The following is a 144,179-nucleotide window of genomic DNA, read 5'->3' as shown; positions in this document are numbered from 1 at the left end:
CTGTTATTTCAGTCATTTAGTTTCTCCTTATATGTATTTGTTTATTTAATATATTCTGATATATCTGTCTTCTATTTTAGATATGCCCCTCAAGTGCACCACGTTTTGTTCATAAACTGTGATCATGATCTAATTATCCAGTGTGTTCACTATTCTTCATAATTTTCTGCACCTACATTTTTTCCAAATATGTGTGTCTTCATTTATGATGTAGATTTTGTAGAATGTCAACAGATTGTCTACAACTACACCTAAAATTGCTTTTGCACCTAGGATGTAACTCATGGACTTTTACTCCCTACTTAAGAGAGAGTCACATAATAGAAAGTAGAAAATACAGACAGGGTTTGATTCTCATTCTGCACTAAATATACTGTATGTGCTTGGGCAACTTAGTGACTTTTGCCTCGATTTCCTCTTCTGTAAAAGTAATGATATATTTTAAATTTCTAGGGATACATGAGATGTGTTTATAAAATTTCACTGGCAATCAAAGTTTCTTAAACTCAGATACTTATTTAATTTATTCATTGCTGTATACCCTGAGCCTGTAGTAGCACAAATAGTAAATTTCCAAAAAAGTTAATTGGCAAATAAATGAATGGCATATAGTATACACCAATAAGCATAAGTTTGCCTGGCCGGTGTGGCTCAATGGTTGAGCATTGACCCATGCACCAAGAGGTCGCTGGTTCAATTCCCAGACAGGGCACATGCCCAGGTTGTGAGCCAAATCCCCAGCGGGAGGCATGCAGGGGATTTGTTCTCTCTCATCGATGTTTCTATCTCTCTCTCTCCCTCCCTTCCTCTCTCTCTAAAATCAATAAAGAAAAAAAAAAATAAGCATAGGTTTAATTTCTCCTTTTTTGCCTACCTTGAGCCTAATTTTCTTTTGGTGAAGTTTTACCATGTACACTTTGAAGATCCTTGTCTTTCATATGGAAAGTGGAAGTAAAATAAACATTGACTTGTTCTTCTTTCTCCCTTTTAACATCACAACATCAGGCCAACACTAATCTTTCCTTATGATCTTTTTCCATACAAAACAGAAAAACAGACATTTTTGTTTTCCTCAGTATACTTCACAAACCCTGGTTTATCCTGGGTTTTAGTATTTTTATAATGAATTTTCTGGTTAGAATACTTTTTTATATTCTTCTTTTTAAATGTGCCTCTTCTTCCATCACTTTTGCATTCTTAAATAACTCTCTATAGAGCTACATTGATGTCTTAGAAGTCACCTTTTTTTCTTCTTTCAGGGATTGAATTGTCAGAATTTATTTTTTTAGAGATCCCCATCCTTTTTGAATTATCCTGTTCTTTTAAGTTCCTGAAGATAGACTCAAGTTTTTGTGAATATTTTGAAGCTGCTTTCCTAAAGGCCAGTGCACACATCAGACTCTACCCTCTACATATTCTTCCTTTGATTTTATGCCAATGTAATACACCAAAAATCATTGTTTTTGCAATGATTTTCAAAGTAGCAATCTCCATAGTTACTTCCATCACCTTCCATAAAATGAAACTATTAATAAGAAATACCAGTAATATATCAGATTTTCCAAAAATCATCTTTATGTAAGAGGGTTGCAGTACACTTCTGTATCTTTATATTAGTTGCATCCATGTATCCCTATAGTTTGACTGCATTAGCCAATTGATCTAATGTGTTAACTCCTGCCACAGCATTTGTTGATGTTTCTCTCTTTCGTTTTTTATTTTTGCTCAAACATCTTCCAAACACATACAACCATAATAACCTCCTGATTCTCTCTACAGATGAATGCTGTCATAATTTGGATGAGATTTGGTTGTGAGCTATGTGAGGTTCTTATCCAAAAAGATCAGCAAGAAGATGTCGGGCCAGGCTAAAACAACATTGACTTAGCATGATTCCCTCAAATTTTAGTGCTAGCCCTGGGGTAGGGATGAGATGAGTTGCAGAAGTTCATTACGTGATTTTTCTTCTAGTAAACCAAGCTTGAGTTCATCTGCTGGGGGAAAGCAAGGCAGCATGTGTTCAGACTGTCAGAGAAAACTGGAGATCAGATGGACAGAATAGAGCCCTCAGGTCTAAGACATCAGTAACTACTGTCGAGCAAAGATGGGAAAAGCAGGGCTAGGTATATCTTACATATACAACTGTAGCACCTTTATGATCAGTTTGGTTCCACAAATAAAATTTTATTTTCTATTTTTACAGTGTAGCTAAGTGCGTTAACCATCAGACCTTGCTGATATCCATGAGATAGTATACCTCCTTCCACTATAATTTCATATAGTAAACTATATGAAATATGCAAACCCTGATGAGCAGACATCTCAAGAAACAAAGACTACTCCTGATTCTTCTTATTTTATTATTATTATTATTTATTTATTTTTTTTACAGATAGAGTGGGAGGGAGGGAGAGAGAGAGAGAGAGAGAGAGAGAGAGAGAGAGAGAGAAACATCGACGTGAAAGGGACACATCGAGTGGCTGCCACCCGCACGACCAACCAGGGCCGGGGACAAATTGCAACCGAAGCACGCGCCCTTAGTGGGAACCGAACCCGGGTCTCTCCGGACCACAGGCCAACGCTCTAACTGCTGAGCCAAACTGGCCAGGGCTGATTCTTCTTTTTTTTTTTTTATTGATTAATTTTTGTTACAAATGATTCTCCTTTTTCCCCCCACTGATTCCCCCCTCCCCCTTCCCTCCCTGCCCCTTCCCCAGATTGTTGTCCATGTCCACTGTTCATGCATACATGCATATAAGTTCTGTGGTTCATCCCTCTCCCACCTCCCCTCTTCTTAGGGCATTGTCCTCAAACTGTTATGTTCATTATATTCCACAAATCAGTGAGATCATATGAAATTTGTCTTTCTCTGTTTGGCTTGTTTCACTTAGGATGATACTTTCCAGGTCCCTCCATGTAGTCTCAAAGGATAAGAGATCTTTCTTTCTTACCGCTGCGTAGTACTCCATTGTGTATATGTACCACAGCTTTTTAATCCATTCGTCTACTGATGAACACTTGGGCTGTTTCCAGATCTTAGCGATTGTAAATAGTGCTGCTACAAAGATGGGGGTACATATATTCTTTCTGATTGGTGTTTTATGCTTCGTAGGGTATATTCCTAGAAGTGGGATCACTGGGACAAATGGGAGATCAATATTTAATTTTTTGAGGTGACGCCATATTGTTTTCCATAGTGGCTGCACCAGTCTGCATTCCCACCAACAGTCTACTAGAGTCCCCTTTTCTCCATACCCTCGCCAACACTTGTTGTTTGATGATTTGTTGATGGCGGCCATTCTGACAGGTGTGAGGTGATACCTCATTGTTGTTTTGATTTGCATCTCTCTGATGATTAGTGATGATGAACATTTCTTCATATGTCTCTTAGCCATTTGTATGTCCTGTTTGGAGAGGTGTCTATTTAGTTCCTCTGCCCATTTTTTAATTGGATTCTTTGTCTTCCTTTTGTGGAGTTGTATGAGCACTCTATATGTATTGGAAATTAACCCCTTATCTGATATATCATTGGCAATTATGCTCTCCCATACAGTGGGTAGCCTTTCCGTTTTGATGATTGTATCTTTCGCTGTGCAGAAGCTTTTGAGTTTGATGTAGTCCCATGTGTTCATTTTCTCCTTTGTTTCTATTGCCTTAGGTGATGTGTCAGTAAAAATTCTGCTGCGTATGATGTCTGAGATTTTATTGCCCACAGTCTCCTCTAGGATTTTTATGGATTCATGAGTTACATTTAAGTCTTTTATCCATTTTGAGTTTATTTTGGTGTAGGGTGTAAGTTGATGGTCTTCTCATTTTATAAAATAAATCAAAATTAGTGGGCACTCTTATTAACATTATTCTTCCACATATTTTCTTAACTCAAAACTCATTGGATCATTTTACCAGTGTATTATCTCTTACTCAAATCCAGCACCTATTGAGTGACATGTCAAAGTAGACTAACTGGAGTAACAACCTCAAATATCAGTGGCTAAGCACAATAAAGGTTTGTTTTCTTTGTGTGTCCCAATGTAAGCAGAGAGAGACCTCTGTTCTCCATAGTTATTCAGGAACCCATGCTGCTTGAATCAAGTGGTTTCACTATTCCTTAGGACACTGGAGTCCTCAACTGGACCTTCAGCATCAGGTTGATACATAATTGAAAAGAGTGTGCTGCATTTAATCACAACAGTCCAGACATGTCACTTCTTTTTATATTTTATTGGAGAGAATTTGTCATATGGTTTCCAATGAAAGGGATTTAGAAAGTAACTTAGTGGCGTGCTGAGCAAAATGAAAATTTGAATAATGATGAAAATACTAGGCAGTCTCAGACACAGCAGAATTCCATCTTTCTATTACCATAAAATGCTAGTAAGTGGGCCAAATACTCTTCTTCTTTTCCATTTTTTATCTCTCTTCTTTTCTCTTTCAAATAGCAGGTGACATTAAATAAAATTTTTGTTCAGATATCTTTTATTTTCCTGTCCTGAAATTTGAAATAATTAAGTGTATCCCTGATTTTCGAGCATCTCTCAATTATATGCAACTTTGCTCATCAGGTAAAGGAAGATGTCATCAACAGGTTTGAATTATTTAATACCTCTCTCCATTACCTCTTTACTACAGTAACATAAACTTCTTCATTAAAAACCTAATTAGGTGGCTGACTCTTTTGTATGAATAAGAGAATTGTATCCTGCCACTACAAGTCTTTTCAATATTAAGATAAAAACAAAATATTTCCTCATTATTCTTTGTAGTACAGGATATTGGCTCTTCTTTACAAGATTTTTTTTTTTTACCCTCCAAATACATCTCTGTAGTCCAGTAATGAAATGTGCTCTGGAATCAGATGTATCTGGGCTTGAATTCTATCCTTGCCACTTATTAGTCACACAATATTGGTCAGGTTACTTAAACTCTCTGAACCTCAATATCTTTATCAATAAGAATCTGAGAGCATGGATATAAACACCTGATACCCATTCAAGGAATAGTATATATTTTACTATTTCTCCTAAACACCTTCTTACTTTTAATTTTGAGTATTTTCTATAGCTCAATGTCAACAGATGGAAACCTCTGTTCCTCATGATTGTTTAATGACTTCTAAGGTTTGGCTCAGAACTAACTCCTTCATTTATCCTTACACATAATTTTGGCTTACTTCAACTAAAAACAACTACTTTGATTTAAATCATGTATCTAATATCCAATATGCTGTAGCAATTATGAAAGCAGGAGTATCTTTTCTGACCTCTAAGAAATCTATGGTATACAATGATTCATATATGTAAATATGTTTCTTTATTAAGAAATATGCATTGTATATACATTCTAATTTATAATGTGCCTTTCTGAAAATGTAATTCTATTTAAAAATTAAGACATATTTTGCTTTCCTCCACATTTTTCTTTCTATTTTTTAAAAATTTTATTAACTTTTTTTTTGTAACAGACATTTCTCAATTTCTCCCCCTAGAAACCCTCCTCCCCATCCCACCCTCCACCCCAGCATTGTTGTCTATGTCCATTGGTTACGCATACATGCACATAAGTTCTTTGGTTTATCTTATCCATCCCCCCCACCCTATCTTCTGAGGTTTGTCAGTCTGAGTCATACTCCTTTCCATGTCTCTGGGTCTATTTTGTTCATTCGCTTATTTTGTTCATTATATTCCACAAATAAGTGAGATGGTGTGGTATTTGTCTTTCTCTGATTGGCTTATTTCACTTAGCATAATGTTCTCCAGGTCCCTCCACGTCATTTCAAAGGATAAGAGATCTCTTTTTTTTTTTAACAGCTGCATAGTGTTCCATTGTGTACATGTACCACAGCTTTATACCCACACATCTATTGATGGACACTTGGGTTATTTCCAGATCTTAGCAATTGTAAATAGTGCTGCTATGAACATAAGGGTACATATAATCTTTCTGATTGGTGTTTCAGCCTTCTTAGGGTATATTCCTAGAAGTGGGACCACTGGGTCAAATGGCAGTTCAATTTTTAATTTTTTGAGGTAACACCACATTGTTTTTCATGGTGACTGCACCAGTCTGCATTCCCACCAGCAGTGCACTAGAGTCCCCTTTTCTCCACACCCTCACCAACACTTGTTTGATGATTTGTTGATGGCAGCCATTCTGTCAGGTGTGAGGTGATACCTCATAGTTGTTTTGCATCTCTCTGATAATTAGTGACGATGAGCATTTTTTCATATATCTCTTGGCCATTTGTATGTCCTGTTTGGAGAGGTATCTGTTTAGGTCCTCTGCCCATTTTTTAATTGGGTTATTTGTCTTTCTTCTGTTGAGTTGTATGAGTACAACGCTAAATATTTTTGAAATTAACCCCTTATGTGATGTATCCTTGGCAATTATGCTCTCCCATAGAGTGGGTTTCCTTTCCATTTTGATGCTTATTTCTTTTGCTGTGCAGAAACTTTTAAATTTGATGTAGTCCCATGTGTTCATTTTTTCCTTTGTTTCTCTTGCTTTAGGCATAGTATCATCACATTGCTGTGTGTGATGTCTGAAATTTTGTTGCCCACATTTTCTTTTAGGATCTTTTATGGATTCATGAGTCTTTTATCCATTTTGAGTTTAATCTTGTGTATGGTGTAAGTTGGAGGTCTGGTTTCATTTTTTTGCATGTAGCTGTCCAGTTTTCCTAACACCATTTATTAAAGAGGCTATCTTTACTCCACTGTATGCTCTTGCCCACTTTGTCAAATATTAATTGAGTATAATGTCTTGGGTCAATTTCTGGGATCTCTGTTCTGTTCCATTGATCTATATGCCTGCCTTTGTGCTAGCACTAAGCTGTTCTGATTACAATGGTTTGTAGTATAACCTGATATCCAGTATTGTGATCCCACTTGCTTTGTCCTTTTTCAAGATTGCTGTGGCTATTCGGGATCTTTTTCATTCCATATAAGCTTTTGATGTATTTGTTCTAGTTCTGTGAAATATGTTGTTGGTATTTTAGTGGGGATTGCATTGAATCTATGGGATGCTTTGGGTAGTATGGACATTTTAATGATGTTACTTCTTCCAATCCATTAACAAGGTATATGCTTCTACTTTTTCATATCTTTCTTTATTTCTTTTGGGTGCTGGATTTTGTTGAATGCTTTTTCAGCATTTATTGATAAAAGCATATGGTTTTTATCTTTCATTTTGTTTATGTGGTGTATCACATTTATTGATTTGCAAATATTGTACCAGCCTTGCTTCCTGGGATGAATCCCGCTTGGTCATGGTGAATAATTTTTTTGATGTATTGCTGGATCCGATTAGCTAATATTTTGTTAAGGATTTTGGCATCTCTGTTCATCAGGAATATTGGCTTGTAGTTTTCTTTCTTTGTAGTGTCTTTATCTGTTTTTAAAATTAGAATTATGCTGGCCTCATAAAAAAAGTTTAGAAGTCTTGCTTCTTGAATTTTTTGGAATAGTTTGAAGAGAATGGGTGTTAGTTCTTTGGATGTTCGGTAAAACTCCCCTATGAAGCCATCTGGGCCTGGTCTTTTGTATGCTGGGAGAGTCTTGATTACATCTTCAATTTCCTTAGTTGTTATTGGTCTGTTCAAGTTTTCTATCTTTTCCCGGTTCAGTTTTGGGAGACTCTGTGTTTCTAAAAATTTGTTCATTTTGATTAGATTGTCGAATTTGTTGCCGTATAATTGTTCATAGTAGTTGCTAATGATCCTTTGTATCTCTGTAGTATCAGTTGTTACTTCTCCTCTTTCATTTCTAATTTTCTGTATTTGGATTCTCTCTCTTTGTGTCCTTCTACTTGCTCTGGGGTTTTCTTTTTGTTTGCTTTCTAGTTCTTTAAGTTGTGAGGTTAGATGGTCAATTAGAAATATTTTTTGTTTCTTGAGGTAGGCCTGTAGTGCTATGAACTTCCCTCTCAGAATTGCTTTTGCTGCATCCCATAGATTTTGTGTTGTTGTGTGATCATTTTCATTGGTTTCCAGGAAGTTTTTAATTTCTTTTTTGATCTCCTTGGTAACCCATTGATTGTTTAATAACATGCTATTTAGCCTCCATGTGTTCAAATGTCTTTGTGTGTTTTTGTTGTAATTGATTTCTAGTTTCATGCCACTGTGATTTGAGAAGATGCTTGACATGATTTCAATCTTCTTGAACTTGTAGAGACCTAGTTTGTGTTCTGACATGTGGTCTATCTTTGAGAATGTCCCATGTGCACTTGAGAAAAATGTGAATTCTTCAGTTTTGGGCATAATTCCCTTTAGATATCTATTGAATCCATTTGATCTAGTACATGACTTAGAGTCTGTTTCCTTGTTAATTTTTTGTTTAGAGGATCTATTCAGTGATGTCAGTTGGGTGTTGAAGTCCCCTACTATGATTGTATTGCTGTCAATTTCTCCTTTGAAGTGCTCTGGAAGTTTTTTGTTGTTGTTGTTATTATTGTTTGCATTTATCTTCAGATAGAGTGGGAGGGAGAGAGGGGGGAAGAGAGAAAGAGAAACATCGATGTGAGAGAGACACATCAACTGGTTGCAACCAACACGACCCCCACCAGGGCCGGGGACAAACTGCAACCGAGGTACGTGCCCTTAGCGGGAACCGAACCCGGGTCTCTCCAGACCGCAGGCCAACGCTCCAACTGCTGAGCCAAACCGGCCAGGGCTCTCTGTGCTTCTTGAACTTGAATGCCTTTTTCCATCACCAAGGTAGGGAAGTTTTCTGTCACTGTTTCTTCAAATATATTCTCTAACCCTTGCTCATTTACTTCTTCTTCTGGAACTCCTATGATGCGAATGCTGTTACATTTCAAGTTGTCCCACAGTTCTCTTATGCTGTCTTCCTGTTTTTTCCTTTTGATTTTCAGATTGGGTGATTTTCTTCTACCCTGTCTTCTAATTCACTGATCCGGTCCTCAGATTTCTCTACTCTACTGGTTATTCATTTCAATGTGTTCTTTATTTCTACTATATCATTTTTCATTTCCAGTTGGTTGGTTTTTAATGTTTCTATATCATTACTCATGCTGTTCAGCTCTACTCTCTTATTGTTGAGCTTCCTCATTATTATTGCTCTGAACTCTACCTGTGATAACTTGCTTAAGTGCATTTCATTTATTTCTTTTTCAGTAAAGTTCTCTTGTTCTTTCATTTGAGATTTGTTTCTTTGTTTCACCATTTTGGCTGTCTCAGTAGGCTTTGGATTCTGCCAAATTTTCCCTATGGGTGTTGGTGTTCCACTGGTTGTGGCTCCCTCTACTGGGTTTGGATGAGTATGGAAGAACCCACATTAAACACCACTATCAAGTCTTATTTCCTGGGTAGATTAGCATGCCCAGGAAAGGTTCAGTTATCCTCTAGCTTTTTGCCTGGAGGCTATTGGTCTCAGGTACTTCTTGAGCCTTGGGTTGTAGCCCTCAACTGAGTGAAAAACTCCCTCAGGTGTTCTAGGTATGAGGATTTCCAGAGGGTGGGGCAGATGCTGGCAGTTAATGAGCCTCAATTTGCATTTCTCTGGCCTGGCCACACGGTGTTAAATTCCTGAGGAAGGGGCTGTTGCTTATCCCATGGGCTCTGGGAAGGGGCTCTTTGAGTAATATGGCTACTGATCTGTGAGGAAATAATTCAGCAAATAACTCCCATTGCTCTCTCACCTCTCCAAGCTCCCGAGCCTCCACATAGTTCCAGTCCGGTCTACCCTCCCTCTGCCAGAACCCAAGGTGAGTGGCTGTAGCTAATTTAGTGCTCTGTCCAGCCCTCTGTGCTGTGAAGTTGGCTTGAGATTTTAACCCCAAGGAAGCTGCTCACAGCTAAAACAGCCCATGGGCTTTCAGCCCATCCTCTCACACCTCCAAAGTTCCTACCAGGCTCGATTTAGTGTTCTTTTTTTCTGTACCTGGTTATATGGGTCCTCTTTAGCTGCTTTTCTGTTCCTTTTTCCTGATGATTTGTCTTTATTTTAGTTGTAATTCCAGTTTGGGCCTGGGAAATGGTCTGTGTAGCTTCCATTCACTCTGCTGCCATTTTGAAATTTCCTCTACATTTTTAATGCTTGAAGACAAAAAGCTAAAAACCTGTTGTCATCTTATAGTCAAATTTTAAAGCATTTTAAAAAGGCCTGAATTACCTGAATTATTTGCTAATTAACTATAATTTTACATATATAAATATAATATACATTTACATGTTAACTTTTGAAATCTTGGTTATACATATGCAATGTCATTTTATTTATGTGAATACTAATTTTAAATATGACAACTTTTAAAAATTTAAGTACTATTTTTTTTAAATATTACAGTAATGTTTACTATACATTGACATTAATTTGTTTAGTTTTCTGGGATAAATATTCTGTGCTAATTACATGTTTACATAGTATACTTTCTATAGTCCAAAATAGTAGAATTTAAAGAATTTACTTGTAGATTCACCAGCATACATTTTTATAATCTTAGTTAATATTTTATGATTACTATTTACTATTAATACAGCAGAAAACAAACTAGTAAAATTTCACAATGATCTCCACCATGAACTAAAACTGACAGAGGAGAAAATATATGTGGAGCAAATGCTGAAATACTCTTAGGATGACACCTTCCTCACCACACATTACAATTAACCCAGGCCCAAAAGAATGAGCTCCTCTTGTTCAAAGAAAAAGAAGATGAAATTTGCATCTAGGCAGATAGTGATTGAATTTTCCAGTCTTCTGGAAAATTAAAGCCTGACCCAAACACACACTTCTGTTTTGTTTCCTTTGAGACAGCCAAGAGTATGAGATAATAATTTCAAACATCTCAAATACCAGGAGATGCCAAGACTGGTGCATTGTTTCCTATTTCATGAGCTCGGGACAGGATGCTCAGCTCATAAACACATTTAGGGAGCTTTCTGGGACACAAAATCACTGACAAAGCACTATGAGTCTCCATTTTTAATTCCCCTCCAAATTAATTTTTATGACTTCTCAGGGAGTCTTTTCAATTCCCTACACAGATCACAAAATTTTGATTAAATATTTAATGAGGTTCTTTGCATAGATCTGTCTTATTTCCCAAGTTCCTTCATCCCACCATGTCTATTCAACTCAGTCACCCTTCTCTAAAATAAACTATTAAAAGAAGCTCATTATTCCTTTGTAGTATTACATCATAGTCTTTTTAGTTTTAGTCTCCATAGTTATACGTTTTTAACCATTGTTGAGAACCTAGTAAGTGCTAGTCATTGTGCCAGAGATTAAAAAGAAAAAAAAGACAGAGATGAAGAAAAGTTGTGATTTCTTTTCTCAAATAATTTATAATATATTTGGTAACATCAAAAAAGGTATTAAAATATGAAGGTGAGACCACAGATTACTATGAAATATCTGGTGCACTGGTACACTCTGGCATTTTTTTTTTCAGGATTATATGGATATAAGTTCACTCAAAAAAATCTAGATTAATCCATTAAATGCAAATAATAAAATTAGACAATGCATGATCTAACCCTCTTGACCCTTCTACCAATAACTATACAGCAAAGTTCATAAATACATATATAAAAATAACCTTTGTCATATTATTATTATGGTCATGGATAGTAATGTATGTTTAATATTCAGTACTTTAAGTATATACTACAGATTGTAATGTTAAAATAAGATAAAATAATGATGGAAGAAGAAATTAAAGCATCGTTGATAGAAGAATAAAGGACATAGAACAGTTTGGAGGAAGCAACTGACTGCTTGGGGCAGAAGAGTTAGACAGGGCTTGCTGAGGGAGTCACATGTATATTAAGATTCAAAGAATAGATATATAGATACATAGTTAGCTAGCTAGATGTTTAGAGAGAGAGAGAGAGAGAGAGAGAGAGAGGAATTCACGGCCAGGAAGAGATCAAAGAGAAAATACCCTAGTCAGTAAGTCAGTAGGAAGAGTAAATGAGTGAAAGTGTGATAGATACGATGGCAAATTTTGGGGATGATGAAGAGAATTTGTTTCTACCAAAATTAGAGCATTTATCATGTATATAATAGAGAACTGAGAGTGTAAAGTTTTTTTGTGAGAGCTAAAAAATAATGTATATATTTGGTTGAATATTATTAAATGACTCTGGTTATCACTGTAATATTGGAAGAAGAAATGGCTAAAAGTAGGACACCAGTTAAGACACCCTTGCAAAATAATTCAAACCAAAAAGGTGAGATCTAATGTTCTACAGAAGAAAACTGTGTTTAAGAACTGTTTTAAGTAGAAGGTAAAAAACTTGGTGCCTTATTAGATAGTAGAGATAAATAAGCAAAGAACAAAAGGTAAGACTTTGGTGGGCAATGGTTGTTGATTAATTTAATGAAACAAAGACAAATTTAAAAAAAACTTTTTTATGGACAAAATGAAACAGAAAAAAAAAAAGAATTATGTATTTGTGATGCCTACAGTGCATCTAAAGAGTGTGGAGTAGAAGAAAACAATCTTCCTTCATTCTTCTAAATTCTTCTAGCTGGGCTAATAATCAAATTAACAGAGACTAACACGATACAATATTCAAAGTGTATTACATAAATGTACAATTAGACGTTATAATGAGACCCAGAGAGGCACCAGGCAGTTGCACTTTATATGCCATTTTGGACTAAGAAGAAGGTGGAGAAGGGTCTGAAATTTTGAAAGGAAAATAGGCAATTCATCAGTAGCTGAGAAAGGGCAGAACACGTGGTAAACAAATTCCTGCTAGAAACAATGGGATTGAGAAGAGCATCCATCAGAACAGGTTTTTGGATGGAACTTGTTGTCTGCAATACTTAGTTCAAATAAGACTAAGAAATGAAACAATAAATTACATAGAAGAAAACAGGTATTAAACTTGTGGACCTTGTCTTAGGGATTTCATGAATTTGACCTACAGGCAAGAGAAGTACAGGCAAAAATTAATGACTGGGACTATATCAAACTAAAAAGCTTCTGCACAGCAAAAGAAACCATAAAAAAACAAAAATGCAACCAACTGAGTGGGAGATAATATTTACAAACAGTAGCTTCGACAAAGGGTTAATATCCAAAATATATAAAGAACTCATACAATTCGACAAACAAACAATCCAATTAAAAATGGGCAGAGAACTTGAACAGACACTTCTTCCAAAAAGACATACAAGTGGCCAACAGATACATGAAAAGATGCTCAACTTCACTAACTATTAGGGAAATGAAAATCAAAACTACAATGAGATACTACTCCACACCTTTTATAATGGCTACTATCAACAAGACAAGTAATAATAAATGCTGGAGAGGTTGTGGAGAAAGATGAACTTATATTCACTGCTGGGGTAAATGTCAACTGGTAGAGCCACTATGGAAAACAGTATGGAGGTTCCTCAAAAAATTAGGAATAAAGTTGTCATATGAACCAACAAAACCTCTTCTGGGTATATAACCAAAAAACTTGAAAACATGTATTCACAAAGATATATGCACCCCTGTGTTCACTGCAGCACTATTCATGGTGGCTGAGACATGGAAACAACCAAAGTGTTCTTCAGTAGATGATTAGATAAAGAAGATGTGGTGCATATATACAATGGAATAGTACTCTGCCATAAGAAAAGATAAAATAATACCATTTGTGACAATGTAAATGGACCTTGAGAATATTATGCTAAGCAAAATAAGTCAGCAAAAGCTAAGAACCATATGATTTTACTCATATCTATGATATAAAACTGAAACTTATAGACACAGACAACAGTATGGTGGTTACTAGAGGGAAGGGGGTTAGGGGGTAATAAAGGGTAAAGGAAGTCAAACATATAGTAACAGAATATGATTTGTTTTTGGCTGGTAGGCACACAATGCAATATACAGATCATGGATCATAGAAATGTACACTTTAAATCTATATAATCTTATTAACCAATGTCAACCAAATAAATTTTAAAAATTAATTAATTAAAAATAAATAAACCATTAACAACAAAAAAACAAATAAAGTTAAGGTGAAATTCCTAAAGTGAATATGTTATGACGTCCTTCTTAAAGCAGACTTTTAAAAAATAAATCTGAATTTCTTTAGGTTGGAAAGAGGAGAGTCAACGTTTTTATTTATGTCTTTTGTTTCTTAATAACCAGCTTGAAATCAATATCCCAAAAGGCACATTTTGGGGTGGCAAAACTTTGGTTCCCCACAAAATGTTATTAGAAATATACATTAGAGATTAAAAGATAAGCTGAGGTTAGCTATAATATTTTGTTGTGATAACAGTTAGAGTTAGAGTTAAAGCTGAAGAGGGAAAGCTGATAACAGACCACAAAGAATTTTTCACTAACTTATGCTATGTTTATTGTTTTAGGCCAAAATCACTTTTGATAAATAAAATTGTTTTGGTCATCTTATTCAAATAGCGCAGTATCGGATGCTAGAGGGCCATAGTTTAAGGAGTAGGTCAGACATTTGAATTTTCTCCATCTCAGTTTCCCCTTAACAAAATATTTATAACAATATTCGTTTTACTGAGTTATGAAAATTTTTAATAAAATATAAAATGAGAAAAGAAAACTGAAATATGTCTGTAAGAGACCAATTTTAAATTTAAAATCCAGACATATCAAATATAAAAAGATAATAAAAGATACACTATGCAAACAGTATGCATACAAAAGCTGGAGTGACTATAATAATATTAGACATAATAAATCTAAGAGAAAAATATTATAAATAAAGATATTACATAATGTTTTAAAAATATTATAATCCTATATACATGCAAAAACTGAAATAAGTAAAGAGAAAAATATAGAAAATCTATAATCATACATGGATTTAATACCCAACTATCATCAATTGAGAGGACATGAAAAAATAAATCACAAATAATACAAAAGATTTGGTAATATTATCAACTACTTTAAACTTAGTAACATTTATAGAAAGTTATAGAACTCTTTATCTCAAAATTATAGAACATACATTATTATTAACTAGACATAGAATGTTCACAAAACTAAATTATGCTGGGCGGTAAGACAAATATCAATACGTTTTCAAATAATGAAATTATTCATAAAATGCTCTCTGAATACAGCAAAATTAAACAAAAATTCAGTAATCATTTTATTACAAGTTAGTAACATATATGCCACCTCAACTCTTTGAGTTTAAATAACGCACTTCTAAATAACCCAGGAGCCAAAGGAGAAATCACAAAAGATTAAAAATATTGTAAACTGGATAATAAAATACAATATATCAACATATCTAAGGTATGCCTTTAGAAAATAAGAAAAGTTTATAAAATCTGTGTTGTAAATGTCTGTATTAAGAAGTGAGAAAAAGAAGAGTAAATCAAACCAAAATTAAGGAGTAGGAAAAAATAATAAGAAGAAATTAATAAAATGTAATAAAAAATACAGATTAACAAAGATATAATTGGTTTTTTGAGAGAATCAGTAAAATTGATAAACACTAGCAAGATTGATTAAGAAGAGGAAAATAACAATCATAACACAAATTACCAATAGAAGTAATGACAGAAACGTCATCTCTGTAAGTCCTTCAGACATTAAGCAGATAATAAAAAATATTATGAACAATTTATGTCAATAAATTTGACAACCTAGATAAAATAAATAAATTTGTCAAAAAACACAACTCTTCAAGACTGATTAAAAAAGAAATAGAAAATATCAACAGCTTTAAATTTCTATTAGAGAGATTAAGTGTGTCATCTAAAACCATACCATAAATAAAATTTCATATGCAGATGGTTTCACTTGTGTTTTCTGTAAACTGTTTAATGTAGAAATAATACCAATTTTATATAAATTCTTTTGGAAAATATAGCAGTGGGAACATGTCCAGACTTGATTTATGAGGCATGCTTAACTCTGTTACCTAAACTTGATAAAAACACTAGCAAATCCAGAGTTTACTATCTCATATAAATATAATAATAATACAAACCTTAACAGTAACAAATAGAATTAAGAAAGAATAATCATGAGCTATTAGGGTTTATCCCAGGGATATAAGGCTGGCTTAACCATCAGAAATCAGTCAATGTAATCCATCATATTAAAAGAATGTATATATAACTCAATAAATGCAGCAAAAGCATTGGACAAAATTTAAAACACATTCTTCAAATTTGGAATCAAAGGGAATGTCCTCAATCTGATATATAGATCTATAAAAACAGATCATATTTAATGGTAAAATAAAATTGCCCCTAATTTTGAGGGAATAAAAAGGTGTTTACTCACACCATTTCTATTTAACATTGTATTAGAAGTCCTAACCTCCAATGCAATAAGACAAGATAAAAAAATAATAATAGCTATAAAGTTTAAAATAAAGAGATAAAATGTCTCTTTAAGCAGATACCATAATTATTTACATAGAAAATCTTAAGAAATCTAAAAAGCACACTCCTAGAACTCATAAATAATTTTAACATGGTCACAGCATACACACTATACAAATATCTATTGCATTTTTTTAAAACATGTTTTTATTGATTTTTAGAGAGGGGGGGGAGAGAGAGAGAGAAACATTGATGTGAGAGGGAAACGTAGATCAGTTGCCTTCTGCATTTTCCCTACTGAAGATTGAGCCCACAATCTGGGTATGTGCCCTGACTGAGAATTGAACCAGGACCTCTCAGTCCATGGGACTATGCTCAATCTACTGAGCCACACCAGCTGGACATCTACTGTATTTTTTATGCTAGAGGCAATAAATTGGAAAGAAAAAAAATGTTAATTTATATGAGGTAGCATTAAAAAAAATAATAATAATTAGGACTAAATTTAACAACAGATGTTAATCCACTGCACATTGAAAACTATAGAACATTCATGAGAAAAATTAAAGACCTGAGAAAATGTATAGATGAACTGTGGTCAAGGATTAGAAACTACTCTTAAGATAATTTTCTTCATTAATCTATTGATGCAACTCAATCCCAATTGACATCCCATCCCAATAGTTTCTTTTGTAGAAATTCACAAGTGATTTTAAATGTATATGGAAATGCAAAGGACCTTGGTAGCCAAAACAATATTTAATAACAACCAAGTTTGAAGAACTTTATTATCTGGTTACAAGAGTTTCTATAAGGCTACATTAATTATGCTAGCATAAAAACAAAGTGATTAGTGAAACAGAAGACAGAGTTACTTAAATTTTAACAAAAGTAAGAAGGTAATTCAATTGAGGAAGGAAAATCTTTTCAGCAAATTGTGATAGAAAAGTTGGCTCACATAAAAAAACACACAAATTTAAATGTCTCACCACACACAGAGAGAATACATAAACCTAAATATAAAAACTAAATTTATTAAGCTTCTTAAAAAAAATACTTCAGGTGCTTGGAAAAGGCACAGCTTCATTCAAGATGATAAAGAAAACACTAACCATGTAAGAAAAAAACTGTTGGACTATATCAAAATTAAAACTACTGCTTGACCAAACTAATCACTGAGCAAAGGAAAGCCATTCTGTTATCCATGGGGTGACCTTTATGTCCCCACCTTTTGCTGATGGAAGTGGGCTTCTTGGGGTGCTGTGGGAATAAAAACTTTCTGAGGTTCCCAAGGGAGAATGAGGTATTATGGAAATCTGTGTTTCTGTGGAATTAAAGCCCTGGGTTCCCAAAGTCCCATCTCACTCTATCCTGTCATAGAAAAAGTCCCATTTTGCCTTCAGCAGAACTAACATCAAAGCCACTGCCCAGAGTTTTTCCTTTATATTTGCACAGTCCAGTCCAGCATCTGGCTAGGCTAGCTTGTGTTCCCAGATGCAGTCATTGCATGTGGGGTCTGTATGGCCATGTGACATGTGGCTTCTAGGACCACATGGTAGGCTAGTGTGGGTCATAGTGCAAGCAAGTGCAAGAGCAGGCAAGAGGGCAAGAGAGAGAGAATTTTTTGTCTGGGAAAGTTTTACCCTTCCACAACATATGTGCTTGCAGTGGCTTCACCCTCCTCAACCAATAATCTTTGTTCCTAGGTTAGACTGAAAGGCAAACCTCTTCCCTAGGTCACCCTGACTTTACTGTGCATGTGTCCATCTTCCCCTTTGTTGGACCTCTTCCCCCAGTGATCTGTAGGAAATGAGCTAGTGGTTCCCTGGAGAGTGTGAAGTTGCAGCTTCCTGGTGAAGCTGCCCAGATGACCAAGTGTATCATATATGGCCTTCCCTTTACTTTCTTCCTATTATTAATATTAATAACTAGATGGTTATGATGATAACTATTGACTGGGGGAAAAGTATTTTCAGTACATATAGCTGACAAAGTACATGTATCTTATATGCTGAATATATAAAGGATTTCTACAAACCAATTTATTAAAAAAAGCAATCTAATAAAAATAAGCATGAACTTTGTTTCAGTTGTCTATCACTGCATAATGAGCAATCTCAAACTTAGTGACTTAAAACAAAAAGTATCATTTATTTTGTTCACAAATCTTCAATTTGACAAAAGCTCAAAGGGGGACAACTCAGATGGCATGAAGACTGAGGATAATCCAATGCCTGGATGTTGAAATCATTAAAGGCTTGTTGATTTACATGTATGGAAGTCATTACTGGAGAGTGATTGGTACCTTATTAGAGGCTGTTGCTCATAACATACTATCTATCCATGTCCTATCCATGTGACTGCCTGGCTTCCTTATAGCAGAGTGGTTGGGTTCCAAGACTAAGCATCTCAAGAGGCAGTGGGAGCTGCAGGTTATTAAGGTACAGGCTCAGAAATTAGCACTGTTGAGCAAGTGGCATCTGTTGCCTATTAACAAGAGAAGTTTGAACACTGCATCTTGATTTTGTAGTTGCCAAAAAACACAACATTGTCAAGCATTCACATAGGGAAGAGACAGAGCTTGTTTCAGTAGTGGGTGTCTGTACCAAGTAGTACATGGGTCCTACCTGGAAGCCAACACAGAGCAATTAATCTGCCCATGCCCTTTTTGTGCTACAGCAAAATAACGTTGTCCTCTCCCCACAGAGGACAGATATAGCAGTGGCGTTGGCTAGCTGATATATGCCACAATGAAGCAGAACAAAGGAGTAAATGAAGAGTCTTACACAGGGCAAGAGGTTACCATGCACGGTGACAAGTCAAGCATGAGCTGTGAAGACTCTTTATTTCTTGGTAACAAAGTGTTCCAGACCAAAGGCTCATTCTTATGTGACAAATTAGGGGTTCAAAAAATGCATACACAAGACTGTCTTTCCCAAACATCACAATGTTTCTTTCTGCCATATTAGATCATTCAAATAGTCACAGAGCCTAGTTTCAGTGGAACAGTCTATAGAACTTGTCACTTAATGAAAGAAGAGTTAAAGCATTTGGGGCCATGTTTTTTCTGTATGTGTGTGTTTTGTTAATACTCACTGGAAGATATTTTTTTCCACTGATTTTTTTTATTATTATTTATTTTTTTATCCTCACTCGAGGACATTTTTGCATTTATATTCAGACAGAGCTGCAGGGAGAGAGAGAGAGAGAAACATTGACTTGAGAGAGACACATAGAGTGATTGCCTCCTGAACGTGTGCTGATGGGCAGGGCATTAAACCTGCAACCTTGACTGGGAATTTAACCTAAGACCCTTCGGTGCAGAGGCTGATGCTTTGACCACTGAGCCACACCAGCCAAGGTTATCTTTTTAATTTAAATTTTTATTGTTGACACTAATGCAGATGTCTCCTTTTTACCCCTCTTTGCCCACCTCTACCCAGACCCCTCCCCCCCTTTCCTTTGGCCCTCCCCACAGTATATAGTCTGTGTCCATGGGCTATGCATATATGCTTTTTAGCTAATCTCTTCACCTTCCTTTATCCAGTACTGTCCATCATCATCCTCTCTGACCTCTGTCAGTCTGTTCCAAGTATCTGCCTCTGGTTCTATTTTGCTTGTTAGTTTATTTTGTTCATTAGATCCCTCATATTAGTGAGATTATTTGGTATTTGTTTTTTCTGACTGGTTTATTTCCCTTAGCATAATTTCCAGGTCCAGCCACGCTGTCGTAATGGGTAAGAGCTCTTTCTTTTCTACAGCCACATAGTATTCCATTGTGTTAATGTACCACAGCTTTTTATCCATTCATCTACTGATGGGCATTTGGGTTGTTTCCAGATCTTGGCGATTGTAAATAGTGCTGCTATGAACATAGGTGTGCATATATTCTTTCCGGTTGGTGTTTAGGGATTCTTAGGATATATTTCCAGAAGTGGGATTGCTGGGTCATAAGACAGTTCCACTTTTAATTTTTTGAGGGAACTCCATACTGTTTTCCACAGTGACTACACCAATCTGCATTCCCACTAACAGTGCATTAGGGTTCCCTTTTCTCTACATCCTCACCAGCACTTGTTGTTTGTTGATTCATTGATGATAGCCATTTTGACAGGTGTGAGGTGATACTTCTTTATGGTTTTAATTTTCATCTCTCTGATGATTAGTGACATTGAGCATTTTTTCATGTTTATTTGCCATCTGTATGTCCTCTTTGAAGAAGTGTTTATTTAGGTCCTTTGCCCGATTTTTATTGAATTGTTTATCTTCCTGCTGTTGAGTTGTATAAGTTCTTTATGCATTTTAGAGATTAAGTGTTTATCCAATAAATTATTGGTGAATATCTTCTCCTACATGGTGGGTTCTCTTTTCATTTTGCTGATGGTTTCTTTTGCTATGCAGAAACTTTTTAATATGATGAAGTCCCGTTTGTTAATTTTTCCTTTATTTCCCTTGGCCTTAGAGACATATTGGCAAAAACATTGCCCTGAGAGATGTCTGAGATTTTATTGCCTGTGTTTTCACCCAAGGTTTTTATGGTTTTGTGACTTACATTTAAGTCTTCTATCCATTTTGAGTTTATTGTGTATGGTGTAAGTTGGTGGTCTAGTTGCATTTTTTTGCATGTACCTGTCCAATTTCCCAGCACCATTTATTGAAGAGACTGTTTACTCCATTGTATGCTCTTGTCCCCTTTGTTAACTATTAATTGACCATAAATGCATGGGTTGATTTGTGGGCTCCCTTTTGTTCCATTGGTCTATATGCCTGTTCTTCTGCCAGTACCAGGCTGTTTGATTACAGTTCTTTTTTGTATAATTTGATATCAGGTATTGTGATCCCTCCAACTTTGTTTTTTCTCAAGATTGCTGAGGCTATTTAAGGTCTTTTTGGGGCCCATATAATTTTTTGGATTATTTGTTCTATATCTGTGAAATACACCATTGGTATTTTAATAAGAATTGCATTGAATCTATAGATTGCTTTGGGTAGTATGGACATTTTAATGATGTTAATTCTTCCAATCCATGAACACAGTATATACTTCTACTTGTTTGCATCTTCCTCAATTTCTTTCTTCAATGTCCTATAGTTTTCTGAATAAAGTTTTCTTAACCTCCTTGGTTAAGTTTATTCCTAAGTGCCCTATATATATATAGTTGTTGCAATAGTAAATAGGATAGCTTTCTTAGTTTGCTTTTAGTGTATAAAAATTCCATCAATTTCTAAATATTAATTTTATATCCTGCTACCCTGACAAATTAATTTATTAGATCTAGTAGTTTGTGTGAGTGTGTGTCTGTGTGTGTGTGTGTGTGTAATCTTTAAGGTTTTCTATGTACAATATCATGTAATCTCTGAACAATGACAGTTTTATTTTCTCCTTTCCTGGGGAGGATGTTGTAAGACTGCCACAGTTCACCCTATGGCCACACATTTTATTTCTTTCACAACAAAAATACATTCACCCCTCTTCAAAGAAACCTCAAATATCTCATCTCTTGCCTCGTCAGGCTCAGTTTTGAAGTCCAGGATCTTGTTATCTAAATTAGATACTGGTGAAGACAAGGCAAATTTATTTTAACTTCTCACATATGGTTTCTTTCAATGTTAAGATCTGTGGACCTAAGTAACAAGTTATCTACCCCTAACACATCGAACATATATTGGTGAAAGAGGCAAGGAGTACCTGGGTAACTGCTTATAGACACAGTCCAAAGAGGAAAATGTGAGACACACATCAGTCACTGGTTAATAGCAATTTGGAAATCCATCTGGGTATATGTTGTTACTTTCCTTGTTTCTTTTAATCCTCACCTGAGGATATGTTTATTGATTTTAGAGAGGAAAGAAGAGAAGGAGAGAGAGAGAGAGAGAGAGAGAGAGAGAGAGAGAGAGAGAGAGAGAGAGAGGAGAAGGAAAGGGAAGAGAAGGGAAGGGGAGGAAGGGGAGGGGAGGGGAGGGGAGGGGAGGGGAGGGTAGAGGAGGGGAGGGGAGGGGAGGGTAGAGGAGAGAAGAGAAGAGAAGAGAAGAGAAGAGAAGAGAAGAGAAGAGAAGAGAAGAGAAGAGAAGAGAAGAGAAGAGAAGAGAAGAGAAGAGAAGAGAAGAGAAGAGAAGAGAAGAGAAGAAACAGCAATTAGTTGCCTCCTGTACTGGGGATCAAACCTGCAACCTAGGTATGTGCCCTGATGAGGATCAAACCCCCAACAACATTTTAGTGTACAGGACAATGCTTCAACCAACTGAGCCACCCACCCACCCTTTCTTGATTAGGATCAAGTATTGCTGCTTGAAAATAATTCTCTGTAGCTCATGCTTCATACTTTCTTCATTTATAAGGTTCTGTGAAGCATCACCTTAGATTTTCCTGGGATCTTAACAATGGATCTTAAAATACTACCTGGAATTGATCTTTGCTCTAAAATTTTTTCTTTGAGAATTTTCTGCCATCTGCAGAGGCTACGGATGAGGAACATTTTTATTTTCATATCCAGAAAGTCCTGACTTCTTTATATTTAAAAGTTCATTCTTTAACTGATCTCTCTCCTCTTGCATTTTATCATACACAAGACTACATAAGGTGGCCCTTTTCAGTAGTCTGCCTGTACATCTCTTTAGCTCTATGATGGCTCAGCAGACTGTGCCCTGTGACATAATACCTATTCTTGTAAATAAAGTTTTACTGTAATACAGTCACATCCATTCATGTAAGTTTCTATGGTTGTTTTTACACAATAATGGTATGGTACAGTAGTTGTGACAGAGAACATATAGCCTGAAAACCTAAAGTATTTACTACCCAGATCTTTGTAAAACTAAGTTTGCTAGCCCCTGCTTAACTGATCATGGAGTTCATTTGGTAAGTTTGGCAAATTTTCTATTTTCCATGTTAGTATTACCACATGTATTAGATGCCAGTATTACCACATGACTCACCAACACATTATAAGAATCCCCTTTTCTTCAAGTTCCAATTATATTTTCTTCATATTACTTTAAACCATCACTGACAGCCATCTAGAGTCTCTTAAGCATCTGCTTGAGGTTCTTAGGATTTTATTAATATCCTTTGGTTTGCTCTCATCATTCAATCACAAAACCAACATCACATGTTACAGTTTTTATGTACAGCAAATAAAATTTGTGCTAATGCTGCATGGCAAACCATCCCATAGCTAAATAGCTCCAGACAACAACAATCGTGTGCTTTGCTCATGAATCCACCATCTGGGTAAAGCTCAGTGCAGACAGCTTGTCTCTGTTCCACTTAATATTGGCTAAGGCAGTTTAAACGGGGCTGGAGGACTCACTCCAAGATGATGCACTTGCATGATGCAAGTTGGTGTTGGCTGTTGGTTCCTATCCACATGGGTCCCTCCACAGAGTAATGTGGCTTTTCAAACTCTATGATGGCTGGGTTTCAAAAAAGAGCATCCCTGCCAAAGCAAGTAAAGCATGTAGCCTTTTATAATCTAGCCTCTTTAGTCATATGACAACAGTTCCACCATACTGTATCAGCCCAGGCAGTCACTAAGCTTCATCCACGTTTAAGATGCAGTGATGTGCACCTTAGTACCTGATAACTGAAATGTCAGGAATGCATTAGATGACAAACATATGTCATGAGAGATATTATTGTGGTTATTATTTTGGAAAATACATCTGCCACAGACTTCAACAGATCCTTCACAAAAGGTAGATGAGAAATAAGCACACACAAAAACAGCATTCGTCCAGAGAGAAATGCATATCAAAACCACAAGGAGACACCATTTCACAGCCACAACCATTGTTATGGCTAAAATGAAAAAGACTGATAACATCGCACTAAATGCAGGCAAGGATGTGGAGTGATTGAAATAGTCATGTATTTCTGGTGAGGGCACAATATAGTGTAACCACTTTACAAACTGGTAGTTTCTTTGGAAGTTAATAAGAATTCCATACCTAGGTATTTACTCCAGAGCGATGAAACATTGTCCCCAAAAGACTTGTACAATAATTTTTACAGATGTTTTATTTTTAAAAGTAAAAAACTAGAAACAACCCAAATGTCTATCAATAAGAGAATGGGTAAGCAAATTGATGTACTCATACAAGTAATATTATTTGCCAATAAAAGGTAGCAAACTACGGATATGTGTGACGATGTTAGGTGATTCTCAAAAGCATTATGTTAAGGGAAAGGATGTAGACACACAAAAACTACATACTGTTTAGGTTCAAGAACAAACAAGACTATCTATAGTGATATAAATCAGGATAGTAATTGACTGTGGGAGTAAAAATTAATTTGGGGTGATGAATATGTTCTGTATCCCGATCAGAATGGTAATTACCTGAGCTATACATTTGTCAAAAGTTATCATGGCCCGGCCGGTGTGGTTCAGTAGATTGAGCATTGTCCCACGGACTGAGAGGTCTCAGTTCGATTCCCACTCAGGGCACATGCCTGGATTGTGGGTTTGATCCCTGGTAGGGGGCAAACAGGAGGCAGCTGATGGATGTTTCTTTCTCGCATCGATGTTTCTATCTTTCTCTCTCTAAAAAAAAATCAATAATAACATTTTTAAAAAGTTATCAATACTTTATTGCCTATAAAATTTATCTCATTTAAATGCTTTTAAAACTCATTGAGTTGTACACAAAATTTGTTCATTGAATAGTATTTATATTATAGTAAAAACATCTTTAAAAATTTTGAGATAAACCTGTGAGATTTTTTTTTTAAATCTTCACCCAACGATATTTTTCCATTGATTTTTGTTTTTTTAGATAGAGAGGAAGGGGGGAAGGAGAGGAGGGGAGAGAGAGAGAGAGAGAGAGAGAGAGAGAGAGAGAGAGAGAGACATCAATGTGAGACACATTGATTTGTTGCCTCTTAAACTACTCTGGGGCCAGGGATTGAACCTGCAACCCAGTAATGTGCCCTTGACTGGGAATCAAACCTGAGACCCTTTGGTCTGTTTTGCAGGCTGATGCTCTAAGCGCTGAGCCAAACTATCCAGGGCTAAACCTGTGAGGTTTTTCAATAAAAATTTGTGTAAGGTATCTGTATTTCCTATGGCCCTGATTACATCTGCCCCCTCTTTAAAAGATATATGAATGCCCGTGAGTTCTTCTTAATTTCCTATAGTAATTTGAACTTGCTTTTGAATTTGTCATCTCTGTGTAATTCTGAGCTCTGAACTCTCAGATTTTCAACATCAACTCCATCTCTTGACGTGGAAATCCCAGTTTTCCCCAAGGCAGCACTTTTCAAACTTTAATGTGCCCAAGAAACTTGTGAAAACAGCGGATTCTGACTCAGGAGGTCTGGAGTGGGATCTGAGAGCTTGTAGTTCTAACAAGCTCCCAGGTGATGTTGTAGCTGCCGGTCCAGGGACTGCCCTTGGCATGGCAAAACTCTAGTGGACACTGGTGTGGTTTCCTCTCTGACTACTGCCCTGTGCTGCCTCAGGCAGAAATCTTCCCCAGTCCCTGGCACCTCACATACAAACTATGACACCATTCTTCAGACTAATTCCTATGCCAGGCCATCCCCAGGTCCAACATGAAAACATTATTTAACCACTATCCACACAGAAAGTATGCGAGTGTCTCATTAATCTGGAGAATACGATTTTTCATTTCCGTTAATTTTCCAAATAACTGAAATTTACTCTAAGCTATATTTAATTGTTTTTGTGCATCTAACTCTTTGTAAGACTCATTACACTTCCCTGAAGTCTTAAACAGAGAATACTAAAAATGATTGATTCTTTCATTATTAACTCAGGGACATTGTTCGTCTGTAATGCAGTGATGCTCTCTGGAGCCATTGAGAGCTGTTTATTCCCACGTAAGGAGGTCGTAGACTGCAATTCTTTCTGCGCTCTGTGTACTTTTTGAAATAGTTTTGTTTTCCTAATTCCCTGACAGACTTTCAGATACTAGATCTTATTAGACTTCAGATTGCCTGGCTGTAGTAGGCATCTTTCTTACTTCTAATTTCTTTCTTGATTCAATTATAAAAATTTAAAATAAATAACCAAGCAATGGTATTACACATTTGTTTAAAATAAAAGTGAAAGGACTCTGGATGAGGACATAAAGCTTCTTCCTATAGGAAGACACAAGAGCTTTACTATCTAACTTCTACCAATGTGGTAACTGACAGGCTAGCTTTGGTTTCTTTTTTAGTGCAGGTTATGTTCTACAGTGTTTGTTTAGGTTTGGTTTATAGACAGTTTACTGTCGAATCAGCTGTGGTGCTTACTAAAATTTAAGTTTCTAAGGCCTTGCCTTTGCGAAGCTTCCCTGTTAGATCCTGAATTGGACCCTGGATTCCACAATTAGTGAACACCTCGGAGGTTTCCTATGCCCAGAAAATGTGCAAAACTGCTGTTTCTGTACATGTCCTTATCAGTTGAAGATCAAAGTACCTTCTTTAAATTCTCATTACAATGTCTCGGCCCTGGCCGGTTTGGCTCAGCGGTTAGAGCGTCGGCCTGCGGTCCTGAGAGACCCGGGTTCGGTTCCCGCTAAGGGCACGTACCTCGGTTGCAGTTTGTCCCCGGCCCTGGTCGGTTGTGCGGGTAGCAGCCACTCGATGTGTCCCTTTCACGTCGATGTTTCTCTCTCTCTCTCTGTTCCTCCCCCCCCCCCCCCCACTCACCCTGAACAAAAAATGGAAAAATGTCCTCGGGTGAGGATAAAAAAAAAATAAAATAAAAAAATAAATAAATAAATAAAATCTGCCCTGGCCGGTTTGGCTCAGCGGTTAGAGCGTCGGCCTGCGGTCCCGAGAGACCCGGGTTCGGTTCCCGCTAAGGGCACGTACTTCGGTTGCAGTTTGTCCCCGGCCCTGGTTGGTCGTGCGGGTGGCAGCCACTCGATGTGTCCCTTCACGTCGATGTTTCTCTCTCTCTCTCCCTCCCACTCTATCTGTACAAAAAATGGAAAGATATCCTCAGGTGAGGATTAAAAAAAAAAAAAAAAAAATCTGTTTGCCCTGGCCAGTTTGGCTCAGCGGTTAGAGCGTCGGCCTGCGGTCCGGAGAGACCTGGGTTCGGTTCCCGCTAAGGGCACGTACTTCGGTTGCAGTTTGTCCCCGGCCCTGGTTGGTCGTGCGGGTGGCAGCCACTCGATGTGTCCCTTCACATCGATGTTTCTCTCTCTCTCTCCCTTCCTCTCTCTCCCTCCCACGCTATCTGTACAAAAAATATCCTCGGGTGAGGATAAAAAAAAAAAAAAAAAAAAAAAAAAAAAAAAAAAAAAAAAAAATTCTCATTACAATGTCTCCTTTATCCCCTGTCTTCTCCTCCATTGTTTAGACCAACCTTTCCACATTGCACTAGAAGATTTGTGTGTCACAACTAGGAAGCCTCTTATCACTAAGTGACTCAAGCTTTTCCATTTCTTGGGAGTGGAAATTAGATGGGAATGTACTAACTTACACATCAGGACTCTAAGGCTCTTTGAACTTAAACACTGACTGGATGGAGCATCCAAGTAGCACATTACAGATCTGCTGACAAATACAAGTTTTTCCTAGATGAAAAAGACACGTGTACAACTGAAGATTTGAACTTAAGTTCACCTTGTTGGTGTGAAAACAGTTTACTTTATTCAAAATATTGATCGAATATCTAACAATAACTTCCACCTGAATTTCAACATGCCCTCTGAAAGTGGCTCATCTTCAATTCTCCACTGTCTGAAGATCCATGAGACATAAAGAGAAGTCCAAAATTTTGTCTAAGGTAGAAAGGTGTAGAAAAGACATCTTGGAGACAAATTCTGGTGTCTGAAAAGCCCTTCTCTCCTCTTCGCTGTGCCTGTACCCTAGCAATTGACAGCTGTAGAAAAAAAATCACATAGTCATGATCACTTTAACGTTGTGGCCTGCATTGCCTAGATATCTTAGTACCTTTTACTCAGTACCTGGCTCTCCCACTCTCTGTAGCAATTCATCCATGCGAATATTTATTACGCATCCACGAGCTAGGCACTGTGCTTAGCTGCTAGAGATAAAATAGTGAAAAAGCAGATCAATAGCTCTGCTCTTAAAGACCTTTACATTCTAATGGGAAAGATAGACCATAAACAAGACAAAAAAAATCGAAGTATATAATATAATAGGCAATTACATGTGCTAAGGACAAAGTAGTAAAGAGAGAATGGGGATGATAAATGTTGGCAGGACAGTTGAGATCTTAGTGTGGCCAGGAAGGCTTCTCTAAGAGGCAAGTTTTGAGCAACTCCTGAAAGATGTGAAAAACGAGCCCCTTGAATATCTAGAGAAAGAGAATTCCAGGTAGAGGAACTGGTAGGTGCAAAGGTCCTGCACTGGGATCTTGGCTGATGTTTTCATGGGAGGCTAGAGCTGAATAAACAGAGAGAGCAGTAATGGGAGAAGAGTTCAGAAAGGAGACAGGTAGCGACAGAAGTGAGAAATCGTGGCCTTACAGGTCTTCCTCTGAGTGAGATAGGAAGTCAGTGGTGGGTTTGAGCAGAGTAATGGGATCTAACTCAAGTGTAATAGGCTCGTTCTGCTTCTGTGTTGAGAATAAATTGGAGAGAGATGAGGGTTGAAGTAGCATAAACGAGTTGGAGGATATTGCGACAACCGAGGTTATAGATGAAATGACTTATAAATTCGTATAGTATTATCAGATTTCCAACATACCCTTCGTCTACTCACACTTAGCTGCTGGGAAAACTGGAGCAATTTTCCAAATTTGGAAACTCCCTCACCATTCCACCACAAACATCTTCATACCTGCAACTGCACTGAATCTCTCTTCTAATCACAATGAAGAAAATTACCTTAGTCTAGTGAAAGGCTAAGTAGTGAAATACTACTACTGTGGTAAAATATTGACCCTGGAAATAGATGCATGAAATATAATTCTGTCTCCTCCACTTAAATTCTATGTGACTTAGGAAAATTCTTTGTACCTCAGTTTCTTCATCTGCAATATGGGGAAAATGGTGAAAATTACAATAGATGTGAAAATTTTAAATAATAATAATAACAATACATTCCTATCATTGAGAAGAGAACCTGGCATTTAATTAGAGCTAAATAAACTTAGTTTCACCTTCCATGCATTTTATGGAGCCTGTCCTACCTCTTTATTTGAAAACCATACCCCAGTGATTCTTCTCCTTTTCTCTTGTATCTTTAACATTTTTTTCTGCATATGATTTATTTTTTTATTATTATTTTTTATTAATTAATTAATTTATTTTTGTTACAGATGTTTCTCCTTTTCCCCCCACTGATTCCCCCCCCCCGCCCTGTACGCAGCTTTGTTGTCCATGTCCATTGTTCATGCATACATGCATATAAGTTCTTTGTGGAATATAATGAACGTAACATTTTTTTCTTGACACAATCCTTTCTTTCACTAACATGCTCATACCCCTATTAGCTCAGATTTACTATAAACTAGAGGGCCTGATACAAAAATTAAGTTCTGATGCCATATTTGAGAGGAAAAGTGTGGTAAAGAAGGACATAATGAGGTGTTAGCAAATAGCTACCTCTTCACTATAAGCTCTGAAGCATGTAGCAGGTTGTTTAACAGATGACTGCTTGACACTTGCAATATCTCTGGACAGAATGCAAGAAGAAAAAGTGCCACTAGTAGTCCCAAGGAGAAAGAAAGGTGAGAGAGTTGATTTGCTTAAGTCCCTTCTAGCTCTTGTTTTCCATTGTATGGCCCTTGAGTGGTTAACATCTCTGCTCTTTGGGGTTTTATGGTCTGGTACTCCTAAATGCCAGATTCTGCACTGGAATCTGTTAGTGTGGCTGTGATTCACCTAAGTTCAGAAGTGACAAGAGAAGCCAGAAAATCCAGTGATGCAACTGGTCAGCTTGGCTGCATGAAATACCCAAGACGGAGAGGAGGTACTCTCGGGACAAGTGACAGGTAGAGCCCAGATAAGGAAACTGTAGATCAGAAAGAGTTGGTTGGCCTCCACTGAGACCAAAGATCTGAGTGGTGGGCAATGCCAAAGGAATATGAGTAACATGTAGCCCCTCAAATTTACTCTACCTCTTTAACTCTTTACACATTTCTTAAAATGCTTGTCTATGCACTCCGTTTCTTCTTTATACCCTATTAATGCTAAAATTTGGCTTCCACACTAAACCTAATCCTATATGCAACTAGCTCCCAGTATAGCCATCAGTGACCTCCATGACCCTGAATCCAAATAACGTGTTCCAATCCTTATCTTATTTGACTTTTTAGAATTGTTTGCTACAAATTGATAATTTTCTGCTCTAATTATTCTCCGTCCTCAGCTTCTAAGACAGGGACCTCTTCTGGATATCCTTTTATTCTAGTGGCTGCTTTCCTTCTTTTCCTCTCCTGCGATTCCTTTAAACGAGAGAGCTCCTCAGAGAGGCATTTTAGACTATCCTCTCCTCTCTCTACATGTTCTTTCTTTTTTAAAATTATTTTTTCTTTATTGATTTTGAGAAAGAGAGAGAAACATCAATGAGAAAGAACATCAATTGACCACCTCCTACATGCCCCCCACTGGGGATTGCACCCACAACCTGGGCATGTGCCCTGACTGGGAATTGAACCAGCGACCTCTTGGTGAATGGGTTGACACTCAACCACGGAGCCACACTGGCCAGGCACTACATGTTCTTTCTTGATATCCCATCCATTCCATGGCTTTAATTACCATGTGTAATCTAGAGCTGCCTCCCACAAAATTATGTCTTTGACTCAGCTCTCTTTTCTGAGCCCCAATCCAACTGCTGACAGTCTATTTTTATTTGGTATTTTTATAGACACCTCAAACTTTAACCCACCTTAATGCTCAACATGCTTATATTTCAATCCATACTCTGCCCCACAAAGCCAATCCTTCTTTTTAGTGGATGGCTCTATCACCCATCTGATAGCTCACACCAGAAATCTAAAAATCACCCTTGACTTCACTCTCATCCTCTCTCCCTGTGTACAAATAATCACAGTCTTTTAAACTTTACTTTAAAAATATTTCTCAATATTTTTATTAAACCATCTTTTGCTTGTACTAAAACAAGGAACTTATCATTGGTTTTCTCTCAAGAGAAGTTCCAATCTATTTGTCCCGCTGCAGTAAAAGTTCAAAAACATTTCCTAGGCTCCACACCTACCTCCCAGCAATTACTCTCATTTCTCAGTTGAACAAAAATTTTTCTTATATGTACTTGCACTTTACATTTCCTGTTTCCCATATCATAGTCATAACTGGCACGTACCAAAAGAGTATTCCCGCTCAGTAATTCCTTTTCTTTTCTCCTGCCCTTTCTAGTTAAACTTCTCAAAAAAAGTTCTATTATACTTGCAGTCTACGTTTCATCAGGATCATGGCTAGTCTTCTCCTCGCCAGCCCATTCTAAGATGGCTTCCACTTGCATTACCTGTTGAGATATTGCTAAGTCCCTAGGGCATTTTTTTAAATTTATTTTTCTTTTTTTTAAAAATATCTTTCTTAAACATGTTTATTAAAATTGATTCTAGAAGGGAGACAGAAACATGGATGTGAGAGAAAAATATTGATCTGCACACCCCCTACTGCAGATCGAACTTGCAACCTGGTCATGTGCCCTGTGGAAATCAAATGGTGACCTTTGGGTGCATGGGACCACACTCAACCAACTGAGTCACACCAGCCAGGGCCAATGAGGCATTTTAAGGCTTCATCTTACTTAACTTTGTAACTGTATTTGATAATGTGAGTCTTTCACTCTTCTTGGAACACTCTTCCCTTTTTCTGTCAAGAGGTTTTAATCTTTTTAGAAGTTTTCTTTTGTCTTCGTAGACTCCTCATTCTTTGCCCAACAATTAATGTTAGGATTACTGTAGTCTTTCTTCCTTGGCAACTTTATCAATTCCCTTAAATGACAAAGTAAGCATAACATACACTAAATTTACAACTCCAGCTCACTCATTTTCTCTTATCTTCAGATAAACAAATGCATATAGCTACTTGGATCTTCTCTTGAATATCTCAAGAGAACCTAAAATTCAAACTTCAAAACCAAACTTATGAGATTCTCCGGAAACCCTGTGTATTTCTGTTGTTCTTTATCACTGTGAATGATATCATCATTATTTGAATTTTGCATGTCAGAAACTTAGCAACAGTTTACTCTACCTCAATGATTAACCTTTCGTAAAGTCCTCTCATTATGACCTCCTAAGTATGTCCCTAAACAATGTTTTCTCTTTCACTGCATCAACAACCTACTCTCCTGCCTGGAATAAGTCCATGAAAACGCTTGGCCCTTAAAGTAAAGTTCAATATCCTTGTCATACTCTATAAGATAGGCTTTTATATGACGTGGCTCCACCCACTTTTCTGATCTCATTTTTTACTACCTCCTTACTCATTTATCAGTAGCCGTGATACCTTATTTGCCTCTGCCTGGAATTCAGTGATATTTTTTTATTTCCAGACCTTAATGTTTTCCCAATGCTCTTTGTGTTTACCTATCTAAAACTCACTCATCCTCTGGGTTTTGATTTAATGTCTAGTACTCAGAGGATTCTAAATTACTAAATTGAGTAGTTTTGTGATATATTTTCAATGCATAATTTACATGTTTCTTATAACTCTCATCAAAACAGCAATTAAATGATTTAATAATTAAATATGTATTATTATGTTTTTGTATTTTTAATTAAATAAGTATTATGGACTGAATTTTGTTGCCCCCCCCCTCCACCTTTCTAATTTATGTGTCGAAACCATAAATTGTAATGTGATGGGATTTGAAGATGAGGTCTTTGGGAGGTAACTAGATTTAAATAAGATTATGAGGTTTGTCTCTCATGATGAAATTAGTGCCCTTAGAATAAGAGACACACAGGCGTTTCTTCTTTATCTCCCACCATGTGAGGACACAGTGAGGAGGCCCTTTGCAAGCTAGGAAGAGGGTCCTCATTAGAAACCAAGTCATATGGCACCTTGGTGTTGGCCTTCCAAGCTTCCAGAACTGTAAAAAGTATATTTTTGTTTTTTAAACTACCAGTCTGTAGTGGCTTTTTTGTTATGGTAGTCTGAGCAAACTAATACATAAGTAATTAAATATTATTAATTAAATAATTTTTAAGTAAGTAAGATTTGTATTCACACCATAGATACCATGAAAGCAGATGTCCTATTCATTGTTTTATACCTAGTACCTATACCAGTGATGAACTCATAGTATATATTCAATAAATATGTGTTGGACAAATGATGATTTAATCTTTATAAACTGCTGCATTTTATTTGTCTGACTCCAGTTTCTCTGAGAACTCCCAAATTGTTCACAAATGTGAACTCCATCTAGTTTTTAAGCCCTGGATTTATTTTGTGAGCTGAACTCTAATTTATTGCTGTTACAGTTTTGTCAGCTCTTGTTGGAGTTGTGGACAGGGCATAGGAATATAACCAGAAAATCATTGGACCAAGAGTAGGGAGGCTGGTTCATATCCTGACCTGACCTACTTAGCTTCTAAGACTTCAATGTGATTGTTAGACTAAATAAAGACTTCTCAAGTTTCTTTTAGTGTAAACTCAACCACCTGAATGATTTTCCTTTATTTCAAACACTGTGTCCAAAAAAGAATCCAGTCATTAATCCTGTAGATTAGTTATACAATCTATTCGTCCGATCAAGGGGTTTTCCAGAGACAATAGAACCTTTCTTCTGCGTGGTTTTGAGTTTTATTCCTAGTTAGCATCTACAGCATAAATAATCAACGACAACTGCTCAGAAATATAAGAGGAGTTTAAAGATTACTCTTAGAAACAGAGCAGGTAAACAGTGTTTAGATACATAGAGGCTTGAGCAAAGTGAACTTTTTAAGCAGGTTTGCAATCAATAGAGGGGAAGTATTAATTGGCCTTTGTGGAGACAAGAAAACACGTTAGTGTAGAATTCTCTCACTGGAGCTTAGTGATGTCCTATGCACATTACAATGTTGAATGTGGAGAATGTCTGCTTTGTTCTCTAAAGCATGAAAGTAGTTTCATCCTACCCCATACAGTTTTAGAGACTTTTCTTCAGAACCATATTATTTTTTAGTTCAATATTTTAGACATTTTTAATATCCTCCATTTAGCTCCCCCAGGAAGGATAAGAAAAAGATTTTGTGGGGCCTGAAGTTTTTAAAGTGTAGTCTTAATTTTTAAGAAGATATAAGCTATGAAGGTAGATACTCACTTAGAATGAGAGAAAAAGGCACAAAAATTACAAAGGTTGAAAGCCAACATATTTCACAAAGGTCACCAAAAACATGATTCTGTAATACTTATTTTCTACATGTATCAGCTTTGCAATATTTGATCAGTTCTTCATATGACAATGATTTTGTAAAATCACTTTTTACAGGGAGAAGAGAAAGATAATCTTTCTCAAGCTGGGTGGAATGAAATTTGTTTTAGGTTACCTCTAGTTGTGTTTATTTTTATTTATTTATTTTTATCCTCACCCGAGGATATTTTTCCATTTTTTTTGCTCAGATAGAGTGGGAGGGAGAGAGGGAAAGAGAGAGAGAGAGAGAAACATCGACGTGAAAAGAACCCGCACGACCAACCAGGGCGGGGGATAAACTGCAACCAAGGTATATGCCCTCAGCGGGAACCGAACCCGGGTCTCTCTGGACCACAGGCCAATGCTGTAACCGCTAAGCCAAACTAGCCAGGGCTAGTTGAGGTGTTTAAACCTATGACTGCACACATGTATATACTTGTTTTTTATAATATTAATCTGAGAAATACTGGCAACCTGATAAAGTGTATTTCTCATGATTTCTATCAGAAAAAGAAATTTGTATTGCATTTATACTTCAATATATGACATTTATTTATTTATTTATTTATTTATGTATTTATTTATTTTTCTTTATTGATTTTAGGGAGAGGGAGAGAGAGATAGAAACATCCATGAGCGAGAACATGGATTGGCTGCCTCCTGCATATCCCCCACCCCACTGGGAATCGGGCTCACAATCTGGGCATGTGCCCTGACTAGGAATCAAACTAGCGACCTCTTGGTGCATGGGTCAACACTCAACTACTGAGCCACACTGACTAGGCAATATATGACATTTATTAAGTGTTCTCACTACAGAAGAGACAAAGAGAATACATGTTCAGCATGTAACTTGATACATCTGAAAATTAGGAGAATTACCCATAAATTAGCATCCAACTCAGTACATTATAAACATTGCTTTGCTTCCACAGTCCACAAAAGTCCAGTACAAAGAGCCATAAAACATATTCATATCATAATCAGACAGTGGGCCCTCCCTATGCATGCCCAGGCCAGTTAGTGCACTGACCAGTAAAGACGTTCCTGACACACTCTACACTGTACACTGCACAGCTCGCCGTAATTTAAGGAAATTATAATGAATTGAGTAAGAAATGACTGTAAACCACACACACAAAAAATACCACCAAATCTTAACTACATTTTCAATTTAATTCCCCCTTAGCCATTTCCCCATAATATCCATTTCAGTGCTATAGAAGGAGAGGAAGAGAGACAGTGGCGAGGAAGACAATAATCTTATATGATCTCAGTTTAAAGCATCTTCCTTTTGGAAATTTTGTAGCAAAAACGTATAACTGCATGTAAACATTGCTAGGTTCCACCCAGATGACCATGACATAAGTATATGCAGGTGAAAGGCTCTAAAGTGTAACTCTCATTAGTTTTGTGGCAATTCTGCCTCTGCACCTAGATCTCTCTCTGGTGGAAGTCTCATCCATCAATCTTTGGTTTGTCTTGCAGAATGAATACCAGCAAAGTACACATAAGTGGAGAGGAAGGCTCGCTTCCTGTGGAGCAGAGGTTCTTGCCATGGGCTTTTAAAGGGCCATTAATCCTGAGCCTCATATTTTGTCTTCTAGATTGTCTGCTGCAATGTCAAAGGGAAAATGAACTTGTGTTTGGTATAGCAAGTGTTTCTATTTTTTTTTTTTTTCATCAGGAAGAAAATGAACAGAAGAAATAGGCTCTGCTATTTCTTTTTGGAAGTTTGGGTTGTTTTCTATACATGAATGATAACTACCATAATAAGAACATGCCTGAAAAAGTAGAAAACAGAAAATTTCAAGCTATGCATTTTTCTCACATCTCCAGTGGCATCTTTCTCGTGTTTGAGTTTCTGCTCTATATACAATTTTTGTCCTTCAAAAGTTTCAGATGACAGTAATCATCGAATAACTTCACATTATAAAATGACTATTCATCTCAGCCTCAGGTCTGCCTATGAACACATTTCCCAAAACACATGTTTTACTGCGCTGCAGGTTTGGGTTTAGCAAGATGTCAGACTCTGTAGTTAGTGGGGCTTTGTTTTCTCTATCAAATGAAATCACTACACCAGCATTTAAGTAAACAAAAGCTTTCCCTTTCTTTCCTCTCATCAGCATTCCTACACCTACTGATGAGCTAGAGAGGAGGTGTGTGGGGCCGGGCTGGAGTCCAGGATGTTAATGGACTCCCTTATTTTGGAGCTGACCTTGAACATCCAATATAGATTGAATATTTTCATGAAAAGCACATTGAGTCTCATCAAGTACAAAAGGCTTTGTTCTTAGTTGCTGATTGACAGATCCAGGTTCCACATAGAAAGAATTCAAATAAGCTCTAGGGAAAACAAATAAACAAAAACAAACACATATACACAATTTTTTTTTGTTTTAATTTTTAGCTCTGCTTCCAAAACTTCAGCATACATAAGAATTGCCTTAGTGAACCTCTCAATAGTATAAGTTTTGGAGTCCTCTCTTTAGCATTTTGACTATCTATTCCAGACTTAAAAATCTATGGTCTTTATTTTTTAACTAGCAACCCTGGTGATTTTCATGCTTAAAGAAATGCCATACTGCAATATTTCAGGTTCACTAACTAGGACTCTAAATGGCTAGTACTTAGCTTAACATCAGATTGAGTTAGAGCCAATAGCAAATCCCAATATGTCAGCAATGAGTATTGTCTCTTTCTTGTCTTTCCACATCTAATAATTCTTTCTAGTTATTGTTGGTTTCTTTGATTTATTTTTAATGTTATAATCAGTTTAAATTTTTTAAAAATACTGAAATATGATATTTTCAAAAGTCAACATTGAGTTTTGGGATAAGAAATCATTGCAGGTAAATCTTAATATTTTCAATAATTGTGAGATATTCTCCTAAATCAAGCACTTATAAGTTTCATTCTTTTTCTTCCTGTCAATAAGCTATAAATATCTCTCAAAAATTATACTTAAAAGAAAGAAAGCAAGATCCATTGTGTCCAGCTTCCTATGGAAATTTGGCATACATTTTTTAAGAGTCAAATCTGTTTTACAAATTTAACCTACTCTATTCAATACCAGTGTCAGTTATGGAGTTTATAGGATTTTCTCATTCTTTAAGTGCAAAAGGATCAGGCTGCAAAGAGAAATTTTAGGATGAAGCACCTAATTGTAATTCAAGAAGTGGTACCCATTGCATAAGACTGTGGGTATGGTGACTAGGGAGTTGTTTGCTTTCTTCACAACACACAATAAGCTTCCACTAAAATATGTGTAGATATTAAGAAGAGCAGAAAACAAAAACCATTTATCTTTAAACAAATAAATAATTTAACAAATCAGAGTTTTAATAAAATGATAGTTAAATAAACAAAATAAACTGCCATCAGAGTTTATAAAAATGGGAAATAATCTTTTGAAAATATGAAGTTTTTCATTCAATTCCAGAATTCAGGGATTAAAGAGCCATTCTCGAAATTCAAAATAATTATTGGAGAACAATAAGGAAAATAATATGTTCCACATAATTCAATGGGTAATAAAGTTTAGGCATTCCTTATTGTAACAGAAATAACAACAATAAATAGGGAGATGTCATCTGGTGACATTCAGACACATTTCCTTAGAACGACTTGATTGAGTCACAGTGGATTAGCTACTGGCTTATAGTTTCATAGACCCAGAAACTCAAATTTGTCAGATGTGGGGGATTAAACCAAGCTAGTCATATTCAAAAGAGACTATAAAAACAGGAATGCTAATTTATTAAATTATATAGAACATAATTACTTCTAAAGAGTAGAGACACTTGCCTTATGGGTTAGCATGTTATTTTTTTTCAAAGAGGATAATTCTACTTTGGTGGCAAATTTATAATTAGAAGATTATTTGGACAGCATGAAATAAAACATGGTGTAATTAAACTGATTAGACAGAATGCCATTCTAATGGACTCACTCACACCTTAGACACCATTTCTCCAATTTCAGTGTTTATCTCAGCCAAAAAAGAAAGGAAAAAATAAAAAATAAAAACCCAAACCACTTGGAATATAACCATTACCTCAAGAGGATGGAGCTATTTTATTCTTGTTCTATAAATCAGAATGCAAATATAATGAGATTCAAAAGGGGGTTTATGAACAATTATTCAAGGCAATTTAGAATATTTGGGATTTAAAGGCTCAAAATCATAAAATCTAATTATGTCTTTCCATAGACTGGACTCATTGCCACTTTAAAAGCTCAAGCCGGGTTTAATTAGCTGTGAGTTTGACAATATAAATGGAATTTATATTTTAATTTAAAGCAGTAAAAATTCTATAGGAGTGAACTTCTAAAATATTGTTACTGCTTTTAAAAATTCCATTATACTGATGTTGAGAAGGCTTGATAGGAGTCATTTACAAAGACATATCACAGTGATTTTTCAACCTTTATCATCTCATGTCACACATAAACAAATTACTAAAATTCTGCAACACACCAAAACTTATATTTTACTATTTGCTGATCTGACCAAAAAAAAAAGTATAATTTTGATTGATTCGCAAAAGACAGCTATTGTTGTGTCGGCTGTTGTCATTTTTGTGTTTGACCATCTAAGGGAAAAGAGGTCAGTGGCCCTGACTACCTTGTCAGGTAGTGCGTGTTTGACAAATTCTTGCAGCACACCAGTGTACCTCGGCACACCAGTTGAAAATCACTGACTTATAGAATCTTCAAATAAAGACTTTTGAAATGGTTGCTGAGAGTGAGGACCAGAAAATGCAGCTGCTTCCTTTTAAATATTAGCAAGTAAACATTTTTAAAAAATTATAATCATTTAAATCGTTTATTATTAACTGAGGATGACCATCAGAAATAGCATAAACACATATATATGTATTTTTTTTATGGATGCATGGTCTCCACCTTGGACTTCCTAAATTGAAATTTTATAGATGAGGCCTAAAATTATGTTTTTGAAAAACTCCATATGGTGATTCTGATATTAAAAGTCATGGAAAAAACATGGGTAAAACTGCCAGTAATATAGCATCAGGCCACTCCAGGATATCAGAATCCCAAACCTCCCAAGTCAGGAAATTTGGATTCTATGAGTGGAAATGTGCTCAGATACAACACTCATCTTCTTGTGAGAGCCATGACTATGTCATTTCCTCTGACCAAAGTCTGGATTTGAAAGGATTGGTCAGAGTGGGTGCCAGCTTTGTTTTTCGTCCAAGATATTTTTATGTTTAGTTACACAGGGTGGGAAAACACTAAGCCAGTGCTAGTTCTATAAAGTTGAAAACATTATAAACAATTCTACTTGGTGATGAAGTAGAAATGACTTATTTTGAAAAGCCTGGCTCAAAAACGGTTTGCATTTTGCTAAAATTGTTTGCATTCAGGCAAGTCAAGGCAAGGTGTTTAATAATGGCCATGCTCTTAATTATTAACACCCTGTTCATAAAACTATTGGCATTACTTTATGAAATATATTCTTAATTTTCAGAAAACTTAGAAAACAGTATCCTATTTGTACATAGAAACTAATAGTTTTAGAATACTTCCATTCAAATTATCTTTACTTTTTGAAGCAGTACTATCAACTTGGTAGTTTCAGGATGAAGAACTGTCATTGTTATTTGGTAGATGAGTGAACTAAGACTCAAAGACAAAGTTATTTCTGTTGGAGTGTCACGTAACAAGAATGTAAGAAATGTCAAATGTTTCAGGTAATTTACACACATGAATTTCATGTATTATATCCACAGTTCCATGAGAAAATTCTTTATTTTCTCCATTTTAAAATGAGAAATTGAGTATTAGAGGGCTTTATTAAGTAGACCGTAGTCACACAGAAAAGAAATGACAGAGCTAAGACTGTTTTCCCCTAACACCCATGTTCTCAGGTTGTACTAATGCCTCTCAGTAAAATAAGAAACTACATGATCTCTAAGAACCTGTTTGGACCACCTTCCTCATACCCACCTCCTGGACCAATCAGGAGCCTTCAATTAGATCAATAAAGCTTCCATTGCACTTCATTGCAGAAGGAAACATGGAGCAGATGAATGTGGAGGAGAAAATAGAACGCAGTATAAGGTCTGCCTAAAAGGTTAGGATCAGAGCTGAGAGATCAACCTAGCTGATATAAAAAGTTAATTATTTTGAGTCGGGCGCTGTGCTAACTATGGGGATAGATGACCAAGACAAATGCTCTGCCACTGAGGAGTTTACTATTTAGTGTGGGAGGCTGATGATATCTGAAAAGTAACTAATTTAACTTTAATTCTATCAAATCAAGATTTTTAAGAGAAGACAATAAGTAAGATCCTACTGGTCAGGATAGACTTCAGTAACAAAACAAACTTAATGATGTAATACAGTAGATGTTTATGTGTTGCTCATGCAAAGTCACAGCAGATCTGTGGTATTGGAGGTGGAGGCCTCTACTCCACACAGTCATACAGGGACCCAGACTGCCCCATCAACAACACATAGCCTCAAAGGTTGTCACAAAAGGGGACTAGAAAGCATAGAGGACTCATACCTATTCTTTCATGTATTATGCTGGAAGGGACACCTTATTATGGACATTCAGCAAGCAGTAAAAGTCTTGGCTAGAAATCTCTGCCAATTTTGACAAGAGTCAGGGTGGAGGGTGTAGAACATCATCATCTGGGAAATCTCTCCACGGTTAGCAGAATGTGGATTTGAGATCCAGCATCCAAGGGAAAACCAAACTGAAACACCAGGAGGTAGAGGCATAGACTAAGCTAAAAGTCATTATTCTGTAAGAAAATGACCAAAGAAGATTGGGAATAAAATACAGACAAAGAGCGAGCAGCAATTTCTTGAATCCCTGGGGTATAGCCCAGAAATCATTAGTAAGGTAACTTTTTCATGGAGTTATGTGTAAAATGGTTTATTTAATAAAATGAGCCAGTGCAAACACTCCATTTCTAACTTCAAGTTTACATGTTTCTATAAATACCAGAAAGCCTGCAAGTTGCCTTTCTTTATTTGGAAAAAAAGAAGAGAGAGAGAGAAACAACACAATTTTTAAAGAATTAACTTCAACTTCCATTCGTCTGGAGTTTGGAAGGAGATGTAAATAAATCACCTCATCATGCTTTTAAATTGGTTCAGATCTGGTCCTGTGAAAGATTCTTTTGAGTATTACGAAATGGCCACAGAGATTGACAATGCAAAAAGGGATTTGGGAAAATGAGAACAAGGACTAAAATGAGTGTGTGTGTGTGTGTGGGGGGGGGTAAACTTTAAATAGGTAAACTAAAAAAGCAAAATTAGTAAATTAATGGAACGTGCATAGAGTGAAAAGTAAAGGCACTTAGATGCTATTCACTTTGTCAACCGAAGGTCCTTGTCGGAGTTATTCAACACCAGCAGGAATCCCCAATTTGGGGTACAGTCAAGAAGGAAACTATTCAGAGCAAACAGCTCAATTGTGATATAGCACAGCTGTGAAAACAGCACTGCCTCTGGACGCCCTGAGGCAGGGAGCCGGCCCTGGGGCCAGGCCTCTCTCCCGCTAAACAGCTCTGCTCTGCCCATCCCTGGCGGTCTGCCCTGCCTGGTCTATTCCACTCTGCTCCTGAGACATTTGCGGTGTTCCATTTTCAGTGTTCCAGCTCCAGGAGGGAAAACACGGTCTCCAGCCTTCAATGGGAAGGAAAAGCTGCTCTCAGAGCCAGAAGGACACTGACTGATCCAGACAGAAGTCCCCAACCCTGGTCCCTGATTGGTTAGTCCTCATGCAAATGAGGTCTCCAAATCCTCACAGTTAATTTAGTCTAAAAGGCACTGTCCCGATTGGTCAGAATGAGCTGCTCTGGCTGTTTGGTGAAGAACCTGATGGGGGACATAGCTGTGCATCTCTGATTGGAGGAGGAAGCCTCAGTACTATTGGTTGAAATGGAATTTCAGAAACTCCTTTATAAGGATGGGCCCAGATGACAGAAACACAGTGCAGGCAGGCAGTTCAGGGCAAAGCAGGTAGTTCAGGGCAGGCTTCTCCCTGAAATGCTCTTTGCATGAGAGGCCTCATGTAGAAATGGCTGCCAGGCTCTGTTTTGTTGTTGTTGTTTTTTAATTTGAAACCAGTAGGCCACTAGGAGCCCTTCCTAGTAGGTATCTTCTTTCTCGGGGTTCACCACTTATATGTCACACTTTCTATGAAATTATCTATTTAAAAAAATCCCTGCCATATACTACACAGTCAATAACTTTTTTTTTAATCCTCAGACCCAGGATACTTTTCCATTTATCTTCAGATAGAGTTGGAGGGAGGGAAAGAGAGAGAGAGAAACATGGATGTGAGAGAGACACATCAATTGGTTGCCTCCTGCATGACCCCGACCAGGGTCAAGACTGGAGCATAATCGAGGTACATGCCCTTGACCATAATTGAACCCATGACTCTTTGGTCGGCGGGCTGACTCTCTAACCACCGAGCCAAATTGGCCAGAGCAGTCAATAACTTTTAATAGGTATAATTTGACAAAAGAAAAAAGTATTTCCCTAAGATACTATTTCTGGCACATCAAAAGTGAGACCTCTGAGCAGAAATCTTGGACATGGGATATATGGCAACAGCTGAGTTTTGTACATACAAAATCAACTGATGACAGTGATTTGCAGAGTTTCTTAAGGAAAATAAGGATAAAGAAATGTTTTTGAATGTTTTTATGGGAGAATGGTCCAACAGGAGAATGGACTGCATCATACAGTAATGAAGTCCAATCATTTCAACTGTTGACATGCAGGGTCATTTATCATCCATCAGTGGGATTTCTGACAAATGACATCATTTGGTAAGAACTTATACTAAAGTAACTTTTTGTATATCTCATCTCTGAGCAACAGTAATTTTATGATTCCCCTGCCCTCATATTCATGTCTTTAAGTATCAAGAGTGTTAAGAAATTAATCTTGTGCTCATACAACTCAACAAAAGGAAGACAAAGAACCCAATTAACAAATGGGCAGAGGAACTAAATAGATACCTCTCCAAACAGGATATACAAATGGCTAAGAGACATATGGAGAAATGCTCAACATCACTAATCATCAGAGAGATGCAAATTAAAACAACAATGAAGTATCACCTCACACCTGTCAGAATGGTCAGCATCAACAAATCATCAAATAACAAGTGTTGGTGAAGGTGTGGAGAAAAGGGGACTCTAGTACACTGCTGGTGGGAATGCAGACTGGTGCAGCTACTTTGAAAAACAATACAGTGATACCTCGGTTCTCGAACGCCTTGACTTTCGACCAAATCGGTATTCGACCAGGAGATTCGAGAAACTTTTGTCTCGGAATCCGAACAAATATTTGGAACTCGAACTTCCGAGATGAGCCGAGTTGAGCCGAATGGCGTTCATTCGGCCCAGCGCGCCTTGCTTGCGCCATCAGTGTGAGTGCAGAGAGAGAGTCACGCTTTGTGGAGAGAGTCACGCTTTACACTGAATTTAACCCTTAGACATACTGTACACTTTTATTTCTTGTTGAGACTTATGTTTTTCTACATATTATATACAAATTAGGCCAGTAAATAGGCATTTTCTGGGGGTTGGAACGAATTAATCCAGTTTCCATTATTTCCTATTGGGTTTCATTGCTTCGGTTCTCGAACAATTTGGTTCTCGACCGTCCTCCTGGGACGAATTATGTTCGAGAACCGAGGTATCACTTGTATGATGTTACCTCAAAAGTTAAAAATTGAACTGCCATTTGACCCAGTGACCCGCTTCTAGGAATATTTCCTAAGAAGCCTGAAACAGCAATCAGAAAGAATATATATAGCCCCATGTTTGTAGCAGCGCTATTTACAATAGCTAAGATTTGGAAAAAGCCCAAATGTCCATCAGTAGACAAATGGATAAAAAAGCAGTGGTACATATACACAATGGAGTACTATGCAGCTGTAAGAAAGAAAGATCTCGCCCTAGCCAGTTTGGCTTAGTGGTTAGAGCATTGGCCCAGGGACAAGAGAGGCCTGGGTTCGGTTCCCACTAAGGGCATGTACCTTGGTTGCAGTTTGTCCCCGGCCCCAGTTGGGTTCGTGTGGGTGGCAGCCACTGATGTGTCTCTAGCACATCGATGTTTCTCTGTCTCTTCCTCCTTCTCTCCCTCCCACTCTATATCTCAAGATAAAATGCAAAAAGAAAAAAAGAAAGAAAAAAAAAAAGAAAGAAAGATCTTATCCTTTGAGACAACATGGAGGGACCTGGAAAGTATTATCCTAAGTGAAACAAGCCAAACAGAGAAAGACAAGTATTATATGATCTCACTTATTTGTGGAATATAATGAACATAACAGTCTGAGGAATGGGGTAGTCCCAGAGATGTGGAAGTGGGGTACAGACTGACAATCCCCAGAAGAGGGGGTGGTGGGGGAGAGATAACTTATATGCATATATGCATGAACAATGGTCATGGACAACAAAGCTGGGAACAGGGTTGGGAGGGAGCAGGAGGGGGGAATCAGTGGTGGGGAAAAGAAGAAATATCTGTAACAAAAATAAATTAATTAATTAAAATAAATAATAAATAAAATTAGAAAAAAAGAAATTAATCTTTATCAGGTTAGAAAGTTGGTGTGAAATGAGAGAATAGTCTTTTTTTTTTTAAATTACAGTTTACATTCAATATTATTTTGTATCAGTTTCAAGTGTACAGTGTACACTTTACAAAGTGATCCCCAGATATTTCTAGTACCTACCTGGCACCATACATTGTCATTACAATATTTTTGACTCTGTTCCCTGTGCTGTACTTTTTACATCCCCGTGACTATTTTGTAAGAACCATTTGTATATCTTAATCCCTTCACCTTTTCACCCAATGCCCAACCTCCCCTCCCACTAGGTATCATCAGTCTGTTCTCTTTATCTATTAGTCTGTTCCAATTTTGTTTATTCTGTTCTTTATTTTACACATATGAGTGAAATCATATGGTATTTGTCTTTCTGTGACTGACTTGTTTCACTTAACATAGTACCCTCCAGGTCCATCCATTCTCTCAAAAATGGAAAAATTTCATTCTTTTTATGGTCAAGGAATATTCCATTATAGATATGTACCACCACTTTTTTATCCACTCATTTATTAATGACATTTGAATTGCTTTAGTATTTTGGCTCATTGCAGTGAACATAGGAGTATACATATTCTTTCAAATTAATGGTTTTGGTTTCTTCTAAAAAATACTCAGAAATGGAATTGCTGGGTCATAAAGTAGTTCTATTTTTAATTTTTTGAGGAACCTCCACACTGTTTTCTACATTAGCTACACCAATCTGCATTGCCACCTACAGTGTACTAGGGTTTCCTTTTCTCTACATCCTCACCAACACTAACTGTAGATTGATTTATTAATAATAGCCATTCTGGCAGGTGTGTGGTTATATCTTATTGTGGTTTTAATTTGCATTTCTCTGATAATTGATATTATTGGAGATAAAAGACCTGTACTCAGAAAAATATAAGATACTGAAAAAAGAAATTGAAGAAGTTATAAATAATTAGAAGCATATACTGTGCTCATGGATAAGAAGAATAACATCATTAAAATGTCTATACTACCCAAAACAATCTATAGATTCAATGCAATTCCTATCAAAATACTAAAGGAATATTTCATAGAACTAAAACAAATAATCCAAAATATTATATGAAACCATAAAAGACCCTGAATAGCTTCAGCAATATTGAGAAAGAAGAACAAGATTAAGGGTGTCATACTACCCAATATCAAACTATACTACAAGGCTATAGTAATCCAAACAGCATGGTAATGGCATAAAAACAAACATACAGATCAATGGGAAAGAATAGAGAGCCCAGAAATAAACCCACACTTATATAGTCTATTGCTATTTGACAAAAAAGGCAAGAACATACAATGGGGCAAAAACAATTAATAAATGGTGTTGGGAAAATTGACCATATACATGCAAAAAAAATATGAAACTAGACCACTTTCTTTCATCTTTTCATCCCTCAGGTTAGGATGGTTTAGTTCTTTTCACATAATTCATTCCATTAAAATGCTCATCACACACTAATAATTAAAATATTCAATTAAGGCAGAATACAAAATGTTTGTATAAATATTCCCTGGAAATATAAAATTAAACAAAAAGTATCAGGTGAAACAAAAGCTTCCTTTTTTTTTTAGACAAAAATACATGTTTATCCACTCATCTACTGATGGACACTTGGGTTGTTTCCAGATCTTAGCTATTGTAAATAGTGCTGCTATGAACATAGGGGTACATATATTCTGTCTGATTGGTGTTTCAGGCTTCTTAGGGTATATTCCTAGAAGTGGGATCACTGGGTCAAATGGCAGTTCAATTTTTAATTTTTTGAGGTAACACCATAGTGTTTTTCATAGTGGCTATACCAGTCTACATACCCACCAGCAGTGTACTAGAGTCCCCTTTTCTCCACACCCTCGCCAACACTTGTTGTTTGATGACTTGTTGATGGCGGCCATTCTGGCAGGTGTGAGGTGATACCTCATTGTTGTTTTAATTTGCATCTCTGTGATAATTAATGATGTTGAGCATTTTTTCATATGTCTCTTAGCCATTTGTATGTCCTGTTCGGAGAGTTGTCTATTTAGGTCCTCTGCCCATTTTTAAATTGGGTTCTTTGTCTTCCTTTTGTTGAGTTGCATGAATTCTCTCTATATATTGGAAATTAGCCTCTTATCTGATGCATCATTGGCCCAAAGCTGTGGTACATGTACACAATGGAATACGATGCAGCTATAAGAAAGAAAGATCTCTTATTCTTTGAGATGACATAGAAGGACCTGGAGAGTACTATGCTAAGTGAAACAAGCCAAACAGAGAAAGACAAGTATCACATGATCTCACTCATTTGTGGAATATAAACAGTCTGATGAACAAAATTGACCTGGAGACATAGAGGTAGGGTACAGACTGACAAACCTCAGAAAAGGAGTGTTGGGAGGAAAGAGATAAACCACAGAACTTATATGTCCGTATGCATAACCAATGGACATAGACAACAAATCTGGGGTTGGGACAGGAGGGATGGGGAGGAAGATGTCAATGGGGGAAAAAGGAGAAACATCTGTAAGAAAAATAAATTAATAAAAATAATTAAAGAATAAAAAAATACATGTTTACTCTAGAAAAATAATTTTAAGAAAAATAAACAAATATAGGTAAAAAACCATCCATAATTCACTACCAGGGGATAAACAGTGTTAACATTTTCTATTTCTCTCTCTTTCTCTAATCTCTCTCTGCATATATATATACACATATATGTATATCTTTACTTATATATCAGATGCATATGTACATATAAATATATAAGTACATGCAATAAGTATCATGAATATATTTGTACATGTATTAAATTTTTAATACTTGTCACAGAATAATATTGCATCTTATTCCTAATAATTAATGTTGTTGACAAATGTTTGTAATAACATGAACTTTAATGAGCATCTTCATTTTTAGCACACATTTCTAAACACATAATTGCAGGTTCAAAGAGTATGATTCTTTAAGAGTTTTAATGCATATTGCCAAGTCACATCCCAGAAAGGTCATACATAACCCAAGAATAAGACATTAGCCTCTCTTTAGCATTCATCAAAACTGAGTATTGTCATAAAATATACTTAAGTTTATAAGACAAAAAAAAATGTTATTTTAATTTTTAAACATTAATTTCTTTTATTTCAAAAGAGATTAATATATTTTTCCATTTTGTTGGCCCTCTGTTTCTTCTTTTATGATTTTTTTTTTTTTTTTTGGTCTATATTTCAGGTGTAGAGTTAATGCTTTATCGTTAATTAGTGAGAGGTCTTTATATATTAAGGATATCAAATATTCATTGTGTATTATATTTTACAAGTTTTTTATTTGCCATTTCATCTTATGGTGTGTTGAGCCAAATATTTTAATTTTATGTAAGAAAACAGATCAAATCTTGCTTTTGGATACTCTGCTTTTGATATCATGTATAAAATGTCCTCTCCACCCAGTTACGTGCAAATAATCTCTTCCAAAATTTTGTGATTTTGTTTATTACCTTTAAATCCTTAACATGAGAAAAAAATATTTTGGTATTTGAATTTAAGTATAGACCTAACTTTAATTATTTTAAGATTGTTAATAACTTGTCAAAAATTACTTATTAAATATATATTATTCTAACCATATTTACTGTATATCTAATCTCTCTCTCCACACACATATACATATACATATCTGCAAATACATCTATATTTACATATTTATATACACATTTCTGCCTGGAATGTCTGTTATTGATCAGTTGTCTCTTTATTGTCAATCACCACTGTTTCAATAAATTATTTTACCTTTAAAATACCTTCTGCCCTGGCCAGTTTGGCTCAGTGGTTAGAGTGCCGGCCCATGGACCAGAGAGACCCGGGTTCGCTTCCCGTTAAGGGCACGTATCTCGGTTGCAGTTTGTCCTCAGCCCTGGTTGGGGTTATGTGGGTGGCAGCCAGTCGATGTATCTCTCTCACATAGATGTTTCTCTCTGTCTCTTTTTCTCTCTCTCCCTCCCGCTCTATCTAAAGATACATGCAAAAATGTCGTCGGGTGAGGATTAAAAAAAAAAAAAACAGAGAAAATATCTTCTGATGTATTAAGATAATGATGACCTACCATATTACTTCTATATTTTTGAAACAGTCATTTCAAAATATACAGTTTTTTCATTTTCGATTTTTTTTTCATCTACAGTTTCTGTCTTTTAACTAGACATAATATTTTTAATCAAGTATTCTTAAAATAGATATCTAGTCTTTTCTGTGGAAAAGCCCAGCAGTCAGAGCTGAGAAATCTAAATGCTATGGAATTTCTACAGCAATGATAGTGGTCAACAGGGTGACCCTGTGTGCTGAAAACTCCCGAGCCACAGCAGAGCACGGAGCAGGCAGTGACAAGGTGCGCGCTGGGCTGTGAGTTCGTGGCCACACCCGGTCTTATTTCTGGAGTGCGCCTGTGACATCTGGTCACATACATTGCTATCGTTATACTCTCCAGGATATGCCAAAGAAAGTAACGACTCCAAAAGTGCCTATTTTAGAAAATTAATTAGAAAAGATGGTAAAATTAAGTCTTGCTAATACACAAAATAGAACTTGGAGACTCTTCTGGGACTTGGGATAATTTGGGATGAAACAAGCCAGTGTTTGGGGGTGTTTTGATGAGTCAGCTTGCTCTAACCCTCATACAATGAATCCCTGCCAGCCCTGTGCAGTAGTGAAATGTGCATCCTCCTCGTAAACAGGTAAAAGTATAATTTTGGAATCATTTTTGTTTGTTTGTTTGTTTGTTTTTTGTTCTTTTTGCTGGAGCAGATAAATCTCTACTGATCCATTGTCACTGCTTTGTCACAGGAGGCTTATGCTTAAAGGTATGGAAAAGGGCATGTAGCTGAGGTGAGATGTACAGCCTGCGGCTGAGGAAGTGTCCAGTTACCCATACACGGGATTGCAACCAGGGTGTGGCTGTGTACTCACCATGTTTTAATCCATTGTTACTAATATCAAAGAGATCCCTCATATACATATTATCTAGACTGCTTGGCATTCTGATTTGAAGAATCCATCCCTCCTAACTTCACTGGTTTGTTGTAAGAGCATTCCACCCTGTGCCATTCCAATTGCGTTTCCTGGAGAAGAGCATCCTCTGGGAACTATAAGTGATTGTTCCACCCTCTTCATCAATTTCCACCAATAAAACCCAGGAATGATCAGTGAACATTTCATGTCTTTGCTTAGTTCTCTTAGGAATATCCTGAGAAACTTCTCTGGACATCCCTAAGAAGTCTCCTTGCTTACTTAAGAGCAGAGTAGGCTCTGTTTAATAAGGTTTTGCACTTATCTTCAGAAGGTGGTCTTTGCTAATCTGGCGTTCAATTTGGAAAGAAAGAAGAAACATTGATTCCTTGTGGATTTTACTCTAAAGTTTAACCCTCAGGCAGTTAAAGCCTTTTTATCCAAACTGAGTCACTGTTTAATGAGGTCCCTTTATAACCACTCCAAAATGCACTTTCAAAACAAAAGTTAGAAAGCTGTATGATCCATTCTCAAGAAAGATCTGTTTCTGTTAAAAACCCGCCCTGACCTTTTTGTTGAAGAAGAACAAAATAATGTAGTAACAAAAACACAAGTGGCTGCCAAAGGAAGAGAGAAAAAAAAAAAAAGTTCCTGTAAGGGACTGAAACAATAAATCTCCTCTCTGCTGAACTCCCAAAGGGAGTGTGTGTATTTCCTCCCGTTCTTTATCAGAGCCCCCGAAATAAGTAGGAATGGGCAGTGGCTGTTCACATTCAGCACACCTTTTCCATTTGCTAATAAGGTCCTGCCGGACTGGAAGGGAGTTGTCCCTGTCTGACTCTGGAGCGAGGAGCCACTGCGACAATCCACGGGCACCATGGAACTGCTTCAAGTGACCATCCTTTGTCTTCTGTCCAGTCTTTGTAGCAGTGACGACGAGATAGGTACCATTTTCTCTTATTCCTCTGGTGGTGTGAATCAGGTCTCACTAGTAGGGGCTGTTGGCCTCAGTTTACCAGCAGGGAGCTTCCCCGGAAACTTAAACACAGTGATTCATTTGCCGAGGAGAGTGTGTGGGTGTTGACTGCGAGTGCATAGAAGGCTCTACGGAGAGTGTGTTTGTTTTCACTGAAGGGAACTGTTTGCGCGAGCGGCCTAGAGGTGTCATTGACGGCATCATAAAGGTACCGGGAATATACAATGACCTTTCTAGAGAACAAAAATCTGGGGATTAAATGCCGGTTTAAAATGTCCACTTTTCAGACATAAGTCTGGAAATAACAGGATTGTCACGTACGGGTGAAAGGTTGTCATTGGAAATATCACATTGCAGAGGCTGGTCTATATGTGTCTCAACTACATGTGGGCTTTAATGAATTGAGAGGTTAAGTAAAGCTGCCTAAGGGGGTGCATCATAATATCTGGAGGAGATGGGGTAGGTTAAGAGGAAATTTATTTAATTAAAGTGTCTAAATGTTTGCTCCTGAAATATACACATATCTACATATAACATTTTGCATAACATTTCAGGGAAATATAGACATAAAAACCCTACCCACTGACTGCAGGTTCTGAACCTCAGATATAGGTGATTTATGTACCTATAAGTCTGACTATGTTAGTGACCAGTTACAAGAAATGATTACATTTGTCTTTTAACCCTTCCAGTGGGCTTCACAGTAAGCAATTAAATTTCATCAATATGTATTAGGCTCCTACCATGTTCTCAGCAGTGCAAGGAATAAAAAACAAGCAAGACATTGTTTTTGCTCTCAGTGATAAATGTGCTATTGGGAGAAATGAGCATGTAAGTCTAACATAAGACAGACTTAATAAATGAGAAAACCAAAGTACAAACTATCTTAAAAGAACATGGTTGGGAGAGATTGATTCTGACTCTGAGGAGCCCTGTAAAAAAAAAATCTCCATTCTAATTTCATTTTGCTAGTGCTCTTTTCAAAATTTTGCTTCTTATATAATTCTAATTTCCAGTGATAATGTAGGAAAAAATAACCACACTCCTTCTTGAAAAACATTTACCATTCATTTCTCAAATATATTTGTAAATTTAGGACAAATTCCCAAACACTTCCAAATCACGGAGGATGGCTTACCATGCATCTTGAAGTTTTCAGGGTTACATTTCCGAGGCTATGAAGGGCCATAAAACGGACTTGGAAGAGTTACTGAGAATCTGATTTCTTAAAATAAAGAATATTTATGAGGTGTCACTAGAAATCAATGCACTAGTTTAGAAGTAACTCTTCAGTAAGCATGGGAAAGATTAATAGGAATCCTGATGCCATGAAAAACACTCACAAACAGGTGTCAGGGCAATATAAATTCTGAAAGGCTGGGTTAGGCTGCTCTCCATTTCAGGTCTCCGAGCATCAGTGAGGACACTACTTTCCTGGCATCATTAAACTGAGTGAATTACATGTCTTTCTGAAAGCAAAGTGGAATAGGATCAATAGACGCAGCCTGCAAAAGGTGGCCTTTGGGAACATGGAAAGGTAAAGGACAACCCAGAGATGACCTGGCAGATTTTTCTGCATGATCACTTTGGGGAAAATACCAACCTCCTTTAGCTCACTGATAAGAGCTTAACCTCTCTGTTAACAGTGTCTTCTTTCTAATGAACTATTAACCCAAGTAAGATAATTTTCCAGTGGAGCAGAGACAACAGTTACATAATGACTATCTTCAACCTCTTCCAACAAGCCAATTAACTTCAGACAAGTGTCTGTAAAAACCACTCCATTTATCTTAAAAAAGGAAAGTCTAGGATAATTTGACTCTCTGAGTGGTGCATAGGAGTTGGAAGAGATTTTCCCATCCACGTGTATAATTTTGTTGGACCTGGCTCTGCCTTTATGATTTCCTTCCCAGATAAGTTGCAGGAAATAAAGCATTTCTTATGCTGATTTAGTGAGCTTTCCCCCAAACCCTGTTTACGAGAAACACATTGATTTCAAAACTTTTTACATTCCTCAAACAGGATGCTTAACATTTCATCTGCAGAGTTGATTACTGGAGGTGGGGAGGGAGGTATTTCACCTCTCTTACATTCACGAGTTGTCAAGATCCATGCTATTTTGCATAGTAATTGATTCCTAAATAATGTTCTTATAGAGAAATTGACTGCTCTCTTTTTCCCTCTGACATTTTTGCAGGCCTCAGATTTAAATAAATATAATATAGTCTTTTGTGCTCTTTGTGAAAATCAAGGGACTGTTTCCACGTGGCAGTGAATGACTTTCTATGACTTGGTTGGTGGTGTAATATTTTACAGTCTCCAATCTGGAAAGCTGTTCTGTTTAGATATGTATGGGAGGCTCCTGAAAAAGAACTGTCATTCATTCCCAAGGTTTCCTAAATTATATTTCAAACTGAGCAGACCCCTACAGTGGCTTTTAGCCCCTTTGGCTTTTAAGTCTAGATCAATGAGCCTTTCACTGTTGGGACTGAGAGAAGTTAAATGAAGAGGGATTCCAACGAAAAGGAGGCCCTGGAAGAAATTTACTCTTCAAGTGCCATTTGCTTTTTGAACTTCACATTAATTTAGGAAAGATTAGAATGCTTTAAGCGTTTGCAAGCAGGAACAAACATCACTTCATTGGTATCTTTATTTCTTAGAGAAATTCATTGGTTAGTGATTGAACATTCAATTTCATGGAAAAAAAAATAGATTGCACACATTTTAAGACACACTATGCTAAATGCTGAAGGATTATAGAGGTCAGTCAGAGTCAGCCCTTGCCTTAGAAGTGGGGGAAAAAAGGAAGAGGAGGCAAGTAATTATAAGTTTGATTATATTGTAGGCCTTAAGTGGTAAATAAAGAGTGATAGGGAGGATTCACAACTAACTTAGTTTTGGGTGTAGGGATATCAGAAACATATTGATAAAAAAGTATACATTATGCCTACCCATTGTGGCTCAGTGGTTGAGCGCAGACCTGTGCACAAGAGGTCACCAGTTCGATTCCCTGTCAGGGCACATACCCAGGTTGTGGCCAAATCCCCAGTGAGGGGCATGCAGGAGGCTGCCAATCCATGTTATCTCTCATTGATGTTTCCATCTCTCTCCCTCTTCTTTCCTCTTTCTCTAAAACCAATAAAGAAAACAAAAAATTTTAAGTCTATTCCTTGTCATCTTTGAGGTATGCTAGGAAATCAGTTTTAAAAAATAAATAAATAAAAGTGGAAATTATGATGAACTAATTTTTAATTTACTGGGTAATTACCCACTCTTTTCATTGATGAAGTTAATCTCAAGCTTCAAATAAATATTTTAACTTGTAAATTATTATCTAATCCACATAATTTATATTCTTTCTTTTCTTTGTTATCAATTCCCAACTTCCTCTTTATCTTTGAGAACAAATTGAGATGCGCATTACTAAACACTGACTGTCAAAGCAGGAATTTACTCTAAGGGACATTCAATTCCTGTGTAGTAAGTGTCTTTTCCTGTCACTGAATTCCTGTGAGTCATTCTAGCTCTATCAGGTTAGGTTCATAGAGCCTGTTGGGTGTTAGAAAAAGGTCTTTTTGTTAGCAAACAGGATCCTTTTGTACTGTTCTTCTCAATATCAACATCAGCATGGGACGCATTAGAGGTGTTAATTACATCTAGAAAGGCCACTTACTATATGGTACCTACATTTCAGGCAATCCTAAGAAAAATAGTTTTATAAACTTGAATAGAAATTTTAGGTCTTGCAGAATAATATTTTCATAGAGATAATCATACCTAGGCTCTAAATAGAAGCAACCACAGCATTAAGTATTAGACACCTGTTGTGTCTTTATATTCTCTCTGGCCATGTTTAGTCCAGTCATTGCTATGGCAACCCAGGATTTATTATTTTTCCTAATAGGGACATTTTGGTTTGGATGATAATGTAAGTCTAGGTATAGATTAGTTGCAGTTTCTCTGACAATCTAATTAATATTTATTACCTTTCTTCCTCTTCGCTTCAGAAACAAAATCACAAAAACTAAAACTCTTTAATCAGTTTTATTGCATAAGTTAAATGATATTCTAAGCAGGTTCTGTTCTAAGGCAATCATTTGTCTGTACCAGTCAATAATAAATTATATAGTGAAGTTAGTAGCCAAAAATGTCAATGTCATTGGTTTCATCCTGCTCACCTGAAATCTGATCTACTTTATAATCAATTCAATCAGTCATATTCTGGCCGAAACCTAAATTAATTGTATCAAAAGACAGAGACTGTAGATCACTATTGGGTTTGGCACAAGTTCACCCAAATAAGAATCATCATAACATCTGCTAACATCTACCGTTTATTGTGCCTGGCACTTTATACACATTACTTCCATCACACTTCAAGTTCAGCTTTATTATCCCTATTTACTTATTAGGAAACAGAAGTTTGACGATAATATAAAGTTATATTAGGGTGATATGGCTGACAATAAGACCAAAGGACATTTTTCTTCAAAATCTTCCTCTATAGTTTCATACCCTCCAATATAGTGAAACTGCAATAGTTGATTTTTTCTGATAGAAATTAACAGGGCTAGAGATTTGCTCCTTGAATAATTCAGAAGTCATTGCCACCTCTCATAGCATCTTTGACACATCTAAACCAAAAACTAATGTTATCAGTGGGGAGAGCTTCACATAAACACCTGTTGTTCATGGGAGTGGGCTTCTTGCAATATCCCGAGAAAAGGAATTTTCTGAGACTTGCACTGAAGGTTGAGGTATCGTAGAAAGCTTTATTTCTGTGAAATTAAACCCCTGGATTCCAAAGTCCCATTTCCTTTTACCCTGCCATAGAAGAAGTGTAGCTTCTCTGGCTTAAGCGAGCTAGAATCAAAGCCAGTGTCCAGAAGTTTTGCTTCATGTTGGAACTGAGTCCAACTTAGTTTGTGTTCCCTGCAGTCCGTCAGTCCATTGCATGTGGATTCCACAGGGCCACATGGCTATGGAGAAAACACGGGTGAATGCAAGAGAACCAAGAGTGAGCCAAGAGCCAAGAGGGTCTCTTTTGTTTGAGGGATTATGTAACCCCAAACTTCCGTGGGCTTGTTGTGGCCCTGCCCGTTCTAGCGAATGATCGCTGTTCCCAGGTTTGATTGACAGACACCTTTCCTAGTCACCCATCTTCACTGCACATGCATCTATCTCCTCTTTGTTGGACCCTTTCCCCCGTGACCTGCAGGTAATGGGCTTGTGATTCCCTGGAGAGTGTGAAATTGCAGCTTCCTGGTGAAGTTGCCCAGATGGCAATGCTTAAAATGTCTGGCTTTCCCTTTGCTCCTTTCTTACTATTAATAACTAGCTAATTACAATGATAACACTAAGACCACCGAGCTATAAATGAATTTCTACTTAGTGATAATAATTTTTTTTTTAATATTCTGAATTCAATTAACTTTTTGGGGATCAGTTAAAAGGAGTTGTAGACATTTGCCTGGGGTCATTATTATGTTGTTTGGAAAAAAAAAAAATGTGCTTGGGTTTCTTATATTCAGGTCAGTGGAGTTGATATGGGACTTGGAGCAGAAGGAAAAAAGCACAGAGGAAACAACTATTAGCGAACTAGTCACTTAGTGTCACCTTTATAATTTTTCTGGAGCCAAACTGTCTGGGTTCAAATTCCAGCTTTTTTTACTATTTACTATTTGTGTGTACTTGGGCAAGGTATAAAATTTAGCTTTTTCAGCTCTCAAATAGGGTGAGTACAGTCCCTACCTCCTAGGGATATTGAGATCACTTGAAGTAATGTACATAAAACACCTAGCACAGTGTTTGGCACGTGGTAATGCCATAAGTTTTGCCGAGTTTTAGAATTCAGAGTCCTATAGTTTATTATATTCCACTCCTTAGATAAATTAATTTATTTCCAATTTGATTCCAACCCAGAAACAACAAATGTTTAAATAATTATAATGTTAATTCTCACAAAGTGAAAAACCAGCACATGAAAATTTTTTGCAATAGAATCGATACATATACTAGAAAGATGATTGCCAAGTTACATTCTTAATGACAATATATACACACCCTTCGAAATATACAATCTGATGTAGTCTCTAGAATGCCTTTCAAATTTGTAAGTTCTTAATTCATCATGTAAAATAATCACTCAAATTAACAAGCAAAATTGTGTTTGTATTAAATGAGAATTTTTTTTATTCCGGGAATCATCAACTTCCTCAAATATTACTACCTATTTAAAATATCAAGCATTGCTTAATGTGACAGGTGGAATATGTTAGTGAAAGAAACCTAGGTCTTAATCTGAGAGTCAATTTTGAATCTAGTGTATCAATATGCTGAAATTGGTCAATACACTAAATATTTCTTAGCCCTATTTTTTTCCAAAAATGAGAAAAAATATTTGTTAAAACAGTGTTGGTGTTACATGAAAATAAAAAAAAAACCTATATTTGATCCTGTGTAAGCTACAAATTACTGTTAAGATACCAGTTGTTAATATGCAAGTTAATATTTAACTCACAGAATCAGTGGATAAATAAGAAGGCATTTCATAAATTTGAGATTTTTTTCTTATTGATTAGGCCTTTAACTGTCAATCCACCATTGATCTTTTACCATAATATCTTTACATTTTTTTTTTTTATGGCTGGTACACATTCAAATTGCCATATATTGAAATAGGCTTGAGTTATAAAAATCACACACAAAATATGAGCAAACATTTGTATAACACATTGAATTTATTTTCAACTAAAGTAGGAAAAGAAATGATTTTTTGGTATGAACTGTGACATTGTCCTCCTAAGGCATTCAGTCAGTGTAAGGGTACACACACCAAAGTTTTGGACACTCTGGAATTTGTTAGCTCAAGGCCATCGTGACAACTCTTCTGTCCCACAGTAAGACATCCCCCAGTTATCTGTCTCCCTGCAGTTCCAGTTTTAAAAATCACCTTTTTTAATTCCAAAGAATTAACAAATTTAAAAATTTACTAATAGTAATTGCATTATTAGTATTCAGATAATTCAATTATGTGCATCAATATGCTTTTTGTTACATTTTTTCTTCTTTTGTTTTTATTTGTCACAGCCTCATTTGTGGGTACAAGTTTTGTATCAATTGAGTTTAAAACTTTATATATAGATTTGCAGTGTAGAAGAAAGAAAAATGACAATGCTGCCAACCTTTTAAAAATCTATTATTATGTCTATTGCAATCTAGCTGAATAGAAGTCTCTTGGGAGCAAAGATAATGTCTAATTGCTCTCTTTTTCCCCCCAGAACAAATCTTTGGACACTTAGATGAGGCTTACTAACTAGTTTTTGCTTTAATTTGGAAAACTGTGTTTCTTCAAAGGTCAGCAGAGTTGAAAATACCCAAGGCAGTTTGTATTTGTTTTTAGTAACTTGAGGGCAATATTTATGTCTGTCCTGGGCCTGTGTAGTGGGGAAGTTATAAGTGTCATTTTGGGATACTCTCTTGGTTGACTGGACTTACTTGATTTGCTCTCTGAAGTTGACTTGCCATCTTATTATTATACACATAATAGAAAATGCCTGTCTTTGGTTTATATTGACAGTTCAAATCACATAAGAATGGTGTGATTATCTGAATGCAAGTACTGAATCATTCCTGAGTCTTGCTCACCACACACACACACACAAAAAAGGATGGGGGGATTCTATAATTCTATATATCATTCATCAGGTAATCCTGAACCATTTAGATCATACACTACTACAATAAAATATAAACTTATGGAAATTCAGTCATAAAGACAAATTGATTATAGACCTCACTTCTCCACTTCTGAAGTCTTGATTCAGTATTTTGAGACCTTTATTCTAATCATGTCCAGAAACAAAGACATCGGATAATTCAGTTATCCCCAGGTATTTACTGTTTTATTGATTGGCTTATTTTAGTTAGCATAATGTTCTCGAGGTCCATCCATGCTGCCACAAAGGGTAAACTGTCCTTCCTTTTTAGGGTAGAGCAGTACTCCATTGCACCCTATGAGTTCACTCCTGTGTGGAATGTAATAAACAGACTGAACTACCAAGTAAAACAGAGACAGACTCATAGATAGAGGCTGATAGCTGTTGAGGGTTAGGGGGAGGAGAAAGGGTGGAGGGGTTGAGCAAAAAAAAAAAAAAAGAGAAGGAACTCATGAACATGGCCAACAGTGTGGTGATTAGTGGTCGAGGAGGATGCATGGAGGTGGAAGAGGGCATAGAGAGGATAAATGGTGATGGAAAAATTAAATTTATTTAAAAAAATAAAAAGAAAAATAGCCCTGGCCGGTTTGGCTCAGCAGTTGGAGCAACGGCCTGCGGACTAGAGAGTCCCGGGTTCGGTTCCCACTAGGAGCACATACCAAAAATATATATAAATATATTTCATTGGTTGATAAACAATCAAAATGTTCTTTGGACAGGTGACATGGTATTAATGGCTTTTTTACTTTGTCAAATAAAAACAAAAACCCCTGTAATATGTATACTATTTACCAGTAAACTACAAAAAATCAAGGCTACTTTAGTGCTCTTGCTCTCTCACTGTCTCGCTCTCTCGTCAACATAACAAAGATCTTATATTTTATTCTCACTGAGCTCTGACAGGTGTTGCAAGATAGCACTGTGCAATGGTGGAGCGTGCACTGTCCCGAGCCAAGAGAGCCTGGTTTAGCTACCAGGGGACACAAGCTTGCTGTGTGACTGAGCCAAGCCATTTTTTTTAACTGCTCAAGGCTTTAATTTCTCCATCTACAAAATGAGTATGGTTTAACTAAATGCTATTAGTTTCCTTGCAGATCTCATAGTAAGAGCAATTGTCTGATCTTACTGTAACCAACAATTTCAGTACCGTTTGCAAGTCACCTTGCTTCAGTTTCATCCTGTTGTTCCTAGGCATATTCCCAGGAGCAAGGTTCCCCTTGTAGTCCCTGATGTTTACTTCCTTGGGGAATTCTCAGCTCGGACTTGGAAAGCATCTGCTTTGCATGTGAAAGGCCTATTCTCTGCCCTGAGAGACATTTCTCACAGTACACACCAACAAATGACATTTACATTTTTTCTCCCTATGGTATTATTTGTATATAAATTGGAATGAGAGTGAGAGGGGGGGGGGGATATTCATCGACATCCAGAGAAAGATTGGAAAGTAAGAACAACCTGAAAAGAAATTGAAGTAGTGATAGAGGCTGGGAGAGAGCCTCTCTGATAGCCTTGATGAGGAAGATCAAGAATACCAAAGGGAAGGAGAACAACAGAGAGATGAGGACGTACTAAATGCTCTAAGGATTTGGGAGAAGTATCCCCTTAGACCCTCTGGCCACTTTTACAGGCCAGTACCCACTAAAGGTCTAACTTCTTATTATATCTCTTGCCAGCATTTTGATTGTCCATCCAGTTCACTTGCAGAATATTGTACCTTTTCAAAGCTCTTTCAACGATCAGTTATCTCCTTGAATCCTTGCCATTGCCCAGGGGATTGGGCAGGCCGGTGTTTGTGCTCATTATCAGAGGAGAAAAGCCAAAGGACACACACTTTTTGACACAAACCAGTAGCTCTTAACATTTATTACTCAGAAGAATCACTTAAGGTATCTGCTGAAAATATATTTTTCCCAGAGCTTAGCCCTAGAGATCCCCAGAACCACTTTTAGTGAAATAAAAGAAAATAAATAAATAACACTATGTTTTCAGCAATTACTACAGATAATGTTGACACACTGGTACATCAACACAGTCTCTGAGAGATCCTGGACTGGACTCAGGTTTCCTGACCAGTGACCGGAGCCTTTTGGACTGGCCCACACCCACAATAAAACCAGAGGTATTTGCCTTTCAAAAAAGTGCTGGGGTCTAGTGCTTTCAGGGAAGTTTTTCATATTAATTCAGTGTAATCTTTTCCTTTCTTTCTTTTTGCTTGTACTAGTGTAGGATCATAGGAAACTAGATTTGGCCAAGATAAATATTAGTTGAAGGACTCAAATCTCCCTAGGAACACAGGCTTCAACTCCAGCGTTTTTGACCAGTTCTTCATGAGGAGATACCTTCCCGCCCTACTCATTATAAGATCTTATTGATTGCTTTCAATTCTGCTCTTAATCGCCCTCCTGTTTAACACTGAAAGAGTCTGGGCCTCTGCCTTATAGATTTCTCAAAGAAATTAGCCATCCTGAAAACAGAGTATTTGATTAGAGAGACAGCCACAATATTTCCATCAGTTTCAAGTGGGGTCAGGCTGTGTTTGATACTCCAAACACAACTCATTCTGGTTCCCAGAGAACTGTGAAGAGGCAGGAAGTTTGAGAAGGTAGGGAGGATTAAAATACTAGCATTAATAAATAATTTGAGAGCATGAAGTAAAATTCAAAAGCTGTGATATTATAAATTTGAATTAAATTTACAGAAAAACTTCTAGTATTGAAAATGGCAAACAAATTTGTCAACTGGTTTGTTACTCTGCCATTACAGTACTTAATAAGCTGGGATAAGGTACAAAGTGTTAACAGCCTTTCTTGTAAGTTCACAAACTAGTAACCTCTGACATATAACCTGCAGGTGTGTGTTGTTTGTCCACACTGTTTTAAGACCCTTTACCTATTTCATAGAATCTGTAGAATTTCATCAAAACATTAGGTGTGCAATTTGCGAAACTATCACCATGTTTGTTGTGGTTCAGTGGATTTTGTATATAAATGAAATCCCCACCAGGGTAAGCTTATTCTCAACATGGTATTGAATCTCCTGGTACCAACCAAAGCAGCTAGAGAGCAAACTTTCATTCCCTTAATTTCCCAAGTGTGAGTCAGATCCAAGGCCACTGTGCCTTTCAACTATAGTGGGGCCACGTATTAAGGTGGATTTGAATTGAGAGGGGCTATCAAACCTTGCTCCTTGGTGGTGGGAAAGTGGGGATGGGATTCAAAAGAAGGATTCTGCAAAGACAACCTCCTCTCAAATAATATGTGTCTCAATCCACACTTTGATTTTTTTTTTTAATGTTGTAAGTGGGTAAAAGAACTCAAGTGTCTACAGAACAGGTTTCAGGTATTTTATTTGAATATCTGTATATGGTTATTTGTCCCACCCCTTTGTAATTTCACAGATCTTGGTACCTGATTAAAACTTTAATGTTCACGTACTGTCAGATATCTTGCAACAGACTTTCCTTTGAAAACAAGTAAAGACCCAACTGTGTATTTTCTCTGAGTTTACTGTAGTTGTGCTATAAATCAACACTATAATTAGAACAATTTAAATCTCTGTATGTTTAAAATTTAAGACATTCAGTTATAAATAACCTATGAATCATTAAAAAAATCATGATGAAAAATATTTTAAATAGAAAGAGAAACAAAATATTTTATAACAAAATGTGCATGATGCAACTAAACCAGTGATTAGAGGGAACTTTGTAGTCTTAAATGCACATATTGCTTAGAAAAAAATATTTTAAAGACCAAAATTAATCCAAATAAAGTAGGTGAGAGAAAATAATAAAAAAGAAACAATTAATGAAATAGAAAAGAAATATATAATGCAACAATTTCTATATGAATAATGAGATTGCTAAACCTCTACCAAAACTAATAAAGGAAAAGAAGAAAAGGAACAAATCAATATTAAAAAGGAGACATTGCTACAGAAGCTGTTAAAATGTTGTTCAATAGGTGGATATGATGAAAAACTTTATGCATGTAATTTTGGAAATTAATATAAAATTAATAAACTTATAGAAAAAGAGCCTATCGCAACTAACTCAAGAAGAAAAACAATTTTTTGTAGTCCTTTAACCATTAAAAGTATTGACCCAGCAATTAATAGTCTTCCCACAACAAAAACTCTCATTTCAATTGGTGTCACCAGATATTTATATTAATCATTTAAATAATAAATATAATTCATTTTAAATAAAATCTTCCAGAAAATAGAAATCGAGATTTTACTTCCCCACTTATTTTATGAGGCTAGCATATGGGTGAAATAAAAACTTTCTAGAAATATTATGAGAAAGAATGCTATAGGCCAATCTCATTATGGAAAAAAGACATAACAATCCAGTGAAACATAAAAAAAGATACTGAATGGCGTCAAATTTGGGATTATATTAGCAACCTGATGTGAGTTCAACACTGGGAAACCAGTCAATGTTATTCACTATATTGATTGAATATAGAGAAAATATATAATCATCTGCACAGATTCAGAAAGAAACACTTTTAATAATTCAATATTTGTTCATCATAAAAGCATTTAGGAAATAAACGTATAGGGAATTTTCTTCATCTGAAAAAGTAGCTTCAAAAACTACAGCCATCATCATGCATAATGTAGGAATGGTAGATTTTCCTTTGAGAATGAGAAATCACAATCTGCCCAGCAATGCTACTTTTATAAAACATTGTACTAAATGTGGTAACTGATGCTATAAAACAAGAAAAATAAATATCACAATTAGAATGGAAAAATTTAAGCCATTATTTGTAAATGATATTATATAATTGTATAAGTAGAAAATACACAAGAATTTACTGATAAATTATTAGAATTAAAGAATTTATCAAAGTTTCTGGATATAGAATTTACATAAATTAATTGTATTTCTATGCAAAAAAAATGTTTTAAAGAAAATTTAACAAGAAACCATTACAGAAAATCAAAAAGTATCAAGTACCTATAAATAATTCTAATAAAAGATAATCATGATTTCTACAAGAAGAATAATAAAACATTATTGAGTGCCATTAAAGAAAACCTTAAATATTGGAAATATGTAGCATGTTCATTAATTGGGCAACCCAGTATTTTAATTTTGCTAATTACCTCCTAAAAGACCTATAGATTCAATATAATTACAAATAAAATTCTAAAAGATTTTATTGTGGAATACAAGAAAATTATAAATGTTATATGGAAATGCATAAAGTCAAGAAAAACCTTAGTAATTCTTGAAAAAGAAATGCAACAAAGAACTTGCTCTACCAGTTGTCAAAACTTATATCAAAGACATAATAACAAAAATTGTCGAATTGGTGCACATTAGATATAATAGGCAACTGTGGCGCTGATGCCAGGTAGATCAGTGGATAGACTCGAGAGCTCTGAAATGAACCTACAAATATATGGATCTTTATGATGTGAAACACAGATGGTACAACAGAGCAGTGAGAAGCCTGGGCTTTCTAATCAATGCTGCTGACACAATCTGAAGCCCCTGGGAGAAATATATTGGATTCCTAGATAACAAGTCAAGTAGCCAATTCCAGATGAATTATTTACTGGGATATAAACTTTAAAACATTAGGAAGAAAATATAAGAGAATATTCTTGTTACTTTGTTGTGAGAAAATACACAAAAAAGCACTCACCACAAAATAAAGATACATATTTTATTGTTTTAGAATTACTCTATCAAAAGACACAGTAGCAAAAGTGAAAAGATAGCACAAAATGGGAGAAAATATTTGACATGAATATAACTGACAAAAAAGAAATGACAACAACAATAAAGCCTCACCTAGAAGTATATATATAAAAAAAAAACTATTCAAATAAATAGAAAAATAAAAACAACCCAATCCAGAAAAAAAAGGCAGATTTAAATAAGTATTAAAATTTTACAGAATAGAAGTACAAGTATGTTTGTAGCAATACTTTTATAATATGCAGAAATTAGTGACAACTCAAATGTCTAGAAAAGCAAATTATGGTTTATTCATTCAATGAACTGTTTACAGTGACAGTGAACAGACTACAGCTGTAATCAACAAAAATAAAAAAGTTTAAATACAGTATTAAACAAAATACAAAAAAATACCTACAATATATTTCTACTTGCATAAAGTTAAAAACAGTCAAATCTAAGTCTTGTTATATTGAGATGTGCACATAGAGAGAAAACCTATAAAGTAGCAATTTTCAACCGTTTTCATCTTTTGGCACATGTAAGCTAATTACTAAAATTCTGCGGCATACCAAAAATTATATGTTTTACTGATCTGACAAAATAATTAGGTATAATTTTGAATTATTTACACTGGATGACTATCGTTGTGTTGACTGTCATTTTTTAATTTGACAATCCAGGGGAAAAGAGGTCAATGCCTCTGACTAAATAGTCAGATATCGCATGTGTTTTAAAAATTCTTGCAGCACATTTGTTGAAAATCGCTGCTATAAGGAAAGGCTAGAAATGATGACCACACATCAGATTAGCTACGATTAACCTCTGGAGCAGTGGGAGAGTAACATACAGAACATTCCCAAAGAGCTTCTGAACAGCTGGCCATATTCTATTTCCTAAACTGGATCATAATTTTACACCAAATTCTGGCTCCTATATAAGCATCATATGTAAATTTATATTTTTGCACTTTTGTCTTATATTACCTTTTATAATTGTAACAAAAGCTGGAAGGAGTGAATAAAATGCAGATCCTCAGCTTAAGAAATGTAAAAATTGAAGTTGAGATCTATTAAAAGGGCAATGAACTAGCTTATTGAGTGAAAATGATTAGATTCGTCAAGGTTTTAAGAGTGATGACTACATAACGGAGGCAGAATGTATTTAATCAGAAACCTTAAGAAACACCAAGAAAAGAAAGCCATGGAGGGAAATGTCAGCCTTCTGAAGCATTTTGTGACATGAAAATCTCTTTTTTGCAAATAAATTTCTATTGTCATTAATCATAGATTATTTGTGAATTCTCTATCTCCCTGCATTTTTAGAACAAATCCCCAATGAAGAGGGAAGACTCACTGGACACTTTTAAGTTTTAATTTAGCTATTATCGATTTCCTCTCAATCTCATTCTGTTATTCTCTTGAGTTTGGGGTTGTCATTCACTCTTATTTAGGGTCAGAAGCCTTCCATATAAGACTTGCCTCTATTCTGGTTTGTCCCTTGTACTGTAGTAGCTTTCTCTAAGAACTGACTCCCTGGAATTTTAGCAGTCAGAGGCCTTCATCATCTTTCATTTGATATGCACTAGTTGATTTGTAAGACCGTCCCACTAGGCTAACATCTGACCCTGAGGATTCATGACTAGTGTGCCCCTCAAGATCTGTGGTCTTCGCCGGGTCCTCTGCACGAGGCTGGAACCTATCTTCTGAAGTGCACATTGAAGCTGGCTTGGTATGTTTTTTGGCATTTAAGACAGGTTGTCATGAGTGAAACAATGTTTAATTCTCTGAGGTCTTTCCTTTTATTTAAATTCAACTTTCTCCAATCTCTGTCTAATTCAGGATAAGAGAAATACTTAAAAAAAAAATTCAGTCCGGCCAGTGTGGCTCAATGGTTGAGCATTGACCCATGCACCAAGAGGTCACTGGTTCGATTCCCAGTCAGGACACATGCCCAGGTTGTGGGCCTGGTCCCCAGTGGGGGGCATGCAGGAGGCAGCCAATCGATGTTCTTTCTCATCCATGTTTCTATCTCTCTCTTCCTCTCACTTCTTCTCTCTCTAAAAATCAGTAAAGGAAAAAAATTTAACCATTATAAAAACTGATAAAACAATTATTAAACACTCATGTGCTTTGTTTTTTTATCCTCACTCGAGGACATTTTTCCATTTGTTGTTCAGATAGAGTGGGAGGGAGAAAGAGGAAGAGAGAGAGAAACATCGACGTGAAAGGGACACATCGAGTGTTTGCTACCCGCACAACCCAACCAGGGCCGGGGGCAAACTGCAACCGAGGTACGCGCCCTTAGCGGGAACCCAACCCGGGTGTCTCTGTACCGCAGGCCGACGCTCTAACCGCTGAGCCAAACTGGCCAGGGCTGTGCTTTGTTTTTTATAGAATCATTTCAATATGGTAGCATATCTGACACTATAATTTAATAACAATAATGCCATAATTGTGTATTAATTGAAAGTTTACAAAGTACTTTCCATGTTATCTCTACAAATTCTCTAAAAGGCAGGCAAACTGTTATATATTATCTATTTTTAATTTATGAATAGAGTTTAAATATTTAAGGAAGTTTAACTAAATATATACATGGGATTAAATGTTAAAGGGCCCATCATTGCTAAATTTGCTATATTAATAAATAGAATAATAACATTTGTAAACTGATCTTAAAACCTTAAGAGAAAATACGTTTTTATTCTGTGAGCTAAAAAAGAACAAAACCCTGGATAGAGAAGATGGAATATAGTGAATATAACAGTCTGAGGAATGGGGTAGTCCCAGAGACGTGGAAGTGGGGTACAGACTGACCATCCCCAGAAGAAGGGTGGTGGGGGAGAGATAAACCACAGAACTTATATGCATGTGTGCATGGACAATGGACATGGACAACAAAGCTGGGGACAGGGCGGGGAGGGAGGGGGAGGGGGGAATCAGTGGGGGGAAAGGAGAAACATCTGTAAAAAAATAATTAATTAAAAAAAAGAAAACTAATAAGATACTTTACCTAGTGGTCATTTCAGTCAATTAGTGAAACACATACTAATACTGTAAAAACAGCTTTTAAAAATAAAAACTGTTTCTTAAAAAACAAAACAAAAACAAAATACCCTGAATATTAACTTCCCAAACCAAATTAACTTCTAAAAACCCTTTTCTGCACTCAAAATGTATACTTGAGATATTTTTTTAAAAACTCACATTTAACAACTTGAAAAATGTACTTGCAAAACATATATTTAATATTAGCATCATGAATGTAATATATATAACTAAGTTAGTTCAATTGATAAGGGAAATAATTAATTTCATACCATCACCTAATACAGGCCCATTACATACTAAGCTCTTAGTTATAGTCTGTATTAAATGAAAGATAAGGACTCACTAAGTGTTCAGTTGTGTGGCTTAAGAATTAATAGTCATTTTATTTATTTATTATTTTTTCATCCTTACTCAAGGACATATTTGCATTTATCTTCAGATAGAACGAGAGGGAGAGAGGGGAAAAGAGAGAGAGAGAAATATTGATGTGAGAGAGACACACTGACTGGTTGCCACCCACACGACCCCAACTGGGGCTGGGGAAAAACTGCAACCGAGGTACGTGCCCTTAGCGGTAACCAAACCCATGACTCTCTGGTCTGTGGGCCGAAGCTCTAACCACTGGGCCAAACTGGCCAGGGCTTGATAGTCATTTTAGATGGAATTAATCAATAAGGCTTCACGTAGATGGTACAACTTCAGCTGAGCATTAAAGAAAATTATCCATGTTTTCTAGGAGTTTCTTAAATAAAAAAGGGGGAGGGAAAACACAAAGTTATAGAGCAGGGAATAAAAATGCCATATTTAAGGAATAGCAATGAAACCTGCTTATATCTGTTGGGAAGCAATGGGAAATTTGAATGCATAGACTTAGGTTATAAACAAAACTTCCAATTTTCTTCTAAAATACAGAAATTCACTTTCAGTCTAATCACCTCTGTCCTTCAAACTAATTCAACAAATTGTAAACTTGTGATGGCCAGTTTCCAAGATGACCTGCGATGGTCCTTCCTCCTGATATTTGAGCTCTTGCGTGGGCCATTGCCAGTTAGGGCTGAATTGTGACTCACAGAATATAGTGGAAGTGATGTTGTGTGATTTCCAAGGTTAGGTGTCTTAAGACACATGTTTAGGTCCAATTTGTTGCATAGCAATAAATAGCTAATGCAAGCCATGAATTGAAACCTGTCATACATTTAAACTTTAGACAAAAATTTTATTGATACTCAGATAAACAGAAAGGACACCTTGTATCAAGAAAATTTTTCTAGACTCAAGGTAAATTCTTTTCTCTCAAGCTATATCCACATTAAATGTTCAATTAATACTGGCTAAATTTATTTAACTGATCCATTATTTACTTGCTCCATAAGGCCCAAAACATCTTTAGGATTATATGCCTTGCCTATTCAATTCTTTATGTTCAGAGTTTTAATTTAACATTGAAGAATTGGAACAGATAGAGTTAGAATGATGCTTTATCATCATTTTTGTAATACTATAGTAATAATAACAATATATTTTATAAACAATATAGTTAATCTAGTCTTTGAATATTGATAATTTAAAAAGTTATACATGTTATTATGGAAGATATTTTCATAGCAGATATATTTGACTATGGAATTTGCTTATACTTATCATTTGCATTTCTTGATGCGCTTACATGAAAATTAATTTGTTAATGAAGTATATTTGCCTATGTTTTTCTGAGTATTAGTAAAACAACTGATTTTTTTTATCTGGTGAAATATCAGAAATTAGAAGGTGATATTCTTTTCACTTTTCTTCATGTATTGGAAAATGAAGTTAGAGAGATAAATGATATTATAGAAACTCACATTTAGAAAGGGTTAAATTTAGTTTCAGACATTTCCTCAGGTTAAAGTCAATTATTCCAACTCCTTTTTCTTTTCCTCCTAGAATCCAGTTTACACCTTTCCTCACGTTAGCTCCTCTTCTTTGACAACTTTGCTCCTGCTTGCAATGAACATGGGCATAGAAATTGAATTCATGTTGTAATACAGATCTAACCACACTGAGCAAAATAACAATATTTACTTTTTGGTGATAAAGCATAATCTCATCACTACCATTTCATTTGCAAGTACTATTTTAATTATTTATTTCTTGCTTGAGGTTTCCTTTGGCTTTACATCTTTCCCTGATATATTTATTCTTATACTGTTTTACTAAATTTGCATATTTGCTTTTGCTCTTTTGTTGTTTATTTTTATTTCTACTAAACTTTATCCTGTAAATGAACAATAATTTATCTAATTATTTTTATATTGTCACTTTTCTTACTATTACCCAAGATATTAAAAATGCAGTTCAACATACTGGCCTTTAAAAACCTGACTTGGATTTTTCTTTTTTTCCTTTTATGGAAAGGTCAGACTTTTTTGCAATGCTGTGCTAAATTTTTTCCTAAATTGCTTTTATCCTTGTTGGCTTCTAATTTAGTTTGTAATGTCAAAAAATCCTTACTCAAGCCTAACTACATTATTGTAGGCCCTGTGGCTTCTGATCTGTCCCCTCTGATCTGTGGGTAATAATTCCCAGACTCCCACTGCATGCCTAGAAACAGAGATAGTACCGGACTTTTACTTTTTCACTTAAAGGAAGCATGTTCCAGCTTTTCTTTGGCACATCCAAATTGCCAGTATCACTACTCTTCTGTTTTGAGGCCATGATAAGCAAAATAAGGGTTAATTGAACCAAGCACTGCGAGGCTGTGACAGTCAACCTGACAGATAACCGAGAAGGCTACCACGTGACTAATGGGCAGGGAGGTGTACAGCGTGGAGACACTGTACAAAAGGATGATTCACAATGTGGACAGGAAGGCTAATAGCATGAGATATCATCATGCCACTCAAAAAGGTATGCAATTTACAACTCATGAATTGTTTTTTTCTGGAAATTTTTTATTTAACAATTTTGAACCATGGTTGACTGTGGGTAACTGAAAATGTGGAAAGTGAAAGCATGGATAAGAGGGATGACTGTATTTATTTTCTCCACATAGGTATTTGAGACATTAAATGATTATTGATCACTTACTCAGCCCTTTCTTTCTACCTGTATTCTCAAGCACTTAAACAATACAAATCTTTGTACTCTTTTGACCTTGGTTTATTTTTTCTTTCTTTTTTATTAATTAATTTTTGTTACAGATGTTTCTCCTTTTCCCCCCCACTGATTCCTTCCTTCCTCTCCCTCCCTGCCCTGTCCCCAGTTTGTTGTCCATGTCCACTGTTCATGCATACATGCATATAAGTTCTGTGGTTTATCTCTTCCCCACCATCCCCTCTTCTGGGGATTGTCAGTCTGTACTCCACTCCCACGTCTCTGGTACTACCCCATTCCTCAGACTGTTATGTTCATTATATTCCACAAATGAGATAATATGATACTTATCCTTCTCTGTTTGGCTTGCCTCACTCAGGATGATACTCTCCAGGTCCCTCCATGTCGTCTCAAAGGACAAGAGATCTTTCTTTCTTACAGCTGCGTAGTACTCCCTTGTGTATATGTACCACAGCTTTTTTATCCATTCATCTACTGATGGACACCTGGGCTGTTTCCAGATCTTAGCTATTGTAAATAGTGCTGCTATAAACATGGGGGTACATATATTCTTTCTGATTGTTGACCTTGGTTTTTAAAGGGTGGGAACCAATGCATGTTAGTATGAGGGAGAGGATAACAATGGAGCCCAGGGTAACTTTCTGTCATATGGACAAGCTGTAATTTGGTGCATTACAAGGTACCTGAAGACTGATTGGGTGGTCTTAAAAGACTTTAACCCAAAGAAGTATTTTTAGGGTGTGTAATGGGTAATACTGATGATGCTTGAGATAACTCTAGGCATAAATGGCCACAGAATTAAATAACATTGACTCAAATCTCTATTTTACTTCTGGTTAAGTAAGTGTACACTTGGTGTCTCATGTCTTCAATATGCCTTACACCCACTGATTTCACTTGTCAACATAGGGAGAGCAGGATTCAAACATGGAACCTTCAAAGTGAATGGTATCTGTGTAGAAAATGACTTTTTATTCATACTATTTATTATTATGGTTATTTTGGTTAATGATGAGTGACCGTATTCTCTTTTTGTGAGAGTACTATATTTCTTTTTAAAAATTGAATTTAATTTTAAAAAGTGTTTTTATTTTAGGAAAAAGAGTAAAGAACTAATAGTAGATAATAAACATGAAAACTTGAAAGTGGTACAGGAGTGAATTAAATTTTGGACACATTTTCCTGGAGATTAAACCTTAGGAGGCAGCTACAGCTAAATTTGGCATTTCCTTCTGTCAACTCTTGTTCTCACGAGTTGGCTGCGGAAATGGACAGGAGTTTTGAGGACACTTTGATAGTTGGTAAGTGACCCTTCTGAACTTAACAAATACATTTTATTTCAACCTTCATCACCTAGAAGAATGTGAAGTGTAATGCTTTCAAATATTACAGTAGACTTATGAAAGATAAGAAAAATACCCAAAACATATTCTTCCTACAAATTTTTCCCAGATTTTAAAGTGCTTTATATCAGAAAAAACTATAAATCCAAATTTATCGAGCATTCAACACTATGAGGTCAAAAAAGAGCAGAGACATGTTTACAAATAGTAATAAAACATAAGAAATAATGAGTTACCAATACATTTAAATGCAAAAATTTTATTTCAATATAAAATTTCAATAGTAGATCATGTGTTCAATGTAAATTCAACCAAGTTTTACTTTTTTACCATTGGTTATTCTATTTAAAATGATAGAGTAATTGTAATATTTGGAGGATTCTGGCTATTCAGGAAAAACATTTATATTTACAATTTAATGTATATTTAATAAGGGCCTATTGTCAAGTAGAGGATGATACACAGAAATGTTAACGCTTTCCTGATATTCAATTCTAATTGTTTGAAATCTGTAATTCTGGTATATCTTACATTATGATTCTAAACTGACAAAAAATGTTTAATTATGCAAAGCACCATATTTTTTAAGCATTCTAAATAAATTAAGTTAATTATATATTGATACTAATGAGAGGTTATATCTATTGATTTTTCTTTCTCTGTTACTCTGTCAGGCAAGTAAATTTAATTGTTCTGACAAGAATTCATCTTCAAAACAAGAAAAAAAGTCAGTTTACAAATAAATGCCAACTATAATTTAATGCAACCTTCACACTTAGAAAATACTTTATTGCTTAAGACCAGTGATATCTCATATTTCAACAATTATTGCTGCTGCATTGAAGTGTTTATTCATAGCTCCAGAATCTAGTTTCCTGATTATTTATCTTGCCATATTTGTGAAGCAAACAATTTATAGCCAACTCTATCTGGAATAATTTATTATAGAACAAATTTACAATTCTCCTCTGCTTAGCAAGTGCGTAACTGTGACTCGGCAATTCTGAATCCAGTAAACGGTGTTTAATAAAGTAAGAAAATAATTTTACATAAATCAGATGTCACCTGGAAATCTCCATCCTTGAATATAAAAACATGCTCAGATGAAAGACTTATTCTCAGCTCTGAGCAAAGACCAATGTCCCACGTTTCTGCAAACAAATCCTTTGTGGCAAAGGGAAAATTAAATTCTCAGGCTCACCTTTGTTTCCAGCCTCCTGCATCCTTCAAATCCTGTACTCCGCTTGGTATCTTGCAACATATAACTTTGCACTGGCAACAATCAAAATGCAGTTACCCTTTCCTGTGTGCATGCCCAAAAGATCCACTTAACTAAAGTTTTAGTGTGTATATGCCAGCTGCCTGTGTAGAAACCGACTTCACTGAAGGAAGAAAGGTATTACATCAGAGTGATGCAAAGTTTTAAGGATGTTTTAGATATCCTGGTTCTTAAAACTAATTCTTTCTTGGTCTTTTATTATTCCTGCCCCACTCCCCCATGTTCTGCCCTTTCACCCTCAGGGGTAAAAAAATAACAAATTGTTTCCATTTTCTTGAGTAAAACAATTCAATTCTCTCTTGCTCTTCCTCTTACATCTCTTACAACCTGGGCATCCTTTTCAATGTAAAAATCACCTTTAGAAAGAATACATCTTACTTAAGAACAGATCTTCCATCCCAGTCTTCATCTTGGTATTTGGGAAGGAATTTTGGAGGGTTTATTCTTCTAGTTAAAATTGGATGATATCATACAAGAGGGCGCTACTTTTAAATAATGAGACAAACTTGAGTTGATTGAGAAGTAAAGGTACACAGGCTACTTCTTGCTCTTTTTTTCTTTAAAATATAAATTTTCTGATTTCACCCTGCTGTCAGCAGAGGAGATGCTTCCCAAATAGGCTTTGAGAGCATATTCTGGAAATGGGTCTGTTGCCTACTATTAAATAAAGAAAAAATAGGTTGCAGTGTTTAGTGTAAGCTCTTTCTTGTTCCAAGGGCTGCATCTGTCCCACGCCACGCAGTGTTATTTTTAAATGTGTTAGATGTAATTAACCCACCCAAATGACTCCTTTGATGGCATCCTAATGAAATGTTCCAAATATTTTTAATTTGGAAAACATGCCATATAAAAGCTAGTCTCTAAAACCAGAAAGTAGACACCATGACTTCTCTGTTCTTGTGTAAATACATGATGGGCTCCTACTGGGCATGTGGTTCAGAGCAGTTTTTTCATCTCCAATGTGGAGAAGCTGTGGGGAAACAGATTCACAGAAAGCACTTAGAACTGGGATATACTGGAACCAAAGGGTTTATAAATCCCCAACTCTGTCAATCTTTGCTTGTTTGTTTCTAATTTTAAAAGCATGAATCACAGTGTCTAAAGAGTGTCTCTAACCAGGGACATTTTCAGGGAATGGTTGAGGCAAGATATAAATTCTGATTCAATTTGTGATGCTAGATGAAGCTTCCAGTCAAAATAACAAAATTGTACTGTTATTGATATACTAAGGTATACAAGGAAGTGCACCCCAATTTTCTGAAGATAAATCTCAATTATATGGAATTTATTATGAGCTGCCTTCCTACGAAGACAATAATTGCACCTACATATTTAGAAATAGAGTTTTTCTAAATATTTAGCAATTTTTAAATTTTTGTATTTTATCAACCACAGTAGAAACTATACGTATTTATAAATAATTGCATATCTATATATAGAGAGACAGACAATGTTGAGTGTGGACGTAGTTAATGACCTCTGGTGACATTCTCCAGGTGCTACCATGCCCACAGCATCGTAGCACCACGGGCCTATGGCACGGCACCATGTCAAAGCTCTTACTTCCACTGCATGAAAACGACTTCAGAGTTTTCTTTCTATTATCCTGCAATCATTCTGTTCTACTACTATAATCAAAATTTCTTGAATGAAATGGTATAAGAGCGTTAGAAAAAGAAAATGATGAAACTAATTTATAAAATCTGGCAAAGGATTTAAGACATAAATGGGAGACAGGTTATAATTTAGGAGGAGCTTAAGTCTTTTTCAGAAAGACTTTACTAGCTTGGACCCATTGACTGTGTTGGACATAAGAAGCCCTATGAGAAGTTAATCAAGTACTGAGGGACAGTGTAAGGAAGAAACACAAATGTATCTGACCTAATGGTTTTTAATTAAGATAAATTCAAGTGCAATCTAGATATTAGCTGCACATCTTATCTTTTTATATATATTAATCTTTTGATCTGCACAAAAACGCTATAGGGTAGATTTCTATAATATTGAAAACTGAGGCTAAAGAGTTCAAGCAATTTGCATAAAGTCACATGGCTGGTAAAGGGTGGGGCCTGAGCTCCAAATGGGCGACATGGCCCCAGAGCCCTGCTGTTACCACTTCCTAGACCACACTGCCCTTGATGTAATCCTTGCTCAGAGATTATCTTCACCTCTTTAACATCTTGTCTGAATTCACACGGGACATTAGATATATATGTAAAAAATAACTTGATGCAAATGAAATAAAGAGGGCAAAAGATTTCTTTGATGTGATCAAGGTAATGAATGATTTTTGCTATAAAAGCGAGACCAAACAATAATATATTTACCGTATCACTGCTGCTTTACCCAAAAACAAACAAGGTGAACGTATTTCTGCAACGTTGTCCTACATACAGGACAAGTAACAAATAAAGTGATAAGGACACTAAAGACATTATATCTTAGAAAGCCCTTCATAAATTTTCTCTGAGTCACTTGATAGTATAATATAAATGGACTTTTTTACTTTTAAACTTTTAGTAAAATTGTTTCTTACTAATGCTCTAATAGTGAACAAAATAAGATAAAACTTTGAGCTAAGAGGTTTGGTTTTATTTTGATTTATTTAATAATTCCCAATGGACCAAGTGGTTGATCAACGAAAATCCAGGAGGTGCTACTGATCAGTGTTTTGTACTCTCAATACTTTCCATGCCTTAATTAGTTATATTCATTTTTATAACAACTAGCAATAATGTAAAAATATACTCTAAAGTCATAAGCCTAATCCTAACCCTAACCCTAGTAGCATAGCAATACTGCAACCACAGATAGGACATTGTAGTTCTAGGACTCTAGTCGATGTAGAGGAAAAGAACATGAAAGATGAAATTAGAACATCAGTGCTTAATTATTGTTTCATGTGCTTGTGTTCTTGCAATATCCATCATTTAAAGTTTTTTGTCCCTTCAAATAATTCTTTTCAGGGCAACAAAAGATTACCTTTGAATTTTCAGAAGGTGAAACTAACTTTTTGGTCCTTTCATTTTAACCTTTTTTTTTTAACTAAAAGTACAATCCTTCAACTGATACATACTAAATAACATTTTGAACCAGCTAGAGAGTTTTCTTTTACACTTAGAGAAGACAAAAATAACAGTAAATTAAATGATAAGGCATCTCAAATTTAGCCAAATACCATTTTCTAACTTCATGTAAAAGTGTAGACTATTTTTAGAAACTCAGTTGTCCTTAATTAAATATAGACATGAACACACATGCATGTACACACACACACACACACACACACACACACACACATACTTTGGTGGGAGGGATTTGACTACATATTGGATATGAACTCTATTTGTTCACAAAGAAATTAACTTACCTGTACAAAATACTTCATCTTATTACATGTGCTTCTTCTATGTTGAAAAGAAAATTCTAAAACAAAGTATTCCAAATGTCTGTTTCAAACTTTGTCTTTCACATTTTCTCTATTTCTAGGTAAACCAACACTCTAAAGGGAAATACACTTAGTCCAGGTAACATTATCAGATTGCAAATGAATGTAGACATTTTTGTCCTTAATATATGGAATTCCCTGTAGAGCTCAGATCTCCCAAGCAACAACTTAATATCTCCATTAAAACCACTGTATAAAACTACTAAAGTACAAGTCTCTTTTTGGTTTGTAGAAATGCAACTTAGATTCTTTTTTTTGCCATAATGAATATTTATATTATGATTAATCTTAGAGGTAAAATACAATCATATAGTTGAAAAGATATTGTTCCACAGCCACTTTGTGTGAGGAAACTGAGGCTCAGAGTGGTAAAGTGGCTTTGTCTTCCGTCCACCTCCCATCCTGTCATTTCATGTTTGGATCCAAACGTGATCTGCTGGTAAAAGTGTCTAGTGAGACCTTCCCTGGTTCTGAAGCAATGCTCAGGAGAGCCTATAGTTAAGACCCAAGACCTCAAGTGGCTACATCCTAAGTTCAGAGGACGGCTGGAGGTGCCATCAGAGAGTTAATAGGGTTGTACTTTCCTCTACGATCGCTGCCCCTATATGGAGACCAGAGAAGGGACAGAGCAGTGCTGTTCCCCCCAGGACTGAGAGGACACCCAAATCGATCCCCTTCCTGAAGTCTTGAATTGGGCCCCAGGTACTTGCTTGTAAAGATTGCCAGGGTGGGCAAGAATGTGTGAAACCTAAGCATTATGTTTTTTTGGAAGATGCTTTTTGAGCTGCAGAACCACAGTTGCTGTCTGGAGTCAGAGCATAGTGTGGTGGAAGGGGTCATGAGACAATTGTCCTCAAGCCCAGCAGAAAGGCCAGCTTGTTCCTTTTCCCTCTCAATCCCACCCCTATAAATATTAAATATCACCTTTGCCTTTTCACAGCTCAAAGAATTGAATCTCATCCATCAAACTTGATACAGTGAACAAAAATCCTTCATCACAGAGTCCACGATTTTAAAATACCTCTTTATTATGGGATGTGATTTTAAAAGAATCATAGTTATTTTGTGAAGGAAAAAGAACTGCACTGGCCCACAATTTCCAGCCTAACACCTGGGTGAGGGGAGGCATTTGCCGTGTATACCTCCATCCATTTGTCAGCAAAACACCTCAGATTTTCAGGTCCATTTTGCAGATATTGTTGTTTTGTGTTTAAGAAACTCACCAATGTAACGCTGCCTTCCTGTTCTCCCCCGAGGGGCCAGGTGGCTGAGACACCTGTCCACGCACAGAGCCTGCTAAGCTTGGCACTCCCTCTCCACCTAACAGATGGCTGGCAACCTGCGGAGATTCCTGTTTCGGGTACAGCTTTCTCCCACTGATCTGAATATTTTCCTCTCTGTGAAAAATGAGGTTTTCTTCTTACTTATCCCCCAGATTTATTCCACTGAGAAAATTTAAGCATCCTCAAAACTTTTCTGCTTGCTACAGTACTTTGTTAGCCTTCATTGAAAATGTACTTCAAATTTAAAATTCTTTTCTCAAGAGTTGCCACTAGCTCTGATGTTTTTATTGAAAATGGGGTTTTCCTGTTTACTTCACTCAAAAGATTCTGCTTATAGTGTCTAATACCATCAGTGTTCCCTTACAGACCTTATATTATACAGCCTCTATTTTATTTAGCACTGTTGACTTTCCCTTCTACTTGAATATACTTTATTTTTTTCTCATGAAACAGCTTTTCCCTTGTTGTCCTCAATTATTTGGTTCCTCTTGAATCTCCTCCTCCAAGACAATGACTCTAATTATTCCAGACACATAGAGAGACATCACCTCACTTTGACTTCACTTAACATTGTGTAGAACCAGCTAGGCATAATATTAATTTACAGCACCATTTTATATGGCACCCTAGTATAATCTTACAGATGTTTCATATTTATAGCTTGAGTATCAAAATAAAATCTAAAAAACATATTTTTGTTTAATGAAAATTATTTGAGGTAAATAATTTATTAGTGCATTACTTGCACATTTCATAGAGGATTTATGAAGTTTTGGGTCAATGCAAATAGAAGAAATCCTCAAGGACACATCCTCATGTAATAATTATTTTTCTCTTTTAATTGAGAAAACAATTAACTGCATTGTATTTGGTGGGCAGTGAACCCAAGCGAACCTTTGCTATTTTGAAAGAGAAGGATCGTGATTAGTGCAAGTACGTGTTGATATGAAACTGACCATCAAAAAGAGTTGGTGCCTTCTTTTATAAAGGCTCTGTTTTGGTGGAAATATGAAAAATTGTTGTTTATTTTATTTAATTAATCAATTTAAATATATTTTGATTTTATACATATATTTGCCGTATGTTATATTTTTGTTTTTTAATATACAGTTTTTAATGTGTGAGAGAAAATTAAAATTCTCAACTTAAACTTCACTAATGATCATTTACTAACAAGGAAGAAATAAGGTACCCGTTGAACAAGAATTATTACAATGATATCAATTATTGACAAATTACTATGAAAAGGGACCCTCCTACCATTTGCAATACCCTGATTTATGCATTGCTGTCACATGCAAGCTTAAGAGAGGATTCATGTTCATTCTAAGCTGTGATGCAAAAGGGGCGAAACATCAGCAACTCACAGCTAAACAGTTGACAATTACTTTATTTCATGACAGAACGTGTTCACATTTCTGGATGCCCGAGAGTACAGGGATCTATAGGAGATGGCACTGCATGTACATAAGATCACTGAGAGCAAATCATCCATAATAAGCTATTGAAGATAGAATTATCTACTTTATCTAAAATTCTACAGATTAGTTGATCTAACTTAGGAAATTATTGCCTAACAATGATTAATACTTTGAGGGTTTATGAGACCTTTTAGTAGTTAACATTTTGCATATAGTGTGATCACATATTTCTAAAGAAATCATTTCTTCTATTTCCTTAAAGAATTTAACTCTGTCTTCTGAAATTTTATTTATGGTTAAAACTGGCAAAGTAAATCTTTTCTCAGAGATAGTTCGGGGAAAACTTCAACACTGCCTCCTTCAGGAGCGCATTTCACGTGCCGGTGTAGTAGGATCAGATCTTTCCACGCTGCATAATAGAGTGTTGACGCAGGAACTGGGGGAACAGTTTTACTGGTGTGATCATCTTTTGAAACTATCTTAAACTCATCTATTTTCTAGACCACAAAATGTAGAGAATCTATTATATTAGGATATTTAAAAAGCTCTTGCCAGGTCTCAAGTCCTAGAAATCTAACTTAGTCATCCAGTGCTCATGCTGACCGAGAAGCAGCTAGACCTGTTCCCTTCAGCTGTGGATTCTCTTCAGCTGTGGATTCTCTTCAGCTGTGGATTCTCTTCAGCTGTGGATTCTCTTCAGCTGTGGATTTCCAATGGGCTCGGTCAGGGAGAAGATGGCTGGAGAGACAGCTCCTTATTCTGAGGATAGATGCTATTCTAACTTTTAGAGACTGTTTTTGAGTTACCTGGAAAGAGGGGAGTACATGACTTGGCAATTTGAAAACAGGAAAAAAATGTGATATTTTGTTTCCAACCATGAGCTGAATCCTCAAAGACAAGATATGCAAGTTCACAGGGAAGGTCCCATATGGTGTTATATATGAACACTGGGGGATTCTCTACTTTGAACTTCAGAGAGTGAAAACTATTTGGGATCTATGCAAACACCTTAGCATGAGATAATTTCTATAATTAACATAGTTATGTGATTAAAACCCCAACAATGCTTCACCCTCTCATAGCACAGGAAACTAGGTCACGGTACCCCTCAGGTGCTCTCTCAGCCCGGGTGTATGGACATAGGTTGAAATCAAACAAAATGCCATTTACTTCTCTTACAACTTCCCAAGAGCAACGCTCCCTGAATTGGCACAAGCAAAGTCATTGGCACAAGCAAAGCACAGTCTTGTTAAATTTATCTTTAATCACCTTGGAGATAAAGAGAGGAAAAATGCTACCTCACCATGTCCTGTGAAGAGAAAATACTTCAGAATAAACCATTTTCTTCAGTGGTTTATGATGACATCAAATCAAGCCTAGAAGAAACATTAGACAATAAATACAGTACAGTCATAACTTCTTCTTACATCATGGCCAATAAAACCTTCAACAGTGGTAGTTAGTGGGAATAATTCTTATTATCCACCATGCAACACGGAAAAGTTTCTATTTGTAGAATTTTTAAAACTAGGTAAATCTTTTTTTTTTTTTTTCCAAATATAGTTTTAGCAGATTGGAAATGTCCTTTAAAGCATTAAGTCTACTATGGAAACATTTTATATGTGTGTATTTATATGTAAATAAATAAAGGAATGATTGTTATTTTTTAAAGAAAAAATGGCGAGTCATTATGTCTGGTTCCTCATTCTAAGTACAAAAAGTCTAGTCACTCCCTCCCTTTTACTGCCTCATCTTTTTAAAGGTAGAAAGCAGGTGGAGCTAGGGTATGTGGCTCTGCAGGGAGCGCCTTCCTATGGCAGAAAGCGTGGTGGTTAAGGGTATCTTCCTTGGAGTCAAGGCTGTCTGGATTAAAGTTCTGATTGTACTACTTCTCCACGCATAATGTGGGCAAACTGCTTAGCTTCTTTGAGCTTCGGTACCCTCATCTGTAAAATGGCACTCAAAACAGTATGAGATTGTACTGTCTTTGCTTGGATTAAACGAGATAGTAGCCAGAAAGAACTCCCATTGAACCTGGCACATGGCTCTCTCAGTACTTTTAGGAGTTGTTGCTAGTCCTAGCCAAAGGAGGGCATACTCTCTGTTGAACGATCTGAAGAACTAATAATAGAGAGGTTAATTATGTGTGCTAGCGGATTAAGGTTTCCTGAAGGAAATCAGTGGCCAAATGTGTGGAAGGATGGCGAGGAAGAAAAGTCTTATAGGACATCTCTATCTTACTTCATCGGTGGCTGAAAATGCGCCCTCTTGTAATTTGCCTCATGTCATTTCGTGGGCGGGAACTCACTGATCTCAGCTGCTGACTTCAAGAGGGCAGAGGACACTGCTAATATAAAAATGAGGAAGTTCAGTTCACGTCTGCTGGTGTCATCACATTCTCTGCCACACCGTTTTCTCATCAGTTTCCCTACAGGACAATTTATGTTTGGTCGTTTTCCAAAGCTCCTCACTGACTCGTTGATAATGTCCCAAGTCCCTGGCTTGGTGTTCAAGATTCTCTACAATCCGGACTCCAGAATTTTACCAAACATCCACTACATCCTTTCAGAGGATACTGCGATCCAGCCAAACAGAACTGTTTGCAGTCTTGTCATTTACTTCTCAAACCCCACTCCAGAGTTTGGCTCACGCCCTCTCCTCTCCCTGTGTGGAGACACCCTTGAAGCTCCAGCTCTTATGTCAACTCTCATGCATGCTCATGCCAGCAGGGTGGTCATCATTTATCTTATAAGCTCTTGCCCAATATTTTGTCCAGTAGCTTTCAAATTTTTAGCTGGAATCACAGGAACAAATATATTTTGCTTTGGCACATGTTTCATTTAAATCTATACACACACACACCCCTAAACAAAAGTTTTGTAAAGTTATTTGCAATATCATTCTAATATCGTCCCTTTTCTATTTCATTTGGCAAAAACTCTAACTATAATTCACTAAATAGATTTTGTTGTTTTTTTAATTCAATTTATTGGGATGACATCAGCTCATAAAATTATCTAGGATTCAAGTGTATAATTCTATGCAATATCATCTGTGTATTGTATTGTGTGCTCACCACTCAAAATTAAGTGTACGATGATGAAAGGAGATTTGATTTGGGGTGGTGGCCACTAAATAGATTTTAATTACTCTTTAATTGCATCATAACCTGCACTTGAAAAACACTGATACGTACAAAATATCTTTTATTATTTATTGTGTATAGCTGTTATTTTCCCTACCAGATTGAAAGCTACTCAAGGGTAATACTATGTGGTGCATTATAGAATCTTTTACTGTATTGAATCATAATTTTCATATTTGTTAATATGTGTTTGTGGAAGAAAAAAGGGAAGGAAGAAAGAAAGAAAGGAAGGGAGAGAGAGAAAGAGAAGGAAAGAGGAAATAAGACAAATATCTCTGGAGATGTTGATTATACTCAGAAGTTAATGTTGTTACTATTTTGGAAGTCAACAGATGGGAATCATTTAAGTTATTTACAAGAAAATTTTCCAGTCAATGTGGTATGTGCTTCTTTGAATAACTTCTTCAACTTCAATTTAAACTTAGAAATTAGTGTCATATCATGGACTCTAGGAAAGAAAGAAAGACAGCAAGAACAGTGACTAATAGAAAGACGATAACTTTGCCCATGCTATGTCCGTTCCCCCTGATGAATATTGCGGGAGGGAGAGGGGTGACGCCCAGCATGTGAAGTGTATCTGCAGAGGTGAAAAAAGCTTTGAACTTGATTTTCATAAAGCCTGTAAAAAGGCAGTTCTGCCATTTCTGAACATGCTGAACACATCGATATATGCTCAATACATCAAGCAATCCCTGTGCACTGTCTATAAACAAAGTTAGTGCTAAGTACTAACACCTCCAAGCACCTCACAAATACAAAGCAGCGATTTTCAACTGGTGTGCTGCAAGACTTTTTAGAATATGCAGTACCTGAGCTCTTTCCCTTAGATTGTTAAATGAAAAAAATGACAACAGCCAACACAATAATAGCCATCCGGTGTGAATGAATTAAAATTATACTTATTTTTTTGTCAGATTGGCAAAAACTATATTCTTTAGTGTGCCACAGAATTTTAGTAATTAAGTTCTGTGCCATGAAAGGCAAAAGGTTGAAACATTGCTGCTATAAAGTGAAATAGAAAATACAGTCTATTTCATGGCATCTGAAATATTACTTGTCACTGACATGAAAGATTACTGGTTTTTCCAAAATTCAAAAGAGAAAAAGTTTTAAAATTAACTTTATTTTTATTCACTATAACTGAACAAGTTAATATATTATATTTTAATGTGACAAAAGTTATAATTGATGAGTTTATATCTATAGTTGAAAAGATTACAACAAATATTTTAGTATGGCCAAAGACAATATTTGAATTTTACTATTTATGAAATGTAAAATGCATGATTATAATACCCAGGTTACATATCTTATTTTTTTTAATATTTTTATTTTTAAAAGTTTTTAATTACAGTTGACATTCAACATTTCAAAGAGGAATAGTTCAGATGAAATTTAAATTTGAGAAGTCATACTAATGACAGGCATTTACTGAGATGACATATCCAATTGGGATTTGAATATAAGTTTTTGTTATTGACAATTCATCCTCTTAACTAAATGCTATACTAACTCCATTGATTACATACAGAGTAACAACATACAAATAATGCAGGCTATGGACATAGATGCTTTTTCCAAGTCCTCTATAGACATTTGTTTGTTGTTTTTTGATCTTCGACCTAATAGTGAGTGTACAAAGAGCAACAAAATAGAGGATTAAAAAGCTTATATAAAATGCTAATCAATTATAATAATATTATGTGAAATAAATCTTTTATAAATCACTGAGAATTAACTCCTATATCACTTTGAAAAATTAATATTTTAATGGAAATTTTAAGAATTATTATTACATATTGACTTTTTATTGTCCAAAAAAAAAAATTATTAAAAGTGAATATAATATAGATCACAATTGCCGTTATTTCTGTGTTCTTTCTGTGTTCTTGGTTGTTATAATTTAGAGAAGTAAACCATTTTAAAATGCAGATTTATGGTGGCTCAGTGGCCAAAAATTGATGTATATTACAATATTAAAAATGTGTAGTAAAATATCCACTGCCCAAAGAGTGTCTATTTAATTATTTTATCTGACAACATTACGTTCCTTGACTTAAGAATATTGTTAAATTTTAAATTTACACATTTATTCCTCACTCGTTTTGTCAGATACTATTTTGTTTCAGACCCACAGACTGCTCCTGCCAGCCACCTTGAAATTCATACCACTGGTGACAAGCAGATGGAATGGTGTATGAATACTAAGCTCATGGTTGAATTCATAACAATTAAAAAATTAATTTCAAATTCATGCCCTATTGGTTGCATTAGCAGCAATATACATACAATTCATCTTATTTAACTATAATAGTCTATTGGTTGACAAAAATCAATGTAAGTTTGCCCTGGCCAGTTTGGCTCAGCGGTTAGAGCATCAGCCTGCGGTCCACAGAGACCCGGGTTCAGTTCCCGCTAAGGGCATGTACCTTGGCTGCAGTTTGTCCCCGGCCCTGGTTGGGTCGTGTGGGTGGCGGCCACTCGATGTGTCCCTTTCACATCGATATTTCTCTCTCTTCCTCTCTCTCCTTCCCGCTCTATCTGAGTAAAAAATGGAAAAATGTCCTCGGGTGAGGATAAAAAAAAAAAAAAAATCAATGTAAATTTTAACGCAACCACTTTAACACATTTACTTTTCTCAGATAAAACTACAGCCTCAACAGTATTAACATCAACAGCAATTTCTGCAACAGAAACATCTGTATCAACACCAATCCCAACGACATCACCAAATCTTGTTATGAAATCAACAATCGGAACGTCTCCTAAAGGTAGGTTTAACACTTAGTGAAATTTACTCTAATTTTAACAAATAAAATTAGTAGCACCTATGTAATTTAATCACAGGAAAATAATTTGAGACCTTATATCTATTGTTATGAAGTTCTGTGCTATTTTACTATTTTGAAACTCCTGTTACTTTGGATTGGATACAGAACCCTAAAAGCTCAGTGATAATGTTCCCTTAGATCACTTCCTGTTTGAGAGTTATCCTATTGTGAAGGTTTCATACACAAAGTTTATTTTTAGAGAATAATGAAATTACCATTTCCTAAATCATAAATATATCTTTCTAAATGTTCTAGTTCTCCACTTAAACAGCACTGGTGACAAAGTGAAACTATATTAATAACAAGCTGATTTTGATAGTTATATTGGGCTGATTATAGCTGTAATCGGGAGGTTTCAGTAGCAATGTTGTCATTATTGTTACTGGACTGAGTGACAACGGTATCATGCTTTATGGCTCTAGGTATTCAAGGGGATTACCTAACCATCCAGGAAAAGTCAAAGAAGCCATTAAGAACATTGAATTAAAAACTCGAGGTTCTCAATCCAATGAATACTGCATGGTTTATCCTGCAACACATAGAAAATGAGGCAGATTATTCAGGTCAAATAATCAATGGAGAGAGAAAAATAAAATTGTTTGTTGATTGCCTCTGGGCAGAAAACCTGGTTAGAAAACCAAGTTCACAGAAAGACCTGGAAATCATACACTCTGATGACTGCATGGCTGAAATCCCACAGCTGTCTTTCTTGCCTTACTATTCTTTATCCACCTTTCATACCAAGCTTGAACACATGCTGAGGACTGATGAGGGCTAGTTCGCTGGGCCTGAATGGGGTAAAATAGTGTTATGAATACAGTCCATTATTTTCAAAATGTTTAATTTTAAGGTGAAACCTTAAATTCCTAGAACTTCTCTACCAAACCAGGGGAAAGCATTACAAAATGAGGGCAGCACAGGGAATTTTATTTCCAGAATATGGTATGGTATAACCTTTATTTTCAATCACAAACTCCAAATAACATGATCAGGAAGCAAGAATCTATGAAGCCTCCAGCCAAGTCCTGCACACTATTTCTATTTGTTTTTTTTAAATGTCTCAGTTCAATTTGTAGAGTTTAAGCTTCTCTCTTCCTCTCTCTCTCTCTCTCTCTCTCTCTCTCTCATCAGCTGAAACTTTGGTATAAAATAACACTAATTTGGTAAGAGCATATTTTTGCAACCAATAACCCCTCCCCTCAAAATAAGTACTGACTTGACATGCAGACCCAAAGGGCCGAAGTTTCACAATTTTTATGTTAACTATTTAGAACTTATGCTTTTTCTTCTTTTTTCTTTCTTTTTTTTTTTTATCCTAACCCAAAAACATTTTTCTATTTGTTGTTCAGATAGAGTGGGAGGGAGAGAGAGAGAAAGAAACATCGATGTGAAAGGGACACATCAAATGGTTTCCGCCTGCACGACCAACCAGGGCCGGGGACAAACTGCAACCGGGGTACGTGCCCTTAATGGGCACCAAACCCAGGTCTCCCTGGGCTGCAGGTCGATGCTCCAACCGCTGAGCCAAACCGGCCAGGGCAGAACTAGGCTTTTTTCAATAAGAAGATCTCTAACCCTGCCAACAATGATTTATGGTGAATAACACTGTCCAAATACTGACACGAGTCCTAACAACTATTTTAAATGACCATGAAAGGGCAGAGGTGGAGGCGGATTCAGTGGAGGAATTTAGACAGAATTGCTATGTGTGATACCAGGAATGCCTCTTACCTTCCTGACTTGATGGGAAACTCTGTGCCTGCTCATGTAAAGCACAACTGAGCTCTAGGAAAGGGACGCTGAAGCCCCCTTCTCTGAAGCAAGTACATCGAATACTTGAGATTGTATGCACACACACACACACACACACACACACACACACTCCTCCTCATTCCTCATTCCTGTGCATGGCCACATTCACTGCTTCATGGTACCCAGATGACAAAAATTAAACTCTGGTCTGTGTTCTTCAAACGTTCTCCAGAAGGGTTTTTAATTATTCACATTCAATTGTAAAAATTGTAATAAGCTGGAGAAGCTTTGTTTTTGTTATTTTTATTATAAAAAATTTTATATACACCCAAAAGTAGAGAGCATTATAGTTAATATCCAGATGTTCATCTCCCAGAATCAATAATTATCAAGATTTTATCATATTTGCTGCATGTTTCCTCCTCCCTCCCTCCCTCCCTTCCTCCCTTCCTTCTTTATTTTTCTTTCTCTTCCTTCTTTCGACTTGGTTGTGAAGCATTTTGAAGGCAATTCAGACTTTATGCCGTTTTACCTCTACATGCTAAATGTGCATCTCAAAAAGCATGGCCATTTATTACAAAGCTACAATGTCATTATGAAATCCCTCAAATTAATGGTAATTTCTTAGAACATCTAATATTGTTTAGAGGGGTTTTAAGAGTTAAAAACCTGGTAATCATGAATACGGCAGTGAAGAGAGGTTAGGAGAAGGAAGAGAGTCGCTTCTGGGGTCTCTCTGGAAAGCAGAAGGGGGAGCTTGATGGGAGCAGACGAGGAAGGACAGGCGGGCTATGATGGCAGATCTGCTCTGATGCAGGGTGAGAAACACGACGTCTGGCGTGGTGGTCGGCATGGGTGGAGCCATAGGCAGCTGGGTGTCCTTAATGCTAAAGGAAAATGAGGAAACAACAGTGGAGAAAGAAGACAGATAAAGGAACTCATTTTTGTCGGGCTTACTTCATCATCATGTGTGTATTAGGGCGTAAGCGAGTTGAAGTATGTATACTAGAGATTGCCCTTGATCCTAAAGGCAGTATCATTAATACACAAACAATGCAAATGATGGGACATTTATCTCAAATTCTTATATTCTAAGCAGTGTATCAGTATAGGTGTTTTCTTTTCTTTTCTTCTCTTTTTAGAAAGAGCGAGAGAAATAAACGTCGATGAATTTGTTTTTTCACTTATTTATGCATTCACTGGTTGATTCTTATATGTGCCCTGACCAGGAATGGAACCCGAAACCTTGCATATTTGGATGATGCGCTAACCAACTGAGCGACCCAGCAAGGGCTTAGATGTTTTCTTAACTTCAGACCTGTGAGGAGATTTACATGTTGGGGAGTTTTATAGAATGTCTCATCCTCCAAAATAATGATCTTTGAATTACGCAATAATATCACAAAAGGCATATCTATAGTGAAGTGATTCCACACTCCCTCCCTTCTTCATGATCAATGTGGTCATTTCAGCCACAATAAAAGTGTTTAACAATAAAAAGAAAAGGAAAGAAAAGCATGCCATGGAGAAGCTTCTTTATTTTCATTGTAAGGCTTCCCAATCAGATTTTCTTGTTTAAAGGTCAAAAGAGAGTGGATTTCGCCCTGGTCAGTGTGACTCAGTAGTTAGAACATTGGCCTGAGCACCAAAAGGTCTCAGGTTCGATTCCATGTCTAGGTCATGTACCTGGGTTTCAGGCTCCATCCCCTGCCCTGGTTGGGGTGCCTGCGGGAGGCAACCAATCAATGTGTCTCTCTTACATCAATGTTTCCTCTCTCTCTGTCCCTTTCTCTCTCTCTCTCCCTCTCTCTCTTTCTTCCTCCCTTCCACTCGCTAAAAATCAATAGAAAAAATATCCCCAGGTGAGGATTAATAACAACAACAAAACAGACACTTGATTTAAAAGTGCTTATGTGTATTCTGAAGCATGTCAATTTTCTTTATCCAGAAATTTTATTATCAAAAAAGTCGAAAATGTGCAAATAAGATGGGAATTCTTACAGCGATGGCAGAGGTGATGGTTGCTCTCAGCGGGTTGCCCGGTTAGGGAGCTAGGCCTGGATCTCTCACTCGATGCCTGTCAAGAGCACTGCCCTTTTGTTCAAAGGCCAGTGGCCAGAGTTACAGAACAACATTTGGCAAACACGGACCAATCATCATTATAAAATGAACTTCTAGGATACAAAAATAAACCTGAAATTTTATTCTTAAAATGTAATTATTTTCCAGCTTGATTTTTGAAACATGTAATAGTGAAAATTTTTTCATTAGCTGAATTACAATGCAGGAATAAAAATTTCTCCGCACTGACACTAAACATTTCTGATACTAAATAGACATTCAGTTTCATATGAGGTCGGTACAGAGGCCGGATACTTTGGCCATCTCTTCCATATGGGCCACCAGCTGTGGTGATGTTTAAGATGCATTTCCTCTCCAGAAACTAACACAATTCTGTAAAGAACAGATATTTAGGAGGCATTTTTGTAACTTTTCTGGTATTATTAGTGGGAAAAATTAGGTTTAGGCACTTTTTTTCCCCCATATCTTTTTTCTCAAATCCATTGTCTTTATATTCCTTGTTAAGTTTGAATTGAAGATGAATTACCTGAGACATCTTTCCACATGATCTATTGTTTTATCCTTTCCACAGAATTCCTAAGTGGTAAAGTTGACATTTTGCTTTTAGTTTATTCTCCCAAGATATGAAATGTTTACACGTTGACATTTTCTTGAAACCCTTGTGTCCTAAATGGAATAGAATACAGTTCTAAGCGGTTATTTTGGAAAGTGTTATGAATGATAGTTTACCAAACAGTTTTACAAAGACTAGAATTCTCCTCTGATTTAATCTTTTATAAACATCTGTTGGCTTAAAATTATATTATATCCCTAAAGGTATATAGCTACAGTACTCTCTTAATGTTCATATTAAATCCAGTCTTTCTTTTATTAACCACTTTAAGTACTTAATCATTGTTTTGCACATAAAATTAACAGAAATATCAATTCTCATTAGTTTCTGTAACTTTTTAATTTTGCAATTATAAAGATGCACTTACACTTCAGAATTTTAACATATTTAGCACATAGTGTTATCAGTGAAAGTAAGAAATCCCCTTCCCCTCTGGGTGCTGGGGTTCTGGTCCACACGATATCTTGAGAAAAAGAATTTTCTGAGACTTGCACAGGAGAATGAGTAATTTTTATTTGTGTGGAATTCCATCTCTCCATTTCTAAACTCTCATTTCCCTTCATCCAGTTCTGGAAGAGGTGCAGCTGGAGATTCAGCAGAGCTAGAAGCAAAGCCAGTGTCCAGAGTTTCTGTTCCATGGAGGAGCTGGTTCTGGTGTAGCGTCAGGACATTGTGTGGAGTCAGGACAAATGCAGGGGAGCCAGAGAGTGCAACCCTGGTAACAAGAATCCCAAGAGTGCAAGCAAGCAAGAGAGCTAACTGCTTTGTGTGGGAGCTCAAATATATCAAATCTTCCCACACTTGCAATAGCCACGCCTACTCTGGCCAATGACCTGTTCCCAGGTGTGACTGACAGGAAAATACCTTCCCTGTATCACCCAGATTTTACTGGGCAGGTGTCTATTCTCCACCCTGTTCAGTTCCTTCCTGCAGTGAGATGGTGGTTTCCTTGGGGAGTGTTAAACTGCAGCTTCCTGGCAAAGCTGCACAAATGAATGCCTGTAAAACTTGGCCTTCCTTTTGCTCCTCTCCAGTTAATTAACAACTGGGTTAAATTACAATGGTATCGATAGAACAATACAAGTTATAGGTAGAAGTTATCCACATTTGAAAGTGAATATTTATACATTAACAATAAATCTAAAATAAAATGTGTCCTGTTTATGTTATAGGTATTGTTATACTGATTAAATATGATGATCATCAGCATGGTCACAGGATCAGTGTTCAGAAATGTACAGCCACTTAAACTCTTCAGTTTTCCAAACCAAGGCTGAAACTGAACCCAAATAGAAAATTTGGGCTAACTACTTGGGCCAAAGCTCAACTCTGTAACATCTCTCTTCTCTCTATCAAACATGAAGTCAGGATATGTATAAAAGAAAAGGGGCAAGGGCTTCAGAAACTCAAAGATTATATACACTTAACATTTTTTCTATTTATATTATCATCATTTTATGTGTCCTGATTATCTCCTGTAATCATCTCTATGTCTTGAATTTCCAAGCAATATATGAGACATGTGCCAGTAAAATAGAATGGCGAGGGGATTCTAAAAATTCAGTTCAGCCTGTTATTGGTACCAAGAGCCTCAAGAGTAGGGATGAAGTGAAAACAACAGCACGGTGTCTAGCTAGAGGGGACACTATTTATATCGTTACATCTTCACTTTAAGGTGTTGGCATCATGTGAGTGGGCAATGCAGACTCTCAAACCTAGTTTTTAGGAATAATGTTTCCTTTGTTGGTTTCTTCTTTTAAAAGATAGCCACATATGAGTGGGGAAAGAAAACCTTTAGAAAGTCTTAAATGCCTCGGTGCACTCCACATTATAATTCAAGAAATATGCCTATTACAGTCACTGCCCATTGCTGTAATAACCCATTTCCCTTAATAAGCAGTGAGGACAGAGGAGTGAGCAGTCAGTGTTTTTGTCCTCAGCAATTTTCCAAAGGTCTTATCTTCTTGTGTTCCTTAGTATCTTTTGATATATAGTTCAAGCCAGCTTACCCCTGAAAACCTTCTCTGGACTAGAGTTTTAAAGCATTAGATAAACTTTGCAGGGCCAAATACTTCCTCCCCCAAGTACAGCATGCATATGGATAAGAACCAAGATTTTATATATGTCACATGGTTAAAATGGGACCTGTGCCCTAATCACAAAAAGAGATTCTAACATGTTTTAAGAAAGAAGGAAATGCTGACTCGTAGTATGGGTATGTAACTGGTAAATGGTGTTCATTAAAGGCAGGCTCTGTCCCTTTGTTGGTCTCCTGTCCTATATGAATGCCCCTTTATCTGAAACAGCATCTACCACAGTGGGCTTATGCCAGGAATTATTCTTGATAACTGCTCAGATAAACAGAGGACTGAGAACTAGACACTGCCCTCTAGAGTCTCAGAGTAGGCCTTGTAGAGAGTGGGCACTCAATGAATGTTTCATAAGTGAACAAATGAATTTATTATAGGACTCTGCAAGTTTCTTTTTGATTTATGTTTATTTGGAAGTCTGAGTGTCATAATTAAATTAACAAAATATTATGTGATTCTTAAAAAAAAAAAATGTATGTTATTCCTAGGTCCTATTGACCAGGTAAATTTGGGGAAAAATGAAATGATATCAAATCATTTACTTTCACAATAATATTTTTATACATTTAAAGATCCCTAAGTAACAAACTGTAATAAAAATTTGTTCTTTGGACTTGTCATACAAAATTGTGTGTGTGTGTGTACACACGTGCAGTATATGACAAAAGGAGTTATAAATGGACAAATTAAAGATAGGCAAAGGCTTACCCAATACCTCTATAGAGGGATTAAAATCCACCTCCAGACTTGACTTATCTTATTTATTCCTTGGCAAGTGAGATGAAATTGTGATTAGTAATACTGTTATCTATCTTATCCAACTAGGAACAACTGACAAGGAATTATTACAAACATCTCCGCTGTCAACACTTTCTTCATTAACCACTACAGTTAAAGGTGACGGTGAGTAATAATGTTTTGCCACCATTTTTCTTTTCTATATATAATTTGCATACCATGTCATATATCAGATTGCATATCCTTTTAAAGTGCACAATTCAGTAGTTTTTGGTATATTTATGAGATTGCGAAACCATCACTACTATCTGATTCCAGAATATTTTCATCACCCCAAAAAGAAACCCCCTTTCTGTCACTAATCACTCTCTATTCCCACCTTCCCCCAGCCCCTGGCAACCACTAACTCACTTTATGTCTCTGTAGATTTGCCTATTCTAGAAATTACACATACGTATAATCACATGATCTATGACTTTCTGTATATGGCTTATTCAAGTTGGCATAATGCTCTTAGGTTCATTCATGCTGTGGTATGTTTCTGTAGCTCATTCTTTTCTATGACTAAATAATATTTCATTGGATTACTATATTTTGTTGACCTATTTATTAGTTGATGGACATTTGTGTTGTTTCTACATTTTGGTTAATATAAATAATGCTGCTAAGAATGTGTGTGCAAGTTTTTGTGTGACCACATGTTTTCATTTCTCTTGGGTGTATACCTTGAATGGCTGAGTCACATGGTAACTCTATGTTTAACTCTTTGAAGAACTAATTTCAAAAACAGCTGCACTATATTACATTCCCACCAGAAATGTATGAGGGTACGAATTCTCCATTTTCTAACCAATACTCGTCTGTCTTTTTCATCATAGTCATTCCAGAGGGCATGAAGTTGTATCTCATTGTGGTTTTGTTTTACATTTCCTGATGACTAATGAGATTGAGCATCTTTTCATGCATTTATTGGCCATTATGTATCTTCTTTGGAGAAATGTCTATTTAAGTCCTTGTTCATTTTTTTTTTCTTTATTGATTTTTTTAGAGAGAGAGGAAGGAAGAGAGAGAGAGATAGAAACATCAGTGAGAGAGACCATTGATTGGTCATCTCCTGCATGCCCCCCACTGGAGATTTGGCCCAGAACTTGGGCATGTGCCCTGACTGGGAATCGAACTGGTGACCTCTTGGTGCATGGGTCGATGCTCAACCACTGAGCCACACCAGCTGGGCGCCCTTGAGTTATTTGTCTTTTTATTGTTAAGTTGTAAGAATTATTTATATATTTTGAACTAGATACTATTGAATAGATAATTTGCAAATCTTTCCTCTCATTTTGCAGATTGTCTTTACGTCTTCTTGCTGGTATGCTTTGAAGAACTAAAATTTCTAATTTTGATGAAGTCAATTTTATCTTTATTTTCTTTTGTCATGTAAAGAAAGCAAAACTTTGCCCATCATAGGTTTTCAGCTGTTACCTGTACCAAAATGACATACAAACAAAAGAAAAAGTTTATTAACACATCATGTGAGAAACCTAAAATAGTAACTCAAAGCAGTGGCTGAGAATTCAGCTTATATGCCATCTTCAACAACAACAACAACACAAAACAATGACTTTGTAAAAACAAGAAAGAATGGCAGGACAAAGGAAAACTGTCAAGACCCCCAAGGGAGGCAAACTGAGAGAAGATAAATATATAAATATATGAAAGGAAACTAACAGACTGAGTTTGTCTGCAAATTCCTCTGGTGCTTTCTCTGGCCTGATAAGAGTCTGTCTCCAGCAAAAGGAGAATTTATATCCTGCCTCTAGGCAGAAAAAGAGAAGCTTTTTCTGCATTTGCTGCTTTTTAATTGCCTTCAGCTTTAAAGTTTTATGTCAAGGAGGCATATTTTGGAGTGACATTCTAGTATTTTTGGGTCACGTGTGCAGTGGATCAAATCTAAGAAATCATTGCTCAACTCGTCACAGATTTACACCAACTTAAACATAGTTTTAGTTTTTCCATTTAAGTCTGATATATGGTATAGGGTAGATATCCGGTTTCCTTCTTTCTCATGTAATTATCCGGTTGTCCTAACACCATTAAACTATTCTTTCCTGATTTTAATTGTCTTGGCACTCTTGATGAAAATCAGTTGGCTATCAATGCAGGGGTATTTTTCTGGACTCTCAAATTTTCTCCATTTATCTATATGTCTACCCTTATCCAGAATCATCACTCTTGATTACCATAGCTTTGCGTTAAGTTTTGAAATCAGGAAATGTGAGTGCTCCAACATTTTTCTTTTTTTCAGGATTATTTTGGCTATCCAGAGTCACTTGAGTTTTCATATAAATTTTAGGATCAATTTGTAGTTTCTGCAAGAAGTCAGTTGAGATTGCGACAAGGATTGCATTGAATCTGTTTGGGAAGATTGATTTGGGAAGTGTTGCCATTGTAACAGTCTTAACTCTTCCAATCCATGAATGTGAGATGCCTTTCCATTTATTTAGGTCTTTTTAAGTTTCTTTGATAATGCTTATAGTTTTCACTGTAGAAGATTTGATCTTCTTTTGCTCAATTTACTCCTAATATTTTATTCATTGTGATGCTGTTATAAATGGAATCATTTTATTAGTTTTATTTTGAATTGATCTACTATATAGAAATACAATTTATTTTCAAATATTAATATTGTATCCTGCCACCTTACTGAGCTCATTTGTTGGTTTTAATTTGTGTGTGTGTGTGTGTGTGTGTTCCTTAGAATTTGCTATATCCAAGATTCACCTGCAAATAACGATAATTTTACTTCTTTTCTAATCTGGATGTCTGCCTTTGATTTTCTTGCTTATTTGCCCTGGCTAGAAATGTCAATACAACACTGAATGGAATTGATGACAGGGGATATTTTTTTTCCCCCAATTATAAGGGAATGCTTTCCATCTTTAATTATTAAGTATGATGTTATTTTGGGTTTTTCATAAATGACCTTTATCAGGTTAAGGGAGTCCTCTTCTATTACTAGTATATTGAGTGTATTTATCATGTGAGGGTGTTGATTTTATCATATATGTTTTCTTACTATATTAAAATTATTATGTGATTTTTATCTCTCATTTTCTTAATATAGCACATGACACTGATTTCTGTATGTGCAACAAGCTTATATTCCTGGGTAAACCCCACTTGGTTATTGCATATAATGCTTTTTATATGTTGCTGGATATGATTTGTACTATTTTATAAAGAATTTTTGTGTCTACACTTATAAGATACAGGTTTATAGTTTTCTTTTCTGGTGATCTTTTTGTCTGATTTTGGTGTGAGGTTAGTGCTAGTCTCATAAAATGAATTGGGAAGTGTTCCCTTCTTTACCAATTTTTCAAAGAGTTTATTAAGAATTATTCTTTAAGCATATATCAGAATTTACCAGTAAAGCTATCTGGTCCTGAGCTTTTCTTTGTGGAAAATTTTGGATTACTATCTCAAACTCTTTATTTGTTATAGGGCTATTCAGACTTTTCTATTTTTTTTCTTGACTCAGTTTGCTAGATGGTGACTTCCTAAGAAGTTGTCCATTTCCTCTAGATTATCTGATTTGTTGGCACTATTGTTCATAGCATTGCTTGATATCCCTTCTTATTTCTATTAAGATGGTAGTAATGTCCTCTCTTTCAGTCATTATTTTAGTAATATGAGTCCTTTTTTTGTTGTTGTTGGTCTAACTAAAGGTTTATTAACTTTGTTGATCTTTTAAAAAAAACTGATTTTTATTGATTTCTCTATTACTTTTACTGTACTTCTTTCCTTTCTAATCTTCAGTATTTTTTTCCTTTGGCTCCCATTAGTTTGCTCTTCTAGTTCTAAATTCTGAAGTTGGCAGGTTAGGATATTGATTTAAGATCTTATTTCATTTTTAATATAGGTGTTTTCACCAATACATTTCCCTCTCAGTGCTATTTCTGCTACATCCCATAAATTTTCATATGTTTCCATGTTCATTCATCTCAAAATATTTTCTAATATCCCTTGTAATTTAATCTTTCACCCACTTCCTATTTAGGATTATATTGTTTTGTATCAACCTATTTATTAATTCCTTACCACTGTGTTTTAAAAAAATATTTTTCTTCTTCTGTGTCCTTACTATCTACCAGAAATTACCTGCCTCCAAGCATCTAATTTTAAAATTAAATTGAATTTAATTGAAAAAATAAATGGTATAGAGACTATTCTAAAGAATATTGTGGATATCCTTGCTCATTAGGCAGAGCACAGTAAGCATGTCTTACAAGTGCTTTGCAATTTTTAAAAAATAGTGCATTTAGTTCTCATCTTGAGACATGTATTATCATTTTTAGGTTGTTTTAAAATTTATATTTAAATATTATTATTTAAAGTTAGGAAAACTGAGTTTCAGAAAGGCCAAATGAGTTAACAATTTTTTAAAAACCCATTAATTTTATAGTAATAAGTTTGAATTTGAAAGCTGGTCCTTTAACTTCAAATGTTTCTTTCTTTTCAAAAAATTCGTAACTAATGATTTATTAATGAATTTATATTATTTTAATCTCAATTTATTACCTGGCTATTAAATAGTGACCCCTTCAGGTATTATCAATAAGGCTCATTTAGCATTGTTCTCCCTCCACCAAGGAGTCACGAAATTCTGTCACTTAGTTTTTTCTGTTTTGGGTGCGTGTTCTTGTTTTTTCCCTGCTTTCACGGCCATCCTTTTGGTGAAATTGTCAGCCTGCTGTGGATGCTCATTTATTTTAAATTACTCCTTTAAGTGGGAGCAACTTACACACACAACAGTAAGAACAACAACTTGTTAGAATTGTGTTTACAAAAGACTACAATAAGTCCAGGTGAAAGGTCATGTTCTTGAGCATAGTGTAAGAACATTCTCTGCACATGAATTTCACAGTAACAATAGATCTTGTTGTTTCTTCCCACACTAATGTTCTTTATCTCACGTGTAGTGTGGATAGGCAAGGTTACCATTTTGGAGCCTCATTCTTTTATTTTTATTTTTATTTTTTAAAATTTTTTTAGTCCTCATCCGAGGACATTTTTCCATTTTTTGTACAGACAGAGTGGGAGGGAGAGAGAGGAAGAGAGAGAGAGGGCAACATCGACGTGAAAGGGACACATTGAGTGGCTGCCACCCGCACGACCAACCAGGGCCGGGGACAAACTGCAACCGAGGTACGTGCCCTTAGCGGGAACCGAACCCGGGTCTCTCCGGACCGCAGGCAGACGCTCTAACCGCTGAGCCAAACCGGCCAGGGCGGAGCCTCATTCTTGAATGAAGATATTGTCTAGATTTTTTTTAATTGGCAGAAACATATTCACAGAAAATCTTATTGGCAAGTACAAAATGCCAATATATCAAACAGATAGAAGTTGAACTGCTCAGTTTGAAACAATGTTGGGTGGTGTGTGGACAGGGGCAGGGTGGAACTCTGCCCGTTTCTCTCTTACCACTAAAGGTGGTCCGTGAGGCTTCCCCACTGAGCCTTGGGGCTACAGCAGTAGAGTTAAAAATTACTGAAATAAGATATTACATTTATTTGAATTCTATTCGTAGTAAAAAAAAAAAAAAAAAAAGTCTATTCTACAACCAGAAAATGAAGCCACCCTTTTTCACCCACCACCTGACCTGAGAGTACCCCATTGTGTAAATTGTTGTGAAAGACATTTTTCAAAAGGGCAACTCAAATGTTCCAGGAGCTTTTAAGGTCCCCATAAGCAGCATTGCTAATTATTCACTAATATGTAAAACCTTGTAGGTAAATAAGATCACTAGATAGGAGAAAATAATAGTGAAACCCCTACCAATATTTTCTCTGGCTCCAACAAACACTGTTAAAATAGATTTTAAGGAAGTGGAAAGTCAACATCTACTTGTTAGTGATGCCTCTAAGAGAGAGCAGAGGGATTGAATAAGAACCCCAAATTACTAGATTCCTCTGAAGTCACCAAACTACCCCAACCCACATGATTTCTGGGGTACATATGCAAACAGCATCTCCAAATACAGTATAACTTTATTCCTGGCCTAGGATTAGTCCCAAATTCCTGTATAAACTTACCTTGGTAAATGGGGTTAGATAATGCATAGATCTGGAGACACCTACCACCCTGTTTGCCAAGGCCTGAGTGGCAGGGTCTGCTCTGGCTCACTGTCCGTGAGGTTGTACCCAGGTTCGAACTGGTCTGGCAAGGAAGACCATGGTAAACACAATTCCAAAGGGCTAACAACACCTACCTTAACCCACCATCTAAATAGTGTAAAAAAGAAAAATTGAAATACAATTCTCTCCTCTTCTTGTCTTCCGCCAACAACTGTGGTTTTACTTGACTTATATTTCTCTTCCACCACTATTCTGTTTTCTTCAAAATTTCCGAGACCCTCTCCTCGCCTGGTTCCTCAGGAGTGAAGGGCTGAAGAGGATGTGGTCTTAGGTGCTTGAATTGTTCAGGTGTTTGGCCTACATTCCTTCATATCTCTTTAATTTTTTAAAAAAGTTTTCTTTTGGACTTAGCATTTAAACTTATTTACCATCTGGGATATTGCTGTTCATGTCAAGGGAGGAAATCAAGAGAATGTAAGCAAAACTTTAAGCAGCTCCTTTCCCCAGTCTTGCAGTGCTTTGATACAGCTCCCCAGGACAATCGGTTGAACATTTATACTCCTCCCAATCTTCCTTGGAGTGGTTCTTCAATATTACTGCAGAAGTCAGTTAAATGAATCAGGACATTAATTTAGTTAATTTATCCCAGACTACCCATGTTGTCATTGGGACAAAATTTCTATGGGATACTAGTCCATAAAGTGATCCCTGAAAATGAAGATTCTTGGGAAATTACTTTAGAAAATACTACCCCCTAGAGTTTTACAATGCACAATAACTTTTTTTAATCTTAGTAATCATAACACAGACATTTATTTGATTTTAAAGTCTATGCAGCTTCAAATAATTTGACTATAAAAACATATTTTTGAAAACATAAAACCAGCCCTGGCTGGTTTGGCTCAGCAGTAAGAGTGTCGGCCCATGGACCAAAGAGTCACGGGTTCAATTCCAGTCAAGGGCATGTACCTCTGTTGCAGTTTCATCCCCGGCCCTGGTCGTGGTCATGTGGGAGGCAACCAGTCATGTATCTTTCTCACATTGATGTTTCTCTCTCTCTCCCCACTCCCACTCTATCTGAAGATAAAAATGGAAAAATATCCTTGGGTGAGGAATTTTTAAAAAAATATATACAGTCAAATAACATACCTTAGTACTAGTATTCTCACACCTTAAATTTCTAATATAATTAGTGTTCACACTTTTTGTTTCCTCCCCAAAATTTAGTATCCCAAAATATACATGATGACTCCCGTATTAATATTTCAAGACGATTATAAAACAGTCACCAGCTCTCGCACTCATTCTGCTCAGTCTAGTCAGTGGTTCTCACATAAGGGTGTGGGTGGAACTAAGGTCTTCCTCTACACTTACACTCTGGTATTGGTGTGTCTTTCTCAAATATCTTGTGTTAGAGTTTTCTTATTCCAATTCAAATATGGATTAAAAATTATTATATTTTGTCTTTCTTGCATCCCACTTAAAACAAAGTTCTAAGAATTAAGACATCATGAGTTTCAAAAACAAAAATTCTAAAAGTAAAGCCAATATTATTTTGATGTTGCAATATAAATTAATATTTCTCCACTAAAATAAAGTTCATCAACCCTTTACATATGTTATTACCTACACTTACAGTGCAATGTGAACCTATAGAGTCTACAGTATAGACCAAAGCGGATACATAGTGCTATTTGGGGGAAATGGCCAAACAGAAAAACAGAAAGAGAGCAAACCTGTAAGTTTAGAGAACAGCTTTAAGACTGGTTTCCTTTTTAGTCTGAGGTGGCAGTCACTTTTTGGCAGGAGTCCAGAATTTACTATGTGTGAACCCCAAATGCAATTAGGACATTTTCCCAACAAGATGTTAATACAAGACTACGAGTCTCATACATTAATAAATGTCAGTCATCGATTTTTTTCCCTCTCCTGAGACCAGGATTTGAAACAATTCATTATATTAGTAAAATTTGAGAATTACAGCTCTGGCAGCATTTGTCTCGGCATCTTTTATTCTATTCATTTTAAGTCCACCGTGGATATTTTTTTTTTTTAAATTATTTATTTATTTATTTTTGTTACAGATGTTTCTCCTTTTTCCCCCATTGACACCCTCCTCCCTCTCCCTCCTCGCCCTCTCCCCAGCTTTGTTGTCCCCACCATAGATATTTAAAAATATGTTTATTTCTTCAAAGCATTCAATGTTTCTTCCATTGCCTAATTGGCACTGTGTAATTGACAACCTGTTGTGAGTTGAGTGTAAACTCTAATTTCACTCTCGTTTGGAAGTATATTCCACATTAATAGTAGGCGATTCTCTGAGCAAAATCTTTGGCGGTGCATCCCCAGCTCTTCCATCATCCTACTCTCTTATTAGTAATTTTCTAGTCTCACAGTGCCCCACATCTTTCTTAGCTACATATTCTCTTTCCATCAATGATTGTTGAGTCTGCTTTATATTACAAAATTCTTCAGGCCATCAGGGTAGCTATTACATGTTTTCCAATACTAGCTCAACAGAAGAATTCTTCTCCCAAGATTTCTGAAGAGACTCTTCAGTTCTGCTGTTTTCCAAGCATTTTCTAAAAATTCTCGTAAGACGCAAAATCTTTACCACCGCATGTACCTCCATCCTCAAGTGTTGAGTTTCTGCACCTTGAGTGACCTTCCCACTTCCAAACTATCACAGACATCAGTTTCGCCTTCATGCTACAATAAGACTTTTCTTTACTCCCTCAAGTATTTCCCTCTCAGATTAATACTTCAAGATGCCTATGAAGTTTATGCCCACTTCCACTTATTCTTTCTCATGTGCAGTGTTAATGGAGTGCTTATGTTTGAATTTATTTCACTTTTGTTTGCATGCTAATTCCTGAAGGCATTTTGTTTGAAGACATATTTCCCCACTGTTTATGAGGTCTTCTTGCAAACTATTAATTTCTCTAGGATAAATCTCCCAACTGCACTGAGAATTTTCATTACATGATAAACATCTGTTGTTATAGAATGCAAACTGATTGACCCTCTGGAAGGCACCAGCAATCCTGGGTTTCAGCCAACTCTGACAAATCTATTAAATTGCTTTTCCCTCCCCCCATCTCTGGCCAACATCCTATCTAGCTAAAACTAAGTGTGCATTAACCAGCATGCCGGCCTTTGCTTTACTAACTAAATGTTTCCCATACTATACTTTGAAAAGACTGAAGGGCATCCATCATTTTTTTAAAATAATATTTATGCAAATATAGGTTTTTCAAGTAAATTTATTCCAATGATATTTTTGAAAGCTTGGCTTATCTTTGTTAATTTTCTTTTTGAAAAAATGAACAAAGTTTTGCCCTGGCTAGTGTTGCTCAGTCACTGAAGGGTCACTGGTTTGATTCCTGGTCAAGGACACATACCTGGGTTACAGGTTTGATCCCCAGCCCCCATCCAGGTGTGTGCAGAAGGCAATCAATTGATATGTCTCTCTCACATTGATATCTCTCTCTTTCTCTCTCCCTCCCTTCCACTCTCCCTGAAAATCAATGGAAAGAGTATCCATTAAACAACGTTTAATTAATGTTTCATTCTATTGACTTCCTGTTATCCCTCTCCTCCTGGCTATTTCACCTATCTGAAAATTGTTTCCCAGTTAGCATGAGAACCATGATACCATCTTCAACGATTACCATTTTCTTACCATTATCTAGGGTAGTTGAGTGATTAACTTTTGCATCAGAAACACTTGGATTTACTGGCTCTCTCCTGCTACAAGTTATGTGACAGTGGGGAAATTATTTAACTTTTCTGAGTCTTATATATAAAATTATTATCATAATTATTATCTCACTTATAATAATTAAATGAAATAACCTATTGCAAGCATATAGGAGAGTCTTCTGTGCCTCTTAGTTTCTTTAATGTAATTAACTGGATCACCAAATGGTAGGTATCAAAATGTTGAATTTCTGAATCTTGATGAGAAGACTTTCAGTAACCAATCCTAAAGTGGTAACTGGATGCTAATATAAATACTAATGAGACTATCTGGTGATTGGTTATACCTCTGATTGCTGTTGATCCTTTTTACATAAATAGAAGCCACAACCAGTGGTGTGACGACGGAAGAGTTGACCACCACGAGTACACCAGTGACAGATCTTCTACTTCCAAATGCTGTTTCAACGTTCCAAAGTCCACAACACAAGAGTAAGTGTAAGAATTTATGCTGAAATGTTAAACTAGTGTGTTAACTAGATTTAGATTCAGAATGTTTTCTAGACCACTGCTACCAAAGAACCATGCCCCACCTATATTTTCTCCTAGTCTCTACCAAATGAAACATTATTTCGCAACTTTGCTTTGTATAATCACAAATGGTTGGGTGCCAATGAAGATCAATTCAATAGTGGGCAGTCATGTATTATATCATCTGGCACAAAAATGTGAGCGTGGCCAGCAAATTAGATACATTTGATAAGATGGGAAAACTCTTAGAAAGAAACAAATTGATAAACTTGACTCAAGAAGATAGGAAGTCTGAAAAGACCTAAACAATTACAGAAAAATCTCTAGAAATTTAAAATGGTCCATGAAGAAAACTCCATGTAGGTGGCTTCATTTGTGAATTCTGTGAAATATTTCCAAAAGAAATTATAACAATTCTCAAATTCTTTCAGGAAGAGGAAGAGGGAACAGTACACAGGTAATTATCTGAGTCTAATATTATCCTAATACCAACTAGAAAAGAATAAAATGAAAAAACAAGTCAAGAAAACTATAGACCAAACCCCTCATATATATAGATATAAATATCCTTAATAAATTTTAGCAAAGCAAATTCGATAACATAAAAAAGGGATATAAAATATGAACAAGTGGGATTTATCCAAGAATGCATGGTTGGTATAGCACATGAAAGTCAAGTAATTTAATACACCATATTAATAAAGTCAGTAGGTACAGAAAAATATTTGGCTAAATTAAACACACACTAATAATTAAAACTCTCAATAAACTAGAAACGAAATGATACTTCCTTAAACTGATAAAGAAAATCAGTGAAAAACATGCAGCAAACATCATACTTAACAGTGAAAAACAATGTTTATCTCTTAAGATCTGGGACACAGCAAAGATGTCCATTCTCACCAAGTCTGTTCAGAATTATAACCAAAGATTCTAGATAGTACAATATGGTAATAGACAGGCAGACGAACAGACAGATAAATTCATTTATCCAGATTGAAAAGAGAAAACAAAACTGTTTTTCTTAGCAGACTACATCATTATCTATGTAGAAAAACCAAAGAATCCACAAAAACTACTAAAATTAATAAAGAATATTTTCTACCACAGGATGGATATAGGATATATAAAAACAAGTTATATTTCTATATATTAACAATGATAATTAAAAAAAACTAAGGAAATAATGTCATTTACAATTGCACAAGAAAGAATAAAATATGTAAGAATAAATTGAACAATATTAGTGTAAGATTTGTACACTGAACTACAAATTATTTCTGTGAGAAGTTAAATGCCTAATTAAATAGAGAGAGATTACATATTCATGGTTTAGAAGACTCAATATTTTATGATAGCAGTTCTCCCAAAGTTGATATGATTAATTAATATATTCAATGCAATCCCTATCAGAATCACAGCAAGCTTTTTATTTGTTTGTTTATTTTTTAGAAACTGATATGCTGACCCTAAAATATATATAGAAATGAAAAGCACCTGGAATAGCCAAAATACTTTTCAAAAAGAGCAAAGTTGGAAGACTTACACAAGCCAATTGCAAAACTTACTTTAAAGCTATAATAATCAAGACAGGGTTTTATTGAGATAATGAATGTTAATAGTAGCATTATTCATAATAGTCACACTGGAAATAATCCAAATATCCATTAACTGATGAAATAGAATATTCGACTGGATTTTCCATTTGGAATGGATTTGGAATATTCCAAAACATGGAATATCCATACTATAGAATACTACTCAGCAATTTAGAAAAACAAAATACTGATACATGTTATAACACAATGAACCTCAAAAGCAATATGCTCAGTGACAGAGCCTTTCCAAAAACACAACATATTATATAATTCATTTTATATAAAATGTCCAGAATGAACAGTTTTATACAGGAAAAGAGCAGACAAGTGTCTAAAGCTGAATGTTGGACTGGGGAGTGACTGCAAAAAACTCTCAAGGGAGTTTCTTATGTTAATGGTAATGCTCTAAAACTGGATTATAGTGATGGTTGCACAACTTTAGAAATGTACTACAAAGTATTGAGTTGCATACTTAAAATTAGTTAATTTAGTTTTGAATTTCTTTATAAAGCTTAGTTTAAAATCTAAAGTGACAAAAATGTTGACCTGGGCCAATCAAACTTTCTTTTTGGGTCTTGAGAACTAGAAAATCCAAACAAACAAAATGATTAGCTATGGGAACTAAAGCAGCAAGATTTCAGTAGAGTGAGTCTGAGACAGTCTTGATTTCTATGCGGACCTATGACATAATACAAAATATTATTAAGTAGAGTTGATAGAGAAGAATGGAGAGAGGGAGTATGTGGGGAATTGGAGCAACCACATGAGCAAGATTAAGTTATTCATGGGAGACAGAGAGAGGAGCAGGACCTAGAACTCCCCTGATTTCCAACAGATTCCCAGTTCCGGCCTACACAGATCTTCATAACAAGTACTTCTCATATCCTGGCCTCCATGATATAAAGAAATCTGCACTTTTATTGAAAATGTCCTGACTAGAAAAGCTGGTAATCTGCCATAACAGCATTGATGTCATTCATTATAAATAATGGATGCATGTTTTACATATCCATAGTCCTTAATAAGAAGCCACTACAGATGACAGTGTCTGAGTCTCTTCTTGGGAGACCTCTTAGGTAGGAGATGGTAAGTGAGAACCATGGATATCCAAGTCCCACTCTTGTCTTGAAACACATCAGGAACATCCATTGTCTCCCTTTTTATTGTAATCACCTCAAGCACAACATAAAGGAGGTTATTCAGAAGGAGTCTAATTTCACACAATAATTGTTCACTAATAATTTGATTTCATGAGACAATAACCACAAAGAGGCATTTGAAGAGCAGGGTCATGTCTGCTTCACATGCCAACATTTCCTGGGGTAGTGTTTGGCTTCTTATAAGTAGAATCTATTTTGTAGGCACTGTGTGTATGAAAGGTGCCTTTACCAAACCAAAACCTCACTCATCTCATAATATGATTGCCATGAATACAAACAAAAATAAAAGTAAATATGCATCTGCAAAATGTGTAACAGTTGAAGATTACACTCAATTAATTAGTATGCTACACTAATACATTCAGTGACTGATGAGGACAATGTCATTCAGGTCCAAGGTTTATTCCAATTAGTACTTATACAGAAGTGAGTGGCCAACCCCATGAGTCACCTAAGACTCCTAATTTTACTTTGATTCATGCAGTACAATGCCCTCTACATCTCAGCTCTAGGGACTACTGTATTCATTTGGCTTCTAAACACAGTTAGAAGTGGCTTTCTTCCAATTAGTTTAAAATAGTACACCTATAAAGCCATTTCTTAAAAAAATGAAACACATGGGAAGCAAGATAATGAAAAAAGGGTATTTACTGCTGCCTTTTGCATTTGTCATTAGATTAACCAGCTCTATACTAAGTCCTTTAGATGTTTTCTTTTGAAACTCATCTGCCCCTGGATTTCTCTCATTCATCAAGGTGCTTCCTACTTAGCATGGAATCCACTGGATATAGTGAGTCTATACACGTTTCTATTTGTGCATTATGAAACCAGGAGCTTGCCCAGATTCCTGGTTAGCACCATTTCCATTTCTACCCTTCACATACATTAACATTCAGAATGAGTGGAGCCAAGACAGAGAGGTGGAAAGAAAACAAAACAATCTACTGGTAGGTTGAACAGCTAAAGATTCATCTTCCTCTTAAACATATGGACATTGGGTCCTTGAAAAAGATGCATCACTTTAATCTCTGCCTTTTTTTTCATACAGACTTCTCTTCTGTCTCTTCTTCTGTCTTTGTCTTTTCTTATAAAGACATGTGCTCAACCTAATCTAGAAAGATCAGATCTCAAGATCCCTGATTACATCTGCAAAGACTCTTTTTCCAATAAGTCACATTCACAAGTTTCAGATGCACATGTCTTTTCAAGCAGGGAAGGGGTGTCACCCTATAACCCACTCCAGATCATGCCCTGAATGTACCCTTACCACACTGACATTTCATCCTCAATGCACTTGTCATTGTCTATATACAGGGATACCCTGCTGGGCCTTGAGGGGTAATTCAACAGTGATGTTAATCAGAGGAGTGTCCATGCTCTGATAGCTAAACTCTGGGAAGACTGGGTGTAATACACTGTCATAAAACTCCAAGTCTTCTCTTGCCGAGTTCCCTATTTCTGCTAATGGCTTGAAAATGCGGCATACTCTCTGACTCGTATTTGTTCATTACCTGTGCCCATTCTGATGATTTCTAAGGAAAGAAGAGAAAAGGAAAAGGAGGATGGAAGGAAGGAAGGAAAATAGATGTTTTTCTTATGGGAAAGTGAGTCATTCAGGTTTCGATAACCAGCTTTGAGAGAGGCATGGTGGAAACTGTAAGATTTGGCAAGGAAGAAGAGACTATTTCTGTATCTTCCAGAGGAAAAATGTGGAATACGATTTTGGTAGAAGCCAAATTGAGATGGACAAAATGTCAACACATAACTCTACTAAGGCAAGTGCTTGGATAGAAATTCTTTTAAGGGTTTTTCCAAGCAAGAGCTCCTGCTACCACAGCAAATACAATGTTATAGACTTGAAATCTGAAGGGGAAAATCTGTTTTTTGTTAAGTAGACATGAATAACACTTAAAAGTAATCGGTAGGTTATTAAGTAAGAGTTAATTGCATTTATATATAATAAGTAGTTTGTCATGTTTCCTTTTGCATAATTTATCCTAGTTTATTTTTATACAAAAAGTATAGATAATTGTAGACATTCTAGATATAGTCCTGGATGAACATGAGAATAGCCTGCACACAAGCCTGTGATTGTCAAGGCAACACACCCTTCTAAAAATAAAAATTGTGCATTCTAATCATGCCAAGAGGAACTTAGCTTATTGCTTATAAATAATGATTCTGAAGTCAGATTGCTTAGGATCAACAAATAGCACAACCATTTGTTTACTTAACTTCTCTGTGCCTCACTTTCCTCATCTATAAAATAGTTTATAATAATGTTATAGCCTTATGATATTCTTGTAAAGATTGAAAGAGATGAAAACTTAAAACAGTGTATGGAAAGTAAACACAATAAATTGGAGCTATTATTTTATTAATAGCGCTCCTTGCAAAAGCCCAGCAATGTTGCTATTGATACCAGTTTCACAGGTAAGGAAACAGGTTTAGAAGATTAAATAACTTGGTCAAGGTTAAGTTAAAAAGATGAAATTCAAACCCTGTTTTTCTTGCCTCAAAGCCCATAAATGTTTCTACACCACACTTGTTTCCATTGCAGCCATTTTACATAAAGTATCTAAAGGCAGTAGAAGACAACTAACTTTTAATTGGAGGTAACATGCTTGACAAGTAGGTGTTCAGTATAACACAAGAGATTGACTGAGTGGCTGGCTGACAGACTATAAACCTACGGTTCTAACCAGGGTACTTCCCTCCCTCTTGCCCACTATTCCAGGTTTATTCTTGACTCTGTGTGTGTGTGTGTGTGTGTGTGTGTGTTTCCTGCCCTCCACATTTTATGGTCCTTATTTCCTCTTACCCTTATCCTTCTTCCAATTTCTTCTTCAAAGTCTACACATTCCTCAAGGGCCTCTGCAAGATTTTACCTCTGTAGTTCCCGCAACTTAATGAGTATTGCCAGATATGTATACCATCTGTACTATTACTTATTTAGTACATTCTTTAAACTGTGCACTTTTTATTCTTAAATTTGTTTGAAAAGGAAACCATCATAAATGAAAACCCAGTTTCCTTGGCATGAGCAGGAACTTTAAAATCACTATGATGTAAGCAAAATAAAATTAAACTCTAGCTAGAGTTTGTTGCTCTGCGTTTGAGGTTTGCTTGTCCTTGTTTACAAAAACAAATCAAATACCTACCAGGCAGGGGGAAACACAAGCACAAAGATGGTTTTCCCGGGGCCAGGCTTAGCCATTGCACTCGGGATGTACTGACCCCCGAGATTTCCCCAAAAGTGCAAAACTCAACTATCTCATTTGTGGTCATGGTGGACTATGTTCTCACTTTCTCCTGAAAACTAACACACAGAAAAATCAAGGTAAGCCCATAATAGGTATTAATGGCACATTTGCATCAAACTGAAATTTTAAAACTTCTTCATTGATATAATCAAATAAACTGAAAGAAAGCTAAAAAAGAATAACTTTCTAACTGAGTGTTTCAATGTTAATGCCACTTTCTAGTGAAACCTCACAGAATCTCTTTTACAGTGCTATATGCATCTCACCCTCTGGAAAACATTCATTTATCTGGTCTCCCAGACTCATTATTTCTCATGTGAGTGGCATGATTTATTTATGCCAATTATTTAAGAATGTAATCATAATGTTTCTTATATGCTACTTGGTTTGCATCATTTCTTGTGGACAGATACAAGCAGAATCCTCAAGATAACAAAGTCTTAGTCAGAAGACATGGTTCAGAGAATGGAGAAATAATCTCACATACGATAACTCAGTCAATGCTATGCATGGGAGAATGATAAGGAAAATTTGAATTGTTTAGAGTGAATTATTTTTAAGCAAAGCAGTAAAAAATTATATATGGGAATAACTGTATATATTTTTTCTCCTGGACCTGTTAATGATGTTCTGTGTATAACTATATACAGGTCTATATACACATTATCCTTTGTAGATAAGAATAATTGAGAAAAGTTATTTGCTGTATTGTTGTTTAAGCTTTCTGTTTTAAAGGCTAACTATTTGAATGAATTTTAGCTTTGGATTAATGTGGATTAAAGTTTAGCAGTTCAGAAATTCATTTGCATTTCATAAGACTTCAGTTTCATATTAGAAAACCAAACTCAACAAACAGATTTTAATTTGCCAACCACCCTAAGATATTGGTCTTTATCAAATATCTAAGTTTGAGAATAGATTAAAAGATGCACTACACTCATTTGCTATTTGTCTTCACTCAGTTCCTCTGTATATCATCAGATCTTGGTCCTCTATCAAAACACATGTGTATCCTGAAAATTATAGATAAAAACTAGAGATAGTCACAATTATCTTCACTTTTTTCACTTTTCACTCATTCCTATCACTTTAACCATATTCACAGCACTCACCTCTATTAAGCTTTTATATCCACAGAACTGAGTTCAGATTTGAAAGTGGTATGCCTTATTAAAACACTGTATTATCTGCAGAATAATTCTACTTGGTTTCAGATGTAAAGTATATACTATTTCAATATTGATTAAATATTTAAGGATTGCAAAATTTTGTCCTCGGAATAACAATATATTCATTCATATATAAAAGTCTGGACATCTTAGGACTCAATATAAGCCCTAAGATTAAATTGGTATATGTATTTTTTAAATTCTGCTACACCTTAAATTATAGTTATTTTTCTTTTATATAAAAGTCCCAAATTAATTGTATATTTTTAAGGCTGAAAGAAAACATAACTAAAGGGAGTCAGAAGGTTTTGTCTGATATAAATTTAAACATTTTTTGTTCTCAAGAAAGTCTATCAGCAAGAAAGGTGATGACCTGGTATTAATAGCAAGAGAAACAAGGGTTTTGATTTTCTTTGTATTCTAACCCTCTAGCACTTGATAAATATTTTAACCGCATCTTCCACATACAGCATTATGCCGTTGAAAAGTATTTTAACGAGTTATCTAAAGTAGGACTTAATTACATAAGCTTTCTTTTCAGAACAGGTTAGTGGAAGAAAAAGCTGTCTGTTTTAGTAGACGAGGATGGACATTAGAACCAACAGGCCTGAATTTTAATCATTGTGCCTCCTTGAGAAAGTAGCTTTACTTCTCTCTGAAAATGTTTGCAGATGTGCAAAATGAGAGTCTCTCATGTAGACACCAACCAAAAATGGTAGCTGTAATGATCTAACTAGTTATTTTGAATAAAGTATTAATTGTCCCTTAAAATTAATTAGTCTTATTTATCATCATCATCATAATTAGTCTTATTTATCATCATCATCATTATTATTATTATCATTATTTTCTATTCTCATTCATTCATTCCATTTTTTTTTTTACTGGAGATCTATTTTGCCGTGTCCTGAACCTGTGACCTCCTGGTGCATGGGTCGACGCTCAACCAGTGAGCCACACAGGCTGGGCAAAAAATTTTTAATAAAGTGAATTTACTTGAACACAGCACATTTTAAAACACCTGCAAATGCAGCAGAGTGGTGGACTAGTATGGAGGGAACTTTAGAGAAGGTGGTTGGAGGAGTCTTCTTTGAGAGGTGATGTCTGAGCAGAATCATGAAAGGTAGAGGGAGAAGGAGGCCGATGTCAGCCTGAGAGAACAGCCCTGGGGCACAGAGAAGAGCGAGCAGAGGAGCCGGAGGCAGGACGGGCCCTGTGACTTGGATCTCCAGGGGCTGACTGGTTGGAGATGAACTGGGGAGCAGGGCAGGGGCCACATCCTGTACAGACTTGCCAGCCGTATTAAGAACGGGAGCTGCTGAAGCAGCCAAGTTTAAACTGAAAAAGATTTTATCGCTGGTACCAAGGAGAGAGATATGGGTTCCTATGACTAGTAGCCAATTAAGTGGTGAGATATAATTGGACTGTATTTTGAACCTAGATCTGATGGAAATGAGAAAAAAAAAAAAAGAGAGAGAATCAAGAAAGGCCACAGCTTTCTGTCCTGTGCAATTGGGAGACAATTGTGCTATGCATTGATCCAAGAAGGCGGGGGCCGGGCAGATCTGAGGGTACCAGTCAAGTAAAGGTACCGAGGAGGCAAATGGATACTTTAAACATGTATTATTGGGCTTCTACTTGTTCCAAAATATTCTCTGTGTTTTCCACATGGCCAATGCTGCTCATGGTGAATGTACTCAGAGTTGTTGAAATGAACTTTAATGATCATTCTCTCAAGTAATTTGAGTTGTGGAAAGCTCTTCTGGACTGTATTTACTTTAAAGAACTCCCTTACGTTTCCAAGGTATCTGTCTGAACCTTCCTGAATCTTCCCAGGTCAGAATCTTCTCCTAATAGCACACGGCGCATGGCAGCCCCACACATACAGCATCTCGAGGTGTCTGTGTTATCTTGGTGTATTCAAGATGTGAGGCTGAGCCCTGGCCCATTTGGCTCAGCAGTTAGAGTGTTGGCCTGCGAACTGGAGAGTCCTGGGTTCGGTTCCTGCAAAGGGCACGACCTCAGTTGCAGTTTTTCCCCGGCCCCTGTTGGGGTCGCGTAGGTGGCAGCCATTCGAGGTGGTGGCAGCCATTCGATGTGGCTCTCTCATGTTGATGTTTCTCTCTCTCTCTTCACCCCTCTCTCCCTCCCGCTCTATCTGAAGATAAATGCAAAAATATCCTTGAGTGAGCCCTGGCCGGTTTGGCTCAGCGGTTAGAGCATCCGCCTGCGGTCCTGAGAGACCCGGGTTCGGTTCCCGCTAAGGGCACGTACCTCTGTTGCAGTTTGTCCCCGGCCCTGGTTGGTCGTGCGGGTGGCAGCCACTCGATGTGTCCCTTTCACATCGATGTTTCCCTCTCTCTCTCTTCCTCTCTCTCCCTCTCACTCTATCTGTACAAAAAATGGAAAAATGTCCTCGGATGAGGATTAAAAAGAAAAAAAATATATATATATATCCTTGAGTGAGAATAAAAAAAAAAAGATGTGAGGTTGTACCAGATGCTCCAAAGCAGGATTCAAATTGTGGCCTGCAGGCCAAATCTATCCCTCACCTGTGTTTCGTTGGAACACAGGCACACTTATACTTCGGGTATGATGCATGGCTGCATTCACACTACAACACTGAAGTTTAGTAGTTGCTTGCTACAGAGACTCATGGCCCACAAAGCCTGAAATATTTACTCTTTTGGCCCTTTAAGTAAAAATTGGCTGACCCCTGCTCTAAAGTATCCATTAATCGTTAAACCTCATGATTTTATAACTTAAGGGAAAGTGAATTCCAGATGAACTAAATTCTATATTCATTCGCCATCTGAAATAATTATGAGAGTAGATCTGCTATTCTGCATTTCATTTTAGTGATTATTTTTTTCTTTCCTTTAAAGCTGAAAATCAGAGTTCAACCACTACAACAGGAGGACCAGGTAAGTTGATGTTTTTATCCTCTGTAGATGTTCATGTGTAAAATCTCAAAAACGAGTCAGAGTAAATCAACCAGTCTGAGGGCAGGGTGAAATAGTACAGGGAAAACATTCCATAGCAACTAAGGTGTTTAGGAGAACTTGCGTTTAAAAATAAATGCAGACCAGGGGAATATGCAAGAAAACGCCCGATGTTCTATGGCTTTCGTGAGTGGAACCAACCCTGGCAAATGGATGCCGCCTGTGGGATTGTCTTCTGACCAGAACCTGCTTTTCCTGGTCTGTTTCTGTGGTTGGCGTGTCCTCTCCCAGAAGTATAGTGTGTCTGTGAGCTGTCTGCTCTGTATTTCCTAACAAAGCCTGGTCCTGGCATCCAAAGAGATGATGTTATAAACCACAGTAAACGTCTAAGATGTTGTCACTCCAAGCAGTGCTCATGTTTTGCCATCTGACTGGATTTTGGATGATGGAACAACAGGAACTGAAAAAAATCACTGGTCAGGGGGAGATGGTAGCATCGAATCTTCCTGTTGTTTTGAAGTCAAAATTATTTGGGGTGTTTGTATCTTTCTACATTCTACCTGGTATTTTAATACATGACAAATCTCTTAGAAGATCATGTCACTTTTTTAAAAACTGGAAAAATGAAACTATGACATTTTTGAGTGAATCTAATAACATTTTCATAGCTAATGTCCTAAATAATCATTGTTTATCTTCTAACTTTTTGTGTTTGAGGAATTCAAAACTGAAATGATTATGCTTTTAACTTTTAGCTGTTTATCTTCTACATGAATGAAGAAGTTCTTTTTCTTTATTAATTCTCTGTATTTCATCTCATCACCATATTTGCGCTCTCATTCCCTTCTACATTGTCTGGAAACAATGTGGCAAAGCAAAGCGTACAAACGGTGCATTGAGCACAAAGGGCAGCCCAGCGCTGGCTGCTGCTGTGTGTTCTGGGGGGTCCTGCCCCTGCTTCCCGGGTTGGTTATCCTGGAGAAGCTGCAGGTGGGGAACTGTTGGCCTGCCGCAAGCCCAGCTCCTTTTAAGGAGGGACTGAAGCATCTTTTATTTGGTTTAGAAAAATAGAATTCACAACATGCCAGTTTAACTGTCATTGATTTTTAAATGGAACGAAAGCCCATTTAGAATACTTTAATTTTGAGTTATGGAAACTACTTCTCCTAAAACAGATGAACTAATGATTTGAATAGTGGGCTAGAAAGAAATGAGACTGATTTTACAAGCCACAAAGAAAGTCAGTCTCAAGTTTCAGGTAGATGTTGTTGCTAAAGACTAAATCAAGATTCACATAATAATAATAATAATAATAATAATAACAATTATTAACAGGGTATTCATTATACCTCTGTTAACTGTAAATCCATGTGTTTATTTAAAAATGTTATCAAAGATGTTCAAATATCAAATTTGTGAAATATTCATCCATATGATCAAAGATAGGGATCTTAAAATAATTAATATTTCTTTTTTAGGTAGAAGTTGAGGTAGAATTCCAGCCCACAGAATAATTAATACTTCTTCCTTATTTTTTATTTTACAAATATGAGCTAATACGCATTGTGTTTGACTAGCTCATACATATTTCTTACATTTGATATATTTTTCATATAAAGCCTCTAGCTTTAATTTTCTTGAAAAATCATGTTTATACCACCCATTTAAAAAAATTTTAGTAAAGGTCTATAAATTGATGATTGTTTTATGTAGAATCTTTTTGGGGGAATTCAAAGTAAGTAAGGCAACTGTATATAAAATGTGAATGATAAGAAATTATACAGATATGATGTTTCCTATTATATAACAAAGATCAAAGAAATGTAGTCATAGTTACATGGAAATGATTGACACAGGTCTGAAGACATATCCATTCACTCCATTCAATAGTATGCAGTAGACAACTTTAGTTAACAATGCTAAGCATGAGGAAATCATGTTTAATGTCTAAAGCATGTGGCAAAGTCAAATTTCAACTGCTTGCTGTAATAGATGTGGTAAGATTTCAAATTTAGTATGATACTCTGCCTAATGTACAGACTAGTGCAGTCCGCTAACTGTGGAGTAGTAGTAATCACTGAGGCATTCAGTAATATGGAGCCTGCCATTAAGCATTCCCAAGGAAGACTGGTCATTATCATAAATAACTCTAAAACTCTAGTAGTCATGTAGGTATAAAACGATAGACAAGTTTCAGATAATTTATACTAAGATTGGTGGAGGGGAATATTGTTTTTTTCTTTTTAGCTGTAGTTCTGTTATACATTGGATATAGGAAAAGCATTTTAAGAAAGATAAGAAAAGCGTTTATGAAAGAAGTGGCCTTCTAGCCTCCAGATTATTCTGCTTACTCATTTTTCTAAATCTGAGTTTAGAGCTCATGAGGAGATGGAAAGACCCACTAAAAAGTGATGAAAGGCTGTTTATTCCCTAGAGATATATGCAGATATCACGTGGTCATTAAAAGTTTAAACAATGATGGAATTCACTTTTCTTAAGCATTGCCATTTTTCCACAGACTTATTTTTGTAAATAAACCTCTTTATTTCTTTGATAAAAGACCTCAGCTATGAAGAAAAATAGACATATAAGCCTCAGTGTATTGGGAAAGGAGTAAACTATTTGCCCTTAATTTTGTGGACTATACAACTATATTAGTCTGGGTTCTCCAGAGAAACAGAACAAATAGGATGGATAGATGATAGATGATAGATAGATGATAGATAGATAGATAGATAGATAGATAGATAGATAGATAGATAGATAGATATAGATAGAGATTTATCATGAGGAATTAGCTTATTCATTCTAGAGTCTGAGAAGTCTCAAGATCTGCAGTCAGCCATCTGGGGCCCTGGAGACAGGAAAGTTGATGGTGTCATTCCAGTCCACGTCCAAAGGCCTGAGAACCAGGAGAGACAGTGGTACCCATCAGAAAGACACTAGGCTTCAAAATAAAGAGCCACTATTGCAGTTTGAGCCTAAAGGCAAGGGAAGGCTGATGTCCTAGCTCAAGGTAGTCAGGCCGGAAGAGTTTCTTCTTTCTCAAGGGAGGGTCAGCTGTTTTATTCTCGAATGAGCTTCAACCAATTAGATGACAGCAACCCACATTGGAGAGCAATCTGCTTTACTCGGTCACGAATTCAAATGTTAATCTCATCCAAAAACACACTGACAAACACACCCAAAATAATGCTTACCAAATATCTGGTCGTCCCCTGGCCACGTCGACACATAAAGTTAATCGTTAACAATATCCCCACAGTGACAGCTTGTCAAGGATCTCGATGTACCGATTTTCTTCTCTTCCCTTCACTGTATTTTAGGAGCTCAACTGAATTGTGGACATTAACTCTGATGAAAAATCAGAACCAAGAGCAGATATAAGTACCACCATACCTGACCACTGGCCTTTGCAAAGGAGAACACTTCATCCTGTCATATTCACTATGCTTAGCACCCTATGTAATGCCAGAGGATTGGTTGCTGATTTTCAGAAATTCATATAATGTGAAGGATGAATCCTCCTATACAGAGAACAGAGGATCACCTATCTGAGTATTCTAATTTTGAATGACAGATTCTTGACACTATTGTTCAGTGAGAATCTATTCAAGCTAAAAATATACCTATACTAAAGCAATATCTGGAGGTGTTGTTTTTAACTTGGAAATTTTATGATGTTTGAAAGATTAGTTGAGAATAAAAGGACTCGCTTATGGAATGAGATATACATCAATATTTATGTGGTAGGGAGCGTCTGTCATAAACTTCCACCTAGGAAACTGAATAAATCTGGGTGTGGCTAAGAGATTGCTCCTCTAGTTCAGAGATCTGCGGAGTTTCTAGGAAATGCTCTGCACTGTTTGTTTGTTTTTGTTCTTTTACCTCCAGTCCACACTGAAAGGCCATAAAAACTCAGTCTCAACTCAGTAGCTGCCCGGCATTCACTTTATGAACCAACATTTTCAATGGTATTATTACTGGTGTGTGCTTCTCCAATAAACTGCAATGTGTTTTATTTTAACATGTTAAGAATAATTCTCTCTGTCACCGTGTATGTATCTGCGTGGTCCAGTTTGGCCTATTGAAGGAAGGAGGTGTTCAATTTGTCTTGAAGAAAAGGATTCATTCTTGACAGGAGCCTAAATTGAAATAGATTATACTTCATGTAACAAAAAATAAGAGGCATGTACTTGTAACTCACTCCTACTGAAATGCAGCGGCTTAGGCAGCACTGAGCTGTGGTTGACTACAGAGATGCTAGAGCCTGCATCAAATCCTTGCTCTGCCACCTGCTTGCCATGTGACCTTGGGCAAATTAGTTCATCTCGCTGTTTCAGTTTCCACTCTGTACAATGCAAATGTCAATAATAAAATAATTAAACGAGTTAATATTTGCTAAACACTTAGAATAATGTCTGGCACATAGTGTCCAAGGCTTGAAAACAAAATCTTTTAAAATATTTTTATGTCCATATTTTGGATCGCTTCTATTTTGTTCTCAGAAAGCATAGGGCACAGACGCGGTTACATATTGAAAAGCTTCTCCGTGTTTTCAGGTCATACTATCTGAAGTGTGAATCTGAGTGGAGACAATGTATCTGTATTAGGGGAGGGATGGGAACATTCTAAACCTTTCAGAATGCTGAGAAAAAAAATTAATTGATCATTCATAATGATGTCATTAACAAGTAAGATAACTCATTTCTAATGTGTTGGTTACATGGCATAATGGAAGGGGTTTTGAGACATACTTGGCTTGTGGCTTATCTCTTCCACTATTGTCAGATGTGTTAGGTTTCTGAGCCACAGTATCATCAATAAAACACAGGATGACAATGTGTAAGAATAAGGTGAATTAGCACATATGGAAGTAATTAGCACAGTGCCTCATTCATTCTTTGTATATTGTACATAATTTTTTGTAAATTAGTAGTCACATTCAAATCACAAAGGAAAAATATATCCTCCTTCCTCAACACATATTTCTACAGACTTAGCTGAAGTAAATAAATTTATCTCACCCTGATCAGGTAGCTCTGTTGGTTAGAGCATCGTCTGATATGCCAAGGTTGTGTCTTCAATCCCCAGTCAGGGCACATACAGGAATCAACCAATCAATGCATAAATAAATGAAACAACAAATTTATGTTTTTCTCTCTCTAAAAAATCAATTAAAATAAATAAATAAAGTAAATAAATCTCCATTAACAGTTTTTACTGGGTCAGAGGTCACTATTATCTCAGGTTAGTCACACTAATGGCCCAGTGCAAAGTAAAAAATGTGCATTGCTTTAAGAATACAATTATGTCACCCTGGCTGGTTTGGCTCAGCAGTTAGAGCGTCAGCCCATGGACCAATGATTCACGGGTTCAATTTCAGCCAAAGGCATGAACCTCAGTTGCCATTCATCCCCGACCTTGGTCGGGGTCATACAGGAGGCAGCCACTCTATGTGTCACTTTCACATCGATGTTTCTCTCTTTCTTTCTCTCTTCCTCCCAATCTATCTGAACAAAAATGGAAAAAACAGTACTTGGGTGAGAATTAAAAAAAAGAAAAGAATACAATTATGTCAAAAGGTAAGGTCTGATGAGAACAGTAATAAATTTTGATCATGCGAAGACAGAAAATCCCCCCATTGATATCTTGCCCATTCGGTAGACAGGGTGTGGCATTACAGGTGAAATACATTCTAACCTGGCTGGTGTGGCTCAGTGGATTGAGCAACAGTCCCATGGACTAAGAGGTCTCAGTTCAACTCCCAGTCAGGGCACATGCCCAGGTTGCAGGCTCAATTACTATTAGGAGGTGTGCAAGGGTCAGCCAATCCATGTTTCTCTCTCACATCAGTGTTTCTATCTCTCCCTTCCTCTCTCTCTAAAAAATCAATTAAAACATAAAAAAAAAAATGTCTCAGTTCTTTAAAAACAAAACAAAACATTCTAGCTATGACAAAATCTGTATTGAAAATAACTTTGACAAGAACTGAAAATCTGAAAGCTAGAAGAGACTTCAGGGATCATATCAGCATATTCTTCATCCAAAACACAGTCTTGCACCAGCTAGGCTCATGGCATTTATTGTCTGTATCATTTATGTGCCACTTACTTTTATAATAGACCATTTTCCTCTGTGATAACAGAGGCCTAAAGTAGACCATGCTTCCTTTCTCTGAGTGTCCAGATGCTCAGAGTCAATTCTATGGCAATGCCAGCAACTATTGTAACTCTTAGAAGGAGACTGTTTGTGTCTTCCATTTGCATTTGCTCTATTTCTATTTTATGGTATATGTTTGTGTCTTCCATTTGCATTTGCTCTATTTCTATTTTATGGTATATATTATTGTTTCAGTTCCTCAAATCCTTCTTGTTAAGAGTTAGTTTATAAGTAAGCATCAATAAACATCAACATAGTCTCTCCCGTTTTGATCTCTGATGTACTGGTTTGTCTTACTCTTTATCTCTTCACATCTATTCATTTTGGGCTGTGCTTCTCATCTTCCATGCCGGAGGCTGACCTCAATCTCTTATACTCTGCTGTATTTCCCTCAACATCTACTCTTGGCCCCAGAGTAGGTATCTATTTTTTTTTTCTTTTATTGCAGAATGGATGAAAAAAACTAACACTACAATAATTTAAAAAATTTAACAGGCCTAATATTAAGATTGCATAATCTCATTAATACACTTAGTCTTCAATAGTAGTCATTTTGCTGCAAAAAGTTTATGCATTCAGCAAAGACTTGTGTTCCTTATATCTGGAAACATCAGTGAGCAAAATACAGATCCTTGCCATCAGGGATTTTATATTTTGGTAGGGAGAAAAACTATAATCAATAAATATATTAATGAACTAAATTATATATTAAGGTAAAGGTGATAAGTGCTATGAGAAAGAGAAGGTATAGAGAAGTTTAGGAAATTCTGGCCTGAAGTTTGAAAATTGCATTTAAATCATGACATAATATATGTGCAATTCAGTAATCACTAAAAGTCAGGGTTAAGGAGCAAACCCACATCATCTAAGAGCACCGTTTACTCAAACTTCTCTCATTCCTGACTGGAATCAAGAAGCAGCTGAAAACATAGAGGTTTCCTAAGAGTCTGTTTCATGTATTTTACAATTAAAATTTTGGAGAAAATTAGGCAAATTACTCTGGTTGAAGCATACAATTCTCCAGGGGTCTAATCATAATATAATAGTAGGGTATCATAAAGCAATATATTAATAAAATATAATTTAAAATGTGTAATTTTATAATAATATTAGCTATAACAAAAATATTGGCATCAAGTACTCTTCTAAGCAATTTCAATTATTTTTATTCACTTGATTTGCACAATACTATGATGTACAATTATTATCATCACCATTTGTAGATGTGAAAACTCAGACATAAAGAGGTTAAGTGACTTGCCCAAGATTCCACAGGAAACAAGTGCAACAGTCAATTTGAAACCAGTTGCTCAGTCTTCAGAATCATGCCCTTGACTATCTACTATACTACTTTAATAGTAATGTAGGATAATAGAGTATTAGCAACACTCACAGAGATCATCAACTCTGAACACATGTGGTTCCCACTGTCTCAGTCACAGAAGAAATCCCAGTAGGCTCACAATTGATTAATTCGGCCAAGACTCACTATTTCATTAATATGATCATGCTAATGGACAGGATTCCTCAAATTGTGGGTTAACACCCATTAGTGTATCATAACAACATTTAAAAAAATTAAATAAAAGAGAACAGAAAATACCAGAAATCATTACATATATAGAGGTCATTTCTGTGTGTGTGTGTGTGTGTGTGTGTGTGTGTGTGTGTGTGTACTGGGTTCAGAAATAATTTATTAACTGAAGGTTGAGGTTAAAAGAAAAGAAAAAAGAAAAAATTTAAAGTCTTTGTTCAAGGATCCAGTAAATTTTTCTTTTAAGAAGAATTAATTCTATTGCCTACCTATAGATCATTATCAGTAACAGTTGGCACTGGATCATCAACATATTTTAAATAGAAAAATTGGAGTTTCATCTGAGCCAGATAGATTATACTCAGAACGGTAGCTGCCACTTAACCTGTCAATGAGAAGGTAATAGGTAGGAGTCTTGAAAATTAACCCTTGGAAAATCGCAGATGGATTAATGCCACTGGTTATTTCATCAGCCATCTCGTTCTCTACCAACACAACGGAAAGAGCATTCATTTTTACTAAAACCTGTGACACTTCAAAAAGCAACTAAAATGACCAAGGATTCAGCTAGTTCTCACTCTTTCATTTAATATTCTTTTTTCTGCCTGCCTAGTGCACTAGCCTGACATTTTTCTTTGTTCTTATGGGTATATATCTCGCTTCCTCCCACAGAACTCTTGCATGGCAAGAATGGTTCAGACTCTAAACATTATTCTTCTCCCACAGATGTCAAACATGCATGAGCACGAGGTGCGTGCTGGGCTGTGGGTGGCACAGAGGGAAAGATCCAAGGCAGGCAGAGGCGATGTCAGTTTCACGGCAGCAGTTATACACATGGCCTCCATACTCTAACGGGCCATAACGATAAGAGACGTCACTCAGTCCACCCTCGCTGTCAGCTACATTTCGCTGCACACCCACTGTGCTCAGAGGTCCACGTGGGGTCTGGTGGGAGCTGTGGCCTCCTCACTCAGGAGCTTGCAATTCAGTAGAGAGACAAGGCAAACAGGTGTGATGAAAAGATACCATGTTATACTACGAGAAGAAGGGAATGATTTTTCAAAAATGTTCTAAATACAAATTTCATTTTACCCCAAATTACAAGAATACATGCTATACACTTGTAGAGCATTAGATTATTTATATTTCTTGGAAATGTATTGAGAGGTGTGGATTTTGAATGATATGTTTTTTATTTATTTTCTGCTTCAGTCTTTCTGACTGAAGATAGCAAACGTTGACTTAAGCCAACAAAAATAATTATAATAAGTTTAATTTACATTTCCTTTGGAGGAAAAGATAACGAACTGTGGCAGAAATGGAACCAAGCAGGAGTTACTCTAGATAAGCCACAGAAATGTAAACCACTGCTGAGCTTTAAAGATGAAAGTGAAGGAATTTTTATTTTCCCCCAATCCTTTTAACCATAACCTCAACGGCAACCTTTTTCTTCAACCACTAAGAAACACTATAGAAATAAAGTCCTGTGTATTTATGTTCATTTTAAGTATGTATGATGGAAAAAATTCACTATCATCCAGTTATAATATCTGAAACGTGAACGATGTTTTGCCCAGATTTTCAGCCAGCAGGATCACGTACAGTGGGTGATGCAGACTGCAGCCTAAGATAAGAGACGCGCTCAAGTTTTCTTGGCAGTTCTTGAAAATATAATACTGATACCCAGGTTTTGTTATCCCAAATTTAATTATTGTTACAGGAGGAATAGATGAACTTAGGCTATAATGTATAATTGTATGTATCCTATTATTTAACAGGAAACATTTTCACAGATATTCAGAAATGCAATAAGAAGAGTTAACACTGTAGTCTGACTCTAGATTTCTGATTTTTTCCCTACAGTTAGCACTCCACAAACAGATGCTTCAGTTTCCAAAACCAGTATATTACCCTCAACATCAATAACGATTCCAGAAAACATCTCATCATCTCAAGGTATGACTTCTGTATGCATGACTAGAAACTCGCTTTTCTCACCTCCTTCTCAACAGGAAAACCGTTCCTATATATATTTTTAATAACAGCTATATTAAGTTATATTTTATATATAAAAATTTTACATCTACAAAAAGGGGAACACAAAGAAACTGTTGAGGATATGTCTATTATCTTGATTGTGGTAATGGTATCATGGATGAATGTCCAAATTCATCAAATTGTTTACACTAACTCCCTACCAACCTTGATTTGCAAAACACAGTTATTCAGAATGATATCAAATGTGTTGATCTGAAGCATCCTACCTATATAGATTTATAGAGACTTATTTAAATGGGGGTCATGAGGAGGATGAAGGGAGGGTTGTGAGGACTGGCACACATTAACAAAAGGTAACTTATTTTTTCTTTCTTAAAATAATAGGCACCGAGAATGCAAAGAATGCAAGCCCTTCTTCAACCAGCCCCTCTCATTCCAGTGAGTAACAGACATGCCTTCATTCACAGCAATAGATATGCAGAATATTTGAATGATGCCAATAAGGGAAGGGATTCTAGGTAGACTTTTATCAGCTTTACGGAACTGCAATCCCATTATAATCCTCTCTCACTGCCACCTGCTTTGAGAATTTTCTACTTGTGAGTCTGGTTTTAATGAGCACACTTTTGAGATTATTTTCTTACCTCAGGGCTAAGCAATTACCACCAAAGGTCAAGGTGAATTTAAGGGACAGGTCTCAGATAAACCAAAGTGTACAGACCGAGATCTTCATAAAAATGAATTGTTCATGTTTACAAAACTTTATCTTAATGTTCAAAATGGCATTTCAAGAAATGTTCCATTTTAGCAAAAACAGATATGTCATAATATAGGGTGTGGTAAAAGTTGGTTTACAGTTGTGAGTATGGAAAACACAAGAGTTTATTCTTGTATTGTTACTTATTGATTATTGTATTATTTCCCATATGAACAACAGTAAAGCTACTTTTGCTCCACCCTGTATATGTGTATGCTAGGACTAAATAGAGAACACTCTTTAACTTCCCTGGAAATAAAGAATAATTTGAACACATATGAAACTGGGATAATAAAAAATTATTTTAGACTTAGGTAAAGCCATTCCATTCAATGGATCAGAATTGCATTTGTTGATCTGCTGATTCATGGTTTCTTCATTTGGGGAGGCACTAAAGATCTCACTCAAGGTCTAATATGAACCCAGAAGGACTTACTTAAAACAAAGAGTTAATCATAACAGTGGAAGTGTAAACCTCCCTCTAAATGAATTGGCTAATTATTCTCATCCCCTGATAACCATGAGGAACATATAAGCAAGCAGATGAGAATACCTAATAAATGGTAATTATAATGTCTACATCTCTAGCTACATCCTTTCATCACTGTCGTTTAAACCTGGAAAATGACTGTCAGAAAAGAAGACAGATGCTTAAAAACACACACAAAAAAACAAGCCAGCAAACCCCTCCTCTTAATAAAAAGAGGAAAACCATAATCGCCCAAACAGATATATGTGTGTGTGTGTGTATACACACATGTGCACATACACACATGTACATTGTTCTTGAACCATTTGTTTATCTTTAGAAATAATATGTACTGTGATATCCATTATACCCATTTATGTTATTTTATGTCTTTTCTAGTTCTAAGATATAATTATGGAAAGATATTTGTGAGCTTTTTGGAATGCCAGTTTTATAACTGGAGTAGTTCCAGTATTGGCTATATACGTTCTTTTCCCCAGTAAGTTCACTGTAAAGTAGTAAAGAATATAACGTGTGCATGCGGGTCTGACTGGAGGTCTAGAGGGCATCTTCTGCCTCTTGTCTCCCATCTCAAGGAGAGTGAACAATTTCCTTTAGGTTTGACATTTAATTTCAGAAAGACTACAAGACTGACCTCAAGTGGACACATCAGAAATGACAACCAAAGCAAAACCCAGGAATCGGATAACTAACTCTTCTTTGCTTCTAGTACAATATTTTAAATAGAATGATGTTTAAAGAAGGAAGAAAGCATGCATGCTTTTGCTCAGTTCGTAAACTGTTTATTGCCACTCTAACGGACAATGTTCCCATCCTTTTTAGGTGTTATTTTGCCGGTGGTTATTGCACTGATTGTAATAACTCTTTCCGTATTTATTCTGGTGGGTTTATATCGAATGTGCAGGAAGACAGACCCAGGTGAGGAAATGTTTTGTTTCATTTTTGTTTCCTGAAAGGAGAATACTCATGCTAGATCTAAACTTAAATTTAAACTCTTAAGGGGAGAGAAGAATTATAGAAAGAAATAAAATATCATGTTGCTTGACCACACAAATACATGGGAAGGGACAGAGAAAGCCACGCAGTGCTTGTGAATGGAAGGAGTAGGGATTAACTACCAGCATCAGATATTATCAAATGTGGACAAATACCTTTTAATGAAACAGCCCCAGTTTTGTGGGTGGTTGGGGGGAAATGGTAGTAAAGAAGGTATAAAATAACATGCCTTATCTATAGTGAAGATTTGTTTCTTTTCCATGTAACAGAAGGTAAAGGGAAGTCTTGCTGAGGATTTAGTTTAGGGCCCGGTGATCTCCAGAAGGGTGTTCTGTGACTCACTCCCCTCTTAGCCTGTCCAGCAGCTTCTAGAAGTCCTTCCCCTTTTCTCCAAAGAGACACCGTTCTCTTTTAAAGACCCTCGCTCTGTGTTTTCTTCTTTTGGATGTTTGATCTTCTCCCTGCCTCGGAAATACTTATGGATCCTTAATGGCATTATATTTTTTATTCTTCTTTTAAATAAATGTTTTGTTTTAAATTAGATTTACACTTACAGAAATGTTGCAAACATAGTTACAAAGAGTTTTCATATACCCCATAGCTGTTCTTATTATTAATATGATAGATTTGTCACAAGGAATTAACAATATTGGTTGATACATTATTATTAACTAAGGTCCCTACTTTTTCAGATTTCTCTCAACCTTTTTGTCTTTTTTCTGTCCCAGGGAATTAAACTTTTTATTCAGTGCCTCATCTGAATCCCCTTCAGTTCCCATGGCTCATACTCCCCTCTGGTATCTCAAACAGAAACCTTTGTCTCCATTCCACATCCCAGCCCTGCTTATGTGATGTAGGGTTATGTATCGGTGCCTTTGTCCATGCTGTTCCTTCTCCTAGAATGTCTAGCCCACCACTCGAAGTTTATAACATGCTCAATCTCCAATTTGTCCATTAGCATCTAGCTCAAACACCAGTGTAATGCATCTTTGTATAACAGCATCTCTTTAGGCAGAATGGAGTGTTCTCACTTAAAAAAAAAAAATTATTTTTTATCCTCACCAGAGGACTTTTTTTTTTTTTTTTTTTGCGTTTATCTTTAGATAGAGCGGGAGGGAGAGAGGAAGGAAGAGAGAGAGAGAAACATCGAGTGGCTGCCACCCACACAACCCAACCAGGGCCGGGGACAAACTGCAACTGAGGTACGTGCCCTTAGCGGGAACTGAACCCAGGACTCTCTGGTCCTCAGGCCTACACTCTAAATGCTGAGCCAAACCAGCCAGGGCTCACTTTAAATTCTATAGACTTTTATGATATTCATCATGTTATAGTTACTTCTTTATGTACTTGTTTTTCCTTAGTCTGTTCCAGGTGATATAACAATAATACAATAGACAGTGTGGCTTAAATAACAAACATTTATTTCTCACAGCTCTGAAGGCTGAGAAGTCCAATCAAGGTGCCAGATTGGGTGTCTGGTGAGGGTACACTTCCTGGCTTACCGATGGCCACCTCCTCACTTTGTATTCATGTAGTGGAAAGAATAAGAGAATTCTCTGAGTCTTTTTCATAAGGTCACTAATCCCATGAGGACTCAGCCCTCACAACCTAATCAACTTCAAAAGGCTCAACATTCTAATACCATTATATTGGGCATTAAGATTTAACAAAGGCTAGGAATATACCCTAAGAAGCCTGAAACACCCAGAAAGAATATATGTACCCCCATGTTCGTAACAGCACTATTTACAATACCTAAGATCTGGAAGCACCTCACGTGTCCATCAGTTGGTGAATGGATAAAAAAGCAGTGGTACATATACACAATGGAGTACTATGCAGCTATAAGAAAGAAAGATCTCTTATCCTTTGAGACTATATGGAGGGACCTGGAAAGTATTATCCTAAGCGAAACAAGCCAAACAGAGAAAGACAAGTATCATATGATCTCACTTATTTGTGGAATATAATGAACATAACAGTCTGAGGAATGGGATAGTCCCAGAGATGTGGAAGTGTGGTACAGACTGACAATCCCCAAAAGAGGGGGTGGTGGGGGAGAGATAAACCACAGAACTTATATGCATGTATGCATGAACAATGGACATGAACAACAAAGCTGGGGACAGGGCAGGGAGGGAGAGGGGGAAGGTATCAGTGGGGGGAAAAAGGAGAAACATCTGTAACAAAAATAAATTAATTAAATAAAAAAAAGATTTAACATAGGAATTTTAGGGGAACACAAACCTTCAGTCCATAACATTGCACTGTGCACAATATGTAACAAAGCCTACGATACACCTGTTGGGTGAAATTTTTAAATTTTCAATAAAATAGAACCTTGCCTTTCCTCACTTTAATTCTTCATATTTCACTACAGAACTCTACCTAAGTCTCAACTACTGTTAGAAAGAAAACATCCACTTCTCATAACACACGTAAGCCACCGTGTTCTTGTCGCCCCGTGGACAGCGTCTCCGGGCACTAAGGAAGGCCGCAGACGCAGTCTCGAAGCAGCCCTGCAGACCGCTGGGCGCGCGAGCTCGGCAGTGTAGGGGGAGTTAGGGGACTGAAAGAGGAACCGCCACCAGTGGTGTTCACGTGGCCCTTGGTGGAAGATAAGAAGAAACAAATCAATGACTTTCCTCTTGGGAGTTAGTGAATAAACTTCTTAATAATGTCTAAAATATATTTTCTTAGTTTTCAGAAAGGAAATAGCATTTTTATAAATCAGTTTAATTTCTCTAAGTTTCTCAACCACCAGTGCAATTTTTTTTTTAATATATTTTTATTGATTTTCTTTTAGAGAGAGAGAGAGAGAAATCCATGGCATGCCTCCTGCATGCCTTCTAGTGGGGGTCGAGCCCACAACCCAGGCATGTGCCCTGACCGGGAATTGAACCAGTGACCTCTTGGTGCATGGGATGGTGCTCAATCCACTGAGCCACACGGGCCGGGCATCAGTGCTATCTTTGATGGAAAATCAACCATCCAAGTTGAAGTCTGTGGGTGTTGAGTACATAGGAGAGGTAAAAAAAAAATTAGTGTTCGAAATCCATTTGTAAAAATATCCTTTACTAAAAAACTGCTTTGCATAGGAAGATTTGCAAGTAAGATATCTGAAAAGCTGACACTTGCTATGAAAGAAGACTCTATGAATGAATTAAATCATTCAGGGGGAAAATATATATAAAAAATTTCTACTGCTATAAAAAGTAAAATAAAATTCCTACCACTATGGAGGGTTATTCTAAAGACATACAATACTTTATAACCAAGTTTGGCAATTGTACAATTAGCCAAAACTATTTGGTTAGCATTAACATTGTTTGCCAAACAGCATGTATAGCATCACTACCATTAAATTAGCACCATTAAACACCCACAGTAATCACTCTTCAATGTGTGGGTGAGATGCCATTAAGTTCAGAACATTAGTAAACCCACTTCGCTTACTGGAAGACAACATGAATCAGACATTTCAGTAGGAAATCGAGCTTATCTGGATAATGTTGACAGCAGTCTGAGCTTTAACCCAAGTAAGAACAGTGCATATGCCGAAAGTAGTCTGTTGGTGTGCGTCTGTCTGGTCATGAATCCATATTCCATTATTCCAAGGAAAAATATTAAAACTCGTGTTGGAACAGGGCAATGAGCATCACAGGGGATATCATATAGAGTACTTATAATAGGAATTGCAAAATGCTGTTAACCCCCTACTGAAGGGAGGGAAGACAAAGTTAGATCTCCTTGGTGAACAGCATATGGGACCATGAATCAAACCGTAGGGACTAAGAGTCATGGGGGTGCATCTTAGCCAAGGTGAAGTGCAAATGGCCACAACATTACTGGAAATCAAGGTCTTTATAAAACAACGATGCTCAAAGCCAGGAGAATTACATTTAAAGGGCTTCATATATCCGATGGCAAGCGCTAGATGAGTGATGGAAGGAAATCCTAGGGACAGGAGCTGAGTAGCAATGGAATCAAGAACACAAGGGGCCCTTCAGTGGTTACATTGTGTAGTTTGCCTACCAGGCCACGGTCAAGGCAGGGTTTTCCCGCTGTCAGGGACCACGCTCTCGTGCAGAACGAATTACCTGAGTTCTCGCTCTCAGCCCAGGGGGTTTTCCACCAGACCCTGCAGAGCAGCCTGGCAAAGCAACAAAAGATTAGTTGCCGTTAGTAGCCTCTGTGACATTTTGCAGGGCACTTTAGAGACACAATCAGTGTGATTCAGATGCAATTAGAAGCAATATCGTAGCTCACCACGGATACAGTGATTTATGTCCCCAGAAAGAGCAATGAATAAAGAAATGTCAGAAATTCAATTCTCTGGTATAAAAAGGCAATTCAATACTTTGAGGAGGATTTTTTTCCCCCAGAGGTACTGAAGTAAACAGAGACATTTTCCGGTGCTGGTGGAACGTGTGATAACAGACAGTAGTTTTCCACAGTGCCATGGGACTTTGGCAGAACTAAGTTCCGTGGAGTCGGCCCGCTCAGGGCTGCCCCATGAACGCCTTGGCCATGCCTGAGGAATGAGTGGTAACCATATCTGAGAAGATGATCAATGAGGCAGGGAGTGGAGAGATGTTTTTAAAAATTAAAAATTGGCCCTGGACGGTTTGGCTCAGCGGTTGGAGCATCCGCCTGCGGTCCGGAGAGACCCGGCTTCGGTTCCCGCTAAGGGCATGTACCTCGGTTGCAGTTTGTCCCCGGCCCTGGTTGGTCGTGCGGGTGGCAGCCACTCGATGTGTCCCTTTCACATCGATGTTTCCCTCTCTCTCTTCCTCTCTCTCCCTCCCACTCTATCTGTACAAAAAATGGAAAAATATCCTCGGGTGAGGATAAAAAAAAAAAAAAATTAAAAATTGGCTTTAGAAATATTTCTGCACAGAAAGTGGCAGGGGTCTCGGGGTTTTTTTGTAGCCAAGTTTCTTACAACTGTGATAACAATTCTCTCCTCTTCTAGGCACACCAGAAAATGGAAATGACCAGTAAGTAAGGCTAAGTTATTTTTTTCCTAGAAGCTTTGACTGTATAATTTACATAAGGAAAAGCATCAGTCCTCTACTGAAAAATACAAACAAAAGCATCAAAGCTCTATTGTTTGTATTTTTAAAGAATTCGTGTAGAAATATTGCAAATGGAGTTTAACGATCTGTCGGAGCTCTCTCTTTTCAACAAAGAGATTCCAACAGCTAAAAGCAGGTTTTTCTTAAGCTTGAATAAAGTGTTAAAATGAAAAATCAAAAGATGACATGCAAAAATAGAAGAATGAATATAACTACAAGAATAAGTATCATAGAAAACATACCTGGAGTTTTAAAATAGTTTTCCCAGTGAATTTTCAGAATGTTTCTCACAATTAGGGAAAAAGCGTGCCTACTGAGTGGCTTCGTGAACAGTACACCTGTGTTCTGCTTTGACTTTTTAAAAACAAACAGAGCAGTTGTTACCAGTCCAGCCAACTGTTGCAATCAAGGTGCTACAGAGACAATTTATTGTCATGTCCAAAACCAAGTCTGTGGTTGTTTCCTTTGTTGACCTGAATTTGTACCCTGCCTTTATGTAGGTGTTTTCATATGTTCACCAGACTGTGAACTTTAGAAATAGTATCTGTAGACCACCTACCATTCTTTTTTTTTTTCTTTTTTTTTTTTAATCCTCACCCGAGGATATTTTTGCATTCATCTTCAGATAGAGCAGGAGGGAGAGAAGGAGGAAGAGACAAAGAAACATCGATGTGAGAGAGACACATTGAGTGGTTGCCACCCACATGACCCCAACTGTTGCTGGGGACAAACTGCAACTGAGGTACGTGCCCTTAGCAGGAACAGAACCTGGGACTCTCCGGTCCACAGGCCGACGCTCTAACTGCTGAGCCAAACCAGCCAGGGCTCACCTACCATTCTTAATTCGATATAAAGGCTCTTGAGATTTCCAGTGAAAGGAATAGAGATTTGAAGCTTTAGAATCTGAGGAAGAATAGGCGGGAACTCTTGGTTAAAATAGTTCAGATGCTAGGCTGTAGTATCCCGGACATCACAAAAAAGAATACCCCTAGAGCTCAGCATCAGCCCCAAAAGATTGGAAACATTTCTATGTCTTCCCCTTCAGAATTCAGAACTGAAGACTTGTACCGTATAGACCTACCTGTGACAGGTGTTTCACATGACCTGTCTTGATGTTTAATTGATCGGATGATCATTGCTGTAACAGAATGATGGAGATTTATTGACTTGATCCCAAAAGTGGAAAGTGCTGTACAAGTATGTGTCTGTCTGTGAAGACAAAGGTTTTTCCACAGAAACACATAAAATCCATAGGCTTGTGTATCTTCTCCAGTCTATGTATATCATGTTTACTTTCTATCACAGACATACCATGCTATTACTGTGGTGCTAACTTAATGTTTTCTGTTCCAAATAGACCTCAGTCCGATAAAGAGAGTGTGAAGCTTCTCACTGTTAAGACAATTTCCCATGAGTCTGGTAAGTTCCGAAATTGTGGATTAGATGAAAAACGGTTATTTCAAAATCTAACTTGGATTTTGCTCAGGTTGAAACAACCGAAAAACATAACTTCTTTAGAAGTAGTCAATTAGTAACTCCCAATAAATATCAATTTTTCCTTTGAAGGAAAGACTAGCCCTAAAAATATAATTTTTGGCAAAATTATTGAATTATCTGGCTTTTAGAAGTTGGTGTTTATAATGTGTGGGTGTGTTATAAGGAATGGGTGGTAACTAGAGGCATTTTCCATTCTGCAGTAACGGCAAAAAGAACATTACGTGTACCACAGGGTTTTTATTATCGCTGTGATTTTGTTTCATTTTTGCTAATGGCTGTGTGTAGTCCCCTGGAACCGGGATTTGTCAGTTAAATTGCAAATCATATTTTGTGTAATTTCATATGATTTTAATTGAGTTTCCCCCTGAGGACAAAACATAATTTCCTGTTGATAAAATTTACATTTCCTATTTCTTAGGTTTCGATTTTGCTTGATTTGAAATACAAATGGTTTTTCAAAATATAGATACAATTTATATGAGCTATATTGTAGCAAGAACAATAAGTGAGATGCTACATAGCTTTTAAAATTTAAAAAGCAGAGATTATTTTCTTGTTTTGAATAGACCACATATCTAAAACATCGATATCACAAAACAGATAAATAAAAAGTAATTATTAGCTTTCCAAAACAATCCATGTGTCTCTAATTTAAATATCAAGTTCCATCAATACATTTACAACATTCAGTTCCCCCAATTTTACCTATGCAAAACTCCTAGAATATAGATGTTATGTAAAGTGTGAGCTATTATAAATTTGTAGCAAAAATTTTTTTCTGTAAAAAAAAAAAAAAGCCATAAATACTATCTCATTTCAAAAGCAAGATGTCAACGGCTGAATGTGTTCTCAATTTCGGGTAGGACATTCTAACCAGAACATACTACAAGAGGTAAACGGAAAACTTGAAAAGTGAGGGCACCCAAATCTGCAGACAGGCCCAAACTCCTCACATGAGCCACTGTCTCTTAAGAGAGATTGTCTTCATTCATGTCTCTTCTACTCTTTGATGTACATGGTTCCTTTATTCTACACTGTTCTTTCGGAGGTAACCATCTGAATGGGCAGAGGGGTAAAATTCATTCGTTAGGATAATCGGAAGCCACTGCAGGTTTTCCTGGCCATTCACCTGGCTCCACTAAGTAGCCAAACCTATTCTACTAGGTCAGGGAAAAGCGGCCTAACTGTGAACCGGTCCTGACATGAAGGATGGTGAGCGCGGCTCTACCATTGGTCAAGAAGAGTTCTCAGAATCTGCTGTGACCTGCAAACAAGCATCCAGTAGTTTCAAGTGCTTTCCCTTACTCCATTGGGAATTTACCGAACACTTTCCACCCTCAGGCCTCTTTAAGCTGTGGATGGGCTGTGTGCTCACCAGCACAGGGAAGACACCTCTGTGCAGGAGCGCCGGCTCTCCTTGTGAGGTGGGGGCTGGGGTCAGGACTGCCTGCTCTTCATCCTTTCTCCAGGGCAATGACAACTGACACCAGCGCTGAGGCTTCCAGAGGAGACAGCCCTAAAGAACCTGGTGTTTCTTGATGGCAAATTTAACGTCTGATTCTGCTTTAAGGCCCAAGGAAAATTTACATAAGCTGGTGTCTCCCTCTCTCATAGTGACCGCAGTCATAAGTGAGTGGACGATGGTGGGATCATTCAGACCTTTAACTCTCCAAGCTTCCTCTGCTTCATACGCAGGCGATATTATCATGAGAGGAATGAGGTCTGTTCTCTGGTACTTTTATTTCTGCTGACTTCAATTTAGGACTCACACCTCATTTAATAAAATAACCTTTCAATGGTCAACCCAACTGATTACGGGGAAATGTTTGATCAGATGACAAGATTGAACTGGTGACTCAGAGTCATTCAACAGCCTAGAATTAATCACCTGAAACATAATAATCTCCAAATGCTCTTTGTGCCACCACAGTTTTTGTTGAGGCTGGTTTCTGAACCACTCACAAACAAATCTCTTTCCGTGGCCTTCAAACTTACTCAGATGTGCTTTCTTTATAAAATGATGCTCACTAAACTCAGCCAAAGTTACATTATGATTATCTTTACTTAAATATCATTTTCCCAGTAGTAACATCTTTCATGAAGTATAACTAAAATAAAATCTGAAATGATTAGGTTTGATATAAGTTCAGAGATTTTTAAGCCCAATTTTCTCCTATCTCCTATAAGAAAATGTTTAGAAATTATAAAAATACAGTAAATAATTGGATAGAACAAACACATGACTACCCATCACTCAGAACTGATGAGTGATACATTTTATGTTACTTGCTTCTGAGAAATGTAGTGGGAGTTAATGTGCCTAAGTAGTAATAAAGTGAAATTTGAGCTTCCACGGTCAAGAGTTCATTGGATTGGTTAGTACTTCGATTATAAACTCTGATTTTATATATGAAAATTAATTGTGTCACTTTAGAGGTGAATAAATCAGGTTTCCAAGGAAACAGAGCTCTGCAGCCACCTATGTTCAAGGGGAGGCCCGTGGGTGCTAAATTGTCTGGGTTTCTAGGAGCTGCAAGGGACCATGGTCATTGCTCTGGTCATTTTCTGCTGCTAAGACAGTTCTTTGCCCCCAAACCTCCTCTGATTGGGCTGTGGTGTTCATCTATCCACACTTCCTGCTTGCTTTTAATATGTTCTCTCTCTCACAGGGTTCTTCTGCTGAATGTAGCACATAAGTGTTTAAAATTTGATTATTTAAATTAGGAATTTTCTTTAAGTAAAAGAGAAAGCCTACCAGACTATAACAAGAATGTACTTTTAGAAAACATTAAGCACCAAATGTGGCAGATCAAGGAGTATTTTTTATGAGGACATATATGATACCACACAGCTTCAGTAAGAAATCTGGCCAAGTTAAACATCCCATGAAGACTGCAAAATATACGTGACATGATGCATGTTAAGTGTGATTCCCACTGACATCACATCTCAGAAAGTTAATATACATTATCTCATTTTCATATTAAAGGCAATAAGAATCATGGAGGAAACTGCTTAAATTAGTTCAAGAATACATGACTCCGCAGAAGAAGGAAAACACAGTATCTTTGAATTTAGTTACAAGGCATACTTGATTTTGAAGCATTTGGAGGAAAAAAAAGCAGATCTGAATTCATTATAATATTGCTCTGCTTAGAACACTCTGATAAGTGTGTATTAGCTGAGATTAAGTTCAAACACTTTAGCGTGTCTGCCAGGGCGACCGTGTCTGGCTGGGTTTTCAACCACCTAAAAAGGCATATTCCCCAGACGTCACTCATCTCTGGTCCCTGTCTTCCTCAGTGCACCCAAGCTCTTCTGAGGAGATGGTGTCTTCGTCTCTTTTGTCTCCCCTACCTCCACCTCCTAAATTATGGTCATCACACAGCATTAGTGTATCATTAGTACACCAATACTAATCAGCACATTATCATAAATGCACAATCACTTGTATATTGCTTACTTCTTTTTACAAATAAAAGTTCATTAACAAGAAATGAGTAAAAATGTAAAGATCGGCAAAAACAGATGACTAGATTTATGAAGCCATCTATAGATTCAGCCTGTCTTCCCAGCTCTTCAGTGTTATTTGGCCTACCCTCCTTAATGCATTTTCCCCGAACGCCTCACCTGTCCCAGCTGCAAACAGCTGCCTCTCCGCTATTGTTAATTTGGCAAATCAACATGTAATATCATGTTATAACAGCTCTTCATGGCTTCAACTGCCATTTTAATATTTGACCACATGACCACATGACTCATAATAGAGGGTAGAAAAAAATACAAAGTAGAAAAGAATTGTAAATTACTCATGAAACACAACCTTGACACAATCACTATTGACATCTGGTGTATTTTCTTCCAGCTGTTTTTTCTAGGTACCTGTGTTCAGTTTGCTTTTACCATGGATATCATTATTATAACTCTTCTTGGACTGAGATTGTTATTGAATCTTTCTCACACTCTTTATTCCCAGGGAGAGAGACCGTGAAGGGAGATATTAAGAATTGTAATGATTTTCCTATGATTTGCTTAATGTGACTTCTGGAAGAGGGTAGGGGTTCAATAAATGTTTATTTTGTTTACTTGTCTTCCCTGTGCTTCATACCCATAGATTCCAGGAGGGGTTGTGCCTTTAGTAAGCGAAGGGTTGTTCTGGGGCAGGGCCATGAGGGCTGCTACTCTGGGCTTGGCATTTCCCAGAGCAGGGGACCTAGAAGCTCTTGGAGGGAAGTTTCAAGAACAAATTTGGTTTGTTCTCCTCAGAGGTTTCTGGCATTATTGTTATCTCCATGACTGTGCAGGTCACAAGTGACATCAGTGGCATCCCCAAAAGACAGGTTTCCTAACTGGTAGAAAAACCTGGAGCAAAATGATGACATTTATTCTCAAAGCTGGAGACTTTAATCCATGTTGATTTTATGTAATGTGACAGGTGTTGATACTTGAATCTGACTGAAAGACACGGGTAATGTGAAACGTGTTGATCCAGGGGCACGTCTCTCGGCTTCCTAGGTTAATATTTATCCTTATACTGGCTAATGGAATAAAACTGTTATTTTGAGTAATGTTCCCTGTGTTATTGTGTATGTCACCAAAGTGTTCATGTTGACCTATAAATTCAATTTCACAAAACTCACACTGGATTTAACAGAGGATCCTAGAATGTTGTCCTGATAAAATGGCACTTTAAATATATGGCACAGTTTTACTTAGGCAAGGCCAGGTCATGGAACAAGCAAAAATCAATAATTCATTCCCCAGGGTGCCTCTCTTGTTATCACCTCTCTCTCTCCCCACCCACCCCTTCCCAGGGAGTTAGCCAGCATTGCTCCTTCAGGGTGAAATCCGACAGTAGCCGGAAAAGAGCTCATAAATCTTGTGAATAATTTCCAGGCCATACCAAGGGGCAAATGTGGCTTTGATGTCATTCTTGCAGGGAAATTGGACTTTTCTTGGGGAAAAAAAAAACAAAACAAAAACAAGCCAAGAAACTTTACTTTCACTCTCTGAGCTCACAGATCAAAACATATCTTCTTTTCTTAGGTGAGCGCCCTGCACAAGGAAAAACCAAAAACTGACAGCTTGATGAATCCTCCCCACACCTGGGCAGTGAGTATGTAAGTTTCCCAATTTCATTCACTGAGCTCCTCATTAATATCTGTTTTGTTAGCCTGCTGCAGCTTAGAGTATTTTAGAAGATTTTTATAAGACAAAACGTTAATGGTTCGTCTCTAAAAACAAACACTAAAATGATTTGCCAGAGCAATGAATAGCTTGGGGCTGTAAAAATTCCTTGTCGCCCTGCGTCCCTCAGGAATGACACAGTTCCTGCCTGGTGGTATTTCCTTCTCATTGCAGCTTGCCTTTACCTGGGTCGCTACACACACACACACACACACACACAGTGGCAGTTAGACAGGGTTCCATCGCTATCGAAGACTCGTAGGACTCAAAACGACACTGCTTACAAATTTGTAGTTTATTGCAGGAAAGGTTATGATACAGCAGCTGCATTAATGTTAGGATGGGCATCAAAGCCAAAGGCTGCCTCAGGGCATGAAATCCAGAGAAGACAGCTTAGAGGTCCAGTTGTTCTTCCTCTGTAAGGACTATACCAGGGATGTACTTCCTTTCTGGGTCCAGGAACCATGGCTGTGTGCCCAGAGCACCTCAAACAAGGTGATACAAAATGCAGTCTCAACTTTATACCCAGCTGGTCATGTAGAAAGTTTCTTGGTTTATAACTAGCTGAGTGACAGAGCCCTCCAGGTGTTTCAATGAGACCATATGCAGATGGTCAAATTCACTGTAATAATAGTTAACCAATAAATAATTGAAACCTTTCAAAACTACGCTTATAGGCAACACTGTTGTTCTGCATACTCCATGCTTTGACCAGGACTCAGTGCAAAGCAGGTACATTTTTTATTTTATTAAATAGCTCAGGCCAATTTTAGGCTTGCTGGAATGATCTGTCCTAGCTCAGCATGGGATTATTTTCTACCTCCCTAGAACTGGATAAGATTTTCTTCTGAATAATTTAGGTTTCATAAGAAGTATTGATTAAGTGCCTTCATAATTGGTGTTTGATGCTTTTTGAACCTGCAGAAGAATTTGCCCTTTGGAAACTAATATTTTTTTAAAAGAACAAAAATATGTATATGCCCATAATTGGCCTGACCAAATGGTAGTCACTCTGGGTAGTGTCCAAGGGGAAGAACATCACTGTTGTGTCCTCTACCTGTGTCTCCTGACCAGCCACTAATACGATACTGTTACAGACGCTCTAATAAAAAACTCGTTTGTTCCTATATTTGTTGCAGGTCTTTAGGAAAAAATGGTTGATGCAATATTAATCATGAACATTATCTTACTCACATAAATCCTGATGTTTACCTACCTGATTGATGCTGCAAACTCTTGACTTTACTTGGAAGCTCACCTACAGGGGAGCGTGGTTCAGTTAAACAATAGCCTGGACCACTGTCAAAACAGCTACTAGTAAAAAAATAATTTTTATTAAATTTTGAAAGTCACTGAAATAAAACATTAGAGATATGTTAGCTCTGTCATTTTCATACATATTTGTGCTTATTTGTAATGCAAATGTGTTCTGTTGTCTTCTGAGATGAATTCTCTGGTGACAAGAAGTAGCAAAGATGATGTTGCTAAGGGAATTGATTTGCTGTTACACAGATCTTCTGCTAAGGCCAGAATTTCGATGCAAAAATGTGAGGCAGGCAAAGCACATTTCCTTTTCATCGATGCCAACACATGGGCTGAACAAACTGGGCAATAATGAGTGCAGAGGTGGGGACAGCAGCTGGTAATATCTCCATGGAGAAGATGTATACAGAACTAAATGCAAAAAAAGGGAAGAGACAATAGAAGAAAAATTAGGTAGGCTTTATGGGTCTGATTGAGTAAGGATTTTCACAACATAAAACAGGATAAGAAAATTCAATGAAAGAGATAGAAATTCTACTATATTTTATGACTTAAAACGTTCAGATATAAAAAAAAAATACCATGAACAGATCATTTATGGAGGAAGAAATAGAAATAACATAAAATTATATAGAGGATTCCTATACCACTACTAATAAAAAATGTGAATCAAGACCAAAGAGCGTATAACCTTCCATTTACTTGAGCTTTTTCATAATTTTTAAAAATCATACTGGTGAAGCAAATAGTTTCATATGTTGTATCTGAAGGTATAAATTAGATTAGTTATTGTACTGGGTTTCATGTCTATAAAACCAGGATAAAACAATCTCTTCTCCTAAGGCCAGTATGTTTTTTTGTTTATAAAATGTCGTCAATATTCGTTAAAAAATCTATCATGATATTTTATTATAAAAGTGATCTTTTATTCTTTGTAAGAATCACAAATTTATAAATTTTAAGTTGTGATTCAATGATTATAAAGTCTTGTATTATTATTATTAAGGCAGACACACTGAAATTTAGAGAGATTATAATACTAGAAAGAAAGCAAATTATTAACCAACAAAAAATTATTAATGAAGCAAAATATTTTTTCTTGGAAAAGATTATTAATAAGGAATACACTCTGTTAAAAACTTCAGTTTGTTTTTATATTGGTTGCTGATCTTTGGGGGGGGCGAGGAAAGGGGTCAGTAAAATAGTAACAATGAGCATTATCCTACTCACAGAAATCCAGATGTTTACCGAGCTGGTCTATGCTTGACTTCACTTGTAAACTCACCTGTAGTGGAGCATGGTTCAGTTGAACAAAAAGTGACAGAGAGCTTATTCCTTGCCAAGTACTAGGTCAGGTAAAGAGAGATAGGACATGGTTGGTGTCCTCAAGGAACTTACAGAAGTGAAGAGAAATAAATATAAGGATGGTCACTTTAATATAATATAGTAAAGAATAAGATAGTAGTATGTAAAGAGAGATATGGCACCTTGAAGTTTAACAGCATTTTTCTTTTTTGACGAGACTTGCAGAATAAGAAAATAAGTGACCTGGGTTTTTCTAGGCACAGGGAACAGCATGTACAAATGCAAAGAACTGTGAAACTGCATAGTGCATGAAATAAATGATAAGTAATTGGTTAGCCTAGAGCTGCGCTGTACACGTCCGCCGTTGGGTCAGTGAACCACTGACACTCTTGCACAACGAGATTAAGAACAGAAACTGAGTGTAAGCATTTAAAACACTGTAAGAGCCATCTGATACTGCTGTAGCATTCTATTCGTGTTATTGTGTGTTTTTTAAACGTTAGTTGACAGCTGATGGGAAAATAACAAAACCAAACCTGGTCCTTCCCCGTAGATCTAGGTTGCTTGTTCCGCGCGAGCAGGCCTGGGACAAGACGGCACCAGATCACGGGAGGTCCTGTTTACCACAGTAAATCATAAAGACGTCACAAGAGAATGAAATACCTTCTTTTTCTAAGCAGAGTAAAATCAGATACTTTCCTCTTTCATTAATGTCATCAAGAAGGCGTTCATTCGTTTTGGGAGATCTTCCAACCTTGCATGTAAAGCACACCCGGAAATCCGTCCAAAGTTTGGGGTGGGGGGGTCTGTTCCACAGTCGTCCTCACAACCCCTCTGCTCTGTCTAGAGCTCCACTGTGCTCCGGCATGTGCTGGCTCCCCTGTCAGCCGCAGGTGCTCTAGGAGAACATCAGAAACACCCTGTTCTACAGTCCTTCCCACAGGCTGAGACTTCACATACATCCTCTGGCCACTTTCTGCTCTTCAAACGGCCCCTCCCCAAACCATGTGGCCAGTGGCCAGCTTTCCTCCATGGAAAGCAAGAGTGCAGCCAACTCTACCAAAGACCCTGCCTCCGCCAACTATGCAATGAAAGAGTAGGGTGAGGGTCTCCACCCCAGCACCACTGCCCCCCTGCCCCCCCCCCTCCTCCCAGACTCTAGCGGGCCCCCAGCACCGCCATGCAGCAAACATCTAACCGTGCCAGATCAGACCCCTGCCCCTTCCCCACCTGAGACATACAAGCCTCCATCTCCTGCTCCGTATGGACCAACAGAGACAGTTGCTTCTGCTCTTCTAACAAGGAAACCCCAAAATAATCAGCCAAAGCCCTGGCTTTCCTCCCTGCGAAGGAGAAATGGAGAGTTGCCTGTTCATTCTTCTCTCTACTTATTAGGAGAAGAATGAAAGTTGCTAATAAATGTCTTAATTACTAACATCGTCACCCCAAGCAACAGACCTTGAATTATGTTCCATCGGCGATAGGGTACAGTTAAGAGCTTTAATCAGAAAAGGAATATGGTAAGATTTGTGCTTGAGACACGTGGCTGATGTTTACTCTGAAAGATTAATTCCAAAGGAGTGAGGCTGTAAGCAGGGAAGTCAAAAGACCATTGCAACATTCACTAGGAAAAGGACAGGACTTGACCACATCTGCAGGGACAGGGGAGATGGAGATGGAGAGACAGAATGAAATAGAGAAATGTCTGGAAAATAAGATTCTCCAGAGGCGGTCACTGACTGATTGGAAGGGGACAGTGGGGAACAAAGGAGACTAGAACTATAGACGATGTCCACACTGCTGTTGTGAGTGCCTGAGTGGATCACGAAGTTAACAGCAGCGAAGGTGGGAATTAGGGAGTGAGAGGGAACAGGTGTGGGAGGCAGTATAATGGTTTTCCTTTCAGACATGTTTAGTTTGAAGAGCTTTTGAGACATTGAAGTGACTCTACTGAGTGGAAAAAATTAATCTAGTCACAAATACAACCTCCCCCCATCCAACATCTCTACTTTTTTCACTTCCTTGGAATCTGAACTTTTCCTTTTTCCTACAGGCTTAATCTTCAGCTTCTATGCTCCAGGAGTAGAAAGAGAGAAAGCCCCATGGAATGAACCCTGACTTCCAATCCTGCTCGCCGACCTACACCATCACCTGTCCCGACAAAGTGATGTCCAGATGACATGCAATAATCTGATAGAATCAAAACAATCCTGGGTCTCCCCTGTCCCCTGAGACAGGAGAAAGCACATTTGTACATTTTATAGGAACATTTGCAGGAGAACAAATTTTAAGAAAGGTATTTGTGAGCAGTTAACCTGACAGCCCAGACATGAGGGTTCACTGGTGACATGACCTTCCCTCGAGTTTCAAGTTTCCAGAACCGACAGTTTTTATCCATGGAGACTTTCCTACTTTCTTAGTGTTCTTCTATGTTTGTATTTATTGTTTTCCACTATGTTAATGCAGGGAAAATTAGCAAGTGTATTATTAAATATTAGATAGAAATCATGATGTGCCACTTTGTACATAAAGATATTTTATTCATATTTTCATGTGTTACTTTTAATAAATATTTACTGTTTTCAGCCCATTAAAATATCATAATGTGACTGTGAAAATGATAAAGGTATTGTCTTCCCATAATGATGAAATGGTTGGGTTATTTGATTATCAGAACTCTATAATGAAAGGGACAAAGGATCCATGTATTAGATCCTGTTAGAGATAAGGCATACCATTTCTTTGGTCTTTCTATTTGTAATTCACACTATGTAACAAGGATGTAAGGGCATTTATAACACTCTGTACTGCATTCATTAAGAAGATAAACAGGATTGAGAGTTTTTCATAATCCTTTTGGTTAATACTCTGTGCATTTTTTATTTCTTTTAGAAATGTAATTGTTTGTTCTAGCAATCATTGTGAAATCTCCAGTTTGTAGAAATGAACACTTCATAAATACATAATTGTGATATTATTTTTCAGTGTATCCCTTTCCTACAAAAACCATAGGATTGTAGCTGCCACTCCTGCTGGAGCACATTCTGCTGCTGAGAGCTGAGAGAGCAACCTTGACCACTTACTTCTTGGACACATGCAATCAAAATGTCATGTTGGTTGAAGTTCTTCAGAGAAGCTTTGAAACTAATAAGCTGCCAGGGCAGGGGCAGCTCTTTAACTTTTATGACTACCCTAGGTGATTTCAATTTCAGATCATCTCAGCGATGTGAGGACAGTGTAGTAGAATCGGAACAGTGTATATAAAACAGCCTCTTCAATTTTTGTTGCAATATAGTAAAAAACATTCAGCTTTAATTATTGTATAAATAATCATCTTGATTTTAGCTTCCTTATGTCTGGACACCAAGACACCAACAAGCATATCTATATTTCTAACTGATGTCCATGTTTCTTTGGGAAGAAAGATAGGGAATCAGAGGGGAAAGGAAAGTAGGGGTGTAGAGAAAAGGGCAAGGATCTCAAATGAATACACTTTCCCATGAGAGATATGCTGTCCATGCTGAACTCCAACCTAACTGTCTTTCAAACTGTTGCGATGGGGGCTGGAGCACGCCAACCATGGGGCATTGGTCTCCAGAAGGAAAATATTCCAATACTCCTGGGATGCTTTACTGAGCTTCTCAGCAGAAGCCTTGTTATGCAGCATGTACTGCAGAGAAACAAACTCTTCTGCAATTTAAATTACGGCAAGTGATATGTTATGCTGATGTCTAGAAAAACCATTTTCTTGACTTTTCATAAGAATTGTTGTAAGAATTATAAAGTTCACAAGATGAACATAAAGAATGTGCTTTCCACTAGCAACTACAGCATTACATCTTTAAAAACTCACTGCTAAGAGGACTGAGGAATTCACAGATGTAAATGGCAATCTCAGGGGTTATGTCTGCATTTTTATAAATCAACTTAAACTTCTATTGGAATAGAGTATTTTGTTTCATGCCAGTATTATCATTAGATGTTTTTTTTTTTAATTATCTGATTTAAATTGTCTACTTTTTATGCCTCACTTGTTACAAGCTTTTTATTCTGGTATATAGTTCAAATGTCACTGCAGAGAAAGAATGGCTGTATTTCGATGAAAGGCAGGCTTTTCTGTGTGTTTACTCTGCGTGACAATTTGAATATAATTTACGTCTACCAATACTCAAAACATAAACAAGAGCTAATTAACTGGCACTGTTGTTATCTGAGAGTAAGAGGATATTGTTAGCTGATATCCTGGCTGGGATCAGCCGGCAGAGAAAGACTTCTAACTTCCCCTTGCTGAGCTGAAACATTCCATTACATTTCTGACAAATCTGTGTCTTATTTTTTCTCTACCTGACATACTTAAGTTCATGAGAATCAACTCCGGACATCAGAGAACCTTCAACACTGAACCTGCTAGATTTCTCTGATTTTTCTCTGTTGAGTTCTATTTATGATCATTCCAGTTTTTATGGGTCCTGAAAAGAAAACTGGGTATGTCCTTTTAAAGTTGTGTTTTGAGTAATGAGAGTCTCAAGACTATGAAATTGTTAATTTTGCCTAATATTAAAGATATCCATCATTGTGATTAATTAAATAATAGGTACCCTGAACTGAGAATCTGTGATGGATTATCCCAAGATCTTCCCTTAAAATCTTCCCCACAAACACAAACAAGACTTC

At 36.6% G+C, this 144,179-nt stretch overlaps 1 protein-coding gene and 1 non-coding gene across 2 annotated transcripts; both read left to right on the top strand.

The window, feature by feature from the left end:
- The first annotated feature begins 50,932 nt into the window (after positions 1-50,932).
- Positions 50,933-142,008, top strand: EMCN (endomucin). The gene is made up of 12 exons (XM_036282136.1): positions 50,933-51,129; positions 85,282-85,410; positions 92,833-92,910; positions 102,957-103,067; positions 113,182-113,220; positions 122,798-122,890; positions 123,317-123,370; positions 125,002-125,097; positions 130,151-130,175; positions 131,611-131,672; positions 136,797-136,870; positions 141,559-142,008. The coding sequence occupies exons 1-11, from the start codon at positions 51,063-51,065 to the stop codon at positions 136,829-136,831; spliced, it is 789 nt and encodes a 262-aa protein (XP_036138029.1). The 5' UTR covers positions 50,933-51,062; the 3' UTR covers positions 136,832-136,870; positions 141,559-142,008.
- LOC118620847 lies at positions 109,018-109,179 on the top strand. Its single transcript, XR_004957552.1, has one exon. It is a non-coding gene; the product is annotated as a U1 spliceosomal RNA (small nuclear RNA).
- Positions 142,009-144,179: the final 2,171 nt, after the last annotated feature.

The sequence above is a fragment of the Molossus molossus genome, unplaced genomic scaffold (assembly GCF_014108415.1).
Source record: "Molossus molossus isolate mMolMol1 unplaced genomic scaffold, mMolMol1.p scaffold_m16_p_1, whole genome shotgun sequence".
NCBI lineage: Eukaryota > Metazoa > Chordata > Mammalia > Chiroptera > Molossidae > Molossus > Molossus molossus.
This window is presented reverse-complemented; position numbering and strand designations above follow the sequence as displayed.

Bases quoted from the DNA above. Each gene is read 5' to 3' on its own strand.
- EMCN (XM_036282136.1), top strand. From the start codon at position 51,063: ATGGAACTGCTTCAAGTGACCATCCTTTGTCTTCTGTCCAGTCTTTGT. The intron at 125,098-130,150 runs GTGAGGAAATGT...CTCCTCTTCTAG, and splicing joins GTGCAGGAAGACAGACCCAG to GCACACCAGAAAATGGAAAT. The intron at 131,673-136,796 runs GTAAGTTCCGAA...TTCTTTTCTTAG, and splicing joins GACAATTTCCCATGAGTCTG to GTGAGCGCCCTGCACAAGGA.